Raw genomic sequence first — 124,073 nt, forward strand, 5'->3', positions numbered from 1 at the left:
ATCTTGAAGAGCCCTATCTAACTCTCTCTTGAAAGTATCCAGAGAACCGTCCTCACCCGCCCTCGGAGGCAGAGAATTCCACAGACTCACAATGCTTTGTGTGAAAAAGTGTTTTCACATCTCCGTTCTAAATGGCTTACCCCTTATTCTTAAACTGTGGCCCCTGGTTCTGGACTCCCCCAACATCGGGAACATATTTCCGGCCTCTAGCGTGTCCAAACTCTTAATAATCTTATATGTTTCAATAAGATCCCCTCTCATTCTTCTAAATTCCAGAGTATGCAAGCTCAGCCGCTCCATTCTCTCAGCAGCTGACAGTCCCGCCATCCCGGGAATTAACCTTGTGAACCTATGCTGCACTCCCTCAATAGCATGAATGTCCTTCCTCAAATTTGGAGACCAAAACTGCACACAATACTCCAGGTGTGGTCTCACTAGGGTCCTGTACAACTGCAGAAGGACCTCTTTGCTCCCATACTCAACTCATCTTGTTATGAAGCCCAACATGCCATTCGCTTTCTTCACTGCCTGCTGTACCTGCATGCTTACTTTTATTGATTGATGAACAAGGACCCCCAGATCCCGTTGTACTTCTCCTTTTCCCAACTTGACACCATTTAGATAATAATCTTCCTTCCTGTTTTTGATACCAAAGTGGATAACCTCACATTTATCCACATTAAACTGCATCTGCCATGCATCTGCCCACTCCCCACTGTCCAAAACACCCTGCATTATCATAGCATCCTCCTCACAGTTCACACTGCCAGTTCTGGCATCTGTTCCATTATCTAACCTCTGAAACATTCTTTCTTTCTGTTACATTTTTACCAGATCAATTCTCATCCCTTTGAAGTTAGCCTTTTTTTTCAATTTAGAAATTCTACTTTATATTTTCATTGCCACTCTCTTTTATTGATCCAAGTCATGTAAATCTTATGATTTGGTAATCATTTCCCAGCCACGTGTTTTCACAGTAACAATGCAAGGACTGTTGTTCCACCTGGTCCGCCTTATTCTCCAAACAAATTTGAAAAATTCCTCCTTGGATAAAGAGCATTCTGAAATTCTTCCTTACCTCATTTCAGAAAATCCTCCCTTCTTTACTCTTTGCTAACGTTGTTCCAATTAACACTGGGGTAACAGATGGATGTCTGGTAACAGACCCATGTCCCCACTCACTGGGCTTAAATTACTAGGTGTGTAAGAAGGAACTGCAGATGCTGGTTTAAACCGAAGATAGACACAAAGTGCTGGAGTAACTCAGCAGGACAGGCAGCATCTCTAGAGAAAAGGAAAGGGTGACATTTTGGATCAAGACCCTTCTTCAGTCTGAAGAAGGGTCTTGACCCGAAACATCACCCATTCCTTCTCTCCAGAGATGCTGCCTGTCCAGCTGAGTTACTCCAGCACCTTGCGTCCATCTTGAGCTTAATATTGCTGGTTGCTCATAAGCAACACTCCCATGGTGTCATCCAAGTTGCAACTTGATCTCAGAAGGTAAATGAGAGAGATGCTGCCACTAACAGCCAGCTTTGACAGTCATCTCTTATTTTAATTGTTTTTAACAATTTATGACAATCAAAAGCATAAAACCTATTCGCACACTAAGGAAATCAAATGAAACAAGTACAATGTTTAACTGAATACACACAAAGGAATCAAAATGAGTAAATTAAAATAAAATAATAAAACAAAATAATTCCACTTTGCTTCCTACTTCACAAGCCTACAAACCACACTTAAATCTGAAGGGACATGTGATTGTGCACCAGGTCAGACCATGCACAGGAAATGAGTAGCTGTTCCACAGTGCAACAATTTGGTGATCCAGCAACATTGGGGCCAAGTGATGGGCTCCATTTGAATTTGACTGAAAAGAAAATTGGAAGAGAAGACCTTCCAAATTTAAAATATATTGGATATTTGCTTTTCCCAGCATACACATCAATATCTGAACTCTAGCAAATATTTACCTGCAATTCCTTTCAAAAACTTCATCAATAGTCAGTCTAATCCAGTTGAATGTGCCATAAAAAAACACACCTCCAAAGTGATTGTGGCTTACTGGGTACATTCAGTAATTGAGAGGCAAACTGGCCTCAAAATTGAATTAGTCTCAGAAAGTGTACTCTTGTTTCCCTCGTGTTTTAAATGTCAGATTTTGCATTCTGGAATGTGCAAATGTTCCTGAATGCAAAATCTGTCATTAACAGCACTGCCAAGCATTGCATTTAAAATTTGATATTAATAATATTTCTCAATATATTAAAGAATAAAAACTTGGTTATTATTGATACGGTCACAATGGGCTTAATCTCAACAATCGATTTTAATCTTAATATCAAACTAACACCTACATGATTTTAAATGACTAAACTTAAACTAAAAAAGTATTCAGAATTGCTTACTGATTATTTTGGGATGCTGGAGTCTACCCCTTGTTTTTTTTATTAAAAAAATTCAAAGGCTTTCAAAATCATGTCCATTGGTGTTCTACATCCAAAAGAGAGGCTGGCTTTTTGCAAGACTAATATATAACTGATATAATATAGTAAGGCTATGGACACTTGATATGTGTTGAGCATAAATGTCATTTAAAATGTCACAACCTTTGCCTGATTACATCAAGTCTGGGCTACTTGGGCCAAAAAAAGTTAACCTGTGGAGAAATAATAACCTGTCTACTCAATGCAACTACTGCACTTGGCACAGTGCCATTACTCATTGTGTGTCTGCACTATATAAAGCAGCCCATCATAACATTGGAGAAGTTACGCATTGGCACAAACTATGTGGAGGCAACCAGCTAAGAAGGCATATATGTTATCCAATGCTTCTGGTATTCTTGCTAAACAGTGAAATATCATATAAAATATCCTTTTGGATGAATGATAATTCAAAACACTTCTTGGGAGAAAATCCATAAATTACAGTGAAGTAATTAACAAATTATCAATTTTATTTATTCAGACTCAGAAGGGTCTGAAGAAGGGTCACGTCCCGAAACGTTACCCATTCCTTCTCTCCAGAGATGCTGCCTGTCCCGCTAAGTTACTCCAGCATTTTGTGTCTTACTCTTGTTTCTCCTCCCAAAATGATCGCCTCATACTTGTCAAGATTAAATTACATGCGCCATCATTCCACCCAGATTTCCAGCTAATCTATATCATGCTGTAGCCTTTGTCAACCTCCTTTGCTATTCACAACCCATCTGCTTTCATATCATCTGCGTATTTACTGATCACAGCTCAACTGTGATTAACTTGGATGTGAATGCAGATCACAAACATCAAAGATGTTTGATCATGGTGATACCACCACCCTCTAAAAGTCTGATCTTGACCACTTCATGTTGTTCTGTATATTGATTTTAGAAAAAACGCTGCCACTTACGGCTGATTTTTGGCATTTTACTCAGTCTCCCTCCGCTGTGCAGGACAAGAGGATTTTTCCCATCGATGAAAAATAAAAGAGTTATTAGTGTTTAAAAAATGTTGAGTGCCCGGAGGGACTATAAAACCCGGAAGTGTTGAGTGCCTCAGTCAGTCTCTGCAAGATGGGGGGAAGCGAGAGGGTCACATCTCTCAGTCTGAGCTGTGAATAACACTGAACATGTGTCTACTAAGCTTTGAGTGTGGTTTTACTGACGTTGAGTGCCCTTAATGTGGTTTGAAAATGAAAATGGTGGTGGTTGGTTTGAAGTGAAGCACTGCAAATGGCAGTTGGTGGTGGTTGGTTTGAAGTAAAGCACTGCAAATAGACAATAGACAGTAGGTGCAGGAGGAGGCCATTCGGCCCTTCAATGTGATCATGGCTGATCATCCCCAATCAGTACCCCGTTCCTGCCTTTTCCCCATATCCCCTGACTCCGCTATTTTTAAGAGCCCTATCTAGCTCTCTCTTGAAAGCATCCAGAGAACCTGCCTCCACTGCCCTCTGAGGCAGAGAATTCCACAGACTCACCACTCTCTGTGAGAAAAAGTGTTTCCTTGTCTCCGTTCTAAATGGCATACTCATTCTTAAACTGTGGCCCCTGGTTCTGGACTCCCCCAACATCGGGAACATGTTTCCTGCCTCTAGCGTGTCCAAACTCTTAACAATCTTATATGTTTCAATGAGTATCCTCTCATCCTTCTAAACTCCAGAGTGTACAAGCCCAGCTGCTCCATTCTCTCAGCATATGACAGTCCCACCATCCCGGGAATTAACCTTGTAAACCTACGGTGCACTCCCTCAATAGCAAGAATGTCTTTCCTCAAATTAGGGGACCAAAACTGCACACAATACTCCAGGTGTGGTCTCATTAGGGCTCTGTACAACTGCAGAAGGACCTCTTTGCTCCTATATTCGATTCCTCTTGTTATAAAGGCCAACATGCCATTCGCTTTCTTCACTGCCTGCTGTTGGTGGTGGTTGGTTGGAAGTGAAGCACTGCAAATGGCTGTTGGTTTGAAGTGAAGCACTGCAAATGGCTGTTGGTGGTGGTGGTTACTTGACTAGTTCCCATTTGCTCTGTATATTGATTTTAGATAAAACGCTACGAATTACGGCTGTGATTTTTGGCCATTTTACTCAGTCCACCTCCGCTCATCAGGTGCAAAGGATTCTTCCCATCAATGAAAAATAAAAGTGTTATTAGTGATTAAAAAATGTTGAGAATCTTTCTCCTGTCAATCGCGCCATGAAGGCCACGCTGCCTCCGGTGGGAGGGATTATAAAACCCAGATGTGTGGGTGTGGCTCAGTCCCTGCAAGATGGGGAGGGAGAGGTCACGCTCTGTCTGAGCTGTGAATCAACTGAACGTCTACTGAACTGTGAGTGTGGTGTTTTGTGTGGTTTTATTGTGGTTTCACCCTGCTTGAAATGGTATGAAGCTGCATTTGAATGTTGTGGCCTTGCGCCCTGCATGAAATGGTATGAAACTGCATTTGAATTTGGTGGCCTTGCACCCTGCTTGAAGTGGTATGAAACTGCACTTGAATTTGGTGGCCTTGCACCCTGCTTGAAGTGGTACAAAACTGCACTTGAATTTTGTGGCCTTGCACCCTGCTTGAAGTGGTACAAAACTGCACGAATTTGGTGGCCTTGCACCCTGCTTGAAGTGGTAGGAAACTGCACTTGAATTTGGTGACCTTGCACCCTGCTTGAAGTGGTCGGAAATGGAATTTCAAGAAATAGCCGTGAGTCAACTGCCGGCGTGGTACAATACTGCACTTGAATTTTGTGGCCTTGCACCCTGCTTGAAGTGGTACAAAACTGCATGAATTTGGTGGCCTTGCACCCTGCTTGAAGTGGTAGGAAACTGCACTTGAATTTGGTGACCTTGCACCCTGCTTGAAGTGGTAGGAAACTGCACTTGAATTCAGTGGCCTTGCACCCTGCTTGAAATGGAATTTCAAGGAATAGCCGTGAGTCAACTGCCGGCCCACCAGCCGTGAGTGAGCTGCCAGCACATTAGGCTTGAGTGACTGAGCTGCCACCCCAAGAATCGATTTGGCCGACAATGTCCATACTAGCTCTCTGGAAACCAGTCCCTTCAGCCCACAACACCCATACTAGTGCTCCAAATATTGGAATTGGTGGAGAGGTGGAATATTGCGTTGTTTATATATATAAAATCAGCACTTTTTTAATCTTTATGTAAATTAAATAAAGCAAGGTGAATTAAAAAGCATACAGCATAATCATCCTATGTGAAATGAAACATTTCCAGATCTAGTACTAAATATTCGGTAGCTACAATATTGTGATTACACCATTTTCATAAAGTTACCCACATATACTTAAAGGGAAAGAGCTAATCAATTTTGAAGATACCATGGAAAAATATATTGAAATACTCGGTCAAGTGCATTGTTACCAATAACTACGTATTGGTTTGCAATAGAAAGGTAAGGGTCACATTGCTTTAAATATTCACATTCTTGGCAGCAAAAACAGATCTATTTTTCAAGACATGGACACCCTTCACCGAATTCTTACAAGGATAGTATGGTGCAACACAAATCTAAATTTAAATCCTATTCTGGGTTGGGTGAGGTGGGCGGGGCGGGGGGGGGGGGGGGGGGGGGGGGGGGGGGACGAGGGGCAGGTATATCTCCACTTTCTTTTTTTCTTTTCTTTTTTCTTTTATCTCTATTTACTTTTCGGCCACTACTTTGGTAGTCTAGGGGTCTTTTCTATGTGCTTTTTCGAGCTATCTTTTCACTTCTCGCTTTTTCCCTCTCGTTCTCTCGCTCTTCTTTTCTTTCATTTTCAGTTTATAAGGTTAAAAATGAAGCTATACAATAATTGTATAATTTTAGATGCTGAATGTTTTATCTTTGTACAATTGCTTCTAATAAAAATAAAAAAAATAAAAAAAATATTCACATTGAATAAAGGGGCACAACCAAGTGAGATATTTAAATCTTCAATATAGTAAACATAATGAAGGACATAATTAACGTAAAGAACAACCAACATTTGGAAAAACTTACCAGGCATTTCCATTGAACATCTATTGCTTTGGTCAGAGAAAAACAGCATCCTCCATAATAATTCTCAACAATGGTGCCCCACAGAATGTGTTCTCAGCCATATACTACACTTCTGCGGAAGCAGAGTTAGGCCATTCAGCCCCTGAAGTCTACTCTGCCACTCAATCATGGCTGATCTATCTTTCCCCCTCAACCCGATCCTCCTGCATACTCCCTGTAACCTTTGACACCCTTACTAATCAAGAACCTGTCAATCTCCACTTTGACTAGGGTGGGGGAAGTACAGATCGAGAGAAAATGTAAGCATTACTTGAAATTAGAGAAATCAATATTCATACTGTTGGGTTGTAAACTGCCCAAGTGAAAGCTGAGGTGCTGTTCCTCCAATTTGCGTGTAGCCTCACACTGACAGAGGAGGAGGTCCAGGACAGAAAGGTCTGTACGGGGATGGAAAAGGGAGTTAAAATGTTTGGCAACTGGAGGACAAAGGCAGACTGAGCATAGGTGTTCAGTGAAACGATCTTAGTAGATCCATAATTGGTGCAATCCGAGTTTCCAATCTGAGATTCCGTGGCTATTCCTAGCTCCTCAATGGAAGCCAAGACATAGACCATCAGTCTCTGCATCATGGTTAGTTTCACAAGTTGTGATGGAGGTGACTACCCTTTCCATTGCTGAAAAAGGGTTCCAAGCTCTGAGCAAAGTCCTCTGAAATTGCATCAAGTGTTTCCAGGTTCCTTGCCAATGAACACTGTCGAGTTTTCAAGTGCATCAAAAATTGGGTAGATAAATCAACCAGCCTTTATCCACAGCCAGGTTGTATAATTATCCTCATCTGTGTACACTACAGTACATCGACCCTTCTATTACCTCATACCATTTAACCCCTGTTCCTTACCTCTACACAGTCTAATCTTTGAAAATCGCGATCTGTGAAAATGGAAAGGAGTTTGGACAAATAGCAACTAAAGACAGTTTCAGAGGAAGATTACAGAGTAGTAACATGGAATCTGAATAGTCAATAGGTGCAGGAGTAGGCCATTCGGCCCTTCGGACCAGCACCTCCATTCAATGTGATCATGACTGATGATCCACAATCAGTACCCCGTTCCTGCCTTCTCCCCATATCCCTTGACTCCGCTATCTTTAAGAGATCTATCTAACTGTCTCTTGAAAGCGTCCAGAGAATTGGCCCCCACTGCTTTCTGAAGCAGAGAATTCCACAGATTCACAACTCTCAGGGTGAAAAAGATTTTCCTAATCTCCGTTCTAAATGGCCTATCCCTTATTCTTAAATTGTGGCCCCTGGTTCTGGACTCGCCCAACATCGGGAACATGTCTCTAGCGTGTCCAATCCCTTAATAATCTTATATGTTTCAATAAGATCCCCTCTCATCCGTCTAAATTCCAGAGTCTACAAGCCGTCACTAAATTCCAGAGTCTACAAGCCCAGTCACTCATATGACAGTCCCGCCATCCTGGGAATTAAACTCATGACCCTACGCTGCACTCCCTCAATAGCAAGAATGTCCTTCCTCAAATTTGGAGACCAAAACTGCACACAACAACAGGTGTGGTCTCACTAAGGCCCTGTACAACTGCAGAAGGACCTCTTTGCTCCAATACTCAAATCCTCTTGTTATGAAGGCCAACATGCCATTAGCTTTCTTCACTGCCTGCTGTACCTGCATGCTTACTTTCAGTGACTGATGAACAAGGACACCCAGATCTCGGTGCACTTCCCCTTTTCCTAACTTGACACCATTCAGATAATCATCTGCCTTCCTGTTCTTGCCACCAAAGTGCATAACCTCACATTTATCCACATTAATGTGGATAAGAAGGGTCCTAAGCCGAAACGTCGCCTGTCCATTCCCCCCCCCCCCCCCCCCCAGATGTTGTCTAGCCTGCTAGGTTCCTCCTACACTTTGTGTTCTGCTCAGAAATACAGACTAGTTCATTATTTAGATTGAAATTACAAATCAAAAGTTTCTCCTGTTCATGCTATATAGTTATGCTTATGAATACTTCTTTTAATGTTCTTTTTGGCAGGCTGCAAATATTCTCATAGTTATGCCCGTAGGTGCCTTTCTTTGCAATAATACATTCCAAACTCCAATTACCCTCTATGTGAAATAATTCCCCTGAGACTCCATCAATAAGAGCATGAGAATTTCATAATTCAAGCAGTGGCCTGGTGAATAATATAATTTTGGTGGCACAAAAAGCTATAATGCTAGTTTGGCAGAACCTGCCATCAACTAGGATTGAGTCAAAAGTGCCTCGTGTTTTTTTCACTCATGTGCCAAGGAGAGCTCGAGTGCAACGCCTGGACCTGATAGTAAAACTTTGATATTTTCTTACCGAATGCACCTGGGAGTTGCATAAGGATGTCTGTAACAAAATACCACCAAGAGATAAAGCTGCAATGAAGGTTAAAGTGTGCATGAACCCACGAAGTGGACTCCCGCTTCAGCTCGAGCTCATCCAGGTGCTCGCAGCGATCACTGTGGTGTCACGAGGTATGCACGCGTATGGCCGTCGACTGCTGCATCTATTCTATTCTATTCTGTTCTATTCTATTCTATTCTATTCTATTCTATTCCCTCCCCTCCCCTCCCCTCCCCCCGGGGGGTTCGGTCCAAATTACAATTTGGAACAAAAAGAGCCTATTTAATTGAAAACGTTAACAAAGTTATTAACTGGACGCAAAAAAACTAAAAAGGTGATTTTTTTAAGAACAATTGAATGGATGAATAAAAGTGAAGTTGGGATGGGTATAGTTGATTTGGTAGCTGCAGCACATGGAAGCATGGTGAGATCCCAAGCAGCAAACTGCAGCGCATGGGACTTTAGCTCAGAATTGATTAATTGGAATTCAAACCAGAGATTGTGATTTAACTTGGTGTGCCAACTGCACTGGTCATCTCCGCAAGAGTTATGAATGCAAACTACCTTTTTTTCCATCTCACAAATCAAAACGTTTGCATTTAATCAAAGAAAATTTATTGTTATAAGCATAATATTTCTAAAAGAAAATCTGTGTAAAAACAATACATTAGTGCAAAAGAAAAAGTCCATGGTAGTGCAACAGGTGGATTGTTGTGAGCCTGTTTACATGCTGTATGTTTCAACTAAACAATATTCTGCATTTTGCCTATTTTCTGTTTTGCACGACATGATGTATTCGTGTATGGCATGATTTCCCTCAACACCATGTGAAACAAATATCTTAACTCTATGTCGGTACATATGACAATAAACCAATAGAATACCAAAGGACTGGTGCAGAGGGCAGGGATTCAAATTTCTGGATCATTGGGACCTCTTTTGTGGAAGGTGCGACCTGTACAAAAAGGATGGGTTGCACTTGAACCTGAGGGGGACCGATATCCTGGCGGGGAGATCTGCAAAGGCTACTGGGGAGACTTTAAACTAGAATGGTTGGGGGGAGGGACTCAAATAGAGAAAGCTATTAGACAGTGTGTGAGGCAGGAGGCAGAGAAGGAAAGCATTCAGACCCAACATGTAGGGGGGAAAGAAGAAAACAATAATAAACAGAGAATAAGAGGTGGTGGGGTTCTTAAATGGGTGAGCAGAGAAACAGAGGGGTGTAAAATGCGGGCGGAAGCAATAGGTAGCAAGGTGAAAAGTAAAAGTGGCAGGCAGACAAATCCAGGGCAAAAATCAAAAAGGGCCACTTTTCAACATAATTGTATAAGGGGTAAGAGCGTTGTAAAAACAAGCCTGAAGGCTTTGTGTCTCAATGCAAGGAGCATTCGTAATAAGGTGGATGAGTTGAACGTGCAGATAGCTATTAATGATTATGATATAGTCGGGATCACGGAGACATGGCTCCAGGGTGACCAAGGCTGGGAGCTGAACATCCAGGGATATTCAATATTCAGGAGGGATAGAGAGAAAGGAAAAGGTGGTGGAGTAGCGTTGCTGGTTCGAGAGGAGATTAACGCAGTGGAAAGGAAGGACATTAGCTTGGAGGATGTGGAATCGGTATGGGTAGAACTGCGAAACACTAAGGGGCAGAAAACGCTGGTGGGTGTTGTGTACAGGCCACCTAGCAGTAGTAGTGAAGTTGGGGATGGCATCAAACAGGAAATTAGAAATGCGTGCAACAAAGGCAAAACAGTTATAATGGGTGACTTCAATCTACATATAGATTGGATGAATCAAATTGGCAGGGGTGCTGAGGAAGAGGATTTCTTGGAATGTATGCGGGATAGTTATCTAAACCAACATGTAGAGGAACCAACGAGAGAGCAGGCTATTCTAGACTGGGTATTGAGTAATGAGGAAGGGTTAGTTAGCAGTCTTGTTGTGCGTGCCCCCTTGGGCAAGAGTGACCATAATATGGTTGAGTTCTTCATTAGGATGGAGAGTGACATTGTTAATTCAGAAACAACGGTTCTGAACTTAAAGAAAGGTAACTTTGAGGGTATGAGACGTGAATTGGCCAAGATTGACTGGCAATTAGTTCTAAAAGGGTTGACGGTGGATATGCAATGGAAGGTATTTAAAGACTGCATGGATGAACTACAAAAATTGTTCATCCCAGTTTGGCAAAAGAATAAATCAGGGAAGGTAGTGCATCCGTGGATAACAAGGGAAATCAGGGATGGTATCAAAGCAAAAGATGATGCGTACAAATTAGCCAGAAAAAGCAGCATACCAGAGGACTGGGAGAAATTCAGAGACCAGCAGAGGAGGACAAAGGGCTTAATTAGGAAAGGGAAAATAGATTATGAAAGAAAACTGGCAGGGAACATAAAAACTGACTGCAAAAGTTTTAATAGATATGTGAAGAGAAAGAGATTAGTTAAAACAAATGTAGGTCCCTTGCAGTCAGAAACAGGTGAGTTGATCATGGGGAACAAGGATATGGCGGACCAATTGAATAACTACTTTGGTTCCGTCTTCACTAAGGAAGACATAAATAATCTGCCGGAAATAGCAGGGGACCGCGGGTCAAAGGATATAGAGGAACTGAGTGAAATCCAGGTTAGTCGGGAAGTGGTGTTGGGTAAATTGAATGGATTAAAGGCCGATAAATCACCAGGGCCAGATAGGCTGCATCCCAGAGTACTTAAGGAAGTAGCTCCAGAAATAGTGGATGCATTAGTGATAATTTTTCAAAACTCTTTAGATTCTCGAGTAGTTCCTGAGGATTGGAAGGTAGCAAACGTAACCCCACTTTTTAAGAAGGGAGGGAGAGAGAAAACGGGGAATTACAGACCAGTTAGTCTAACATCGGTAGTGGGGAAACTGCTAGAGTCAGTTATTAAACATGGGATAGCAGCACATTTGGAAAGTGGTGAAATCATTGGACAAAGTCAGCATGGATTTACGAAAGGTAAATCATGTCTGACGAATCTTATAGAATTTTTCGAGGATGTAACTAGTAGAGTGGATAGGGGAGAATCAGTGGATGTGTTGTATCTGGACTTTCAGAAGGCTTTCGACAAGGTCCCACATAAGAGATTAGTATACAAACTTAAAGCACACGGTATTGGGGGTTCAGTATTGATGTGGATAGAGAACTGGCTGGCAAACAGGAAGCAAAGAGTAGGAGTAAACGGGTCCTTTTCACAATGGCAGGCAGTGACTAGTGGGGTACCGCAAGGCTCAGTGCTGGGACCCCAGCTATTTACAATTTATATTAATGATCTGGATGAGGGAATTGAAGGCAACATCTCCAAGTTTGCGGCTGACACTAAGCTGGGGGGCAGTGTTAGCTGTGAGGAGGATGCTAGGAGACTGCAAGGTGACTTGGATAGGCTGGGTGAGTGGGCAAATGTTTGGCAGATGCAGTATAATGTGGATAAATGTGAGGTTATCCACTTTGGTGGCAAAAACAGGAAAGCAGACTATTATCTAAATGGTGGCCGATTAGGAAAAGGGGAGATGCAGCGAGACCTGGGTGTCATGGTGCACCAGTCATTGAAAGTAGGTATGCAGGTGCAGCAGGCAGTGAAGAAAGCGAATGGTATGTTAGCTTTCATAGCAAAAGACTTTGAGTATAGGAGCAGGGAGGTTCTACTGCAGTTGTACAGGGTCTTGGTGAGACCACACCTGGAGTATTGCGTACAGTTTTGGTCTCCAAATCTGAGGAAGGACATTATAGCCATAGAGGGAGTGCAGTGAAGGTTCACCAGACTGATTACTGGGATGTCAGGACTTTCATATGAAGAAAGACTGGATAGACATGGCTTATACTCGCTAGAATTTAGGAGATTGAGAGGGGATCTTATAGAAACGTACAAAATTCTTATGGGGTTGGACAGGCTAGATGCAGGAAGATTGTTCCCGATGTTGGGGAAGTCCAGGACAAGGGGTCACAGCTTAAGGATAAGGGGGAAATCCTTTAGGACCGAGATGAGAAGAAACTTTTTCACACAGAGAGTGGTGAATCTCTGGAACTCTCTGCCACAGAGGGTAGTCGAGGCCAGTTCATTGGCTATATTTAAGAGGGAGTTAGATGTGGCCCTTGTGGCTAAAGGGATCAGGGGGTATGGAGAGAAGGCAGGTACGGGATACTGAGTTGGATGATCAGCCATGATCATATTGAATAGCGGTGCAGGCTCGAAGGGCCGAATGGCCTACTCCTGCACCTATTTTCTATGTATCTATGTATCTAAAAGAGGATGTTTCTCCTGTTGGGGGTACCCAGTACCATGAGACATAGTCTCATGACGAAAGCACACCTGTTTAATTCTGAGTCAATAACTAACTTCTCCAAGGATGTTGATCTATGGAATCTTCTGCCCCTGAGAGCTGGGAGTTCTGAGTCATTTTTTATATGAGGTGGATCTTTGAAAGTTATGGGGATCAGACCGGAGAGTGAAATTGCAGGTCATAATCACCAGGAGGACCAAGTTTGATGATTCAACTCCACCTTGAGCTCTTTATCTTCGAAAGCCATTGGCATTTTACTCCCACCTCATAACAGGTGCAGCTGTCCCACAGCTCTTGATCTAGGTTGAATCCTAACTTCTAGTGTGGAGTTTGCAGGTTTTCTCTGTGACTTTCGTCCCACATCCTAAAGCAGTGTGAGTGGTAGGTTAAGTGACCACTGTAAATTGCCCCTGATGGACGTAGATTGTTTGATTAGGGAAATGAATGGCTAAATGGCATTGCTCTCCGAGCTGACACAGACTTGGTGGGTTGAATGGACGTTCTATGTTTGTGTTTCAGGGGAAAGATGGAGAAAAAAAGACTTTAAAACATTTCCAGCCACTGTGTATAAATTGTCTGCTTCGGGCGAGAGTCAGTGAAGAATGATTAAAACCTGTTGGATACTCCATGGCTTCACAATCTGACAGCCTGCGAAAGTCCTTTGACTATTGCACCCCCACCAATACATGATTCGGTAATAATTTCAGGCAAGACATTTCCGGTCCATCCAGCTCAATAATCCATTCTTTCCATTTTTTAAAATAATTCTGCCGCCCTATTGGGAAGAAATTTCAATTTTCTTAATGGATCTATCTGTTACTTGCTTGTTCCTCCAGTTCGACAACAATTCTGTCATTCAAAACTATACCAAGAGGTGGCAGTGAGAACTTTGATTCATCAGTTCAACAAGCAAAGATATATTAGAAACAATTGGTTTTGTAACTGAAGTCACAGACAGTTTAGATCTGGCACCTTTGTAGATTATTCAAGTCTTCTGTAATTTATATCAATTACCAAGGTTCCATTATCTTGGCGGTGAATTCCGAGTCGTAATACGAAGACTGTTCGACCAAATATTGAGGCAAGAAAGAAACAGCAGCTTCAGATGCATGTTTCCCGCTTGCAGGGGGCCGCATCTCCTTGCTCTGTGACAATGGCAGGGTCGGCGGCGTGAATGCCTGTACTGGTCAGCGGTGACTGGTCAGTGAGGGGGTGGGGGTGCCGGTAGAGAACGTTTCAAGCCACTGGACTGTCTGGAGCGGTCCTGGCCAATGTTCTGCCCCCTAGACCACAAGCTCCCAATCATGGTAGGAACAGTAGGCATTCACCCGTGCACCGTGGAGGAGAGGGGGGAAGCTGGCATGTAAGTGCTAAAGGCTAGCTTTACAATTGCTGCTGGCAAGTGACAATGTTGGGCGGGCTATCCATGCGGGACGATGAAGTTAGGTTCAAGCAAATCGCAGGGACACTGCGGATAAAGGTAATTGCGACAGCCATGTTTTTCATGACAATTTAAAAACCTAAAACGTTGTGCTGCTAGCGATAGAATATGTTCAAATGTTGGTATCCTCCCTATTCATTCAAAAGCCTCACTATATATTCGCCTAGATATTTTAACCTGTCTGTGCCAAGTCTCTGTTCAGTTCCTTTCCTCAAACCGCTCCCACAGAATTGCAAGGTTTGCCTTTAAACGTGCGGAATAAATATTCCACACTGAGAATATTCAGAAGAAAGGTCGTTTATCCATTCTCCTCCACAGATGCTGCCTGACCAGGTGACTTCCTCCAGCACTTAGTGTTTTTGCTGCTGACGAACCCTTCTGGTCTTTTTAGAGAGGTCGTACATTGTGGTCTGATGAAACCAAACATGGCCAGAGGACACAAAGGAGGAGAAGAGAGTGGAGAAACTAGGGACTTGCATACTTCTCTTCAACTACTCAAAAACACCAACCGTGACACATACAGAATCCCCCAGACCAAGAGTGTTTAATTGTCACCGAAATGGAACAATGACATTCGTATTTACGTACCAGATGTGTGAGTTGCACCGTCTAAACAAAACAATCGTCCGTAGCAACCTGCTAAGGTCGTTTGTGCACGGATTGGTGATATCAATCTTTTTTTCCGCTAAGTAATTTCCTAAAAAATTCTCTATCATTATTATTGTCCCCAATGTTGGGGAAAAAACTGGTCAGCGTTGTTATTCATTAATGATCATGAGTGGGATTTAGGAGAAAGAATAAGCTGTTTGGTGATAAGCATTTGAGCGTTAAGTCAAGTCCATGTGCCCCAGATAAGACAATGAAATTCTTGGTTGCTGCAGCACAACAGAGTATTGTAAGCATAAATACAAAACAGTTCAGTGTGTCTAGAGAGCATAGACCATATATATACACATAAATAAACAGATACAGTGCAATAGGCTGTTATAGTTCAGAGTTTGTTTGATGGCAAGTTTAATAGCCTGATGGCTGTGGGGAAGCAGCTGTTCCTGAACCTGGATGTACCAGATTTCAGCCTCCTGTACCTTCTACCTGATGGCAGCGGAGAGATGAGTGTGTGGCCAGGATGGTGTGGGTCCTTGATAATGTTGGCAGCCTTTTTGAGGCAGCAACTGCGATAGATCCCTTCGATTGTGGGGAGGTCAGAGCCGATGATGGACTGGGCAGTGGTCACAACTTTCTGCATTCTTTTCCACTCCTGGACACTCAAGTTTCCGATTCCAAGCCACGATGCAACCAGTCAGCATGCTCTCTACTGTGCACCTGTAGCAGTCCGAGAGAGTCCTCTTTGACATACCGACTCTCCGTAATCTTCTCAGGAAGTAGAGGCGCTGATGTGCTTTCTTTGATGTGCAATCATGAGTGAATGTCTTGACTGAATGATTGACTATATATGATCAATAGCTGAGCACAGATCCTAGGGGGGCGCTGTCCTGTGCATGGCTGCCCAGCCAGCAGCTGTCTGTCTTTTCATCTTTTTATTTTTATTTTTAGTTAGATAAAGTGTTTTGTTTGGAGGTCTAGACTTTTTTTATGTGGGGGGAGGGCGGGGGGGAAGGGGGAACTGCCTATCAGGGTCCCTACCTGGTCGGAGAGGCAGCTTTTCTCCGGGCTGCAGTTTCGACCCGTCCTCGCGGCCTACCAGCGGGCCTGGAGCGGCGTTTCCTGTCGGGGACCGCCCAGAACCTCGGCTTCGGCGGCGGCACAGCGCTGGAGCGCTATCGCGGAGCGGGCAGTGCCTTGCCCGGGTCGCCGCGCTGGAGCTCCAGTGAGCTGAAGATCGCTGAGGAAAACATCGCGGAGCTGCGGGACTGTGGAGTGACCAGCTGCGGGCGGCGGCGCTGAACTTTACACCGGGAGCCTGGGATCTCTAGATGAGATCGCCAGTTGTGGAGTTCCAACCGGCGCGGCCTTGTTGGCTTCGGAAGCCGTGGCCTCCAGTACGGAAGCGGCCGTTCCAGGGTTCCCAAGCCGCTGAGAGGACTCTCCCGACGCCGGAGCAACATCACCCGGCGAGAACGGCCTCCTGGAACATCGGGCCTCCATAGAGGCAACTATGGAGACCTCAATAGGCCCGACTATGGGTGAACTGTATGCCAGTAAGACATATAAAAAGAGACGGCAGAAGAATGCATGATGTTTAAAAGTAAATTTATCCCATGATTTACATTTTTTGTTAGGAATGATTTTGTGGTCATATGATCCTATTATAAATGGGGAACCAAGCAGTGCATTAGAAAATAGCGAAGTGAACGATTACTTCCCATCAGCATTTACAATAATGTACAAGGAAATAACATCCTGATAACTGAGAGTGAAGAACATCCATGTGTAATCAGAGACCATATCACGCCAAGATGAAGCAGCACTTGATAACATTGTGGAGCCAAAATGCCCAACTGAATAAATAAATGAAGTGGAGACGGTGACGGCTCTTGAACAAATGAGATCCTGAGCATTGGCAGGAGGAGAGGATGGGGAACAAGAATACTTTATTTTTCTCCATAACAAAGGTTTAAACCAGTGTGTTATGAGGATGCGAACCCAACAGGAGTCAGGAGCGAAGTAAACTAATGGGAAATGGATCATAGTAAATCCATTGCTGTAATGTAGAAATATACAATGTCATAATGGGTTTCATCCAAACATCTGGTTTCATCTGTCCTCGCCCTCGCCCAACACACAACGGGAAACGGATATAGATCTTAGACTACAGGGAAAATGAACAAATATAATAGTCCGGAGAGGTGGCGGGGGGTGGGGGAACGAGGGGTGAAATCTGATATTTTTTTCAATGACAACATTATGCATGATGAATTTGAATATTGTAGAATTCAGCAAAGGAAAATATTAGCAAGGGGAAATATCAACTATTTGCCGACATATACGGGGGAAATGTAATCCGTACAAAATGGAAATTTGATGGGATGGGTTAACGTTTCCAGAATAAGCGGTGACAAGGATGAATTAGAATTCGGCAAAGGACAGATATGAAAAGGGACAACAATGAGAGAAGAAAAGACTGCAACTTACCCACACGTGCGGAGAATTTAAACAGTGGAATACGGAAATTATTTCGCCGAATAATTTTATAAAATGTTGATTCCATCTTAGCTAATAAATGTAAACTTATTTAAATGCTATAAAACCAAACGCCCACGCAAAACGAGCAAGTAATATAAAATATATTAGTGACAACATTATACCAGAGAGGACAGTGAGCCTGAATACCTGAAAGTTCCATGGATCCAAAGACCCACATCATAATATAATTGAAGCAAAGGGCACGCTCGCTACAATATCCAACAACGTATAGTTTCTGCAATGGGTCTTGCAGATTGCAGCGTAGACATTCGGTATTCATTCTTTGAAAAGAGGGAGGATAGAGAAAACATGAACAGCCGATTGGGGATACTGAGTTGGATGATCAGCCATGATCATATTGAATGGCGGTGCAGGCTCGAAGGGCCGAATGGCCTACTCCTGCACCTAATTTCTATGTTTCTATGTTTCTATGTTTCTAACTGAGGTTGGGGACTGGACTTTGTGCCTTCCCTCATAATGGGAACCATTGTGGGGGGATGTTCTTAATGTTTAAAACTCTTATTAATGTTATGTCTGTATTCCTTCTTTATGTGCTGCAAAATGGCAAGAAGCATTTCACTTCACTACACCTAGGTGTATGTGAATGTGACCAATAAAATACATTTGATTGAATTGATACATGCATTGATCCTGCCCTATCCCAATAATCACTGACTGCAACCTGAATAAGATGCATTTATTAATCAATTTTCAGTTCAAGACAGCATCTTGTGTCAATCGTGTAAGAGCTTAATTTTGCATACTATTCTCTTTCAAGAGGCATTATCAAAGCTTTTCTGAACATTTAAATATGTCACATCTACAGGTTCTTCCTGATCTATTCTACCAGTTGCTTTCTCCAAAACGTTAGTATTGTGACAAACACAATTTCCCTTTCATAAATTCACATTGGCTTTGGTTAAAACCATTGATATTATCCTATTGTTCTGTAATCACATCCTTTATAACACAATCATGCCTTTTCAGTACAAAAGATGTTCGGTTATTGGCCTATAGTACCCTGTTTATTCTCCCTTTCCTTTGTTTTATAATTGCCTGAGGATTAATCATCTTTCACTCTCAATAATATAGGTAGAATTTTGTAATATTTATTTCTAGGTACTAATATCTTTCAAGTCCTTCTTTTCATTATGGCCCCAGCACTTTTGGAAATTTTTGTGACTTCTTCCATGAAGGCACAAACAAATAATTTAATTTTTGTGTCATTTCTTGTTTCCAATGGTAAATTCTCCCATTTCATTCTATAAGGGACTTGTATTTGTCTTCATAATTAACTTTTGTTAGCATATATTCCCCCACCCCCAGGAAGAATAGTTTATTCTACAAGTTGTCAGCAGAGTAATATTAGATGTGGAGTACTGATTATCATTGTGACAGTTGATATTTACAGTAAAAATAAAGGACTAAATGAACTTGCTACTAAATTAAAAACTGTTGTTTAGTATCAGTGTTAGCATTGGGTTTTTTTTTACCTTAATTTAAATAAAACCAAAAACCATAAACACTAAGCAGAGATATGACCACTTAAGGTCAAAGTCTGAAATGCTATCTCCATTTCCCACAGATACTGGTTAACCTACTCAGTACTCAATTTCAGTTGAGCTTTCTTATTTGCCTTACGAATGTGAGAAACCGATCACAATTGTAATCTCCTCCATATCTTTGAGGGTAAAAGAGAATGCCTCGCTCAAGTTGACTGGAACAGGTTATTTGAGGAGAAAGGAACATCGGCCAAGTGGAATGTTTGTGGGTTTTGGGTTTCCCGAGCACCAACAGTACTTCAGGGGGGCGTTTATTATTACAGCACTATCTTGTTATGGTTTAAAACTATCCCTGCCTTCAAATGCGTGGGGTCTTTTACTGACGTTAATGCAAGTTGGATGGCGTCGATCAATTAGTGTTTTCCACTGAAAATTTTAAATGTTATCAATTTTACAAACGTTATATAAATAACTGCAATTGATCGGTAATGCAGTGAGTGGATGCTGCGATTTTGGTCCGGGTGCTAACCTGATCACTGTATAATTTGTAATGCAATGATTTCTTTTTGAAGTTACTCGTGAAAGCTTATTGAAATTCGTCAACAATTTTGCCTGGTGTTTTCATTAATTGAATGGAACACTTAATGAATGAGGAAAAGATTGATTTAACTTCCCGCTTGTCTAAAACTGTATTCGTGCATGATATACATGTTGAGGAATAGCTCTCTCTTTAATTGCTTAGCTATTAATTCTAGAATAAAACGGCTAGGTTTAATAAATCTGATTTACTTGATGGAGCGGATCAATAAGCTTATATACCAGTGTGGACTCGTCTGTGGAAGACGCACCAACCTACCTCCAAAGCGTGGTAAGAACTCTTCTCCTTTACTGACTACTTCATTGGGGGATTATCAAAGCAACCGAATGACAGATGTATGAGATTCATTCTTTCACTATTTAAATCCTGCGTTTAACTATCTTCGACAGGGTTGGGCTGAAACACAGTTCGAGTCGAGTCAACCTGTTGCAGGTCGGGCTGCAGGTATTGGGTGCACAGACTCGGTATTTGAAGGGCGGCACAAATCGTTGAGTTAAACACAAAGTACTGGAGTAACTCAGTGGATCAGGCAACAACTCTGGAGGGAATGGATAGACAACGTTTCTGGTCGGGATCCTTTTTCATACTGATTGCGCTAGGAGGGAGAAAGACGGAAAAGAGGTGGGGGCGGAACACAAGATTCCACCATCCGCAGTTCCTTGTGTCTCTTATATAGTTACGTTGTCGTGAATAAACAGAGATTGAATGGGAACAATGCAGATATGCAATATAACATTTATATAAAGAGACGAATTATATAGTTAATCATTCAGTCTCAGTATCCCCCCCCCCCCCCCCCCCCCCCCACCCCACCAAATATTCACGAAGCACGGTAGTCTCCTCACACGGAGCACAAGCACTACTTCGGGGTAATGCCGGGCGTTACTTATTACAGCTGCATCTTTGGGTTTTTAACTATCCCTGTGGACTCAAGCGTGGGACGTCTCCCCTGGTTAATGGAGTGAAATTAATGCAAGATTTATTGTTAGTCTGTGAGTGCAATAGTGGGATAGCTGATTCTAATGGCAGTGAACGAGATGTAATGCGATCTGCCAAGACGCTGATGCATTCATTTTCCTGATGGTACCAAGACTGTGTGTCACTTTCCGAGGAACGCCAGTCGACGAGGCATTTCCGCATCGTATTTCTTTCCTTGGGTGTAGAATAAAAAGGATTTAAAACAAAACAACATTAACGTTCAAAGCAAAGAGCAAATATATGAGAATCTCGCTCGATATTGTCATAGCCGCCTGGAGATAATCCCAGACTGACTGAAATCCGTCTCGACCACACACGTCAGTAGATGGTGAATTGCATTGGTCTTGAGTTTACAGTCGAGGAAATAGGATCATAATATAAGATTGCCCTCAGAATTAAATAATCTAAATAGGTATGTCTGAAATTAAAGTTCAAACAAAACACTTGGCAGATATTTTTAGTCTTGAATGAAATTTTAAGTAAGCCTTTCGTTTAAATCAAGAATCGCCAACTAACTACTAGAACGAGTGCGCCGTCAATGCACGCATTATAAATACAATACTACAATCTCACGAATTGTAGGATGGGTTTGAAATGCTTCATTCTGTGCGATCTTAAAGGAAAGGAATTAAACTTGAACATGAACACAAAAAAATCGACCACAACTCATGAACCAAAAAGGTCACTATTTTTGAAGAACCGACAAGAATCCGGTTTAGAAATCAATGGTTTTGTATTACAGCCCGAGTTAACAGCAACCGCGGATTTCGGGAACATTATTAAGCGTGTCTTTGTTTTTGCTATGGGATAAAGATTAAGAGGGTAGTTTGCACTACGGGTAGGCTTATCAGGTTCGAGTTAAAGTGCATATGTTAAGGTTAATAGACCTTTAATCTTCAACGAGGTCTGGGTTAATATGGATGCTATCTATTTGTATGATGAGAGTGATTAGGGCAATAAGGGTGGTGCCTCCACTCCACTAAATTTGTTACCAGATGCTATTTGTATTTTGATTAGGACTAATCATGTATTTGGGGTTAGTGTTGAGACCGGAATTTGGTCTAGTGTTTTCATTGTTGGTAATTATGGGTTTAAAATTTTTTTTTAATCCGTTTGAAAACTCGCGATTTTTCGCCCAAAAGTTTATGGCGAATAAAATGGCAATTATCGCGTTTTCACTATGAGCGCAGACAACCAGAGCATGACTATATAATATATGTGATCAAGACTTTAAGATAGAGCACCGAAGTGTTTGGTTAAGGGAGGTGTTGATATTATTGAAAGTCATAAACTGAAATTAAAACTACTGTCGTATGTTGTGTCAAAGACACCCTCTGAACTTAAAGTGATCAAGATCCTAAGTGACAAACTGTATTGAAGCCGGGGCCACGAATGCACAGAGTTCTCTATGGATGAGGGTTTGGGTATTCAAATATCCACGCCGCCGGCCAGATTTACGTACATTGATCACGTTCTAGCAATAACGTGTGATGCCAGTGTCTAATGTCCGCGATGGGGCTTGTGTTGTAAAAGCAGCTGATTACTTTCTGGTTAAATATAGCTGGTCTGCGGTAAGGAAAAGATTTAATGGGAAATGCTCGGCATTCTTCTTCAAATGGCAACAGCGACGCCAGCGTCAGGTTTGAACAGCAGCCGAGCCGGGATGTTCCTGATCGCTTTTGGACTTTTGCTCCAGCTCTTTTTCTGCTATGCGTTGGCTGACTCTACCTTCTTGGACAAAGCTTTCTCATTGCAAGCAGGTATAATGCATTATTATTACGCCACCCCCATCTCTTTTGTTTGCAGTTTTGTATAAAATGCATGACATCGACAGTGCACGTAAAACCAACACTCCGCATTCGGCTAACATTGTCCTAATCAATGTCCTAAACTGATCCCACCGGATTACCGACCTGGCGTGGACCAGGAGGTTAAACGATTTGCATGGCTCAGTGTTAGATTTCTAATATTGTAAATTGTCTTTGCGTTCATTCTATTTCGGTCGCTTCACCGGGAGAGAGGACAGGGTCTAAGCGCAAATCTTTCTAAAAATACAACGGGTCTCTTCCTTATTACTACAGGACGCCAATCGGATGTGAGAGGGTAAACATCAGCTGGCTCCGTACATATCACATATTCAGTCAGGTCTCCTGAAATAACTTGCTCAGCCAGCAAGACGTTATGGGAAACTATTTCTAATTGTTTGCGGACGTTGCCTTGGGAACCGCTAAATTAGAGTTGGATAAGGACATTTAGATCGAATTTTAAAACACAACAATTAAGAAGATGTTAAACAACCCATTTAGTGTGAAAACCATCTCGGGTGGAACTGTTGAGGAGAAAGTGTTCTACATGGAAATTAGAGTAACGCTTCATGAAAGATTATGGATTATTTTATGCGGCCATTTATTGAGATTCATAAGATTTGGTACATGTAGCGTTTTTAATGTAAGGCACACAATGCTGGAGTAACTCATCGATTTCAGATTGAAGAAGGGACCCGACCCGAAATGTCACCAATCCATGTTCTCCAGAGATGCGGCCTGACCGGTGAGTTACTCCAGCACTTTGTCTTTAAAAAAAAAAACAACTGGTAACAGTTCCTTGTTTCGAAAGTTTTGCACACCACCAGTTGCACTTCATAAATATTACATAGAAACATAGAAAATAGGTGCAGGAGTTGGCCATTCGGCCCTTCGAGCCAACACCGCCATTCAATATGATCATGGCTGATCATCCAAAATCAGTACCCCGTTCCTACTTTCTCCCCCATTCAGTACAAAAAAACAAACAACATTAAAACACGAGGCTGTTGTTGACTTGTCCAGCTCCGTAGGAGTGCACCGAACTACGAATATATGTGGAGCAAAAGATGCGGACACAATAATATTGCAGGATAGGTTGTTTGTTTCGTTTTCATTGAGTGATTAGAGAACCACCAAGTCGCTATCATATATTGTCAATGGAGCGCACTGGAAGTATTACCTGATCGGGAGAAACGGGAAACTGTAAAAATGCTGGTTTACAAAAAAAGACACAAAGTGCTGGAGTAACTCAACAAATCAGACAGCATCTCTGGTGAACATGGATAGGTGACGTTTCGGGTTGGGACCCTGCTTCAGGCTGCCTGCATTTCATTGTTTCTACATGTTGACTGGTCCACGACGACATCTCCTCAAGGTATGTTTACTTTGAAGGCGTTCTCCAAGTCTGAAGAAGGGTCCCGACCCGAAGGTCATCTATGCATGTTCTTCAGAGATGCCGCCTGAACCGTAGATCCAGCACTTTGTGTCGTTTTTAATATGATATGAAGGCTTACAAAGTACAACAAATTAAATGCTACAATTTTAAAGATAGTGTAAAAAAAAAGACAACCCTGTTGTCTTTATGTAAATAACTGAAGATGACAGAACAAGTTAGCAAAACAGTTGCATAAGTGACTGAATAGATCGTAGCATTGAGAACAAGTGTCAGAAAGTGAAGCTGAACGTATGTAAACATAGATTTTTGTGTTTGCAGGGGAATTCTGTTCAGTGCTGAATATCATACTTGAGGATCTTAATACCATAAAGATTTTGTAGAGGGAACAGTTTGCTTTAGAGTTGGGATTTACCATCCAGTGGGCCTTTTTTTTGGATGAGTCTGTTATATAGGGTTGTCAATTGAGAAACAAGAGACCATAGATGAATAGTATAGACAGAGGAACTCAGCGGGCTGAAGAACATCTGTGGAAGCGAAGCGATGGTCGCATCAGGACAGCGAGCGTAGATGAGATGTAGAAAGAAGTGAGAAGCAGGTGTGAGGCCAGTAGGTGATCGGTGTAACACTATAGGGAAGGTGATAAGAAGATGGAAGGGTCGGGGCAAGGAGGATATGGGTGGATAGAACCGGATGTGGAAAGGTAATGAGTCTTGGTGATGTGGCCTGTGCGCAAGATGGTGGGGTGGGGGAGAATGGCTGTAGTGAACCAAATGTGAGTGTACCTGGGTAGACTGGTGGGAGAGGGACGAGAACTGGTTACCTGATATTGGAAAATCTCCTTGCATTACCCGGGCCGTTTTCCCTGGCAGGCATCATCTGTAACTAATCCCATCTTGCAGAACCTGGTCCATAGCGTTCTATGCGGAGGTGATTAAAGGGCTCATAGTAACACTTCTTACACACTGTCGTTGACTCTGCTTCCACCAGTCTTTCAGGTAGTGCAGTCGCCACTCTCCATGTTAAAAATGTCCCCCCCCCCCCCCCCCCCTCAGATCCTTCTAAATTTCTTAACGCTTAAACTAAATCTATAATTTTATCCAACTCTGGTATGGGGAAAGATTTCCTGCAGTCTACCTTGTCTATAATCCTTTTGATTTTATATATTTCGATCACCTCATCTTTTTCAGGGAAAACAAACCCAGCTTCTCCTCATAATTGATTGTGCCTCGCAGGCGGTGGGTTTCCTCTGCATAGTCTCCAGTGCTATCATTTCTTTACAATAGTGTAGTGTCTAGAACTGCTTGCAGTGCTACAGTTGAAGTCTAGCCAATGTTTTATAAATTTGGAGCATAACTTCCTTGCACTTGTATTCAATGGTCCAACACAGGAAAGCCAATATCTCATATGCCTCATAACCATATTATCTACCTGCACTGTCACCTTCAAGGATCTTTAAACTTGTACCCCAAATCCCTCTGTTCATCAATCTTCCTGAGAACACAACTATTCATGGTATTTGACCTTGCCTCTTGATACTCTCCAAATACACCACCTCCCATTAATCTGGATTAAACTCCATCTGCCATTTCTCAGCCCTTTTCACCAACATCACTATTACCCTGTAACTTAAGACTACCTTCCACGCTATCAACCAAAATGCATCACGTCACACTTATCGGGGTGAAATTTCAATTGATAGTTCAATTGAAAATAAGATGGCCCTGATTCTGATGAAAATCCATTACTATGAAATGTTAATCACAGATGCTGCCTGATCTGCTGATAATATCCTTTGCGTTCTATTCTCTGCTAATCTTTTATTATGAGTCTTCTCCAGGTTAATAAGGTTCCATTCTGGAAAATTGTTCCATCCCGCTGGTCTCTGAAATGCTTGTACATAAGTCAGGTGTTTATAACCTGGGGAGGACCTGTAATTTTAATGCCTGTGAAAGTATATCCTTTTGTGCCAAAAATAAATATCCCGGTCACAGTTGCCAGATAAGGAATTTCAAAATGTATATAAATCCTAACTAGGGTTTTTTTTTAGAACTGCAACTAATGCAGTTGCATATCACTTTTTTAAAATCTGTGAAAAGGTAGTAAGCAGGTCAACATTTACAGCCCATCCAAGATTTGCCTCAGGGGCCACTCAAGAAACGGTAAGCACAATCCCAGTCGGAAGTATATGGAGGTGTACTTGTACATGATGATTTTCTGAGGCCCTACCATCTGGTAGGCGACTGATTTCAGAGTTTTTTCTAAGAAGCCTCACAGAGTAATTGCAGAACATCCAATGTCATTGTTGAGGCACTCTTCACACAAGTTTCTTTGTTGAAGTTGGACGGTGTTGAAGTTCTTGAGGATTATTGCAGCTTATCCAAGCAAATGGAAATATTCAGTCACACTCCCAACATGTAGTTTGCAACTGGTGGGATGGCTTTGGGATGTCAGGAGGCGAGTTGCTCAATGATCCTCTAATTTTCACAGGCATTAATGTACCCGGGTCTAGTTCATTTCTTTTATAATTAGTTTCCTAGTTGCAGTACAGTGAAACTATTGTGTGCAGTTTTGGTCTCCAAATTTGAGGAAGGACATTCTTGCTATTGAGGGAGTGCAGCATAGGTTCACAAGGTTAATTCCCGGGATGGCGGGACTGTCATATGCTAAGAGAATGGAGCAGCAGGGCTTGTACACTCTGGAATTTAGAAGGGTGAGAGGGGATCTTATTGAGACATATAAGATTAAAGAGAGTTTGGACACACTAGAGGCAGGAAACGTGTTCCCGATGTTGGGGGAGTCCAGAACCAGGGGCTACAGTTTAAGAATAAGGGATGAGCCATTTAAACAGCGATGAGGAAACACTTTTTCACACGGAGAGTTGTAAATCTGTGGAATTCTCTGCCTCAGAGGGCGGCGGAGGCCGGTTCTCCGGATACTTTCAAGAGAGAGTTAGATAGGGCTCTTAAAGATAGCAGAGTCAGGGGATGTGGGGAGAAGGCAGGAACGGGGTACTGTTTGTGGATGATCAGGCATGATCACATTGAATGGCGGTGCCGGCTCGAAGGGCCGAAGGGCTGACCTATTGTCTATTGTCTATAAACTAGAAGCCTATAACATTGACATTGAAATGTGCAAAGCATGAATCAAAAGATCGGATATCTGTAAACAATAATCCTTGCTGTTATGCTGGGTGGACACTCATGACAGCCAGTCACCGCTGCTTATCTCTGCTTCAAGTTTTCAACATGATTCAACAAGCATACTTTAATAAAATGACAGTTCCTTAATTTTCTTTTTAAATACGCAATTACCAGACAATTAGTTTGTCAATTTTGCTTATAAATGTCATTGAATATTCCGAATAGTCAATTCATCCATGATTTTGCACTAATTTTTATTTTATTATAATTTTGTACTAGATCTGAAGATTTCTACTGCTGTGTGTCTTATAATTAGTTGATTGGCATGGTTATTTATCAATAGGCCAAGCTTGGCATTAATATTATGTTGCTCTTTTACATTGCTTTGTTCAAATTCTTGAGATTATTATTCCTTAAGAGAAGATTATTGAGTTGTAATGTAAACTACAATAAGGTACTGTTTAATTAACTTTTATTTGCAATGCAGCATTGGCACCAGTGGAACACAAGAAAAGAAGCATTAACAAATGCTGCCTTCTGACCCCTCCACCACCTCCAATGTTTCCACCACCTGCCTTCATGGAAAATAAAAGTCTAGTGAGTACATTCAAGTTCCTATGCAATATATCCACAATGCTATCATTCTTACCAATTGCACGATGGTACCCACAGGAGGTGGATGATGTCTTAAATACATATTTGCAGTCTCTATTTATTATGAAGAATGTCACAGAAGCTTGGGAATTCAAGAAGAGAATAGCGATGTCTTGAAATATACCCATATTCCAAAAGAATTGGTGCTGGCAGTGTTAAAGCAAATGAAGTAAGACAAATTCCTGGGGCATGACCTGGATGATCCTAAGACATTGTGGAAGATAGAGAAGAAATTGCTGGGGCCCTGACAGAGATATTTGTATCATCGTTAACCATGTGTAAGGCATCAGATGACCGAATAGTGGCTAATGTCGTGCCTTTATTTAAGAAAGGCTGGAAGAACAAATTATAACTATAGTTCAAATAGTTTATTGTCACATGCTGTGGTGGGAAAGTGCTTAAAAGGGATTGTGAGAGACAAAATCTACCTGCAAGAACTGATCAAGGATAGTCAGCATGCCTTTGTACATGGGAAATAGAATCTCACAAATCTCACAAGAGGACTGACAAGGTTAGAGCAGTAGATGTTGCTACATGAATCTTAGCAAGATCTTTGATGAAGTCCTGCAGTGGGCTGGTCTGGAAGGTTAGTTCACATGGGATCCAGGGTAAGTAAGGTAAGTAGGAGGCGTAGCGGAGGGTTATCAAATTGGAGGTTTGTGACCAAGGGGATAATATAGGGATTGATGCTAGGTCCTTCTTTGTTCGTCATCTTGCAGATCACATCAAAACTTTGAGATAGTGGGCAGGGAAGACTGTTAATCTGAGATTACAACAGGATCTGGATCAACTGGGAAAGTGGGCCAAGGAATGGCTGGTGGAATTTAACCTGGACAAGTGCAGAATTAGGAATTTTGGTAAAATAATTCAGGGCAGAATTTACACAGTAAATGATAGGGCCCAGGGGAATGTTGTAGAACAGAGAGACCAAGGGTTACAAGTACATGGTTCCCTGAAAGTGGCATAACAGGTGGTCAGGGTGGTGAAGAAGGCATAAGGCACATGTGCCTTCATTGGTCAGGGTAATCAGTACAATAATTTGGACATCATGTTACAACTATACAGGACAGTGTTTAAGCTGGAACCGGTGCAGAAAAGATTCACAAGAATGCTACAGAGACAGGAGAGCTTGAATTATAAGGTGGGACTTGAACTATTTAGGCTGTAGCTTTTTTGCCTGGTGTAGGAGGATGAAGGTTGACTTTATAGAGGTACTAGACCAAGTGGGACCTGTTAGGTCTGTCACATGGGAGGGCAAGTCCCTAAACGCAAAATTCCACCACTCACCCATAGCCCCCAACTGCGCAGGCGTGGCTGACGGGTTCCTGTTGTGACACCAGAGATCCCCGTTGTGACACGAGTTACGACAACCCTCCCCAACTGTGCCTCGCCATCCCTCTTCCTACCCCTATACTGCTCCATTGCCCCTCATCCCCAACACTCCCTCACCTTTCCCTCCCTCTCCTTTCCCCTACCCTCAGTCACTCCCTCCCTCCATAACCACTCTCCCCTCCCTACCTCTCTCCTCTCCCTCACAGAACACAGCTTTCCCACACCTCACCTCTCCCCTATCCCACTCCCCCACTAAACACAATGTTTAAATAACATTTCTCCTCCTCCACTCCCTCCCTCTCCTAACAACATAACAAATCTCTAATTGCACTGGGTGGAACACTGTTGATGGGGAGTTTATGTAAATTAGATCCTATTGTGACGTCACACGCTGCTAACTGCCAGTGGAACACTGCTGAGGGGCAGTTTATGTAAATGAGTTCCCATTGTGACATCATAGCTGCTAACTGCAACTTCAAGTTATTTTTTTTCAAACTGGATTTTGTAAAGTAAAAAAAGTGAATACCTTGTAAAATATAACATCAATCTGAACAAAACTTGATAAAAAACACAATAAGACAACTGTGAGTAAGGTGGTCCAAAATTTGTAGCACTATCGTGTACCATTTTGGTGTAGCTCCAGGAGCACATACACAAAATACATATATAATCACAAACAAGATAAGAGTTTTAGAGACACACACACATGCGCGCACACACACACACACACACACACACACACACACACACACACACACATGCGCTCTCTCACACACACACACACACACACACACACACAAACACACACACACACACACACACCACACACACACACACACACACACGACCAAGTGGGACCCGTTGTGTCCCTGTCACATGGGAGGCCTGGTCCCCCGATGCAACCCGTTCCCCCAAAGCAATATTCCACCACTCACCCGTTCCCACAACGCAACCCGTTCCCCAACGCAATATTCCACCACTCACCCATAGCCCCCAACTGCGCAGTGGTGGCTCATTTCCCCTTATCCCCCAGCACCCTCACCCACTCCTCTTCATCCTCCCTCTTTTTAAACTTTTTTAAAAAAATGCAAGCACCTGCTGCCTGGACTTTAAAAAAAATGCCAATTCCACTTCCCCTGCCTCCCCAGCATTCCCCCCCCTCCTGTTCAGCATCTCTCTGCCAGGACTCGGTGTTCTGTGATTGCAACATTGTTGCAAATGAGATCCCATTGTGACATCATTGCTGTAACTGCCAGCAACTGCCACAAGTCATTCTTTCTCAAACTGGATTTTGTAAACTTATAAATGTGATAACTTGGAAAATATAACATCAACCTAAACGAAACTTGTTGAAAACATACCACAGGACAGTTGTGAGTAAGGTGGCACACAAATTGTAGTGCTATCGTGTACCATTTTGGTATAATTTCAGGGTCTCACTCACTCACAGATAGACATCCAAACAAACAAGATGAGAGATTTAGAGACAGACAGACAGACAACAACATCGAGGGGCATAGATGACATAAATGATCACTGTCTTTTCCCCAGGACAGGTGTGTCTAAAACTAGTGGGTGTAGATTTAAGATGAAAGGGGACCCGAATGGCAATGTTTTCACACAGAGTATGATAGGTATATGGAATAAGTTGCAGAGGAAATGAATGAGGGGGTACAATTACAATATTTAAAGGATATTTGAACAGGTACTTGAATATAAAAGGTCTAGAGGGATATGGGCTAAATGCAGGAAATGTGTCTAATTTAGGTATGCAACTTGGTGAACAAGGGAAATTGGGCCGAATAGCCTATGTGCATGCTGTATAATTCTACGCAATTATTTTCCTTTGCTTTTGTTTGACATAAAAGTGGAAACACTCAGCAATTTGGCCAGCATCCTTTTCGTCTGACCTGCTGAATATTTACACTATTTGCAACTTTTTGCTTTTGAAACACTTTGTTGATATCTATTCTGGCAGATCATCCAAGGCAGAGGAAAGAGGAAAAATCAATTCAAATCCGTTTAATATACATAATATTACTTTGCAGGAGAATAAAATGTTTCCTGAGATAAACTCAGTAATATTTCACACATCTAGTTCAACACAGTTACTATAATAACGGCAAATGATTGCTGATGCTGTAAATATGAAAGACAAGCTACGGATGCTGTAAGGAGTCGATAGCTAAGATTGCAAAGAAAGAAGTAGGCAACATATTTGTTCAGCTCATAAGAAATTGAAGAAATTAAAGATCTAATAGTTTAGGAACAATTAAAGATCTGGGGGAAATGTGGAAAGGTGGTTGAATAACGTACAGTGGGATGGTGTGTGGTGAGATCGAAGGGGAAGTAATTAAAAGAGTTAATGTCCGGTAATGTGTTATTGGGATTTAACATATTTTCAAAACTGTCAACTGAAACACATAACAGCTTCATGTTTTATATATGCATTAACTGGTTTATTTTTAGATATTACTAGACCAAGTGCAGACCCGTTGGGTCTGTTCCCCCAATGTGCGGTTGTGGGGGGGGGGAGGCGGCATGCAGCATCACACACACTAACTATCCCCCCCCCCCCCCCGCACTCACGCTAATTACCCCCCTTGATATTATATTATTATTAATTTGCTCCTTATACCCCATAAACACCCTATCTACTGACGCATAGCCCCCAACTTGCAGTCACACCTAGAGAGGGGGGAGGGGGGGGGGGGATAGAGAGTGAGGGCAGATAGAGAAGGGGCAGAGAGAGAGACAGAGACACAGAGAGAGGGGCAAGAGGGAGAGGGGGGTGGAGAGGAGGAGAAGAGGGAGGGTGAGTGAGGGGGGAAAGGTGGGGGAGGAGGGGAGGAGAGAGAGAGGGTGAGAGTGAGGGGGAGAGAGAGGGGGTGCTGAGAGGGGGGAGAGGTGGGGAGCAGGGGGGAGGGTGGAGGGAAGAGGGTAGGGGGTGTGGAGGGGAGGGGGTTTAGGGGAGGGGGTTTAGGGGAGGGGGTTTAGGGGAGGGGAGGGAGAGAGAGAGAGAGGGGGAGGGGGGAAGAGAGGGGGGGGAGAGAGGTGAGAGGGGGGAAGAGAGGGGAAAGAGGGGGAGAGAGAGGGTGTGCTGAGAGGGGAGGGGGAGAGGTGGGGAGCAGGGAGGGGGAGGGAGGGTGGTAGGGGTGTGTGGAGGGGATAGGGGGAGAAAAAGAGGAGATGGAGAGGGGGGAGAGGATAGGGGGGGGAGAGGATAGGGGGGGAGGATAGGTGGGGGGAGAGGAGAGGGTGGGGGAGAGGAGAGGGGGGAGTGGAGAGGAGAGGAGGAGGGGGGGAGAGGAGGGGGGGGGGAGAGGAGGAGGGGGGGAAGAGGAGGAGGGGGGGAAGAGGAGGAGGGGGGGAAGAGGAGGAGGGGGGGAAGAGGAGGAGGGGGGGAAGAGGAGGAGGGGGGGAAGAGGAGGAGGGGGGGAAGAGGAGGAGGGGGGGAAGAGGAGAGGGGGGAGAGGAAAGGGGGGGGGAGAACCTAAAAAACATTTTAGAACCAAAAAAGACATTCTGCAAACATTGTAGAACCAAAAGAGACACTTTTTGCAAACATTTTAGAACCAATAAACACTTTTTGCAAACATTTTAGAACCAATAAACACTTTTTGCAAACATTTTAGAACCAATAGACACATTCTGCAAGCGTTTTAGAACCACTAAGGACTTACATTTGAGTAGACATGTGTTCAGTGTTATTCACAGTTCAGAGAAATGTGACCCTCTGCCTTCCTCCAGCTTGCAGACACTGATTGAGGCACACCACTTCCTGGTTTTATAGTCCCTCCCCCCTGCCGCCAGCAGGGGCAGCAGAGAGAATGGGGAATTTTGTAAAATCATTAATATCACTGTCATTTTTCATCTACGGGAAAAATCCTCGGCACACATACGGCGGAGGGGGGCTCTGAGCAAGGTGGCCAAAAATGATGGCCATAGGTGCCGGCGTTCTATTGGAAATCGCAGCACAGATGGCCAAAACCAGTCAAGAACAGACGTTTAGTAATATAGATTGTCAAGTTGAAGTCTATAATGATTATCGAATGTTTTAAGATTTGTCTTTTTTATGAAGGAAATTGTGCTATTGTTCTCCCCTTCATCAAATTTCTAATGTCATTCGTCAGAGATGGTTCCATGTCCTGTCTGCATGTATGTGCTAGATATCCCATGTTAGAAGGACATTTGACCCAGGCAAGAAATAGCTCAGCCCAGATTAGCATTTGATTTTTGACCCCAGATAGTGCGTTAATCAACTGAGCTATTTCAAAGGTGTGGATTGCGCATTGCAATATACGTCTTGTATATTGCATTTGTGTCTCTTCTTTAGCATTCTTTTATAATGGTTCACTCCTATTTTTCTCTGTTAATTTAAACAATTAGATAGTGGATTGCCGTTGCTCCTTGTTTCTAACCTTCACACTTTAATTTATTTTGTGCACTGTGCCCAGATGATCCATTTTCTTTTTCCTGTACATCTTTTGACTGATTTGATTAATTTGGAATAACAACACATGTTTTGTTTTTGCTTTCCTCAGCAAGAAGATAATTTGCAAAACTTACCCCTGGAAATAAAGCCAACCGAACCTTCATGTAAAGTAACAGGTATAATTGGTCCTCCTGGGCCTTCAGGTCCCCAGGTAAGAATAATAAACAGTTTGGGATGAATAAGGTCATTTGAAAATCAATCTTTTGGTCTAAATTTATATTAAATTAAAGTAACTCAAAGCACAACCGTTTGATTCAGCCTTACTCAGCAATGCTCACCCCATCCCGACCACCTCCAAATGTTTCCCAAAGGAGCATTGCTTTCCTTTCTATCTTTTTATTTATATGTCTCATTAAATGAACCCAAACATGTCAGCCAACTACAAAAGTGCTTTATGGCACACAGATTGTGGAGAGGTCAGTTATAGTTGGGTTAAGGATGTAAATAAACGAAGGCTCCATCCAATTATACAGTACTTGTTAAGAACAAATCTGCAGAGGAAACATGACATGATATGGTGGAAGAACAACCAATTGCCAAACCTCACATCTTTAGAATTAGTGAATCAGGGCAAATTTCTCCACTAACCTGAAAGATACACATCCTATTTCTTGACTGACTAATGTCAGGTGCATGAACTATCCCAAAGTAATGTTCTAAAAAGGGATTTTGTGTTGATGTCATGCACATGTTAGAAGACAAGAAATCTTTGTTTTTTGCAAAATATACTAGCTTGTTTTTGCTTCTCTATTTTGGGAAAAATAATTGTCTGTAATCACTTGAAAACGTAAAACACTAATTGTTGCTGACATTTGGAGAGGAACTGTTCCACTATGTAAAACTGAATTATTGATGGAAGGATAAATTACTTAGACAATAAATCAACCTTTGTTTTACAGCATTTTAAATAAAAAACTACCAGATTGCTTTAGACTGTAATTATGTTCAACTGCCAGTGGTGATCCTGTAGCATCCAATTTTATATTGCAGTTCTTTATATTTATTGTACCTCCTACTTCCCTGTTAGCTGAATCACTGTATGTTTTATTATTTGACTACAATGAAAAAAGTAATTATATTAGAATTGCTAAGTGGTTCACGAGATTCCCATTTGAAAATGTATTGAGAGGAAGTCGTAAAGTCTGTATCCATTACAAACTACCTTCAGAACTTGCTGCAAATGTTAGACCAGTCCTGTTGTAAATAGGCTAGAAGAAGAGAAGAAATAGGTGTGGGAATGAGGCATGCTGCCCCTTGAGTCTGCTCTTCCATTCAGTAAGATCATGGATGATTCTTTACCTCAAGTATTCTTTTCTACATGATTCCCATATCTGATTCCTTTATCTGGCAGCCTCTTGAAAGTAGTCTAGAATATAATGACAACACATTCACAATCCTCGGGGCTGAAGAATTCCAAAGATTTACAATCCTCTTGCTGCCAAAGATTCTCCTTGTTGTAGTTTTAAAGGAGCTATCCCTTATTGTGAGATCGCGTCCCCAAGCTATAGACTTACCTTAAAGGGAACACAACTATCCCATAAATTCCTTTCAAAATTTTGTCTATTTCAAAGAAATTCTCGCTCATTCTTCAAATCTTCAATAAGCAATTATTACGCAATCTATCTTGATGAAGAAGAGACCCAATCCGAAACGTTGTCTAATCCATTTCCCTCCACGGATGCTGCCTGACCTGCTGAGTTTTTCTTGCAGTTTGTAATTTGCTGATTGTAAAGCACCTTCATTTATGGAATTATTCTCATAAATCTATGTAGCACTACCTCCAAGTTATGTATGTCCTTCCTTCAGTCAGAAATGCACACAACATTTTAACCAAAACTGCTTATAATTTCAGCAAGATTTATATTCCAGCCTTCTCGCAATAAATGTCAACAGGCGGCACAGTAGTGCAGCTGGTAGAGTCACTGCTTCACAGGACCAGAGACACAGATTTGATTTTGACCTTGGGTGCTGTCTGTGTGGAATTTCCACATTCTCCCTGTGACTACGTGGGTTTCCACCGAGTTTTCTCTTACATCTCAAAGACGTGTAGGTTTGTAGGTGAATTGGCCTCTGTATGTTGTCCCTAGTGTGGAGGGAATGGATGTGAAAGTGGAGATAACATAGAACTAATGTGAACAGGTGATCAATGCACAGTGTGGACCAAATTGCCTCTTTCCGTGCAGTAGCTCTAAACTAAACTAAAACTGAAAATGATTTGCCTTCTTAATTATTTATTTAAGAAGGAACTGCAGATGCTGGAAAATTGAAGGTAGACAAAAAATGTTGGAGAAACTCAGCGGGTGAGGCAGCATCTATGGAGCGAAGGAAATAGGCAACGTTTCGGGTTGAAACCCTTCAGACTGATGTGAGGGTGGGGTGGGTGGGGGGGGGGGGAAGAAGAAAGGAAGAGGAGAAGCCAGTGGGCTGAGGGAGAGCTGAGAAGGGGAGGAGAAAGTAGAGACTAGCTGAAATTAGAGAAGTCAATGTTCATACCGCTGGGGTGCAGACTGCCCAAGCAAAATATGAGGTGCTGCTCCTCCAATTTACGGTGGTCCTCACTCTGGCCATGGAGGAGGCCCAGGACAGAAAGGTCGGATTTGGAATGGGAGGGGAAGTTGAAGTGCTGAGCCACCGGGAGATCAGGTTGGTTATTGCGAACCGAGCAGAGGGGTTTGACGAAGCGATCGCCAAGCCTACGCTTGGTCTCACCGATGTAGAGCAGCTGACATCTAGAGCAGCGGATGCAATAGATGAGGTTGGAGGAGGTGCAGCTGAACCTCTGCCGCACCTGGAAAGACTGCTTGGGTCCTTGAATGGAGTCAAGGGGGGGAGGTAAAGCGACAAGTGTAGCATTTCTTGGGGTTGCCAGGGAAAGTACCCGAAGAGGGGGTGGTTCGGGTGGGAAGGGACAAATTGATCAGGGAGTTACAGAGGGAGCTCTGTAGTGAGAGCCTCATCTATAGTAGAAGAAGGGAACCCCCGTTCCCTGAAGAATGAGGACATCTCCGATGCCCTGGTGTGGAACACCTCATCCTGGGTACAGATGCGGCGTAGACGGAGGAATTGGGAGTAGGGGATGGAATCCTTACAGGAAGCAGGGTGGGAAGAAGTGTAGTCCAGGTAGCCATGGGATTCAGTGGGTTTATAGTGGATGTCGGTCTGTAGTCTATCACCTGCGATGGAAATAGTGAGGTCAAGAAATTGTAGGGAATTTTACCTTCTCCCCAAAATCCACAAACCTGACAGTCCTGGCAGACCCAATGTTTCCGCCGGTTCATGTCCTACCGAACTTATTTCCACATACCTCGACTCCATCCTATCCCCCCCCCCCCCCCCCCCCCGGGTCAAATCCCTCCCTACCTTTGTTCAAGACACCTCACACGCTCTTCATCTATTCCAAAACTTCCGTTTTCTAGGCCCCCATTCCCTCATCTTCACCATGGATGTCCAGTCACTCTACACCTCCATCCCCCACCAGGAGGGTCTCAACGCCCTCTGTTTCTTCCTCGACCGCAGAACCAACCAATCCCCATCTACTAATACTTTCCCCCGCCTAGCGAAGCTGGTCCTTACCCTTAATAACTTTTCATTTGACTCCCCCCCATTTCCTCCAAATACAAGGCGTAGCTATGGGCATGCGCATGGGCCCTAGCTATGCCTGCCTCTTTGTAGGGTATGTCGAACAATCCTTGTTCGAGGCGTACCGTGGCGCTATCCCCGAACTCTACCTTTGCTACATCGACGACTGCATTGGTGTAACCTCCTGCACCTACACACAACTCACTGACTTCATCCATTTCACCACTAACCTCCATCTGGCACACAAATACACCTGGACCATTTCCGATATTTCCCTACCATTTCTTGACCTCACTATCTCCACCGCAGGTGATAGACTTCTGACCAACATCCACTATAAACCCACTGACTCCCATGGCTATCTTGACTACACTTCTTCCCACTTTGCTTCCTGTAAGGACTCCATCCCCTACTCCCAATTTCTCCTTCTACGCCGCATCTGCTCCCAGGATGAGGTGTTCCACACCAGAGCATCGGGAAGGGACAATGGTGGGGGAACATTCAGTGTCTAAATGAGGAAGGAGTAAGAGGATAAGATGGCAATCTGAAAGGAAGGGTCAATCTAATAGACAACCCAAAACTTCACCTATCCATGTACTCCAGAGATGATGCTGCCTGACCTGCTATGTTACTCCAACACTTTGTGTCCTTTTGTGTATTAACAAACATCTGCAGTTATATATACATATTGGACTAAGTGGGACCCGTTGGGTCCCATGTTCACACGGGAGGGCTGGTCTCCCAACGCAATATTCCACCTCTCCACAATTTCCAATATTGGTGGCCAGTGGGGGGGGGGGGGACTTTCTGGAGCGCTAGTATGGGTGTTGTAGGCTGAAGGGACTGGTTTCCAGAGGGCTAGTTGGACATTGTGGGCCGAATGGATTCTTGGGCTGGCAGCTCAGTCACTCAAGCCTGGTTTGCTGGCAGCTCACTCACTCACGGCTGGTGGGCTGGCAGTTGACTCATGGCTATTCCTTGAAATTCCATTTCAAGCAGAGTTCAGGCCACCGAATTCAAATGAAGTTTCCTACCATTTCAAGCAGGGTGCAAGGCCACCAAGGTGACCTCTCCCTCCCCCATCTTGGAGACTGAGCCAAGAGAATCTCAACATTTTTTAAACACTAATAACTCTTTTATTTTTCATCGATGGGAAAAATCCTCTTGTCCTGTGCAGTGGAGGGGGACACTGAGTAAGATGGTCAAAAATCACAGCCGTAAGTGGTAGCGTTTTTTTCTAAAATCAATATGCAGTGCAAACAGAAAGTGGTCAAGATGAGACTTTTAATTATATAGATATATATCACACTGGGCAAGCATTTCATGGTCAAATTTCTAAAATTAAAAAACGATGAAAAGAACCCAAAAATGGTGTTTATAGTGTAGGGAGGAACTGCAGCTGCTGGTTTAACCGAAGATAGGCACAAAAAGCTGGAGTAACTCAGCAGGACAGGCAGCATCTCTGGAGAGAAGGAATGGGTGACGTTTCAGGTCGAAACCCTTTTTCAGGCTAGTCAGGGGAAAAGGAAATGAGAGATATAGATGATAATGTAGAGAAATAAAGACCAATGAATGAACGAAATACAAAAAAGTAAAGATGATCAAGATACAGGCCTTTGTGCGCTGTTTGATGTATCCATCTAATTACACTATTAGACAACCATTAGATTTGTCAAAGACATTATGTTCACCTAAAATGCAACTATTTTAATCTGGTGGTTAAGTATTCCTTAGCAAATTCACACATTACCTTCCAAGTGGCTCCGTCTCAACTGTTAGGAATTGATATTAGCACATCCCATATGATATAAATGAGATATTATCAAATTAAAATAGCTGAATTTAATGGTTCTGAAGTGATATAGGCTTAAATGAGAAGGCAAATATCCATGAAATGCAGTACTCAGAAAATGTGAAGTTTCCACTTTGGCAGGAAAAGTAATAAGGAGGCATATTACCTAAATGTGAGAGATTGCAGGTTTCTGAGGCAGTGGGATTTGGGTGTCCCAGCACATGACTCGCATAAGACTATTATGTAGGTAAATGTTTTTGCCTCCACCACAGTGAGGAGGTGCTTGGAGGATACACTGTAGTGGATGTTAATTTGTGTTTATTGTTATTTATTATTGTATGATTGTATGTATGACTGCAGGCACGAAATTTATTTCAGACCGCAAGGTCTGAATGACAATAAAGGTATTCAATTCAATTCAATTCAATTCAATTCAATTCAAATGTTACCTAGGGAAATTGAATATAAAAACAGGGAGCAGAAAACAAACTCCTGGAGGAACTCAATGATACAGGTAGCATCTGCAGAGACAAAAGAATGGTTGATGTTTCGGGTCAAGACATTGCAGCAAAACATTAACTCTTTCTTTCCAGAAATGCTGGCTGATTTACTGAGTGTTTCCAGCATTTTCTGTTTTATTTTACTTGACCAAATCTAGGATAGGCAACTTGCATCATGTTGAACAGGCTAGGCTTGTATTCACTTGATGTGGGTGAGAGGGGACATCATTCAGACATAAGCAATTGTTTCTTAACTTGTAAGTGGATTATCTAGTCTCCATAATAAATTTCAGGTTTTAAAATATCCTGCTTCAATAAAAATAAATGAAAATAATTACAGAAAGGATATGGAGACTTTGGAGAGGGTACAGAAGAGGTTTATCAGGATGCCGCCTGGATTAGAGGCTATTAATCGTTCGGAGAGGTTGGGCAAATTTGGATTGTTTTGTCTGGACAATAGGAGGTTGAGTGGAGACCCAATAGAAGTATATAAAATTATGAGAGGCATATATAGGAAAGACAGTCAGAATCATTTACCCAGGGTACAAATCTCAAAGACTAGAGGGCATAGCCTTAAGGTGAGAGGGGCAAAGATTAAAGATGCACAAGTCAAGTTTTTTTACACTCGTGGTGGGTTCCTGGAACGTTGCCAGGGGTGATGGTAGAGGCAGATATAGTGTATTTAAGTGGCTTTTTGATAGTTACATAGCTATTCAGGGACTTGAGAGATATGGATCATGTTATTAAAAAATACCACAAGTGGGCTGAAGAATGGTTAATGGAGTTTAATGCAGTTAAATATGGGATGTCACACCAGGGCAGGATCTTCACAGTGAATGGCAGGATCCTGGAGAATGTTGTAGAGCAGAGGGACCTCGGAGTGCAGGTATATGGTTCCCTGAAAGTGCCGATAGAGTGGTTAAGAATGCATTTGGTAATGTGACCTTCATCAGTCAGGGTATTGTGTAGAAGTTGGGATGTGATGTTACAGTTGCACAAACCATTGGTGAGGCTGCATTTGGAGTACTGCATTCAGTTTTTGGTCACCCTGCTATAAGAAGGATGGTGTTAAGCTGGAAAGAGTGCAGAGAAGATGTACGAGGTTGTTGCCAGGACAAGGGCCTGAGCTATAAGGAGAGTTTGGGTAGGCAGGAGGCTGATGGGCAATCTTCTAGAGCTGTAAAAAAATAATGAGGGGGGTAGATAGAGTCAATGCAGGGTAAGGGAATCAAGAACTAGAGGACATAAGTATAATGTGAGAGGGGAAAGATGTAATAGGAAACTGAGGGGCAGCTTTTTCTCATTTTTCTGAGGGTGGTGGGTGTATGGAACATACTGCCGGATAAGGCAGTTGAGGCAGGTACTATATCAACATTTAAAAGACATCTGGATGGATACATGGCTAGGAAAGGTTTAGAGGGATATGAGCAGTTTCCTAGAGAACATTCACCATGGTTCTCTTCTTGCGTCACCTTGTGCCATGGCCCTGTACTATAGTGCAGACATCAAGGAAGTTGGTGACAAGCTGACTATCTAGTACCTCAGCTTAATATGAAAGATGGCTGCTGTATAGAAACATAGAAATCTAGAAAATAGGTGCAGGAGTAGGCCATTCGGCCCTTCGAGCCTGCACCGCCATTCAATATGATCATGGCTGATCATCCAACTCAGAATCCTGTACCTGCCTTCTCTCCATACGCCCTGATCCCTTTAGCCACAAGGGCCACATCTAACTCCCTCTTAAATATAGCCAATGAACTGGCCTCAACTACTTTCTGTGGCAGAGAATTCCACAGATTCACCACTCTTTGTGTGAAATTCTTTTTTCTCATCTCGGTCTTAAAAGACTTCCCCCTTATCCTTAAACTGTGACCCCTTGTCCTGGACTTCCCCAACATTGGGAACAATCTTCCTGCATCTAGCCTGTCCAACCCCTTAAGAATTTTGTAAATTTCTATAAGATCCCCCCTCAATCTTCTAAATTCTAGCGGGTACAAGCCGAGTCTATCCAGTCTTTCTTCATATGAAAGTCCTGACATCCCAGGATTCAGTCTGGTGAACCTTCTCTGTACTCCCTCTATGGCAAGGATGTCTTTCCTCAGATTAGGAGATCAAAACTGTACGCAATACTTCAGGTGCGGTCTCACCAAGGCCCTGTACAACTGCAGTAGAACCTCCCTGCTCCTATACTCAAATCCTTTTGCTATGAATGCTAACATACTTTCTTCACTGCCTGCTGCACCTGCATGCCTACTTTCAATGACTGGTATACCATGACACCCAGGTCTTGTTGTATTTCCCCTTTTCCTAATCGACCACCATTCATATAATAGTCTACTTTCCTGTTCTTACCACCAAAGTGGATAACCTCGCATTTATCCACATTATACTGCATCTGCCATGCATTTGCCCACTCATCTAACCTATCCAAGTCACCTTGCAGCCTCCTAGCATCCTCCTCACAGCTAACACTGCCCCCCAGCTTCATGTCATCCGCAAACCTGGAGATGTTGCATTCAATTCCCTCGTCCAAATCATTAATATATATTGTAAATATCTGAAGTCCCAGCACTGGGCCTTGCAGTACCCCACTAGTCACTGCCTGCCATTCTAAAAAGGACCCGTTTACTCCTACTCTTTGCTTCCTGTTTGCCAGCCAGTTCTCTATCCACATCAATACTGACCCCCCAATACCGTGTGCTTTAAGTTTGTATACTAATCTCTTATGTGAGACCTTGTCGAAAGACTTCTGAAAGTCCAGATATAACATCCACTGGTTCTCCCTTATCCACTTTACTAGTTACATCCTCGAAAAATTCTGTAAGATTCGTCACTTTACCTGTAAGATTCGTCACTATAGATTTTTTTTTTAACCTTTGCTCAATCTTAAATCTTGTAATTAGTATGTCAATTAAGTGTGTTTGTACATAAATGTATTATGTTCGTTTATGTTCTTAATTGTGTAGCTTTTTAAGTTAGTGGATTATTTCTAATTGATTAAATATTTCTGATCAGTGAAAATTAGTTTGTCATGTAAAAGCCATCAGAGCAGTTCAGGGGCAGTACCAAGAGTTCTGCCACTGAGCCCAGTCATTACTCACAGGCTATTCCAGTTTGTAAACGAGTTAAAGTTTTGTTTATTTATTCATTCATTGGGATCTGGGCAATCTAAGCCAAATCAGCATTTTTGCCAATCGCTAATTGTCCTGGGGAATGTGATGGTGCGTTCCCTTCTTGCACCATTCCACTTCTGTCAAAGGTACTTTCTCTCTGCTGTTGAGAAATATGTTTCAGGATATAGTGACGGTGAAGGAATGGCAATGTACCTCCACGTCAGGTTGAGTATGATTTGGAGGGGAACATGCAGGTGTTTCCTTGCACTTACCACCATTGTCCGTGATGTTAAATGCCACAGGTTTGAGATACATCAAGGCAAGGCAAGGCAAGTTTATTTGTATAGCACCTTTCAACAACAAGGTAATTCAAAGTGCTTTACATAAAACATTTAAAGCATTTGAAAGAAACACATATAAAATGACATTTAGATGTAAAACGATTATTAGATTATTCAGATAAAATAATTACAAAATTAAAAGCAATCAAATAAAATATTTAAAATAGAATAAAACCAGGAATAGAAGTTACAGTGCAGTATAGGTAATTCATAAATTGTATTGTTTACTGAAAGGCAGCGGCAAACAGAAAAGTCTTCAGTCTAGATTTAAAAGAGCTGAGAGTTGCAGCAGACCTGCAGTTTTCTGGGAGTTTGTTCCAGGTATGTGGTGCATAAAAACTAAATGCTGCATCTCCATGTTTAGTTCTGACTCTGGGGACACAGAGCAGACCTGTCCCAGACGATCTGAGAGGTCTGGGTGGTTCGTAGCTAAGCAGAAGTTCAGAAATGTATTTTGGCCCTAAACCATTCAGTGCTTTGTAAACCAACAGTAGTATTTTGAAATCAATTATTTGACAGACAGGAAGCCAGTGTAAAGACCTCAGAACTGGAGTAATGTGATCTACTTTTTTGGTCTTAGTGAGGACTCGAGCAGCAGCGTTCTGAATTAACTGCAGCTGTCTGATCGACTTTTTAGGGAGACCTGTAAAGACACTGTTACAGTAGTCGAGCCTGCTGAAGATAAATGCATGGACAAGTTTTTCCAAATCCTGCTGAGACACAAGTCCTTTAATCCTTGATTTATTCTTTAGGTGATAGTAGGCTGACTTTGTGACTGTTTTTATGTGGCTGTTGAAGTTCAGGTCTGAGTCCATGACTACTCCTAAGTTTCTGGCTTGGTTTGTTGTTTTTAGCATTACCATTTGAAGCTGGGTGCTAACTTTTAATCATTCTTCCTTGGCTCCAAAAACAATTATTTCAGTTTTTTCTTTGTTTAATTGGAGAAAATTCTGGTTCATCCAATCGTTGATTTGCTCAATGCATCTACTCAGTGCTTGTATTGGACTATAGTCTCCTGGTGAGATTGTTATGTAGATTTGTGTGTCGTCTGCGTAACTATGGTAACATATTTTGATATTTTTCATGATCTGAGCCAGTGGAAGCATGTAGATGTTAAACAGAAGAGGCCCCAGAATGGAGCCCTGGGGAACTCCACGTGTAATTTTTGCACGCTCAGATGTGTAATTACCTATAGACACAAAGTAGTCCCTGTCCTTCAAGTAGGATTCAAACCATTTGAGTAGTCCGGGTGAACAGGTGCCAAGTAAATGCCCAATTAGAAATCCAGAGTTTATGGTAACTAATAGGATAAGCACTATTTAATCCAGTTATTGTGTTCAGATTTGAAGAAATGCTACTGGCCACTGCAAAAATGCTATCCACAGACATTTAGCGGGTTGTGTGATATTGTTTTCCTGGGAGCAATGAGATTATTGTGCAGTTGAAGTAGTCAACCAGACTGAAAAATTCAACCTCTCCTTACCTAGATTCATCTATAACTTGACATATTTTGCCTCCTTGCTCTTCTCCTCTTTCTACCAGCGATCTATCCTCTACTCCATCAGTTTGAGGAAAGGTCCCATCCTGAAGCATCTCCTGTCAATTTCCATTCACAGATGATGCCCGACCCATTAGTTTCTTCAGCGGCTTGATTTTGGCACCAAAAATAAAAGGCCTTGGTTATAATTAAACTTTACTCATTTTACAAAAATCAGAATTGAAATTGAGCCTTGTGCATGGGATCAAATATTACAAATATTATTGTTTATTCATTATTGCTTGAACATTTGTTGAACATGGAAAGGAGAATATGATAGCATAAACCAACATAACATTAAACTTTTGGCAGGTGAGAGAGGTTGCTCAGCAGTAATAATGAATTGGTAGGCAATTAAAACTTTAGTTACATCCCCTAGGTGAGATCTGCTGTGTGATTTTACCGGATTGTAAGTAAAACAAAGAGTTTCACTGTGCCGAGGTACACATGACAATAAATTATCAGTGAATCATTGAACATTATTAAGGTTGCAAGAACAAACATTGTTGAAATTCACCTTTGATCACTCTTGATCACATCTGAAATGACTGCAACACTACACTGCAGTGCATGTATTTGTGCAAACAAAACCATAAAATACGGCAAATACTCAGTAAACCAGCCTGTAGAAAGAAAAATCGTCTGCACTTTAGATTAATGACCTTTCTTAGATTTCCAGCATCTGCAGTAATTTGCTTGTGGACTCCAGAATTTGTTGTCAGTTTGCAGGGTAAAGTGGTAAAAATTCACCTTAGAACATAGAACATAGAAAATAGGTGCAGGAGGAGGCCATTCGGCCCTTCGAGCCAGCACCGCCATTCATTGTGATCATGGCTGATTGTCCCCAATCAATAACCCGTGCCTGCCTTCTCCCCATATCCATTGATTCCACTAGCCCCTAGAGCTCTATTTAACTCTCTCTTAAATCCATCCAGTGACTTGGCCTCCACTGCCCTCTGCGGCAGGGAATTCCACAAATTCACAACTCTCTGGGTGAAAATGTTTTTTCTCACCTCAGTCTTAAATGGCTTCCCTTTATTCAAAGACTGTGGCCCCTGGTTCTGGACTCGCCCAACATTGGGAAATTTTTTCCTGCATCTAGCTTGTCCAGTGCTTCTAAACTCCAGTAATTACAAGCCTAGTCTTTTATTGGATATGCTAAACACATGGCATAGTAGCATGCAATGGGATCACACTTTTATCAGTGAAGTTCAATACGTGCATGTTATTGCATTGATCATTAAACACACAGAACTACAGATTAATTTCCATCCAATGGAACACTGATTACATTTACAAACTGAGAATCATGTTTCATTAAATTCTATGAGATTTGATATGAATGAGATTTGATATGAATGAATGAATAAATGCAAATATTTATTAACAGTGCAAATGTTTCTCATTATTAGTCTATAATGACAATGTTTAGTCAGGAGATACTTCTTTATTTGCAGATAAAGATGCAGTTGGATTAGTGAAAGGGAATTCAAAACCATAACATCAGTGTTTATAAGTAGGCCGTGTCAATTAATGACTATTAACAAATGCAATTGACGTTGCAAAATTAACATTAGTTTGTTTCATTTGTTAATAATGCACGCTTATAGGAGTGGAGTTTCTTCATGCAAGGTTTCATATTGTATTATGGTTTGGCACATTGTCTTGGAGCCTGGCCCCATTCCTACCAATCTGTAGGTTCAGAACTAAACAAAACCCAGCATCTCAGACCAGGACCAGTCCTTAGGAACCCATGATTGTGAAAAAATAACAGTCTCCTACTCACTACAACAATGGCAAAACCAGTTTTCATCTATCAACCCCACATGTACAGTATTAGGGGTAAAGGATCTGAACTTTCAGTCTTTCAATCTGAAGGTGAGCAATTACACATGTGCTTGCATGTGTGTGTGTGCACGTGTGCATGTTAAGGTTGAGAAAGAAAGCAATTCATTTTTGAGAGAGTTTAGGTGGATAAAGAAATTTGGGAGGGACAGAATTGAGGAAGGAGAGAAAGTTGTGGAAGGAGGAAGAAACAAAGACTGAGATGAGAAAAGAAGTGAAAGAGAGAGAATAAGGGAAAAAGCCATAGATGACGTTTTGGAAGATTGGTGGATGGCTATTGTTAAGTATTAGTTAAGGACTGTAAGGGAAAGCCAGGGAACTACAGGCCAATGAGCTTGGGAAAGTTGTTGGAAGGTGTTGTTAGAGACAACATTTAGATTAATCCACAAATGGATTAGGGATAATCAACATGTCTTTGTGCATGGGAAATTGACCTTTTTGAAGGGGTCACTAAGACGATTGATGAGGCCAGGGTCCTATCAAGATGAACTTTAGCAAGTCCTTTCACAAAGTCCACATGGTTGGTTAGTTTGGAAGGTTCAAGTACATACTGTAGAATCCAAGGTGAGTAGCCAATTGGATTCAAAATTGGTTCGGAGGAAGGAGTCAAAGGATCTCGACCCGAAACCTCACCTATTTCTTCGCTCCATAGATGCTGCCTCACCCGCTGAGTTTCTCCAGCATGTTTGTCTACCTTTCCAGCATCTGCAGTTCTTTCTTAAACAAAGGGTTGTGGATGTTTGTTTGGATGTTTGGGAGTGGGGGGGAGGGAGGGGGGAGGAGGAGTGGGAGAGGGGGAGTGGGAGAGGAGGAGAGGGGGAGGGGGTGAGGGGGGAGGGAGGAGGGGGGGTGGTGTCCCAGGGGTCTGTGTTGTTCATTGTTACAGATAGTAATTCTTTGGATGACAATGTAGTTCACATTGTTAGTAAATTTGCACTTGACACCAAAATTGGTGGTATAGTGGACAGTGAGGAAGGATGTCTAAGTTTACAACAAGATCTAGATCTTTTGGGAAGGTAGACTAAGGAATGGCAAATGGAATTTAATTCTAAAATGTGGAGGTGTTGCATTATGGTGTGTAATACCAGAGCAGGATTTGCCCAGTAAATGGTAGAACCCTGAAAAAATGTTGCAGAACAGAGAGATCTGAGAGTACAGGTGCGTGGTTCCCTGAAATTAATGAGTCGGGTGGACTGTGTGGTGAAGAAGGCATTTTGGCATGCTTGCCTTCATTAGGGAGGGTACTGAATACAACAGTTGGGACATCATGATGTTGCTGTAAAACTGGTTGGTGAAACCACAGCAGTAAAGTACTATGTGCAGTTCTGGCTACCCAATTGTAGGAAGGATGTAATTAATTTGCAAAGAGGGCAGAAGAAATTCACCAGGATCTTTCCTGGGATTGTAAGCTTGAGTTATAGGGAGAGATTGGATTGGCTGGGACCTTTTTCTTTAGCATGTGGGAGGCTGAACGGTAACCTTATTGAAGTGTACAAGATCATGAGGGGCATAGATACCCTTTTCCCAGGATAGAGGATTCTAAAACAGGAGAGCACTTGGTTAAAGTGAGAGGGAAGATATTTAAGAGTGATCTCAGGAGCAACCTTTTCACTCGAAGGGTAGCCCATATCCAGAATGAGCTGCCAAAAGAAACTACAGAAGTGGATACAATTACAAATTTTAAAAGACATTTGGACAAGCATAGGGAGGAGAGGGATTTAGTTAGTTTAGTTTTAATTTAGTTTAGTTTATTATTGTTACGTATACATAGGTACACTAAAAGGCTTTTTTTATGGACAATAGACAATAGGTGCAGGAGTAGGCCATTCGGCCCTTTGTGCCAGCACCGTCATTCACTGTGATAATGGCTGATCATCCACAATCAGTATCCCGTTCCTGCCTTCTCCCATTATCCCTTCACTCAACTATCTTTCAAATATCTACCTAACTCTCTCTTGAAAGCTTCCAGAGAATTGGCCTCCACTGCCTTCTGAGCCAGAGAATTCCACAGATTCACAACTCTCTGGGCGAAAAAGTTTTTCCTCGTCTCCGTTCTAAATGGCCTACCCCTTATTCTCAAACTGTGGCCCCTGATTCTGGACTCCCCCAACATTGGGAACATCTTTCCTGCGTCTAACGTGTCCAATTCCTTAATAATCTTATATGTTTCAATAAGTACCCCTCTCATCCTTCTAAATTCCAGTGTATACAAGCCCAGTCGCTCCATTCTATCAACATATGACAGTCCCGCCATCCCTGGAATTAACTTTGTGAACCTACGCTGCACTCCCTCAATAGCAAGAATGTCCTTCCTCAAATTTGGAGACCAAAACTGCACACAATACTCCAGGTGTGGTCTCACCAGGGCCCTGTACAACTGCAGAAGAACCTCTTTGCTCCTATACTCAGCTCATCTGGTTATGAAGGCCAACATGCCATTAGCTTTCTTCACTACCTGCTGTACCTGCATGCTTACTTTCAGTGACTGATGAACAAGGACCCCCCAGATCTCCTTGTACTTCCTCTTTTCCCAACTTGACATCATTCAGATAATAGTCTGCATTCCTGTTTTTGCCACCAAAGTGGATAACCTCACATTTATCCACATTAAACTGCATCTGCCATGCACCTGCTCACTCACCCAACCTGTCCAAGTCACCCTGCATTCTCATAGCATTCTCCTCGCAGTTCACACTGCCACCCAGCTTTGTGTGCTATCCAGTCAGAGAAAGAACTATACGATGTCAACAGTGTATACAGATACAGGTTTTAGTGGACAATCGTACATATGCAGGGAAATGCCAATTTGGTCATCATGGACAAGGTGGACCAATTAGCCAAATGCAGTGGCTCCAAGACTCAATGACTCGCTGAGTGGGGAGAAGACTGAGAGAGACCAGGAAGAAAACAGTGTAAGAGTATGAAGAAGGGTGTTGACAAGGAAAGAGAAAGGGAAGTGAAAAGCAAGTGTTAAGCAGCAAGTGTAGTTCAGCTGCTTGTTAAAGAGCCCTAAAATCATTCGGCTGGAAAGGAAACTGGGGACGTGCATGAGAGCAGAATTGGAGAAATGCAGAAGTCTGAGGGTTGCTAGTGTGCTGAAGGTTATCGAGATAGGGGAAATTCATTTTTAATAGTTATTAGGCAAAGTATTTTCCTTTGTATTGTTAAGGATTAAAGGAAAATGCATTTCCTTTCAACCACTTAAATATTGTTTATATTGTGGATCACTGCATCTAAAACAGTGATTACTTCGGAACGATGTTTCCAATCGTTTGACAGTTGTGCCTTGCCAAGATATAAAGAGTATTTTCTAATCCATTTTAAGATTTTCTTTTTCTTAAAGATAAAAATACGTTAAAAATGTTTGGCCCTTCAGGAGTTTCCCACCTTATCTCCCAAGTGCACAGAAATAGTGCAGGGAATAAGCTAAGGCTGGGATACGATGGCTCCTGCTTTGTGCTAGAAGTCTCTTTGTAAAAGGCAATTCCTCTCAATGAGGCAAATATGGGCATCTTTCCAACACAAAGTAACTGGAAATGTGCAAAGTATGCACATTTATTAGTAATTAATGCAGGATAAGCACCAAAAATATTCACATTGGCACTTTCCTGAGGCTGGACAGGAACTAGTATTTGGAACTGATTGCATATTTTGCTCTGATCACAAAGCCTGTGAAATTCCTATTAGTGAGAAAAGAATATCAGTAGATGACGTATACCTAATTTTTCAGAAAGCCTTCGATAAGGTGCCATATGGGAGGCTGCTAAGGAAGATGAGAGCCCATGTTATCAAAGGGCAGATACTAGGTGGATATCAGGTTGGCTGGATGCCAGAAGGCAAAGAGTGCCAATAAAGGATTTTTTTCTGGTTGGCTGCCAGTGACTAGCGGAGTTCCGCAGGGTGCTGGGGCCACTGCTCTTCATGTTGTATATTAATGATTTGCATGAGGGGATTGAAGGCTTTGTAGCCAAGTGTGCGGATGATACGAAAATAGGTGGAGGGGCAGGTAGTGTATAGAAAGTAGGGACTCTGCAGAATGACTTAGATAGGTTGGTCGAGTGGGCAGAGGAGTGGCAGATGGAATATAGTGTAGAAAAGTGTGGAGTCATGCATTTTGGTAGTAGGAATAAAAGTGTAGATTATTTTCTAAATGGGGAGAGAATCCAGAAATCGGAGGTGCAGGATTCCCAAAAAGTGAATCTGCAAGTCGAATCGGTAGTAAAGATAGCAAACACAATGCAAGCATTTATTTCGAGAGAGCTTGTATACAAAATCAGGGATGTAATGCTGAGGTTCTATGCACTGGGCAGGCCACATTTGGACTATTGTGAGCAATTTTGGGCACCATATCTGAGGAAGGATGTGCTGGCTCTGGAGAGGGTCCAGCAGAGGTTTACAAGAATGATCCCAGGAATGAGTGGGTTAACATTTAATGAACATTTGACGGCATCTGCTGGAGTTTAGAAGAATGAAGGGGGACTTCATTAAAATGAACAGAGTAGTGAAAGGCTTGGATAGAGTGGATGTGGAGAGGATGGTTCCACTAGTGGGAGATTCTAGGACTAGATGTCATGGCCTCAGAATTAAAGGACGTTCTTTTAGGAAGGAGATGAGGAGGGTTTTCTTTAGTCAGAGAGTGGAGAATCTGTGGAATTATTTGCCACAGAAAGCTGTGAAGGGAAAGTCAGTGGATATATTTAAGGAAGAAATAGATAGATTCTTGATTAGTACAGGTAAGAGAGGTTATGGGGAGAAGGCAGGCGAATGGGGTTTGGAGGGAGAGCTAGATCAGCCACGATTGAATGGCGGAGTAGACTTGATGGGCTGAATGGCTTATTCTACTCCTATCACATAACCTTATGAAATGGATTAGTCAAATGTGGAGGAAATCTTGATCATTCTGTTCAGGGCAAAGTAGAGATTTTAATACCCCATCAATGGAAATAATTATTCTCAGGATCAATACCTTCTTAAAGGTACCCACATGAAACATAAGGCATATTTTTCATTTTCAGCAGATGTGAGCATTTGCTTCTAGAGGCCAAGAATGTGTTTGATTTAGCATTGTACCTGACTTATTTTCACTCCCTCCAACTATATAAATGCAGAAATGTAGGTGGCATGAAAATGATGGCTATTCCTAGATAGATGGAATTGATTTCTGGAGATGAATGTGTATTTTGTGTTAAAGCACATCAGATTCCTAAGAACGTGGTTCTTTTAGGTGCAATAAGCACAGTAAGTGTAATTGGTCTGAGAAAGTTTAATACACAATGTGACATTTGAGGTTTGCCATTTAGATTTGTTTTGCCAACAGGGTCCACAAGGAATTCAAGGGATTATGGGACCAATAGGTGAGAATGTAAGTATGTGGGGTTTCCCAACCTGAATTTGCTGTGCTCATGATAGGTGGTTTATAATACGTGTCAAAGCCTGTCTAGTCATAATTTTGCAAGCTCTGCAAGAAACCAGTGTCAATCAAGAGTTTTTCTGTATCTTTCAGGGAGAAATCGGAAGGCCAGGAAGAAAAGTAAGACCTCGGCGGAGAACAATACTTTTCGCTGTTTTTTGTGAACCCTCTACCATTGGAGATTAAATGTGATTTGTGAAATATGCTTGACATAATATTGCCGATATCAATGGAACAGGATAGTTATTCCCCTCATGCCTTATCATTCATAAACTGGTGACTTTGAACTTTAAATCATTGGTATTGCATCACATGTCATTTCCACCTACTTTTGGTTTGAAAAATGGTGAACATTTAATTTTTGTTAACTTTTGCATAAAAAGTGCAATTGGACCGAGTTTTGTGGAGACTGTCTTCTTGGTTTTTTTTTTAAACACCAACCAGACATTAAAGTTTTGTGCCCAGTGACTAGGGCATTGGTGGGTTTACCGTGAAATCATTTGATTTTTGGCCCATTACATAACCAGCAGAATGTTTCATTCTGTTTGCCTCGTGGCAAGTGGAAGTGAATTGCTGAGTATGCTCTTTGCTCAGTAAATGCATGCCCTGCAGAGCCACAGATTACTGCTTGAAAACGGTTGATTCACAAAGGTGTGTGTGCTCTAAAACCTTTGAATGTATTGGTTGTATTGACTTTTGATTTATGAAAAGGGTCTGGACTGATTTGTAAATATTTATTTTCAAGGGCAGTGCGGGTTTACCGAGCCCTCATGGAATGCCAGGGCCAGCTGGCTCTCCAGGACCAATGGGGCCCAAGGTAAAAACGCTAGTTCAAAGGTTCAAGTGGACTCATGTTAACAGATGCATATAAATATGGACTACATCCTACATTTATGAAGGCCAGATAAAATGAAATTTAAATTATTAAATATTAAATATTAAAGTCTGGTTAATTTGTACAGAACAATAGCACTCATTCTGCCAAAAATATCTAATTCCAAGTACTGTATTCTTATCTTCAATAAATAGCTGACTGGCCCTTTGGATAGGTTTGAAAATAAGATTTGGACTCTCTGGGAAACCTTTTGGGGTTCACTACTGAGCTGCTGACCTTTTCAGTGGCTGTGACCTCAACATTTCTGAGGTGCCATAACACAGCTGCAGTGCCATTTTTCAAATTCATGCTGTCAATTCAATGTTGACCTTTCGATGAAAGGTGGATTATAAACCTATAATTTAAGCCAAAGGATTTGACGACATCATAAACTATGACAGCCAAAGCTGGCATTGAATCTGAGCCATCTTTTTGTTATTCCAGATCATTTGCAGCCTGGAGCCAATCCCTTCAGCTCAATGAGTCCATGCTGACCATCACACATACAGTTCACATAATCCCAATGTAATCCTTTCACATGCCCATCAACTGCTCCAACATACAGTAGTCAATTAACTGCCAACTGCTCGACTTTGGAATGTGGGATGAAACCCATGCAACCACAGGAAGAACATGCAAACTCCACACAAGCAGAACCAGAGCTTAACATTGACTCTCGGTCACTGGTGTTTTGAGGCAGCAGTTCTACCATCTGTGTTACAGTTCCACCCACTGTATCAATGATGTTAAATACACTGTATATGCTGACTACAGACAATGATTGATTACATTTCCTGATGGCATGACAATGTTATTTATGAAAGCACTAGCATGGTCATTTACAGTTCATGTGGAAGGAGTTAAACTGCATGACCATAAGATAACTCATTATTAATTACTGTGAATAAATGATCAGTAAAATATTGCACTGTTTCCAAATGTTAAAAGGAAGATTGTTTTAAGATTGTTGTGTAGCTGTGGGATAGAGGTGGTTATATTTATTGAAAACATATATGTTGGCACACAGTTTCTTATCTCGGTAGCAACAGATGAGCCAGTGTCACAAACATTAAATCATCAGGAACAAATGATAGAATGGGTCTGATCTTCCTCATAATTTTGAGAATGAACCGGATGGCAGTTCTTGAAGTTGGCAATAAAATACTTACTGCCAAGCTTCTGTGGCTCTTTCATATAGATCAAGTAACATGGAGGCAAGGAGCCCGTATTATTTAGGCAAAAGGATGATTTAGGACCCTGTGATCAATATTGGTCTCCCGCTTAATTTAGGATCTTGGAGTAGAACAGGCTAAATGAGCATCCAGCAGAGGGACAATTGTGGGAACTCCTTAAAAACATTGGTCTTGTGGAGCTAAGAGAAACAACAGCGATTGTCCTGGCACTCAAAAATCTTCTGGCATTTGGTTTCATTCTAAGATTTTGGTTTCATCTCAATTGGACCAGAGGACCTGAATCATCCCCCTTCCATTATCTCCCGTGCTGTCCAAAAGGATGAACAATCTATCAGTTAGTGCCAATTTAGTATGGGAGTTCCGCAGGATAATTTGAATATCACCGAATCACATTAATTAGTAGGCCCACCAACTGATTCCAATGAACGTGCCAGACTTATAATAATTAACAGTGCAAGCCCTGGAACCTAATCTCGTGCATTTTAATGCTTCTTACAAATAAATGTTTAACCATTACTTTTCAAAGAGAGTATCACTTTATTGTTACAAAACTGCACTAAACTTGCAGAGAATTTGTTTTGCAATTCTTTTGATATTTTTGTTCTGATTCATTTCAATTCAAAAGTTAATGCAATCTGCAATGACTGATCCTGTTTCTTATTTTAAGGGTGAAATGGGTGATATTGGATTAAGAGGATTGCCAGGTACAAGAGGACCAATGGGCCCCAAGGTTTGTGATATTCATTTCCTGCATATTTTTTATGTCAAATTCATAACTTGCTATTCACTAATTGCAAGAAATCAAACCTTTAGTGACCACACTATTTTGGAATTAAGCCTGGTTGTGTCGGAGATGACATGAGATTTATCTTGTTATCAGCTTGCATGCTTCTGATGTGATTATTATGCAGATTTCTCTCTCATTTTCATTGCAAAAGACCACTCTTATTAAGCAGTTACCCCGTGTGAACCAGAGTATAACTTTCTATAACATACATTTATTTTTATATATATATACAGACACAGACACAGACACACACACACCATATACATCAACAAAGCATTGTCCGGGGGTCTAAAATGAATCATCTGTACAGTGGGGCACTTTTCTCTAAGTCTTGGATATTTTCTCCTAGTTTTTGGATACTGGAAGGAAAAAATGTTAAGGGTCTGTCCCACTTGGGCGACCTAATCCGCGAGTTCTGGCGAGTTTGCCCTCGACTCATACTCGCAGCATGGTCGACACGAGATTGTAGCTCTCCTTCATGCTCGAGAGTGGTCTCCGCGTACTCGAGGCCTCAGCTAGGTCGCGGCGATTTTTTCAATATGTTAAAAAATGCCCGCGAGTAAAAAAAGGTCGCCATGGAAAAAATCGATACTTTTTTTACTCGTAGGTTTAGTCGTAGTAGGTCAGTATGTTAGTCGTAGGTAATCGAGGGTAGTCGAAGGTAGTCAAAGGTAGTCGTAGGTAGTCTCCATCATAGTCGAAGGGAGGTCGAAGGAATCATCTTCACTCTCCACTATTCGGTGTCCAATTTTCCCGAAGTTAGTCATAGCTAGTCGACGCTGGTCTTCAACATAGTCGAAGGAGGTGGAAGGAGGTCTGCTACATAGTCGAAGGAGGTCTTCAACATGTCATTTTTTCAAATTCATCTAAACTCTCCAATTAGGTCGCCCAAGTGGGACAGCCCCTTTATCAGATTGTGTCATTTATATTTTATTGAAAGTTAAAGAAGAGCAGTTAATTATTATGCAATTTTCATTTGGTTACAACATGTCTACATTTTTTTCCTCAATGATATAACAAAATTTGCAATGTTTTGCTAATTTTGGTTGTGATAAATAACAACTGCCAACTGTAGCCTGAAAATTATTCCTGCATTTCATCCAACTACAATTAGAATCTCAGCCTTTAGTGAAGCACCTGCAGAGAGGCATGAGGTAAATTTCTAATTATTTGTTATGCATAAGCGGAGTGCAATGCTGGCAAGGTCAGCATTTAATTTCCATCCTTCATTGACTTTAATTAAATTATAGTGCTGTATCCAATTTTTGAATTACTGTAGTCCTTGTGGGTAAAAATAATCCCACAATACTGTCAGATAAAGACCCCATGATTTTGATGTAGTAACAGTAAAGAAAAGTCAATGTATTTCCAAGTTCAGATAATATGTAATTTGGGGAGGAAATTTAAATTAGTGATTCTAGTTGTTGAGATTGGAAATTAATGAAGAATGTATAAGAAACTGAAGAAAGGACCCAACCCAAAATGTCATTGTCTATTTACGTTTAGGTTTATTATTGTCAAGTGTACCAAGGTGCAGTGAAAAGCATTGTTTTGTGTGCTATCTAATCAAATAAGATAATGCTTTACATAAATACAATCAAGACAAAATCAAGAGCAATAGACAAAGCAAAGGGGAAGATGCAGAGTGTAGAACAAGCTTCGCAGCATTGTAGCTCATCACTAAAGGGCCTGTCCCACGAGCATGTGACTCCATGCGGCAAGCGCGACCTAACATGGTCGCTTGAGCCGTACGGCCTCGTGGGGCCGGTCCCACTTCGATCGCCGGAGCCGTATGGAGTTGTGCGGAGCTGGTCCCGACATCGTGCGGGGCTCCGAAAAACTGACCATGTTCAAAAATTCCGCGCGGCAACGGCCTCCCGGCTCGCAGCCGCCGCGACACCGTACGCACCGCCTGAAGGGCGTGCGCAGCGTCTCGATGCCGTACGTCACTCGCGAACTTCCCGTGGATTTCGCTCGAACCACGTCACTCACTCGACCTCCGCGAGGCCCCCTCTTCCGGTTTGGTCGCGCTCGCCACATGCAGGCGCATGCTGGTGGGACCAGCCCTGTACGGGGATCACTCGACCTCCGCGTGGCCCCCGCTTCCGGTTTGGTCGTGCTTGCCCCATGCAGGTCGCATGCTCGTGGGACAGGCCCTTTACACAGGCAATTTCCAATGTTCACCGTGGGGTAGAGGTGAGTTAGCTTGTACCCTAGCTTATGGAAGGAGCATTGAAAGGCCATATATCAGAAGGGAAGAAGCTGCTCCTGAGTTTGGTGGTGTGTGATTTCTAGCTTCTGTACCATATGCTGGTTGGGAGCAGGGAGAAGAAGGAATGACCAGGGTGCAAGTCTTCCAAGGCAGCGGGATATGTAGATGGCGTCAATGATGGGGAGTCTGGTCTGTCTGATGGACTGGGCTACATCCATAATTCTCTACAATTTCTTGCAATCTTTGGCAGAGCTGTTCCCAAACTAACCTATGATGTAACCTGAGAGTGTGCTTTCTGTGGTGCCTCTATACAGGTTTGTAAAAGTTATTGAAGAAGCACTGAATTTCCTCGGTCTCCTGAGGTGTTGTGTGCTTTCTTGGCTGTTGCTTTAATATGGTTGATCCACAACAGATCTTTGGTATTATTGACGCCATGGCATTTGAAGCTCTGAAACATCTCCATTTTGGCACCATTGATGCTGATTGGGACATGTACTCCACCATGCTTCCTGATGTCATAACTAGCTCCTTCATCCATTTCCACCACAGATGCTGCCTGACCCATTGAATTCCACCAACACTTTGTGTTTTGATCAAGATTCCTGAATCTGCAGTCTCTTGTATGCCTGCATAAAGTTACTTGCACTGTTTAAAATGAATATGAAGAGGCTTCTCCCTTTTGGAGCCCCATGCTCAGTGTTGTTCCTTGATGCTCTTTTATACTCAATGAGCACTGCTTAACGCTGATGGCAGAATGAGAGAAAACGAGTTTATAGATTTGATGGAATATAGTTTTACTAATGATGATGAAACATAGTGTCAATGGATACCTGATTTGAGCTGGCAGATTTGTTATGAATCTACCCCACTCAGATATACATTTTAGATGTTCTCAGAGTAAAATGGAACTTTGTCTGACGCTTCAAAAGGAAGAAGCCTTTTCATATTAATTGTCTTCAGGAGGACTGTGCATTGGTCACTGCTTGCAAGACTTACATGGACAGTTGTACCTGGAATATAAGGTGTGGATGAGACCAAGTAGATTTTCCTTTCAGAACAAAACAAAACTGCTGGAAGAACTCAACAGATCAAGCAGCACCTGTGGAAGCAAAGGAATTGTCCACTTTTCAAGTTGAGACCTTTATCAGGACTGGAGGTCTTCCACACTGGATTTCTTCCCACCAGCTGCAGGCTCTGTGCTAATTGTGAAACCTTCAGGACCCAGTCAGTGTAGGTGCTAACTAAAGTCTCAAATTATTTCTACCCTTAATGTGGCATTTAACAAGGTAGGATATTGATTCATATCTGGGGGAATGTTGATACGCGGATCTTTTCTGGATGAGTGCAGCTCCAGATTGCACCATTCAGGACAGAGTAGCCTGTTTCTATGGTACTCCATCCATTTAACATTATCAATACTCCATCACACTTAACATTCAATCCTCCACCATCATTGCACTATGGTGGCAGTATGTACGTATATCTACCAATTGCACTGCAGTTATTCTCCCAGGTGACTTCAACAGCATCTCCCAAGCACATCAAGAAGGACAGTGGAACACCACCACTGACAAGTTCCTCTCCAATGACTTGGAAGCAAATCACTGCCCCTAGATGATTTAGCTAGATCCCTAGATCACTTAGCTAGATGAAATTCTAGACCTCCCTTCCCAACACCACTGTTGTAGATGTGCATTAATTGCTGGCCTAGTTGGTAGCACCTCTCTGGTGAATGAATATTTTAAAATAACAATCAAATGGGATTTTAAGACCTGTTTGATTCATGACTATTTTTAATGAACACTAGAGTGTTTTTCTAGATTGTTTAATTAACTGAATTTCAATTCCTTAGTTTGATTTGAATTTATGTCTCCAGATCACTATTCCAGAGATCCAGATTACTATTTCAGCAATCTATACTGTATGATGCTGCTTTCATTACTGAGGAGTAGGGAAGGTAATCTCATTTATCTTTTCTCATCAGTCAGTGTTTGTCAAATAACCTTGTTAAGATTAGCATCTTTCTTCCCCAATCCACTCCACAACCCTTAATAAATTAAAATCAATTAACTACATAACTATACAGCAACATATCTTTATTAGGAATTGCTGCTGATGATATCAATGTTAAGTATAAATGCAGCCTGCTAACCTGGTATCACTGAAATAGGTATGGCCATTCCAACATCTGATTTTCATTACAACAAAATTTGAAGCCTTTCATTCCAGCCATAGATCAGGCTCCAGCCCCTCCTCAGACATAATAGCTACAATTATACAATTTAATGTAGCCAATTACAATCCATAGATAAGTAGAAAGCAATACAAAATAAATTGCTTTAAAAATGACACGCTCAAAAATACATATTTTCAACAAAATGATTCTGAAACAAGGAACTGCAGCTGCAGATTGGAGAATGATGTGTTGGATGCTGAGGTTAGTGGGCTGAAAACCGATTACCTTGTTCCGTCTAAGAAAAGGGGGAGCGTGGGCAGAACTGTAGGACACAGAGGAGATATGGGTGATGGTTCCATCTATGACAGAGGGGGGAAGTCCACGTTAACTAAGGAAAGAGGACATCTCTAATGTCCTAGTATGGAAAGCCGTAACTTTGGAGCAGGTGCAGCGTAGATAGAAACATTGAGAGAAGGGGATAGAGTCTGTGCAAGAGGCAGGATGAGAGGAGGTGTAGTCTAGATAACTGTGGGAGTCAGTGGGATTGTAGTCGATATTCTGTCACTTGTGATGGAGACAGAGAGATCAGGGGAGAGGGAGGGGGAGAGGGAGGGGGAGGGGGAGAGATGCCAGCCGTAGTCCATTGATGGTGGGGTGAAAGGTGAGGACTAGGGGAACTCTATCCTTGTTCCATCTGGGGAAAGGGGGTGCAAGAGCAGAAACATGGGATACAGCGGAGACACAGGTGAGGGATTCATCTATGACAGCAGGAAGGATTCCACATTTACTAAAGAAAGAGGACATCACAGACGGTCGTAGAATGGAACCCCTCTTGCTAGCTTACCTTTTATCCCTCCAGCCTTCACATCCAACACCTCCGACATTTCCGTCACCTCTAGCATGATCCCACCACCGGTTACATCTTCCCTTTACAATCTTCCACAGAGACCGCTCCTTCCGCAACTCCTTGGTTTACTCCTCCCTGCCACCCCTCCCCAGGTACTTTCCCATGCAACCACAGGAGATATAACACCTGTCCCTATACCTCCTTCCTCACCTCCATCTAGGGACCACAGCAGTCCTTCCAGAAGAGATGTGGAAGATGAGGTTCACGGCACCTCCTCTAATCTCATCTACTGCATCCAGTGTTCCCGATGTGGCTTCCCTGTATATCATGAGACTAAGTGTAATCTTTGGGAAGGGTCCGATCTGATACTTTGCCTAACCATGTTCTCCAAAGATGCTGCCTGACTTGCTGAAATACTCCAGCATTTTATGCCTTTCCTTAGTAAACCAGCACCTGCAGTCCCTTGTTTCTCCATCTTTTACTTGCCAGGCTTTGTTCTGTCCCTCCTCTCTGCCAGCTTCCCCCCCCCCCCCCCCCCACCCAACCCCCCCCCCCCCCCCAGCCCCCCACCCCCCACCTCATCCCCAAACAATCACTGAAGAAGGTTAGTGACCCAAAACGTCACCTATCCATGTTCTCCAGAGATGTTGCCTGACCTGCTGAATTACTCCAGCACTTGTGTCATTTTTAGCCCAATGTTTTGTATCACGAATAAAAGAATGACACATTTACATTGCAACTGTATATTGCACAGAAGGAATTAATTTGAACTGCACTTACTATACTTGCATCAATGAACAGGATAAACCCTTCTGGACAAGTTCTTACTAGTGAGACCATCAGTTACTGTGTTGTGGGTTGTTTGTGGGAGGAATATTGGGATCCCTCTGACCATCAAAGAAGGTCATAACATATTTATTTTTACCTGTCAACCACAGAGTCTGAGTTAACATCTCATTTAAGGGCTGTACAGTTATTCATGCAACACTGTGATGCATTCTAAGCTGCACATGCTGGAGCTTGAAGCTCATAAACCCCAATTTGGAACAGGCACAGGAACAATCATATAACTGCACCTCATTTCAATTAAAAAATAATAATAATTTCTAGCTCTCTGCTCAGTTCTTTAGCTTGTGGAGCAAGGTACTACAGTGTTTAAGAAACAAGACCAACGAATACAGTAAATATGCTTTTGATGAAAATAACTGAAAGTGGGGATATGGCAGAAGTGTTGCTTGTTAGAATTACCAAAGCTCTCAAGTAAATTTTCCTAGTCATTTATCCTGTTACACTTTTGCTAGACCTTCCGTATTTTAACAGATCCCTGTCAAATACATTGAGGAACATAAGTTATTCTGCATATTGCAAACTAATGCTCCATTTATGCAAAGACACGGACACTTATGCACAATGGTAATCAGCGGCTCTCATGGGACGGGTATAGCAGTAATTTTACATATAACACATCGAAATGGCATCTTCATGCTGTGGGAATCTATCTATAGTGCACACAGTGGAAAAAGACGGCTTGTTCCTATGGTCAAAAGTGGGATCAAATTGCTTCTGTATGTATGGACAAGGCCGATGCATGCTGATTACAATAATGTGTTTGCAGCAATTGAAGGGATGATTATCGGAGTACGGTCATTGCATCTAATGAGGATAATAACAAAGGCAAATTCTAATCAGACAAATGTCTTAGTAATCCATTAAATTCACTTTTGTTATTGCCAAAATCAGAATGTGATATCATTATTTCTATGTGCAATCTTAATCTAGTGGGAAAATATTGCAAGATAGTAAACTTTATTTTATTTCTTTGGAAGCGTTACAGAGCTCTAATAAAAGCAAGTGCCTTACAATTTGAAAATGACTCTGCGCTGTCTTACTATTTATATAATGGTTTCAATTTAGCATGGGGGATGGAGTTGAATATATTTGTTTTAGTCCGTTTTTGTGCCACCACTGTTGACTCCAGTTGCCAGGGTACTAAATGTCCTTGAACAATGATAAAGCTCATGCAAAAAGATTTATGAGCATGCGTGAAATTTTGACACTGGGGATTAAATTTGGTACGGTAACCCTAACCCTACTCCTGGTATGGTATTACAGTTCAATTATAAACTCTTTATCTGCAATACTTTATTTGCAGTTTATATTATTTAGAAAACTTGAAAATAGACTAATTACATGCATATCTGAAGGTAGGTTACCTGCTGATTGTTTTAGGTATTTTTGTTCTATCAATTTTCCAGCATCTTTAATTTCACTAAACAGAAAATGGATGGGTTGTTCTTTGCTGGATTATTCAGAGGAATAAGGGGAATAAGAAAAGACAGAAAGTGCTGGAGTAACAGATGGTCAGGCAGCATCTCTGGAGGACATGAATAGGTGAGGGTCAGGATGCTTTTACGGACTGATTGTAGTAGAAGGAGAAAACTGGAAGAGGTGTGGACAGGACAAAGCCAGACTAGGGATAGGTGGACAAAATGTGTAGGCAGGAAAGGTAGATGCTAGTTTACACCAGTTTGTGTCTGATGGACACAAAATGCTGGAGTAACTCAGCGGGACAGGCAGCATCTCTGGAGCGGAATGGGTGATGTTCCTAGGTTGAGACCCTTCTTCAGACTGAGAGTCAGGGGAGAGGGAGGCATAGAGATATGGCAGTTTACAACCCAGTGGTATGATTATTGATTTCTCTAACTTCAAGTAACCCTTGCTTTCCCCCTCTCTCCGTCCCTACCCCATTCTAGTTCTCAGACTAGTTGTCCTCCTGATTAAATATTACTGATTGTATTCCTTGTTGTTACCTTCACCTCAGCTATCAATGAACCATTCTACATTTCCCTGATCATCGTCCCCTTTGATCTGGGTTTTCACACCTTGCCCTTCCATATCTCTATGTCTCCCTCTCAGTTAAAGAAGGGTCCCGACACGAAACATCACCCATTCGTTCTCTACCTGACCCACTGAGTTACTCCAGCATTTTGTGTCTATCTTAAGTGATAGGTGGATACAGGTGAGGGAGGGGGGTTGATTGGCAGATGGTTGGACAAGGCCAGTGATGAAAAGACAAAAGGCTGTGAGATAAGGTAAGAAGAGGCGTAAAATTTAAACCCAGCTATAGGGATATAGGTGGAAGGGGAGGTGAAAGGTGGCAGGATGGTGGGAGAAATGGGTATGCATTCAGATGGGGTGTAGGGAGGAGAGGGGGCAAAAACATGATGCTTTTCAGGGGGGGGGGGGTTTCAGGTAACCTAAAATTGGAAAATTTAATGTTCATAGTGTTGGACTGAAAGCTACCCAAGTGAAATATGAGGTGCTATTTCTCTGGTTTATGGAGAAATGAAGATAATTTTGATGGTCAAGATATTTCAAGCAACATTCCCCTCGGATCTGTGCAAAGGCTTTAGCTTTTCATTATACATCTTAATGACTTGGATATGAAACAAATACCTTTATATCCATGTGTGCAAATGAACTGATATAATAATTGTATCTATAAAAACAGTGTTACAAAGTGAAAAAAACAATGTCAGGAAAATGTCATCTTGGCTTCTGTTGTCTTGCACTTTTAATCTGAGAAATTTAGAGTTATGGAGCAGCAATGAGATTCATGTGCATGTATACGGAGATCACTAAATGTGAGAGTACCATAAAAACCAAGTCATTACCATAAAAACAGCTGAGCTACAGACATAGTCTTGCAGCTTGGAAACGGGCCCTTCGGCCCAACTTGCCCACTCCGGCCAACATGTTCCATCTACACTAGTCCTACCTGCCTGCATTTGGCCTATATTCCTCCAAATCTGTTCTATCCATGTCCCTGTTCAAATGTTTCTTAAATGTTGCGATAGTGATGTTGCAACATTACAACATGATACTTTGCACAGGAATATGTGTCATATGATTTTCCGAGGGCTGCTCCTATTTTGGGTACTTTACCTCAGGCTGAATCTATGGATTTAGGTTTGAATCATCAGAATTATGTCTGGGATTAAAATTTAAATTATGCAAATAGATTGCATAATCTACTCCCTTATGTTAAAATAGTTACAAGATAATAGATGATGGGGGAGAAAGGAATTCCTTCTTTCATAGCTGCATGGAAATTAGAAATCAGAACACAGTGCATAGTAACAAATTTAGAGGAAAGACAATCTAAAACTCTCTCATGATGCGATGGGTGCTGGGCCAAGTGAAATTTTCAAGACACAGATGGCTTGTTAGATAGATTTCTCAGGATAAACTTCCTGTGAATCCCAATGCAGATAGATAGTCATTATAAAGAAAAACATATGGATTTCCCTCCATATTACAGGAGAATGTTCATAACTTAACTGAAGATGAGATATTTAATTAGATTTTTATTCTGTTTTTCTAGGGCATGACTGGAAAAAAAGGTGAAAAGGTTAGTACTTTACTAAAGACCCAGAAACTAACCTTATAATGCTTTGATGATTAAAAATAGTGTATCTGAATCAGGCATATTGCTAATGTGGCTGTAGTGTGTGCTGTTGCTGGCTTCCCTTTCTTAGGAACAGGTTAAATATTTCAGCATCTTAATGCTATTCTAATCTGCCTCTGAAGATAAGGGGTTTTAGGTGAGGATAGAATGTATTCATATTCTCCATTTAGGGTCATACTTAAATGGTGTTTGCTTTGAAAGGTACCTTTTGCACCCTAGCATTTACAGGACTACTGAGGAGAAACCCATCAAGAAAAGGGAAAATGTGCATTACATTTGGATCATTATATGTTAGTTGTTGTGTTCTAACCAGTTCTGATTTTGCAGGGTATAATGGGTGAAATTGGACATCAAGGAATCAAAGGAGAAATGGTAAGAAGAGCTGTCAAATAATCTATATTTGTAAAGTATGGTGTTGCTTACATGCATGTCAATTGTTCTTATTTATACCACTGTTATACAGTAGGAATGTGCTGTGAATAAATAGAAGTTAGGTTGTAAATATATGTTGGAAGCCTTTCTGACAATGACTGATCCTCTCAATCTCCTTTATAATGCAGGGTGTTGTCGGTCTTCCAGGGATGTTGGGACAGAAAGTAAGTACTAAACACACAAAAAGATAATAGTTTAGCACAGTTTGGCTCAAATTACTTGCACTGAAATCATGATTTAAATTTATATGAAAAGAATGAAATCTACTTTATATCTAAGGTTGTAGCATGTAAATGAACAGCATCCCACTTCCCATCAGAACTGCCCCCTCCATTGACTCCTTTAAGTCAAGACTAAAATCTTATCTATACTCCCAAGCCTTTCCTGACGTCCACTGAGCGAGGGCGATATGTATATATGTATGTAGTTTGTTTGTTTATACTATTCTTATAACAAATGTAAAGCACTTTGGCCAACGAGAGTTGTTTTTTTAAATGTGCTATATAAATAAATGTGACTTGACTTGACTTGACTTGACTGCATCACACCCTGCAAATAATTTGATTTTAATCTGATTTGAATCTGAATCTGAAATACATTGTTAAAGAATCAAAAATTAAAGACAGCGTATGGTGTGCACAGCCTAAAGTTGTAGATCAACTTGTTCTATTTGATCTATTTGTTTGTGCGCGTCGGGTTGATTGCATTAGTCGAAACAGGGTGGACAACGTGAAGGTTGCAATCTCCCACCCCAGCGAAGGTAATAAAGATCCAAAATAGAAAATAATAATAAAATGTAAGGAAATAAATAATGCTGAAAGAAAAAACAGCATTTAAACATTCTGAGTATTCACCGCCAATAGTGAAGAGTCATAGATTGATAGAGTGTGGAAACTGGCCCTTCGGCCCAACTCGCCCACGCCGGCCAACAATGTCCCAGCTACACTAGTCCCACTTGCCTGTGCTTGATTCATATCCCTCCAAGCCTGTCCTCTCCATGTACCTGTCTAACTGTTTCTTGAAAGATGGGATAGTCCCAGCCTCAACTACCTCCTCTGGCAGCTTGTTCCATAAACCCACCACCTTTTGTGTGAAAAAGTTACCCCTCGGATTCCAATTAAATCTTTTCACCTTCATCTTGAACCTATATCCTCTGGTCCTCAATTCTCCTACTCTGGGCAAGAGTCTCTGTGCATCTACCCAATCTATTCCTATCATGATCTTATACACCTCTAGAAGATCACCCCTTATCCTCCTGCGCTCCATGGAATAGAGACCCAGCCTCTCAACCTCTCCCTGTACCACACACCCTCTAGTCCTGGCAACATCCTCATAATTTTTTTCTTAATCCTTTCAAACTTGACAATATAATTCCTATAACATGGTGCCCAGACCTGAATGCAATATTCTAAATGTGGTCTCACCAACGGCTTATACAACTGCAACATGTAAGTAATTTCAAATATAAATAGAGATTTGGTTGGCAAAGTGTGAAAGGTGCACAACATTGGTGGTCATGTCTATGTCACAGTGCCAAATGACACCTGGTCCCTACTCATTTACTCTTACCCTATTTTTTCTATATTTGATTTTGTTTGTTTGTTATTGCCAGCATAATAATAATTGGTCACATTGCAAATCTAATGAATTATCTCTTTGGTGTGTCTCTAGTTTCACATGGGTTCACTGTACTGTATTAATGGTACAGGTCCACCACAGATTTTTTGACAACTGGAGGTCTGGCACCTCTTTTAATCTGGACAAAATTATCAAAGTGCACTTGAAATCCCCATAGGAAGTCCACCCAAAAATGCAGCGCCCAGGCCAGGTGAGGTGGCTGATCTCAGCTTCATCTGGACTGCTGCGATTGATTGGCAGGTCAAATTTGCCCCCTGCGGCCAGAGCTCCAGAACTGCGGACCGAGCCAGCAGATCCGTTTTCATAGCCGGCTTACGCAGTCGACTTTGCAGGTTGGTATCTCGGTGGCTTAGGCGGACCATTCTGGTATCATTGGATCTCTCTCGGAGGTCGTGACCCGTGTTCGTCTGGCAAAACAGATAATCTAGAAATACTCTGGAACCAAGGATGTCCGTAAATCAGTTGCGGGCCTGTATCATATCAATTGTTGTGAAAGGCATTCTGAAATTTGACAGATCAAGGTTAGTAAGCAACAATAAATTACACAGATATTGCAGAGAGAGCAATGACAATCTTGAATGTTGATGGCTCTTTAGCACCACTGACTTTCTGCAAGATTCGTTGTTTTGAACCAGGTATAGAAACATAGAAAATAGGTGCAGGAGTAGGCCATTCGGCCCTTCGAGCCAGCACCGCCATTCAATATGATCATGGCTGATCATCCATCTCAGTATCCTGTACCTGCCTTCTCTCCATACCCCCTGATCCCTTTCGCCACAAGGGCCACATCTAACTCCCTCTTAAATATAGCCAATGAACTGGCCTCAACTACCTTCTGTGGCAGAGAATTCCAGAGATTCACCACTCTCTGTGTGAAAAATGTTTTTCTCATCTCGGTCCTAAAAGATTTCCCCCTTATCCTTAAACTGAACCCCTTGTTCTGGACTTCCCCAACATCGGGAACAATCTTCCTGCATCTAGCCTGTCCAACCCCTTAAGAATTTTGTAAGTTTCTATAAGATCCCCTCTCAATCTTCTAAATTCTAGCGCGTACAAGCCGAGTCTATCCAGTCTTTCTTCATATGAAAGTCCTGACATCCCAGGAATCAGTCTGGTGAACCTTCTCTGTACTTCCTCTATGGCAAGAATGTCTTTCCTCAGATTAGGAGACCAAAACTGTACGCAATACTCCAGGTGTGGTCTCACCAAGACCCTGTACAACTACAGTAGAACCTCCCTGCTCCTATACTCAAATCCTTTTTGCTATGAATGCTAACATACCATTTGCTTTCTTCACTGCCTGCTGCACCTGCATGCCTACTTTCAATGACTGGTGTACCATGACACCCAGGTCTCGTTGCATCTCCCCTTTTCCTAATCCGCCACCATTCAGATATGAGTCTACTTTCCTGTTTTTGCCACCAAAGTGGACAACCTCACATTTATCCACATTATACTGCATCTGCCATGCATTTGCCCACTCACCCAGCCTATCCAAGTCAACTTGCAGCCTCCTAGCATCCTCCTCACAGCTAACACTGCCCCCCAGCTTCGTGTCATCCGCAAACTTGGAGATGTTGCATTCAATTCCCTCGCCCAAATCATCAATATATATTGTAAATAGCTGGGGTCCCAGCACTGAGCCTTGCAGTACCCCACTAGTCACTGCCTGTCATTGTGAAAATGACCCGATTACTCCTACTCTTTGCTTCCTGTATGCCAGCCAGTTCTCTATCCACATCAATACTGAACCCCCAATACCGTGTGCTTTAAGTTTGTATACTAATCTCTTATGTGGGACCTTGTCGAAAGCCTTCTGAAAGTCCAGATATAATACATCCTCTGGTTCTCCCTTATCCACTCTACTAGTTACATCCTCGAAAAATTCTATAAGATTCGTCAGACATGATTTACCTTTCATCAATTCATGCTGACTTTGTCCAATGATTTCACCACTTTCCAAATGTGCTGCTATCCCATCTTTAATAACTGACTCTTGCAGTTTCCCCACTACCGATGTTAGACTAACTGGTCTGTAATTCCCCGTTTTCTTTCTCCCTCCCTTTTTAAAAAGTGGGGTTACATTAGCTACCCTCCAATCCTCAGGAACTACTCCAGAATCTAAAGAGTTTAATCCATTCAATTTACCCAACACCAATTCCTGGCTAACCTGGATTTCACTCAGTTCCTCCATCTCATTTGACCCCCGGTCCCCTGCTATTTGCGGCAGATTATTTATGTCTTCCTTAGTGAAGACAGAACCAAAGTAGTTATTCAATTGGTCTGCCATGTCTTTGTTCCCCATGATCAATTCACCTGTTTCTAACTGCAAGGGACCTACATTTGTTTTAACTAATCTTTTTCTCTTCACATATCTATAAAAACTTTTGCAGTCAGTTTTTATGTTCCCTGCCAGTTTTCTTTCATAATCTATTTTCCCTTTCCTAATTAAGCCCTTTGTCCTCCTTGGCTGGACTCTGAATTTCTCCCAGTCCTCTGGTAGGCTGCTTTTTCTGGCTAATTTGTATGCTTCATCTTTTGTTTTGATACTATCCCTGATTTCACTTGTTACCCATGGATGCACTACCTTCCCTGATTCATTTTTTGCCAAACTGGGATGAACAATTGTAGTTTAGATTAAACTTTATTAATCCCCTTATTCAGGGGAAATTCTGATGTCCTTGCAGCACACTAATAAAAATACAACATAGCATTCAAAAAGAAGTTCAACACAAAAACATCCCCCCACAGTGATTCCCACTGTGGGGGAAGGCACAAAGTCCAGTCCCCATCCTCATGTCCACCCAAAGTCGGGCCTATTGAGGCCTCCACAGTCGCCGCCACGGCGCCCGATGTTCTCGCCGGGTGATGGTGCTCCGGCGTCGGGAGAACCCCCAGCGGCTTGGGGTGCCAGGAACGGCCGCCTTCCCACCGGAGACCGCGGCTTCCAAGCCAACAGACCGCGCCGGACGGAGCTCCGCACACTGGCGATCTCAGCAAGAGATTCCAGGCTCCGGGATGTAAGTTCAGCGTCGCAGCTGGCCGCTCCACAGAACCGCGGCTCCACAATGTTCTTATCGGCGGTCCCAACGTACTGGAGTTCCAGCGCGGCGACCCAGGAAAGGCATCGCCCGCTCCGCAATAGCGCTCCAGCGCTGCGCCACCGCCAAAGCCGATGTTCTGCGCCGCCGCCAAAGCCGATGTTCTGGCCAGGTCCCCTCAGGGAAACGTCGCTCCAGGACCTGCTGGTAGGCCGCGAGGACAGGTCGAAGTCGCTGCTCTTCATAGTTCATCCATGCAGTCTTTAAATGCCTTCCATTGCATATCCACCGTCAACCCTTTAAGAATCAATTGCCAGTCTATCTTGGCCAATTCACGTCTCATACCCTCAAAATTACCTTTCTTTAAGTTCAGGACCCTTGTTTCTGAATTAACAATGTCACTCTCCATCCTAATGAAGAACTCAACCATATTATGGTCACTCTTGCCCAAGGGGGCATGCACAACAAGACTGCTAACTAACCCTTCCTCATTACTCAATACCCAGTCTAGAATAGCCTGCTCTCTCGTTGGTTCCTCTACGTTGGTTTAGAAAACTATCCCGCATACATTCCAAGAAATCCTCTTCCTCAGCACCCTTGCCAATTTGATTCACCCAATCTACATGTAGATTGAAGTCACCCATTATAACTGTCTTACCTTGTTGCACGCATTTCTAATTTCCTGTTTGATGCCATCCCCAACTCCACTACTACTGTCAGGTGGCCTGTACACAACTCCCACTAGCGTTTTCTGCCCCTTAGTGTTTTGCAGCTCTACCCATATCGATTCCACATCCTCCAAGCTAACGTCCTTCCTTTCTATTGCGTTAATCTCCTCTCCAACCAGCAACGCTACCCCACCTCCTTTCCCTTTCTATCTATCCCTCCTGAATATTGAATATCCCTGGATTTTCAGCTCCCAGCCTTGGTCACCCTGGAGCCATGTCTCCGTGATCCCAACTATATCATAGTCATTAATAGCTATCTGCACATTCAACTCATCCACCCTATTACGAATGCTCCTTGCATTGAGACACAAAGCCTTCAGGCTTGTTTTTACAACACTCTTACCCCTTATACAATTATGTTGAAAAGTGGCCCTTTTTTATTTTTGCCCTGGATTTGTCTGCCTGCCACTTTTACTTTTCACCTTGCTACCTATTGCTTCTACCCTTATTTTACACCCCTCTGTCTCTCCGCTCACAAATTTAAGAAATCCTTTCCCTTTAACTTCATCCTCGACTATCCCATTTGACACCCCACCTATTCAGCTTAAAACCACCCGTGTAGCATTGGCAAACCTGCCTGCCAGAATGCTGGTCCCCCACCTGTTAAGATGCAATCCGTCCCTTTTGTACAGTTCCCCTTTATTCCAAAACAGATCCCAGTGATCTAAGAATCTAAATCCCTGCCCCGTGCACCAGTTCCTCAGCCATACATTCAAGTCCCGTATTTCCCTGTTCCTGCTCTCGCCAGCACGAGGAACTGGAAGCAAACCGGAGATAACAACCCTGGAGGTCCTGCTTTTCAGCATTTTTCCGAGCTCTCTAAAGTCACGACGCAGAATATTCATCCCCTTCTTTCCGACATCGTTTGTGCCGACATGCACTACCACTTCCGGCTGTTCACCTTCGCCCTTGAGGATTTTCTGCACTCTGTCCGTGACATCCTGGATCCTGCCACCAGGATTTGGCTCTGTAACAATGGCCCTGTTATTGATATCCATTCAGCTACCTCAGTTCAGTGAGATCAAGCGTAGGCTTGGCGATCGCTTCGCCCAACACCTTCGCTCAGTTTGCAATACCTGATCTCCCGGTGGCTCAGCACTTCAACTCCCCCTCCCATTCCGAATCCGACCTTTCTGTCCTGGGTCTCGTCCATGGCCAGAGTGAGTCCCACCGTAAATTGGAGGAGCAGCACCTCACATTTTGCTTGGGTAGTTTACACCCCAGCGGTATGAACATTGACTTCCATTTTCAGGTAGTCCTTGCTTTATCCCTCTTTCCCCTCCCCTTCCCAGCTCTCCCACAGCCCACTGTCTCCACCTCTTCCTTTCCTCTTCCCACCCCCACATCAGTCTGAAGAAGGGTCTCAACCCAAAACGTCACCTTGTCCTTCGCTACATTGATGCTGCCTCACCCGCTGAGTTTCTCTAGCATTTATCTACCTTCAGTTCTTGATTATGCTGTTTGGTTGACTGGTCTGCTGGATAGCATTTTACTGTGGCTCCAGGAAAATAATAAAATAGCAATTAATCTACAAGCTTGGTTGCTTTTAGTAAATTATGTTATGTTCAGTTAATACCTCCAAAAGTGCTGCAATAGTTTTTGTGCATATATCATGTTGCCATTTATGTGCGGCTAATGAATCTCTTCTGACTTTGATATGTTTTAGTTGGCAGAAAATAATGATTGCACTGTAAAAGCTTCTTCATCCATCCCTCTCATATCCTCAGCCTATGCCCTCCCTGCTCCAACCACCTTCCGTACACACAACTCAGTTTGCACCCTCACCCCTTCCCACCACCCTCTGTGCACTGGCACAGCCCGTACCCCACATCCCCTCTAAATAAATATTATTTGATGATACTATAATTGTAAGCATCAAATTTTTGCAGCCAGGGACAAAGGCTTGTTGCCAAATTGGAAGACAATCACATTGCTTAAAAGCATCTCATAAAGTGCATTGCAAGGAATGCACAGAACATATAAAAAGTACTTTATTAAAGGTAAAATCAAGCTATTGGTGACGGCATAACATGAAGTGCCATTAGAAAGCAGGTCGACAAATAATGTCGACTTTAAGTATGATTACACTGATTTAATTTTGAGAAGCACTCTTCAGATAACTGTCCAGAGAGTGTTTTGTTCTATTCTGAGGATTCAGAGGATAGATGGTGAAGCATAAAAGAGACAGATTTTCACTTCAAAAAACAAACTGGTGGAGGAACACAGTAAGCTCGGCAGAATATGTGGAGGGAAATGGACAAATAACATTACTGGTTGGGACCCTTCAGTCGCAACCCAAAACATCATCGGTCCATTTCCCACCACAGATGCTGCCTATCCTGCTGATTCCACCAGAAATGTCCTTTTTGTTCAAGATCCCAGCATCTCCAGTCTCTTGTTTCTAGATTTTGCTTGAAATAAAGTTGTGGTTGTCTTTATCTGGATAATGTTTAAGATGTAAGCCAACTGTGTGGCTGAGTGAATGGAGACACCAAGCGTGATTGTCATTTATTAGATTGACCACCATTGCCCTGCATAACGGGTGAATGTAGTTGATAAAACCACTTCAGCAGCTGGACGTTTGAGCAAATAACTTGGCAAATAAGTTGAAGCATTGGAAGTAGGGCTTTATTTCTTCAAAAAGGAGAAAATCAAAGCAAAGGTGTTCTTATTCGCCGAGCCAGAAGGACTGAAGAATCGGGACTACCAATAAACATAGAAACATAGAAAATAGGTGCAGGAGTAGGCCATTCGGCCCTTTGAGCCTGCACCGCCATTCAATATGATCATGGCTGATCATCCAACTCAGTATCCTGTACCTGCCTTCGCTCCATACCCCCTGAACCCTTTAGCCACAAGGGCCACATCTAACTCCCTCTTAAATATAGCCAATGAACTGGCCTCAACTACCTTCTGTGGCAGAGAATTCCAGAGATTCACCACTCTGTGTGAAAAATGTTTTCCTCGTCTCGGTCCTAAAAGATTTCCCCCTTATCCTTAAACTGTGACCCCTTGTTCTGGACTTCCCCAACATTGGGAACAATGCACTCTCAATAAAGCACCGAAAGAGATGATCAGCGAGTTGTCTGACATTTCCTGAAAAGCACAGAAGTTGCTAGTTACAAATTGTAATGTAAAAAATCTGAGGGACTCGCTGACTTGGGACAAGTTTATACAGAGGATTTGAGAAGAAGGATTGAGAGAACACCCATTAAGAGAAACAGACATGGACCTCATATGTATGAGTCCCTAGAGATCCAAAGCCAGAATTCATGTTGCATAGCAAATTATATAACTTTGCCAACCTACAAAGGAATGACAACAACAGTGTAAATGGAAGTCAACAAAACTGCATATTCTGGAGGTTTTGTGTAAATCAGAAAGGACTGGAGATATACAGCAGGTGAGGCAGCATCTGTAGAAAGGGAAATACTGTTAACATTTTATGTCAAGGACTTCATCAGAACTGGGAAAGAGAAAATATTTTCGGTGAGAGAATGTGGGGCAGGGATGGGTACATTAAAGGGAGTATCTCTGATAGACAGAAAGCAAATGGATTAATGTGGTATTAGGAGTAGGTTATGCTTCATTATCTGTGATAAATGTTGCTAATAGCAGGGCTATGGTTCATGCAAGTAGATCAGGCTAGACTAAGGAAGAGAGGAAAAACTGAGCCAAAATCACAGACTTTGTTTTATTACAGCAGTGATGCAGGTATGATTACATTACATCTTATGGCATAATTCAAGCAGTATAACAATCTAGAAGTGCGAGTTGACATCGCACCACGACAGCTGTGGTATGTAAGTTTAGTTAAACTATTCTGCAATTTAAAAACAACTAAGCTTAATAATTATGACCACAAAACCACTGATTGTTAGTAAAATTCATTGGTTTGCTAATGAACATCAAAGATGTATTTGCCATCTTTACCTTGTCTGGTCTCAATGTGACTTCATAACTAAGGTAATTGGTTATATGCTAAATTGCCCTCTGAAGTGGCCAAGTAAGCTGCTCAATTGTATTATTAAAACTAAAAAAGGTGTAAAACTTGAATGACACCAAGTTCAGACATGTTGAACTTATTCCCAGCCCCATTACTCATTTTGGGGACATGTCTAAATTAAAACAACTGCCACACAAACAAATCTTACTCACATACTTTTTCCAATCACAATTTCTGGGTACTTCTGCCCCACCACCATTAGAGGGGGTGAGGTACACTGGTGTACAGGCAGGTTAGAATAGCCTTGAGTATCCTCAATGTTGACTCTAGATCCCATGAGATCTCGTGAGATCAGGCCAAAATGTAATGCTAAAATGAAGGCTGAGGACCTGTAATCATGTTCAGCTAGATGATGGTTTCTTCTTGAGATCTATAGAAGCCAATCTTTGGAAATCTCAATACACACTACATGTTATCAAGGAGTAGCTTGAGTACTGTATACAGAAAGATGGGTCCAACCAAATATTTACTGCTCAATCCATCTACTCTCTATCAACGACAAAGAGAGAATAGATGCCATCAAAAATGCTATTTGCTCACCACTAATTTGCTCACCAACATTCAGTTTGAGTTTTGCCTGGGTCGCTCGGATCTAATTCCCATCACAGCCTTCTTTCAGACATGGACTAAGAGCTGAATTACGCAGGGGAGGGGAGAGTTATTGTCCTTGGCATGAAGCCAGCTTTAGACAACATATGACATCAAGGAGTTTTGGAAAAACTGGTCAAAGTGGCAAAGACTTAGGAAGGTTTTACATGACACAGAAATAGAGATCTCAGGAAGACTACAGAAAATGGTTAAGAGCCTGAACATCACAACCTCGGCAGCAGAATAAGGAACCCAGCAACTCAACCAGGCCACAATGAATAACAACTAGTAACAACTAAATCTGGGAGAACCGTTCATCAGCAAACGTCTCCCTAATTTGTGCATGTGTACAGTATATCATTGGATTGAAAACTTACGTTGAAATTTTATGTTGAAAGCAATGCAATTTATGTCAATGTGAACTTAAATCCCATGGATGCAAAAGCACATGAATTTGCATGGGGTTTACTGGAATACAAATAGCATGGACTTGCCATTGAATTATGAGACAAAACACTTGTAAACAGACAAAGGGAAGGATCTTAGTGAGACAGCACCATCTTGTGCCACCTGACGGTAACACAGTAATTGCAAGCATCAAACAAATTGAGGTCAGACGTCAAGATTTATTGTCAAGATGGAGACTGTGCAGGTTTATAAACAACATAAGCCATCATGACTCCATGTGAACTGATAGAATATGACAAATTCTATTTGAAACATTGGAAACATAAAACAATCTTCATTCTCTAAATACATACGCAACTTGTGCCTTTCACCCTCCACCCAATTACTCAATTCACACAAACTGCCCATGCTCACATTCTCCTCACAACCTGGAAACACAAGAGACTGTAGATGCTAGAAACTTGATAAAAAAACAAATTGGAGGAACTCAGTGGGTTAGGTGCCATCGGTGGAGGAAATTGGTCTGATGGCGTTTCAAGTCGGGACCATTCCCTGACGCAATGAGTTCTGGTTCAGCATTACCACAATTCGGCACTAATGGCTAGGTGTATCATGGCCCGGTTCAGCTCTAATGGCTAGGTGTATCATGGCCTGGTTCAGCTCTAATGGCTAGGTGTATCATGGCCTGGTTCAGCAACATGAACTCTCAGAAATGAAGGAGATTACAATAAGTAGTGATCTCCCCACCACTGAAGGAATCTATATGCCTCAAAAAGGTAGACACCATCATCAAGGACTGACACCACCCTGGTCATGCCCTCATTTCACTCCTGCCATTGGGAAGAGAGTATAGGAGTCTGAAAACTCTGATCTCCAGGTTCAGTAACAGCTGTTTCCTATCAGGCTGTTGAACACTACAAACACCAACTAAACTGCAAATTACAAACTGTCTTGGTTGGACTTGGGACTTCCGGCTTTTGTTTGTTTTGCACCAATTTTTTTTATTTTTTTTTATTTATTGAACTTTCTTTTTGTTTGTTTTGTTATGTTATCTATTGGGTAACGTGTTTGCAGACCTGTTAAGCAGCAAGTAAGAATTTCAGTTCTGTGTCAGTACATGTGACAATTAAAAACTCTTGTCTTGACTAGTTTCAACATTTCAGACGAAGGGCCTTTGCCCACATTGCTGTCTGAAAAGTCAAGAGATAGTGTGAAGTGAACGGGTGATAAAAAGTTATAAATTTAAATGTTTACTAATTATAGGAGGAAGGAACATAAGAATACACACACTTTGGGATGAAAACATTTCCAGCAGGTTTAAATGGATTGAATGAGATACATAATTTAGCACAATGAAGAAGGATTGGGAAAGTTGAGAGAGATAACAGTTGTGAATTGATTAAAAGGGCAGATTTTCAATCTTAAAGGCTGAGAAATTATCAATGATTGGAAAGGTATACAAATTCAATAGTGTGCAATGGATCATGGAAATTGTTCCTGAGGACATGGCACTACAAGCTTTCTCCAGCTAGCAAGGCCTAATGTATCTCACATTAGGATTTGCATACTTCCCACATTGAAAAACCTTTCCAAATAAAACAAATAATGTGTCCAGACCTCAAAGCCTTTGCGTGAGAAGAGTATCAGCGAGTCAGGCAGGATCTCAAACATCAGGTTGAGTCATTGAGATAAGGAAGAGGTGATGAGGTGGATGTTCGGCAGATGTGGCGGGGCTTGTATGCCATCATTTCATGCAAGGTGATACCAGGGTGCAGTTCAAGAGACAATAAAGCATTACTCCCAGACAAGCTCAATGCATTCTACACATGATTAGATAGGGAGAATGCAGATGAGCCTTCCCATGTCCCCATAGCCCTCAATGAAATTAAAATCTCAGTCAGAGGCCAACACCAGAAGATCCTTCATGAAGGGGAACACTCGAAAACGTCTGCACCTGATGGTAAACTTGGTTGTGGTCTTAAACCCGGTACAAACTAACTGACTGGAATTTTTGCGGACATCTGCAACCTCTTATTATCGTGGTCTGAGGTTCCCACCTGCTTTGAAAGGGCATCAATTACTACTAACTAGTGGCACTAACATTCCTGGTGATGAAGTACTTGGAGAGGTTGGTTGTGGCGGATATCAATTCCTACCTCCACAAGTACTGGACTCACAACAATTTGCCTACTGCCACAACTGGTCAATGGAGAATGCACTTCACTGGCTCTTCACTTTGCACTGGACCACTTGAACAGTAAAAACATATACATCAGGCTGTTGTATATACACACTACAGCTTGGTGTTCCACACCATTTTCCCCTCCAAACTAGTTACCAAGCTCACGGAACTGGGTCTCTGCCCATCCCTCTGCAACTGGATCCTTGACTTGCTCATCTACAGACCAGAATCCATATAAATGGCAGCAACACTTCTTTGTCGATAAACATCAGCACAGGAGCATTGTTCTGTTGTGGAATATGACAATAAAACACTTTTGACTCTTGAATGATGCCAAGGGGTAGGCTCAAACTTGCAACTGAAGGGCTAAGTTCAGCTTCAAGAATGGGTGCAGCTAGCAGTTGGAAATGAGAGGGTGAGGGTCTGGTGTCACTGGGCTGAGCAGAAATGCATTGCAAGGCACAAGTCACAGTTCCTCTTTAAGTAATTGAAGCTGAAGGCCTTCATTTTATCTGTTACCCACACTATACACTTATGCAATGAGAAACCACATGTGGTTTATACAGAATCAAGAGATATGGGGAGAAAGCAGGAATAGGGTACTGATTTTGGATGGTCATATTGAATGGCGGTGCTGGCTCGAAGGGCCGAATGGCCTACTGCACATATTTTCTATGTTTCTATGGTGATCAGGAAAGCATGGAACAGTGTTGAATGATTCTACGTATGATGCTATGTCATCGTGCATTAAAGGGCCAGATTAATGGAGGATCCAGAAGGCAAATTCATGGGCTTTGTAGTAAGTCCCTGATTTGCTGTATGGAGTTTTTCTTTGGATTTAATCTATGTAACTGATAGAGAAGTTATGCTGCACAATAACATTTCTACAGCACTGTCTTCCAGAGATTTTCAAGGCAAGCATAAGCCAATTTGTATCTTTAAGCTGCAATATCTATTTTTACATCAGCAAATGTAGTGCCATTTTATCCAAGATATACAAGGAGAAACATATACAGTATGTTAATTTCTTTCAGAAGCTATCTGGTTAAGGAGAAATGTTGGCCAGACATCAGGAGAATATAGGAAAAAGATTTGGAGCAGATTCAAGAAAGCTAAAAGATAGATTTTGGATAGCATGATTAAAAAGGAGCAAATTAGATGAAACAAGATGCATGTTTTTCAATGCAGAAAGAGCTGTTAAAGTGGTGTGGGACCCATGAGGAGAGAGCATTGTCAATTTATTAATGAAGGTCAAGATATGGCAGATTATTTTAATATGCACTTGTCATTGTTCATAGGAAGCTAAATATTAGAGCTAATTTTAAGGGAGAAATTAGCAAAATAAAAATTTCATATGTAATTGAGGCTAAAGGAAGACAAAAAATGCCTGTTTGGATAAATCCTGAGGATCGTAGGAAGAAATTGTTCATAGCTTGGAAATGATATCCCATTGCTCTGTAAGCTGTGGATGTGAGCCTTAGGTTTCACGATTGGCCACTGCAGTATCCAATTCTAAAAGGCCAGACACAGCTAATCTGATTAGTTACAGAATAGTTACTTTAACATCTGTGTTAGGAAATGTTATGTCGTCACATAGGATGAAATTACAACCATGGCCCAGAGTTTGAGGCAAAAATAGCAGTGAAACTCTCAGTGCTCGCTGTTGATTGAATCGTAAATCAGGCAGCAACTTCCCACCATCTCACATGATCACAGAAACATTCAAATCAGGAAGCTGCTGTCGAAATTGTCCTGATCCTCTGAAAGCTTTGCAGTAACTTCATCGCATCCTGAGACCCTCTTTGTAACAGGCGGAAGCCCATGAGGTTACTGTACTCATGTGACAGGTGACCACTAAAATCTTATGAACATTGCAGAACGTGTCCAGAGATTGCACAGAAGAGAATTTAACTGCTCAGTAAATGCTAATTATTGCCAACTTACATCTCTGGCACCAGAAATGAACTTTCTCAAATGTGAAGAATCTCATTCACATCAAGATGCAATTGAAATGAGATCAGAATAATTAATGAAAAGATTTTAGAAAACAAAGCTAATTCTTTACGAATGCTGCATATTTGTGTAAGGATAACAATTGTATAACAATGATAAACACAAAATACTGGAGTAACTCAGCAGGTAAGGCAGCATCTCTGGAGAAAATAGATAGGTGACGTTTTGATTTGGGACCCTTTTTCCCTACCTGAAACTTTACCTATCCATTTTCTCCAGAGATGCTGCCTGACATGCTGAGTTACTCCAGATTTTATGTCCATCTTTGGTATAAATTAGCATCTGACGTTCCTTTTAATTAAATTATATAACAATCATGTTTCACGGTTGGCATGGATAAAAGGCTTGTTTCTGTGCAGTATAGCTCTGTGATTAAGTACCTGACAGTTACAAATATTGTTTATTTTTAAAGGGCGAAATGGGTCCAAAGGGAGTACTTGGAGCCCCTGGACACAGAGGACCTGTTGGTAGACCTGGAAAGAGAGGAAAAACTGTAAGAGCAATTTTCCCTTTCATCTGGATGATCACCTATTTTCTATCTGTTCTATTTTTTTTTTTCCTGTTCGGATTTTGAATGGTGGTTCACTGCGCAATGTTATGTGACCTGTTATGTAATACCAGGAGACAGACAGATGTTCATCGGAAAAGGATGGCAAGCTGCGTCTCCTAAACAAATGACAGGGTTATTTAAAAAGCATTAAGATGGAATGGTCTCGCTCCACCTTCTTCAGATATAATAATAAAAGCACCATTTGGAGTAGCATGAAGCCATGTAAAGCATATTGGATCATATCGCATTTCTTGGTTGGTTTCTTCATTGTGAAATATGGAAAGCCTTATGTAGTGCCGGAGACCGGGGTTCGATCCCAACTACGGGTGCTGTCTGTACGGAGTTTGTACGTTCTCCCCGTGATCTGCGTGGGTTTTCTCTGAGATCTTCGGTTTCCTCCCACACTCCAAAGACATACAGATTTATAGATTAATTGGCTTGGTAAATTAAAAATTTGACTTAGTGCGTGTAGGATAGCGTTAATGTGCAAGAATCGCTGGTTGGCGCGAACCCAGTAGGCCGAAGGACCTGTTTCCGTGCTGTATCTCTAAACTAAAAAAAACTTTAAACCAAAGATAAAGACGTTAAGTACCATTAAATTTGAAGAGTGGGATGGCTGCCAGGTGGAGGGGTTAACTAGGAAACAACTTGCTGAAAATTCAAATACAATTCATTTCATGTGGAGTGGTCTGGTGATACGGAATAAAAGGAAAAATGTGTGTCTGCAGAACATAAGTATTTGACTAATGCAAGTACTAATACTGCAGATACAATGTGTAGGTATGTTACAATACTTACCTTCAGCGGCGCTGCAATTCTGCCACTGGCCGTGTGCGAGATTTTGGCGCCTTTGAGGGGGGGGGGGGGTGGGGTTAAAACGCGTTTTTTTTTCCTACCTAGTCATGGATTATATTTGGTTGGAGTGCAAGCTTTTGCTGAAGAATCGTTCCGACGGGCGTTCTGTGTTTTAAAAAAAAAATAAAATTAATATTTAAATCGCCCGACTCGTTCAGCGCTGGAGTCATTTTAAAATCAGCTTCTAAAGCCATCAATGCCGACAACGGGGACGGATATCATGTAGGTGACAGGTAAAAGAAAGCTGTTTATTTTTATGTATAAAAGTGGTCCTTAAGATGCCTTTAGTTCACATTTTAAGTTGCGAAACGGTGATTTAGTCCCCATACCAACCGGCAGTGTTTTTCATGCCGATGTTGGGATCTAAATCACTGCAAACCGTAACGTTCCAAATGGTCGCGTTCCAGAAAAACCCACTGGCAAGTTGATTTAAATGGCCATTAATTTACAGGTATTAAACATTAAATTCCTTCAATTTGGACTATAAATCCATGACAATGAGATTTAAAAATTATGTTATATTGTGAATTCTTGTGTGAATGTTATTTGGACACTTAGGCTATTTAAAAATGTTAATCTATTCTTAAGAAATTGATAGATGTTTAGATCTAGTAATTGAATTTTGTAATTAGCTACAATTAGGTAACTAACTAATTATATGCTTTAACTTCAAGTCATCTAAGTAAGATTGTTTCACATTTGTTTCAGAATGCTTCAATCTATAATAACTGAAAATTTATTTTAGTTCTCTTAATTTTTAAGAAAGTTATGGCCATTTGACTGTTCTCGATCACAGCTTTTGTGTTAAGTCAATGGAAAAGCAATAGGGAACAAGATGCTAATTTCCGAGTATGGAAAATGTCCATAACTTTTTTAATACTGAAGATATGAAAGTGAATTAGGTGACAAATTAAACTTCTTTTTATGCTTTATCTGATGGGATAAATTACAGACTTGATTTTTTAAATCTCAAAATTTTGTAACATTGCTACCATGTGACCAAATGCTTTAAATGTGACCATGTGAACAACTTGCTTTAAATGAGGAACATGGACTGGGGAGAAGTTATTCTTGGATATTTATAATAATTATTGTTGAAATTGAAAGTTAGTTTTTATATATTAGTTTAGTTTAGAAACACAGCACGGAAACAAGCCCTTCGACCCACCGTGTCTGTGCTGACCAGTGATCCCCCACACACTAACAATATCCTACGCACACTAGGGACAATTTACAATCTTACCAAGCCAATTAGCCTACAAACCTGTACATCTTTGGAGTGTGGGAGGAAACTGAAGCACCCGGAGAAAGGTCACGCACGTCACGTGGAGAACATACAAATTCATACAGACAGCACCTGTAGTCAGGATTGATCCCTGATCTCTGGCGCGATAAGGCAGCAACTCTACTGCTACACCACCATGCCACCCATTATTTGAAAATTGAGACAATGAGAGGACTTTTGTTCCAATGTGAAAACATTTTTGAATCCATTTAAAGTTCTTACTGGACACAATTTCACATCAGAGAATGTTAAGTATATATCAAGATCCTGTGTAGAGGTAAGATCAAAGTTGAACGTTTTCTAAAGTTAAATCCCCAGGCCAATGATCAATAGCTTTGTTGTGAAGGAGTTCGAATGGAAGCCAGTCTTTATGTAGCATTATATGATTTTTGACTGCATCAGAATGGGAGGACGTCTGAATAATATGTGTGGCATTTTTTATTTTTTATTTATTTATAGTTAAGCATTTATTCTCCATTCCTAATTACTTTGAGCTGTCTTCTTGAACCACTGTGGTCCTTCTGATGGCAGTTCAAAAGTGCTGTTGGAGAGGGAGTTACAGGGTTTAAACACAGTGACCCTTAATATATTTCCAAGTCAGGGTGGTGTGTAGTTTGAAGGGGAATCGGCAGGCGGTGGTGGTGCCATGCACCTGCTGCCCTTGTCAGTTTCCGTGCGAGCAGTTGTTGGTTTGGGAGGTGCCATCAAGCTCGGCCGGAAACTGCAGCTCATTTCTGTGGACGGCCAACAGTGCAGAAGGTGTGCACTGGTACTGGAGGGAATTATTATTTAGGGTCATGGATGAGCTACCAGTACAGTGAGTTGCTGTACCTCTAGCCTCGTGAAAGCTGTTGGTGCTCACAGGGGTTAAATTCACAGGACAGCTGAGCTACAAGTTGAAAATTGAGACACTGAATGGACTTTTGATCCAATCTGCTTCCAACAATGAAAAGTCAGCTTGGACACATCAGTGATAATTTTAAATGTTTTGCTTGCTCGAGTAGTTATCAGTGAATTTGCTCCCTAAGCTCAGAATTAATAGGATAGAGAGTCAATTTAATGTTTAGTGTCACTGAGGTCGAACAGAGGCATTCAGAATTAATTAAATGAAGAAATTGTTTTATCTGACCTGACATGGACCTGGTGGCCCAAATAGCCATCTTCTGCTCTATGTTGATTCTACAACAAAATGAGAGCTACTGAAACAAGTGTTGCCAAGGAAATTAAGTAGAACCCGAGGACCTTTATATTGCGAACAAAATACTAAAAATGTATCTGTTTTTCAAATTCAAAAGGCTTATGCATGTAACAGATTTGACATGAACTATCAGAGCAGGTGGAGCACAATTACGAAGTCCAGAGAGAAACATTGAGGAAGGAGATAAAAATAAATCCTTCGTGAGATTGGAAAGTTTTTAGAATTGTATACCTCGGACTATATTAATCCTGAGCGCAACTTTATCCAGGTTCTTGCAAGCATACATGGGGAATATGATGGACCCTGAGATTTTCAAAAGCACAATTCAGGGAGAGACTCCTCACTACAATGCTTATAGTTTTTTGAAGTTTTAGACAATAGACAATAGGTGCAGGAGTAGGCCATTTGGCCCTTCGAGCCATCACCGCCATTCAATGTGATCATGGCTGATCGTCCCCAATCAGTACCCCGTTCCTGCCTTCTCCCCATATCCCCAGACTCCGTTGTTTTTAAGAGTCTTATCTAGCTCTCTCTTGAAAGCATCCAGAGAACCTGCCTCCACCACCCTCTGAGGGAGAGAATTCCACTGACTCACCACTCTCTGTGAGAAAAAGTGTTTCCTCGTCTCCGTTCTAAATGGCTTACTCCATATTCTTAAACTGTGGCCCCTGGTTCTGGACTCCCCCAACATCGGGAACATGTTTCTTGCCTCTAGCGTGTCCAAGCCCCTAACAATCTTTGTTTGGGAGAGTGCTATACATCGCTAACTCCAAATGCCACATCTGTAGAAACCAAGTAAACATCAGTTTGGCTTTGTTCATAATATCCACACTGATTTAGGAGATTGTGGTTTCAAGTTGCATCATCTTTGCATGATCTTTTCTATTTCCAATAAAGGTTGCAAACTTATGCAGATTGAATTGATTGATAGATACAGCATTGAAACGGGCCTTTTAGCCCAACGAGTCCATGCCGACCATCAATTGCCCATTCACACTAGTTCTATGTTAACCCACTTTCTCATCCACACCCTACACACTAGGGGCAATTTACAGAGGCCAATTAACCTCCAAACCCGCATATCTTTGGAAAGTGGAAAGAAACTGGAGTAACCTGCGGAAAACTACGCAGCAACAGGGATAAAATACAAACTGCATACAAACAGCACCCGTAGTCAGGATCGAACCTGGGTCCCTGGTGCTGTGAGGAAGCAGCCGTACCAGCTATGCCACTGTGCTCTCTTGATGACCTATTCCTTGCCTGCCGGCTGCAGCTGAACTTCACAATCAAAATCTCAGCAAGAATTATGAAATTCTCTTCATCTTTATCAAACAAATTGCTGGAAAAGAGGAATAGCAGCACAAACAGAGCTTGGACAGTCTTGGATTGTTTTCTCTGAAACACTGGAGTTTGAGGGGAGCCCTGATAGAATTATATACAATTATGATAGACATAGATGGGGTAGATATTCATAGCCATTCCCCCCCCCAAGGTAGAAATATCAAATACTCAAAGGCATAGCTGTAAGGTGAGAGAGTCAAAGTTTAAAGGAAATGTTCTGGGCAAGTTTTTTTTACAAAGAAGGTGTCTGAAATATGCTACCAGTGGTGGTGGTGGAGGCAGATACGATAGTGGTGTCTAAAACAAGCTTTTCTATAGGCCCATGGATGTGCAGGCAATGGGGAGATACAAACCATATGCAGGCAGGTGAGAGTTTATCTTGGCATCATGCTAGGCACATTGTGGGCCAAAGATCCTGTTGTTGTGCTGTGCTATTCTATGTTCTATATTAATATGTTAAGGGAAATTTTTAAATTGCATTTAAACAAATATGAAACTAGGCATTGTTCATGTCCCGTCAATGTACAACAGGCACTGAGGAAAGGAGGAACAATATAAAGGTTGAAAAGGGCCTGAGGAAACTAGGTACAGGTGTCTATTTTGTGGAGTTTGGAAGAATGCGCAAAGGGAAATGAAAGTGCAATTCTATTTCTATATGTACATCAGAATTAGTTACAAGTACATTGTGCACATTGCCCTAAATTAACAGGTAAACACATGGGCATTCATTACCAAAGTGAACTTAAAGCTGCCTTATGCCCACCTTTTCGTCCACCATGCCTATGCTGACCATTTCATTTACAAACTTTTGTGCACAACCCTCCTAACCTTTATAATTTTAGTGTTCATCTAGATCTTTTTCAATGTTGAGAAGTACCTATATCCACCATTTGCTGGGTCCCATATTAAAACTATACTCTGGGTGAAAAAAAAAAGTTTCTTCAGATTGCCTCTTAACCTATGCCTTCTGGTTTTTGATATCTCCTTTACGGGGAGGTGTTTTTCACTATCCACCCTATCTTTACCTCCATGAAGTCTCTCTTCAGCCCTTCCACTCCGGTTAAAATAGACCTAGTCTCTCTTAATAACTGATATGTTCCATCTTAGATGCATCTCCTCCGCATCTTCTCCGATGCAATCACATCCTTCCTGCAGTGTGGCACCCAAAACTGCATACAATATTCCAGCTATGGTCTAACTAAAGTTTTATACAGTTGTACTATGACTTCCTTCCTGTTGTTATTCTACACCCCGACCAATGGTCAATGCTCCCTATGATTTCTTCACCAGATTATTTATCTGTGCTGCCTACCTTTAGGGATCTATGGACATATGCAGAACAATCTCTTTGTTCGTAAATACTCTCAGAGCCCTCCCATTTGTATTGTATGCCCTACCCTTATTTGATCATACATACTTGGCTAATAAATTAATTACAATTACAATTATGCATCCCCTTGTCCTTACTGAGATTAAACTCCATGTGCCCATTTTACTAATTGATCAATATCATCATGTAACCTAAAACAAACTTCTTCACCATTGAGACCAATATCACTATTTCTCATGTAATCTGGAAATTTACTAATTATTACTCCAACAGTGCATTCAGAAAGTATTCAGACCCCATCATTTTTTTTGACGTTACAGCTTTTACTCTAAAATGGATTAAATTCTTTTTTTTTTTTTTAATCATCAATCTACACACAATACCCCATAATAAAAAAGCGAAAACAGGTGTTTAGAAATTTCTGTAAAGTAATTAAAAAGAAATAACTTAAATTTCACATTTACATAAGTATCAGACCCTTTACTCAGTACCTTGTTGAGGCACGTTTAGCAGCAATTGCAGCCTCAAGTCTTCTTGGGTATGACGCTACAAGCTTGGCACGCCTGTATTTGGGTAATTTCTCCCATTCTTCTCTGCAGATCCTCTCAAGCTCTGTCAGATTGGATAGGGAGCGTCAATGCACAGCTATTTTCAGGTCCCTCCAGAGATGTTCGATCGGGTTCAAGTCCGGGCTCTGGCTGGGCCATTCACGGACATTCACAGACTTGTCACAAAGCTACTCCTGTGTTGTCTTGGCTGTGTGCTTAGGGTCGTTGTCCTGTTGGAAGGTGAACCTCCGCCCCAGTCTGAGGTCCAGAATGCTTTGGAGCAGGTTTTCATTAAGGATCTCTCTGTACTTTGCTCCGTTCATCTTTCCCTCAATCCTGACTAGTCTCCCAGTTCCTGCCGTTGAAAAACATCCTCACAGCATGATGCAGTCACCACCATGCTTTACCATAGGTATGGTATTGGCCAGGTGATGAGCGGTGCCTAGTTTCCTCCAGATGTGACACTTGGCATTCAGGCCAAATAATTTAATCTTGGTTTCATTAGAACAGAGAATCTTGTTTCTCATGCCTTTTGGCAAACTCCAAGCAGGCTGTCATGTGCCTTTTACTGAGGAGTGGCTTCCGTCTGGCCACTCTACCATAAAGGCTTGATTGGTGGAGTGCTGCAGATAAAGTTGTCCTTCTGAAAGGTTCTCCCATCTCCACAGAGGAACTCTGGAGCTCTTTCAGAGTGACCATCAGGTTCTTGGTCACCTCCCTGACCAAGGCCCTTCTTCCCCAATTGCTCAGTTTGGCCGGGCGGCCAGATCTATGAAGAGCCCTGGTGGTTCCAAAGTTCTTCCATTTAAGAATGACGGAGGCCACTGTGCTCTTCGGGACCTGCAATGCTGCAGAAATTATTTTATACCGTTCCCCAGATCTGTGTCTCGACATAATCCTATCTCGGCGGTCAACAGACAATTCCTTCATCTTCATGGCATGGTTTTTGCTCTGACATGCATTGTCAACTGTGGGACCTTATATAGACAGGTGTGTGCCTTTCCAAATCATGTCCAATCAAATTAATTTACCACTGGTGGACTCCAATCAAGTTGTAGAAACAGCTCAAGGATAATCAATGGAAACAGGATGAATCTAAGGTCAATTGTGTGTGTCATAGCAAAGGGTCTGAATACTTATTGAAATGTGATATTTCAGTTATTTATTTTTAATTACTTTGAAAAAAATTCTAAACCTGTTTTCATTTCTTCATTCTGGGGTACCTGTATTGTGTGTAGATTGATGATCAAAAAATGAATCAATTTTAAAATAAGGCTGCTATGTAACAAAATGTGGAAAAAGTGAAGGGGTCTGAATATTTTCTGAATGCACTGCACATTCAGATCAATTTTTTTAACATACAAGACTAAGAGTAAGGGTCTCAGCACCAATTCCTCTCGTACACCGGTGCTCATGGGTTTCCAATTATAAAAGCAATCCTCCACCATCACTCTCTGTCTCCGATTCAAAAACTAATTTGGGATTTAATTTAAAATTTGCCTTGGATCGAATGAGCACCAACCTCTTGGACTAGCCTTCAATTTGGGATCTTGCCAAAAGCCTTTCCAGTCCATATAAACTACATGTAAGCTACATTAACTGCACTGCAGTCCTCAATATATCTTGTTACTTCTTCCAAAAATGATGTAAATCTGTTACTACTTTTGCTGATCCAAAATGCCTTTCTAAGTGGAGATTAATCCTGACCCTCAAATTATTTTCCAATAATTTCCCTGCCCTGACGTTCAACTCATTGGGTGGTAATTACCTTGATCATCTCTGCTGCTTTTCTTGAATCAAATAACTACATTTACTGTCCGCCAGTCAGATGGTACCTTACCTGTGGTCAACAAATTCCAAGGAATAAATATCGCCTGCCATTTGTCCTGGTTAAGCCACAGAAAAGCCAAGAAAGCACACCAAAGCCTCTACTTCCTTAGAAGTCTGAGGAAGTTCGACATTTACCCAACAACCCTCACCAGCTTCTGCCACAGAAAGCATTTTATAGGGATGCATCACAGCCTGGTTTCGAAACAGCTCCATCCAAGACCGCAAGAAATTGCAGAGTTGTGGACTTGGAGAAACAGAAACATAGAAACATAGGTGCAGAAGTAGGCCGTTCGGCCTTTCGAGCCAGCACTGCCATTCAATATGATCATGGCTGATCTACTAAAATGAGTACCCCATTCCTGCTCTTTCCCCATATCCCTTGATTCCTTTAACCCTAAGAGCTAAATCTAACTCTCTCTTGGCCTCCACTGCCTTCTGTGGCAGAGAATTCCACAAATTCACAACTCTGGATGAAGAAATATTTCTTCATCTCAGTACTAAATGGCCTACCCCTTATTCTTAAACTGTGACCCCTGGTTCTGGACTCCCCCAACATCAGGAACAATTTTCCTGCATCTAGCCTGTGCAATCCTTTAAGAATTTCATATGTTTCTATAAGATTCCCTCTCATCATTTCTAAATTCCAGTAAATACAAGCCCAGTCGACCCATTCTTTCATCGTATGTCAGTCCCGCCATCTCGGGAATTAACCTGGCGAACCTACACTGCACTCCCTCAATAGCAATAATGTCCTTCGTCAAATTAGGAGACCAAAATTGCACACAATACTCCAGATGCGGTCTCATCAGGGCCCTGTGCAGCTGCCATAGGACCTCCTTGCTCCTCAACTCAAATCTTCTCACAATGAAGGCCAGCATGCCATCAGCTTTCTTCACTGCCTGCTGTACCTGCATGCTTACTTTTTGCGACTAATGTATAAGCACACCCAGGTCTCGTTGCATCTCCCCTTTTCCTAATCTGGCACCAGATAATAATTTGCCTTCCTGTTCTTGCCACCAAAGTGGATAACCTCACATTTATCCACATTATACTGCATTTGCCATGCATCTGCCCACTCACCAACCTATCCAAGTCACCCTGCAGCCTCATAGCATCATTATCGCAGATCACATTGCCGCCCAGCTTTGTGTCATCCGCAAACTTGGAGATGTCACATTTAATTCCCTTGTCTAAAACATTCATATATATTGTAAATGAATGTGGTCCCAGCACCGAGCCTTGTGGCACCCCACTAGTCATTGCCTGCCATTCTGAAAATGACGGCGTGAATTCCTACTCTTTGCTTCCTGTCTGCGAACCAGTTCTCTATCCATGTCAATACCCTACCCCCAATACCATGTGCTCTCATTTTGCACACTAGTCTCTTGCGTGCGACCTTGTCAAAGGCTTTTGGAAAGTCCAGATACACCACATCCACTGGCTCACCATCTATTTGTTACATCCTCAAAATATTCCAGAATATTAGTCAAGCATGATTTAACACTTCATGAATCCATGCTGACTTTGACCGATCCTGTCACTGCTTTCGAAATGTGCTGCTATAACATCTTTAACAATGGACTTAAACATCCTCCCCACTACTGATGTAAGGCCAACTGGTCTATTAATCCCCGCGTTTTCGCTCCCCTCCCCTTAAAAGTGTGGTTACATTGGCTATCCTCCAGTCCACCGGAACTGATTCAGAGTCGAGAGAACATTGGAAAATGATCACCAATGCATCCATGATTTCTAGGGCCACTTCTTTGAGTACTCTGGGATGCAGACCATCAGGCCCTGGGGATTTATCTGCCTTCAGTCCCAATAGTTTACCTAACACCATTTCCTGACAAATGTGGATTCCCTTCAGTTCCTACTTCGCACTAGATCCTCGGACCCGAAGTATTTCTGGGAGATTGTATGTGTCTTCCTTAGTGAAGATAGAACCAAAGTTTAAAGGGCCTGTCCCACTTGGCGATTTTGCCGGTGTCATATCAGTGTCACCAAAAGATTTTAAACATTTCAAAATCCAGCGGCGACAAAAAAAATGTTGCGACACTTGTAAAAACACCACGCGTCATACGTCATCACGGCGTGTCACGCTGCATCACGCCGCGTATTTTTTGGTGACCTGATGCATCAGTCAATGATGCCGGCAGTCGCCGAAAAAGTCACCAGGTGGGACCGGCTCTTAAGTATTCTGCCATTTCCTTGTTTCACATTATAAATTCACCTGTCCCCATTTGTCTTCACTAATCTTTTTACATATCCAAATAAGCTTTTAGTCAGTTTTTATATTCCCCGCAAGCTTTCTTTCATGCTCTTTTCCCCCTCTTAATTAACCCCTTTGTCCTCCTCTGTTGAGTAAATTTCTCCGTCACTGTTGCCCAAGGGGCTTTGCACAACAAGATCGCTAACTAATCCTTCCTCATTAAGCAATACCAATTCTCGAATGGCCTATCCTCTAGTCGGTTCTTCTACATATTGGTTTAAAAAACCATCCCGTGTACATTCCAGGAAATTCTCCTCCTCAGCACTGCTACCAATTTGGTTGGCCCAATCTAAATGTAGATTAAAGTCACCCATGATATCTGCTGTACCTTTGCTACACGCATCTCTAATTTTCTGCTTGATGCTACCCCCAACTTCCCTACTGTTGCTTGGTGGGCTGTATACAAATCCAACAAGCGTTTTCTACCCTTGGCTATTTCGCAGTTCTATTCATACCGATTCTACAGCATCCAAGCTAATGTCTCCCCTTGCTATTGCATTAATCTCCTATTTAACCAGCAATGCCACCCCACCTCCTCTTCCTTTCTGTCTTTACTTCCTGAATATCGAATACCCCTGTATGTTTAGCTGCCAGCCTTGGTCACCCTGGAGCCATGTCTCCGCAATTCCAACTATATCATATTCCTTAACTCCTAACTGCACATTCAATTCTTCCACCTTATTACAAATGTTCCTCGCATTAAGGTCCAAAGTTTTCAGGTTTATTTGTCTTATCTCCCTTCTTCCTTTTGCTTCTGTCCTCCTTTTATTTCCCTCTGTCTCCTTGCATTGGGTCCCACCCCCTGCCCTGTTAGATTAAACGTGACCTTTCCTACACTCTCTTTCCCGTTAACTGCACGGATACGCTTCCACATTGTTGACTCCACCCCCCCCCCCCCCCCACTTAGTTTAAACCCACCCGTGTAGCACTAGCAAACCTGCCTGCCAGAATGTCGGTCCCCCTCCAATTAAGATGCAACCCGACCCTTTTGTACAGGTCACCCCTGCCCCAGAAGAGATCCCAGTGATCTAGAAATCTAAATCCCTGCCCCCAGCACCAACTCCTCATCCACACATTCAGATCCCCTATCTCCCTGTTCCTACCCTCACTAGCACAAGGTACTGGAAGCAACCCAGTGATAACCACCCTAGAAGTCCTGCTTTTTAGCCTCCTACCTAGTCCTCTATACTTGCCTGGCTCAAAGGGCCAAATGGCCTACTCCTGCACCTATTGTCTATTGTCCTTCCTCTTCTTACCCACGTCATTTGTACCTACATGCACAACTACTGCCGGCTGTTCACCTTCCCTCACGAGGACGTGCTTAAGTCGGTCTGAGACATCTTGGACCCTGGCACCAGAGAGGCAACACACCTTTCTCGAGTCTTGCCTGTCACCACAGAATCTCCTGTCCGCACCTCTGATAATGGAGTCAACCCACTATGACGTTGGTCTGGCCGGTCGAGCCTCAACGGCAGGTTTCAAGTCGCAGGCCATCACACAAACCAACCTCCCTTCCATTGACTCCTTCTACACTTCATGCTGCCTTGGAAAGACTGCCAGCATAATCAATGACCAGACTCACCCCGGTCGCACCCTCTTCTCCCCTCTCCCATCAGACAAGAAGTACAGAAGTTTAAAAACGCATGCCTCCAGATTCAGGGAGTGTGGGCCTGATCTCCCACCTACCTCATTGGAGACCTTTGAACTATCTTTAATTAGACTTCATATGAACTACAGTGTTATACTTTGCACAACATTTTGAACCTTTATCCTTTATCTGTGCACTGTGGATGACTTGATTGTATTCACGTTTAGTCTTTTCTTCGACCCGATAGCACATGAACAAAAGCTTTTCACTGTACCTTGGTACACGTGACAATAATAAATTAAACTAAACTAAACAAAGTTCTAAAAATCCCCATGTCCCCAGCAATCTCTTTCCTTGTCTCTGAAAACAGCCTGAAATATATCTCATCGGGCCCCATCAGTTTATCCACCTTTATGGGTGCTAAACAATATAATAATCCTTTTTAATGTTGAAATACACTCCCTGAAATCTACAACTACGATGTCCTTCTCCACAGTGAATGCCGATTAAAAGTACTGATGTAATTTCTTACCTATAGCCACCAACACCATGTATAGTTTGCTTCTTTGGTCCCTTTTTGTCCTCCTGCTGGTTATATACTAAAAAGCCTCAGGATTTGATCCATAATCATATTTGCCAGTGACATTTCTTATCTACTGCCAAAGGTTTCCAGTACTCTACACCTACCATTCATTTCCACACATAGACACAGTGTGCTGGAGTAACTCAGTGGGACAGGCAGCTTACTGGAGAGAAGGAATGGGTGACTTTTTGGGTTGAGACCCTTCCTTTATCAAACTTAAATTCTCAGGCATTGAAGATTCACTGGACTTGCATCACTTACTTTTCACCCTTAAAGGAATACCCTACTTTATCTCTCATTATTTCATTCATAAAGACTACAACTTGTCAGGTACACACTTGCCTACAAGTTTTTTGCTTCCAATCTGTTCTACCTTATCATTTTGAAATCACCCTTCCCCAATACAGGACCTCAGTTTCCAAACTACATTTATCCCTTTCCATAACAATCTTGAAAGTTACAGAGCTATAGTCACTATTGCCAAAATGCACTGACACTTTAACTGCTAGTCCAGTTTCCTTCCCCAAGATTAGGTCCATTACTGCCCCCTCTTGACCTGCAAATTGTCTCAAAGCATTCTTTGGGAAGCATTTTAAAAATTCCACTCCTTTTAAGACTTTCATAATAAAGCAAAGTTATTATTGGTGGAATTTAAATCCCCAATGACTCTAACCCTATTACACTTGTACATATATAATTGTGAAGATATTTAAGTAAATTAAATAGTGAGTAAAGGACCATAATTGATATCTTAAGTGTGGGATGATTATGCTACACAACGAACTCCCTAGGACGACGTGTATTAAATATCACAGATTATGCCTGTAACATTGTTGATAAATTAATTACAATAGAATGAGACACATTTTGTGTTGCTCTCCAACCAGGATAGGTGTCTTTTCGACTTCATCCATCCCATACTTTTTAAGAACGTTAACATCTGTTTCCTGAATGGGTTTTTACCCTCACGCATGCAGAGTCTTTCCGAATGATTACGAATTTCATTCATGCAAGTAACTGTCACCATTGTAGCTACTAGCATGTTTTAATTGACAAGGTGGACCCATGGTATATAATATCAGGGAACAGGAAGTATTTGGGTCATGGCATTTCCTCTTCATTGCCCCAACCTCATGTTAATTTCCCTTCAACCTGATTTAGGACATACATTGATTTAATATAATTCTGCATCATGCTTCTTATCGAGTCCTCGCACAAGATTAGAAGTTGTTCAGCCAGAGCTGAACACACTTCTCAGCATCTGCATACAATGGTGTCTGTCTTGTCGCTTCTTGTGCACGGTGGTGGAAAGATTGGTGGAAACAGGGTTGTAACGTGAACGCTCTTTCCTTGACACCTATTTCATGCTATTACCAATTATTCTGTCAGGCTATGTCTTGATTTTCATGCATATTAAGCAGTTTATTTGTGCATTATAAATGCCGTTAAATTATGTCATCTTTCAGTAGTCAATTTGATGTAATCTGCCAACCCCCAGACAATACAGTTGTAAAATCTCAAATCATTTCCTCCAAAATAATCAGTGGGGAATAATGTATTCAGTGTTAGTGCAAAGTATTATTTTTGGAAACCCCAGATCAAACCTAACGTCTCAGAACTCAGGAGGATTATTTGAGTTTCAGGAAGGAGCATAGTGCACAACTATGCTTTCATTAAGAAGCAGCTGCTTTGCCTTGGAACATTTTAAATGGAGTTTTATATTTTAATGATTGTGGACAAAGACACTAATAACCCGAGAGGACACAAAATGCTGCATTTACTCAGCAGGTCAGAGAACAACTCTGGAGAGCATGGATAGGTGACATTTCAGGTTGAGACCCTTCTTCAGACTGATTGTTGGTGGAGGAGAAGAAATCTGGAAAAGGGGAGAGGCAGGACAAAGCATGGCACGTAACAGGTTGACACAGGCAAGAGGTGGGCAGGGGTGGGGAGAGGGGTTGACGGGCAGATGGTTGCACCAAGGGCCAGAGAAAAGAATAGGAAGAATGATGCAGGTTTGAAGAGTTGAGAATTGTGAAGCCAGAGGGAGGAAAGTAACACGGGGAGAGGTGTTGGAGGAGAGAAATACGTGTGAGTCCAGGTGGGAAACAGGTGAGGGAAGAGAGAGGAGAGGGATGCGGGGAGAAAGGGGGAGGGTTGGGGGTAGTAGTAACAGTTTACTCAGAATTGGAGAATTCAACATTCATACTAATTTATCCAGCCAGAAGATGAGGTGCTGTTCCTCCAGTTTGCATATGGCTTCACTCTGACAATGGAGGAGGCTGAAGACAGAAAGGTCAGGTGGGTTTGGGAAGGGGAGTTAAAATGGTTAGCAACTTGAAAATCTGGTAGGCCTTAACGTACCGAGCACAAGTGTTTAGCGAAACGGTCACCAAGTCTGCGCTTGGTCTAGCCGATGTACAGCTGGCCACATCCGGAACTCTGGATGCAGTAGATATGTTAGAGGAGGTACATGTGACCATCTGTCTCACCTGGAAGGACTGCAGGGGGCCTTGGATGGCGGTGAGGGAGGAAGTATAGGGACAGGTGTTATATCTCCTGTGGTTGCAAGGGATAGTAGCTGGGGATGGGGTGGTTTAGGTGGGAAAATATGTGCAAAAAGGAATTGCATAGGGATCGGTCTCTGCGAAAGGTGGAAAGGGGGGGAGGTGGGAAGATGTGAACATCTACTGGTGGGATTACATTGGAGGTGACGGAAATATCAGTATTGATATGAGTATGGTGTGTTGGATGCGGAGGCTGGTGGGGTGAGAGGTGAAATCCAGGGGAACTTTATCCTTGTTCCGTTGGGATGGGGGGCAGAAACAAGAGCATACCTATGTGACGGAGGAGACGCAGGTGAGGGATCAATGAAAGAAGGGGGAAAACCATGTTTACTAAAGAAGGAGAACATCTAGGAAGTCGTGGAATGGTAAGCCTCATCCTGTGAGCGCATGCAGCAGAGACGGAGGAATTAAGGGTAGGGATTAGCATCATTACAAGAGGCAAGATGGGAGGAAGTGTAGGCCAGATAACTGTTGGAGTCGGTAGGTTTATAGTCAATGTCAGTCAATAGTCTGGCTTGTACATGCTGGAATTTAGAAGATTGAGGGGGGATCTTATAGAAACTTACAAAATTCTTAAGCGGTTGGACAGGCTAGATGCAGGAAGATTGTTCCCGATGTTGGGGAAGTCCAGAACTAGGGGTCACAGTTTAAGGATAAGAGGGAAGTATTTTAGGACCGAGAAGAGACATTCATTTTTTATACAGAGAGTGGTGAATCTGTGGAATTCTCTGCCACAGAAGGTAGTTGAGGCCAGTTTATTGGCTATATTGAAGAGGGAGTTAGATGTGGCCCTTGTGGCTAAAGGGATCAGGGGGTATGGAGAGAAGGCAGGGATGGGATACTGGGTTGGATGATCAGCCATGATCATATCGTATGGCGGTGCAGGCTCGAAGGGCCGAATGGCCCACTCCTGCACCTATTTTCTATGTTTCTATGTCTATCTTTCTATGTCTGTCCCCTGTGACGGAGAAAGGGAGATAGTCCAGGTGAATTTGAGAGCAGGGTGGAAGTCTACGAGTTCTCCCAGTTGCTAACCTCTTTTATCGCCTCTTCCCATGAAAGGCTGACCTATCTATCCTGGGTTTCCTCTATTGACAGTGTGAGGCCACATACAAACTGGAGGAACAGCCCCTCATATTCTGCTTGGGTAGCTTACAACCCAACAGTATGAATGTTGATTAAAATATTTTATAATGTGTTTCAATCTTCCACTGTTTTATATTCTGCCTTCCTCCAGATATACTTTGTTGTTATACTTTTTGTCCTATTTTGATTTTATTGAGTGCATTCAAGAGGAGGGAATGATTTTCATTTCCCTTTTTGTATTTTAGCCTATTCATAATCCCTCTTTTCGGATAGTACAAATCCTTTCTTTAGTTCCAAAAAACTGTCGGTCACTATTATTAAGATATAATAATGGATGGGATTTATATAGCGCCCTTCTAATACTCAAGGTGCTTTACATCGCATATAATATGCTAATGTTTCAGAATTCACAGGAAACGCAGATTCTTGAAATATACAGCTCAGTGACTCTAATGGCATATTGCCTGATATTATTTTGTTGATATTTGTCAACTCTTTTTCTATTTGATCTCTGCTGGTCAAATACGTTTTCTTAGCAATGTTATCCATTTGAACAACCTTTGAGTGACCATATCCATTAAAAAAAAATAGAGCTTGGCTATTCGTCAGCTTTTTTGGGGCCTAGCTCTGTTGAGTTATAAATGGTCAAATATGTTCCCTCACATGGTAGGAGGACCAGTCTTTTTGTCAAAGCCCAGTATATTTCCTGTTGAAGTCTTCAAATGTGTATTGACTCCTTAATATAGGAGCAGTGTTTGCCTGGGTGGTGGATGCTTTCAATAATTCAAGAGAAAGGAAGATCCCATGTCTATTTTCAACCACCAGCAAATAACTGTACAACTGAGTCAGCATCTGGACTTAGTATTCTATTGCAACACGTGCTGTTGGATTCTTGTCATAGTCTAATTTTATAAGACTATGAAATATATATTTTATTTATGTCAAGTATTATTTTGACAGATTTGTAGACAAAAATAAAGTTTTTTGGCATGATTTAATCATCAGCTGTCTGGAGCTAGAGCTTAGACCTGCTAATGTTAATGATGCCATATCCTCACAAGTTTCCTTGGTGTTGTATTACATGTTTAATTTCTTCCTTCTAGGCATAACCAAGAAAATAATATGGCAGGGGGGAAATAAGGAGGAGGAAAGGATGTTTTAAACAATACACTAATTCCTATTTTAAAATAATGAATTTTTGATACCATAATTTAAATCAAAATTTGTTACACACAGTAGTAGTAGTAGGCCAAGAAGGCTGCTTTGAACTTGGACATTTTTTAAAGGTGGTAGAATTTGTATCTTGCTGGGGAATGTGTGTTGGTTGCCCGATTAACCAGTGCCCATTTGACCCTCATGCAAAATACACCAACAATTTGTAATCCATTCTCATTATCACAATTAGATTTTCCAACCAGAACCAAGCAAGGTTTTATTGAGTGACAAGTATCTTTTGACATAAGCCGTTATTGAAACAATTATTTTGCCTCAGAGCAGAGAGGAGTCAAGTCAAATCAAGTCAAGTTTATTCGTCACACATACGAGATGTGCAGTGAAATGAAAAGTGGCAATGCTCGCGGACTTTGTGCAAAAAGAAAAACAACCAAACAACCAGACAAACTATAAACACAATCATAAACACACACATATTCTTTTACATATTAAATATTGTGGGCGGAAGGAAAAAGGTTCAGTAAAGTTAGTCCCTGGTGAGATAGGAGTTTACAGTCCGAATGGCCTCTGGGAAGAAACTCCTTCTCAATCTCTCCGTTCTCACAGCATGGCAACGGAGGCGTTTGCCTGACCGTAGCAGCTGGAACAGTCCGTTGCAGGGGTGGAAGGGGTCTCCCATGATTTTATTGGCTCTGGAGTTGCACCTCCTGATCTATAGTTCCTGCAGGGGGGCGAGTGAAGTTCCCACAGTGCGTTCGGCCGAGCGCACTACTCTCTGCAGAGCCTTCTTGTCCTGGGCAGAGCAATTCCCAAACCAGATGGTAATATTTCCAGACAAGATGCTTTCCACAGCCGCTGAGTAGAAGCACTGGAGGATCCTCGGAGACACTCTGAATTTCCTCAATTGCCTGAGGTGGTAATTGCCTTGCCTTACTCACGAGTGCTGCGGCATGTGATGTCCATGTCATATCCTCAGAGATGTGGTCTCCCAGATATTTAAAACAGCTCACCTTATCCATAGTATCCCCATTTATCCTCAATGGTGTGTACGTCCTCGGATGATGTGCCCTCCTAAAGTCCACGATCAGCTCCTTAGTTTTTTTGATGTTCAAGAGGAGGCTGTTGTCCTGGCACCAGAGTGCTAGATCAGCCACCTCCTCCCGGTAGTCCTTCTCATCGTTGTCTGAGATCAGGCCCACCACCACAGTGTCATCAGCAAACTTAATTATTGAGTTGGAGCTGAACCTAGCCACACAGTCATGTGTGTACAGGGAGTACAATAGGGGGCTGAGGATGCAACCCTGGGGCGATCCTCTGCTCAGGGTGAGGGACTTCGATGTATTCCCTCCCATCTTGACTACCTGGGGCCTGGCGGTGAGAAAGTCCAGGGCCCAGGCACACAGGGGGGTGTTGAGCCCTAATTCCAGTAGCTTCTCGGCCAGTCTGGTGGGGACTATCGTGTTGAAGGCTGAACTGAAGTCTATGAACAGCATCCTCACGTAGCCCCCCTTCTGGCTGTTAAGATGAGAGAGAGCGGTGTGCAAAACCTGGGAGACCGCATCGTCCGTGGATCTGTTTGGACGGTATGCGAACTGCAACGGGTCCATGTTGCGAGGGAGGAAGGCGCAGATGTGTTTCTTCACCAGCCTCTCAAAGCATTTCATGACTACCGAGGTAAGGGCCACCGGACGGTAATCATTCAGACAGGCTGGGGAGGCATTTTTTGGTACCGGTACAATGATGGATTTTTTGAAGCAGGCAGGGACCACGGACTTGTCCAGGGAGAGGTTGAATATTGTAGTGAGCACCGGAGCTAGCTGCGTAGCACAGGACTTGAGTACTCGCCCCGAGATGCGATCGGGGCCTGCAGCTTTTCTCGTGTTCACCCGTGTCAGAGCCCTCCTCACGTCGTGCTCGGACAGCGAGAATGTGTGCACATTCCTCCCTTCAGCTTCGGTAGCCAGCCCGCTGGCGGTATTGTCGATAGTCGGCAGACCTGGGGTGGTGTTGCCCATCTCGAAACGAGCGTAAAAGGAGTTCAGGTCATCAGCTAGGGAGGTGCTGGCACTTGCGGATGAGGGTGGAGTGCTCCGGTAGTTGGTTACAGTCCGCAGTCCCATGAAAAAGTGCTCCGACCGCGGGGCCTAGGTACTCGCGGTAAAGTGAAGCCGCGGTCTCAATTAATAAGCGGCCGATTCGCGAACGCGGAGCCACGGATCATCTCCGTGGGCGGGGGAGGCTGTCCATAGTGTCGTCTGTAGCGGTCGTTTTCAGACCCCGACAACAGGAGAAAAACGGAGGGATATCGATCGCTCTTTACCGCGAGTACTTAGGCCCCGCGGTCGGAGCACTTTTTCCCGGTAAGTTTTCGCAGGCAGCTCCGAGATTAGCTGTTAAAGACTTATTACTCTACTACAAGCTGGCATTAGTGACAATGTTTAATTGACTGTGTTATGGAAACATATAGTTTAGGCCCTCAATTTTATGAATGAATGAATGAATGAATGAATGAATGAATGAATGAATGAATGAATGAATGAATGAATAAGGAATGAATGAATGAATAAGGAATGAATGAATGAATGAATGAATGAATGAATGAATGAATGAATGAATGCATTTATTCACATTATAAAAGGATGCAATTAAATTAATTAAAGTCCATACAGATAGATTTTCATAAATTCAGACGTTAGATCTTACCTTTCAGTTAGTTGATTCCCTCCTGGCTGTCTTAATCTTTGTGTTCCAGCACCTCTGCAGCGACTTTGATTTCAAGGCTTTCTTGCACTTCCATCCACTTATCAGCACTTTCTTCAGCCTTTTTAATGCTTTTCTTACTAAATACAATTAACCTGCTGCAAGTTTCCACGACATTTATTCCACAGAACAACAAATCGGAATCTCCAGTAAAACAGGCATCTGTGAAGCCCCCTCAGCCATTTTGTGTGCTAGCCTGAAGCAAAGCGCATGATTGGCCAACTGGCAGACAACTCAATGTTAAACGTGCTTTGATTGGACTAAAAAATCCCGAAATCTTTCCGTTTTTTCTCTAATTTAATAAAAATGTGCAAGTCTTCTTCATATCGAGTTTCAGGGGTGATTTATATAATTTTTTTTATACAATATGTGAAAATTTCATGTAGTTTGGTGACTTGGGTCACAAAATCCTATTTCTAGACACATTTTTGATGCTCGGCCCACAGCCTAATGTTTCCTGATGCCAGGCCTGAGTTGTAGGCAGCGGTGCGAGCATTCAAGGCAACACGAACGGACCTGTCTACCCAGGGTTTTTGGTTCGGAAAGATGCTTACCCTTACCGTGGGGACGATGTTGTTGGTTATTGTTGCGATGAAGTCCGTGACTGCTTCCGTGAACTTACTGATGTCACTGGAACTTGCTTGGAACATATTCCAGTCGACATCGCTCAGTGCATCTTGCAGCATGGCCTCTGACTGGTCGGACCACCACTTTACGTCCCTCGTCTCTACCGCTTCCCGAACTATCCTCTGTTTATACTCCGGCAGCAGGAAAATGGCAGCGTGGTCAGAGATGCTCTTGTCTGCTTCTACTGGACAAAGTCACTTCAAAGACTGGGAAGCTTGCTGGAAGAATAGAGCATCCGAATAGAGCAAAGAGCAGGCACCTTAACTTTCAAACACTATTCTGGATGGCCTGTTGCACAAGCTAGAAAGGAGCATGCATAATAGTTCCAAAAATTTGACAATACAATGATAAACTGGTAGTGGGAGGTAGTCCCTCTGGAGGTCAGTGGAAGGAGCAAAGCTACTAGGATGTGAAAGCCATTTTACAATAAAACATTTCTTCAAGCTCCATTTTCAGAATCAGTGAACAAATCAAAAAATCCCATCTGCAGGCAACAGCCCCACTGACATTGCTTGCCACATGCAATTAATCCTTGCCCTTACTGTTACACCGAGCTCACTGGTCCATCTCACAGACACAGCTAGGGACACATTATACATTGATTTAGCAGCATAGAAGTAACCAAACTGGTGAAGATTGGCAGAGAGGTATCCTCCCTTAATCTCACAACCTTTTCACAAGATGCAGATGGTGTAAGATAGCTTTGGGCATTTCATCTTTCAAATAGTAAAGGACGTACTAAGCACTCGCTAAACACTGAGAGCAGAGAAGACAATGACGAATTGTAATTTGATTTTAATACTTCCAACCACCAGCTCAGACCCTGGCATTTGGATGCAGGTTAGACCCAGCATGGGCATGTGGATCACCTGCCGTGATGCCTGCTGCTGCCACCTGGAGAAAGTCAGGTGTGATTAAGTTAAAGAAAGCTCTGGGCTGACCTATGCCATGCAGAGCTGTCCAGGTTTGACTCTGCACCTCTGTCTGCAACTGCAGTCATGACAGTAACCATGTTCTTCAAGAATTTCACTTTCTACACCCTGTGAAAATATTATCATAAACACCCCGTTCCCGGAAAATGTTGATGCAATGAGCCCTCAGACTCACAGGTCTTAAGTTTGATCAAGCAGGTTGATCATTCTGCGTGAGGTTTAAAGGGGGACCTTTAATTTCTGGTCAGATCTGATGTTAAACAATTAATTATCTGTAGAGCAAAGAACAAGGTGAATAATACAGAGAGGCTTACCGTCCTAAAGCCGTGGTGTGTCAGCTGAAAGTGGAAGCATAACAGTGGAACAACAGGTGGGAAAGATAAAACAGATGACACCGTGAGCACAGGATTAGCATCAAGTAATTTACCAGGAAACAGCTCTCTCACAGCAGTTGGCTTGGCAAGGTTCCACAATTATCCATGAGGGTTATAGGGTCATTTGGAGGTTGTAACAAATTAGGTGCACACCACTCTGATTCATGAAAACCCAGTATGATAGTCCACAAGGCACCACCAGTTGCAAGAAAGGCCAACATTGTAGTTAATCTTCATACTGTAGGAAGCACTTACAGTAATTAGCTCATGAATCATCTACTTTGTTTGCCTTTCAGAGAGAAATGTTTTATTTTTCTGGTTAATGAAAGTATATCAAGAAAATATACAAAATAAAAGCAGAATAAATGGAGTCACGGGTAGATAAGGTGGTCAAGAAGGCTTTTGACATTGGACTTCAACAGACAGAGTATTTAGTATAGACGTTGGGTGGCCATGTTAAAGTATTTTATTCCTTGTGTTGCAGTTGCATTGAACTGTTTGTCCAATGATTTTATATTTCCTTTCTGAGTGGCATACCAATGTTTTTTTTTAGCTTACTGATGAGATGTAGGGAATATATAAATGTCCATGGGTGCTGAGTTAGCCTTGATATATCTGTACTTGACAAGATCTCTTGATGAGAGAAATTGAGGCTCTGGTCAAGAATAAGAAGGAGGCATGGGACAGGTACTAGCAGCTGAGATCAAGTGTATCCCTGGAGGAGTTTCTGGAACCGAGGACCACTCTTAAAAAAGAGATCAGGAAAACAAAAAGGGCAGGAGATACCTCTGGCAGATAATATTAACGATAATCCCAGAGATTTCATAAGTACATTCAGGGGAAAGGGAAAACCAGAGAGAGAATGGGGCCCCTCAGGAATCAGTGGTCAACTCTGTGTGAAGCCATAGGAGATGGGCAAGGTCCTCAATGAGTATTTGTGCTCTGTTTTTTTTTTTGTTTTTTTTTTTTTTATGCGAGAAAAAGAGAGGGTAGAAAGTTACAAATAAAAAAGAAAGCAAAAAAAAAAAAAACACAACAGAAAAACAAGGGAGGTGGAATGGGTTACCTGTAATACATCAATGGAGATAGGTTCGTAGGTTATAAAGTATAGCTTTTCATCTGTTCCTGAGTTCAAGTTTCAGCTGGGTCCTCGTGCTGTGCCAATCTATCCCTTCAGATAGTTAATGAATGGAGCCCAAATTTTATGGAAAAGATCTTGTTTGTCAATTAAGGCAAGTCTAATTCTTTCTAAGTATAGGGTCTCCGACATTTCCGTAATCCACATTTTAATTGTGGGGGTTGTAGGGCCTTTCCAAAATTTTAATATTAATTTTTTTCCAGTTATTATACTGTAATTGAGGAAGTTTCTTTGGTTTGTTGTGAGTGTTAAGCTTTGTTCTGATATTCCAAGTATTATTAATTTTGTGTCTGGGTCCAGTTTTGTATCAATAACTTCTGAAGTTATTTCAAAAATATCTGTCCAGAAATGTTTAAGTTTTATACAGTTGTATACAGTTGTAACATTTATCACAAATAGGAGAGATTTGTGGGAAGATTCTATTTAGTTTTATTTTAGAGAAGTGTAGTCTATGTAAGACCTTGAATTGTATTAAAGTATGTCTGGCATTTAATGAACATTGATGTATTTGTTGTAAACTTTCGTCCCACATATCTTTCGTGATAGGATGACCTATTTCATTTTCCCATTTGTATCTATATGGTTCGGTCGGTGGTACCTCGTTATTTAGTAGGGTGTTATAAATATAAGCTATTAGTTTTTCAGTATTAGGATGCTTGTTCAGACATTCATCAAGAATTTCTGATTCCCTATTCCTGTAAACTTGTGTATTAGATTTAACATAATCTCTAATTTGTAGATATCTGAAGAAATTATTTGAGTGCAGTCCATAATTCTGTTGTAACTCTTGAAATGAAAGAAAAGTACCTTTCCCATAAAGATGTCCTATATTTTTGATTCCATGATTTTTCCATTGTGTGAAACCTTTGTCCATAAAGGATGATTTGAATAAAGGATTATTTACAATGGGAAGGCAGAGTGGTATATTATTCAATTTTAAATCTTTTTTTATTTGTTTCCAAATTCGTATTCCACTCTGTATTATGGGGTTTTCTTTATAGGTTTTTTTGTGCAGTTTTGTGGGGGCAAATATGATCGGTCCAATTTCAAAAGGTAGACAGTCTTCCTTTTCCATCATTAGCCAATCTGGTTGTTGATCCATTTCTTCCAGCCAAAAATTCATGTTTTTAATATGGACTGCCCAAAAATAAAATAAGAAATTTGGCAAAGCCAGACCTCCATTTATCTTTGATTTACATAAATGTTTTTTACTTATTCTATGATTCTTATAATCCCAGACAAAACTTGTAACAATGGAATCGACTTTTTTGAAAAAAGTTTTTGGGATATATATCGGAATTAATTGAAGTAGGTACAGTAGTTGCGGTAAAAAAATCATTTTTATAGCATTAATTCTCCCAAGCATTGAAATGGGGAGTGTTTTCCAGTATTGAATATTCTTATGTAGTTTATTCAGTAAGGGTGGGAAATTTAGTTTAAATAAAGAGGTATATGTCTTAGTTACATAGATTCCTAAGTATTTAAATTTATCTTTAACTATTTTAAAAGGGGATTGTTGTATTGTATGTAAATTGAATTTTGTTATTGGCATGATTTCGCTTTTATTCCAATTGATTCTATATCCCGAAAACTGACCAAATTGAGTTATTAGATTTAATAGGTTTGGAATACTAGTTTCTAATTTTGTAATATATATTAGTATATCATCTGCATATAAGGAGATTTTATTCCTTGTGTCTCTAGTATTGTATCCAAATATTCCTGGATGGTTTCTAACGCTTTCTGCTAGGGGTTCGATTGCAAGAGCAAATAATAGTGGGGATAGTGAGCATCCTTGTCTACAGCCTCTAGAGAGATTAAATTTAGTTGATAACATTTTGTTTGTTAATATTCTAGCTGTTGGGTTAGAATATAACAATTTAACCCATGTACAGTACTTCTCTCCTAGTTGAAATTTTTCCATCACCGAAAATAAATATGGCCATTCTACCTGGTCAAATGCTTTTTCAGCATCTAACGAGATAATTGCTAGCTCTGCGTTAGGGATTCTATTGGAGTATATAATATTAAATAATCTTCTCAGATTAAAAAATGAATACCGTTTGGGGATAAACCCTGTTTGGTCGGGATGTATTAATTTGCTGATCACTAAGCTCAATCTATTAGATAGAATCTTAGTTAATATTTTCTGATCAGTATTTAAGAGGGCTATAGCTCTGTATGAACCTGGGTCTTCAAGATCCTTGTCCGTTTTTGGTATAAGTATGATTGTAGATTCATTTAGAGTTTCTGGGAGTTTCTGTTGAGTATAAGCGTATTTGTACATTGTCTGTAGGCGTGGGGAAAGCAAATCATAAATTTTTTTATAAAATTTCGAATTTAGACCATCGGGTCCTGCCGACTTTCCGTTTTTTAAGGACTTTATTGATTCTTCAATGTCTTTTATCGTAATTTCAGCCCCTAGCAATTCTCTCTCTTTCTGATCTAGACCCGCAAACTTACAATTCTGTAAAAATGTTTCCATTCCCGTTGATTGTTCTGTTATTTTAGATGAATACAATTTTTGGTAGTATTGTAGAAATCTATCATTAATATCTTTAGGCAGTGTTAATGTTTCTCCCTTATCTGTTCTAATTTTGTATATTGTTTTTTCCCCGTCCAATTTGCGAAGTTGTCGCGCTAATAGTTTTTGTGGTTTGTCACCAAATTCAAAATTTAATTGTTTTGTATGTTGATAAAGTTTTATAACTTGGTCTGAATAAATCTTGTTTAATTTATATTTCAATACTGCAATTTTATTGTGTTTTATCGTGGATGGTGCTGCTGCATTTTCTGTGTCTAATTGCTTTATTTCCATTTCCAGTTTCTGTTGTTTGGCCCTATTAAAAAATGATTGGGAAGAAATTAATGCTCCTCGTACAAATGCTTTAAATGTTTCCCAAAGAAGGGAGGCAGAGATTTCAGGGCTATCGTTAGCCTCAAAAAACATTTTAATCTGTTTTACTAGATATTCATTACATGACTTATCTTTTAAGATTTGGGGATTAAATCTCCATTGTGACTGTGTCTCTGCCATTCCGTTTACTTTGATCATAAATGTTAATGGGGCGTGGTCTGAGATTATGATGTTATGATATTGTGAGTTATAGGTGAATGGGATAAGTTTTGAATCTACTAAAAAATAGTCTATCCTTGAGTAAGTTTTATGTACTGGTGAGTAAAATGAATATTCTCGGCCCGATGGATTTTCAATTCTCCAAACGTCCTTAATATTAGTAGTATTAATGTATGAATTTAAAAATTCACTTGATCGAGATTTTAGTTTTCTTTGAGTTGATGATCTATCCAAACAAGCATCCAATGTACAATTTAAATCTCCACCGATTATTAAGTTTTGTTGTGTACCTTCCGGGATATTGTTAAGAATTCTCTTAAAAAACAGAGGGCTATCAAAATTTGGTCCATACACATTGAGGAGAGTCACCTTTTTTAAGTATAACTCCCCTATTATTACAATATATCTGCCTTCAATGTCTTCTATCGTTGATATATGTTTAAAGGGTATACCTTTACGAATTAATATTGCAACACCTCTTGATTTATGTGAGAATGAAGAATGGTACGCTTTAGCAATCCATTTTGTGCTCTGTTTTTACTGGAGAAAGATATGAGGACCGGGGAATCTGGGACAGTCAATGGAAGTGTCATGAGGGTAGTCAGTATTACGGTCGAGGAAGTGCTGAAGGTCCTAACACGTATGAAGGTAGACAAATCTCATGGGCCTGATTAGTTATATCCTAGGACACTGGGAAGCTAGAGGGGAAATTGCAGGTGCCCCAGCAGAGATTTATGAGTCATCATTAAATATGGGTGAGGTGCCGGAAGACTGGAGGGTGGCAAATATTGTGCATCTCTTTAAGAAGGGCTCCAGGGAAAAGCCTTGGAACTTATAGACAGTGAGTCTTAACACCTGTGGTTGAAAAGTTATTCAAGAGTATTCTGAGGGATAAGATATATGTGCATTTGGATCAACAAGGACTGAGTAGGGATACTCAACATGGTTTTGTATGTGAGAGATTATGACTCACAGATCATTACGTTTTTTGAAGATGTGACCAAAAAGATTGCTGAGGACAGAGGTGTGGACGCTGTATGGATTAGAGCAAGGCATTTGTTGGTTCCAAATGATAGGATGTTCTGGATGGTTAGATTGCTTGGTATCCAAGGAGAGATAGCTGATTAGATTTAAAAAATGGGATTGTGGAAAGGGTGATGGTGGAAGGTTGCTTTTCAGACTGGAAGCCTGTGACTAGTGGTGTGCCTCAAGAGTTGTTGCTAGGACCATTGCTGTTTGTCATCTATAGCAATGATTTGGATGAGAACACATAAAGTGTGGTTAGCAAGATTGCCGGTGACACTAAAGTGGGTGGTATTGTGAATGGTTGTCAAAAATTTCAGCAGGATCTTGATCAATTGGACAGGAGGGCAGAGGAATGGTTGATGGAATTTAATGCAGAGAAGTGCGAGATGTTGCATTTTGGGACATCTAACATGGGCAGGGCCTACACAGTGAATTGCTCTGGGGACTGTTGTAGAGCAGAGAGATATAGGAATGCAGGTGCATAGTTCTTTGAAAGTGTAGTCACAGGTAGATAAGGTGGTCAAGAAGGCTTTTGACATTGGCCTTCAACAGACTGAGTATTGAGTATAAACGTTGGGAGGTCATGTTACAGTTGCACAAGGCATTGGTGAGCCACATTTAGAGTTTTGTGTTCAGTTTTGGTCACCCTGGTATAGGAAAAATGTTGTTAAGTTGGAAAGGGTGCAGTGAAGATTTACCAGGACTTGAGGGCCTGAGCTGTAGCAGAGAGTGAGCGGGCAAGGACGTTATTCCATGGAGTGCAGGAGGATGAGGGGTAATCTTATAGAGGCATATAAAATCATGAGAGGAATAGATAGGGTTAATTTCGTCTTTTATGCAATAGGGGAATCAAGAATCAACAGGTTTAAAGTGAAGGGAAAGATTTCATAGAAACCTGAGGGGCAACGTTTTTACACAAAGGATGGTACGTATATGGAACGAGCTGCCAGAGGAGGTAGTTGGGCATGTACTATCACAATGTTTAAAAACATTTGGACAGATACATGGATAGAATAGAGAGATATTTGCCAAATGCAGGCAGGTGCGACTAATATAGATGGGGCATGTTGGTTGGCGTGAGCAGATTGAGCCGATGGGCCTGTTTCCGCACTGTATGATTCTATGACACTTTTTCTTTGTAGAAATTACTTGAAGACTCAAGACCTTTCATCCCTTATACGTTGCAATGCATTGGCTTTGTTGACATGGCCATCTTGCTGTTTCTGAGCCGTCCCATATACACAAACACCAAATGTTCTAGCAAACCCATATTGATCTAAATGTTCATTGCACACCAATGATTAAATTTCTTATGACCATGTTTCTGATGATTCCCTAAATTGAATTAAGTAATCTATTCCTCGATTTTGTATACTGATCTCCAAAACAGTCAGGAGTAGTTTATAGCAGTACATAACCTGATTGGTGCATTTCAGCTATACTGTTATTCACAATCATTCATATTTCTATTGAACCAAGAGCTAGTCTTCTCAAATCACTTCTGTATTATATAAACCATGTGGAAGCAAACATAAAATAAAAATGCTGTGGTACTATAACAGAATTTAAAAGACATTTGGGCAGGTGGATGGATAGGAAAGGTTTAAATGGATATGGGCCAAACACAGGCAGATGGGCTATTGTAGACACAGCATCTTGGTGGGCTTGGGCAATATGGGCCAACAGATCTATTTCTATGCTGTATGATTATATGATTGTATGTAATGTCTGATATTATCTCAAGAAGATTTAACATATTTATTTAAACCTATTTAAACTGTTGTCTAAAAGGTGTGTTTTGTCTAAATTAAGGTGTGTTTTTTTTTAAAGGGACTTAAAGGGGACATTGGTCCTGCTGGAGTTATGGGACCTACAGGTCCACCAGGATCATCTGGTCTTCCTGGCCCTCCTGGGACATCTGGATCAGGTGAGAAACTCATTCCTGTACATTAATGAATAGGAAAGGAGTACCATTGTTTAAAGGAATGAGACGATATCACTTGGGGTTTTCCAGACAAAATAACGGTGAAGCACATGGTAATAGACAAAATGGTTAATTAAACTCAAATATCTACAAATTGTCAACTGAAAAAAAATCCTGCTAACGCTGAATGTCTGCTTCCCTAGAACTGGCTGCCCATTTGGCTCCGCCCACTCAGACTGGTCTATTTCACCATCAAAAGACATTGAGTCTTTGACATTTGCACAATGGATCCAAGTTAAACTCACTACAGAAACGTTTCTTGTTTATTTGAGCACAAATTAATACCAAATAACCTCACTGGTACTGAAAAATGACTACGTCCAACATGGAGTGTCATTCCTTTATGTTTTAATTGCAGATTTAAAAAAAATAGTAAGTTTTGCATTACTGTTTGCTTTAAATTTCTATTTGTTTTTTTCTCTCTGTCCGTTCGTTCTTGTCTACCTTCCCTGCCTTTAGTTTCCTTTCCATTATTAAGTATTAACTGTCATTTTTCTCATTTAAAGGCCGCTTAATGGTTGGACCAAAGGGTGAAAGAGGACTCTCAGGGCCAGTTGGTAGATGTTACTGCAATCTTCCTCAAACAGTAGGCAACCCATCCTATAATGAACTCCCATCTTTGATCAACCCTCTGCAAGTTCCAGCAGTAAGTCTACCTTCAAAGCAGAAATCCTAATTTTACATTACAAAAATATTTGACAGTTCACCTTGATCCAAGCCCTCAATTTGAATTCTGTGTGAAACATATTTCATTTTACACATGTATGCATACATCTAAATTAGTTGCACATTATTGGATGTGGGGGGGGGGGCTGAGGAACAACTCCAGGAATGTTTGGAGTCTGTAGACTGGACAATGTTCAGGGACTCGGCAACGGACCTGACGGAATCCGCCACAGTCGTTACAGACCTTCATAAAGAAATGTGTGGAGGACTGCATCCCAACAAAAACTATCCAAGTGTTTCCCAATCAGAAGCATTGGATGAACTATGAGATCCACACTCTTCTGAAGACCAGACACCGGGCATTCATGTCCGAAGATACAGAGGTCTACAAGAAGTCCGGATACGACCTTGGTAAGGCCATCAAAAAGGCCAAAAGGGACTTTTGCTCCAAGCTGGAGGATGAGACGGATGTTCGGTAGCTGTGGCGGGGCCTGAATGCAATCACCTCCTACAAGGCAAAACCAGGAGGCAGCTCAAACGTCAGCGAAGCATCACTCCCTGACGAGCTCAATGCGTTCTACGCACGCTTTGATAGGGAGAATACTGATGTGCCTTCCCGAGCCCCCATTCGCCGTGATGTATTTTGGTCACATTCACAGAGGTCGACGTCAGAAAATCCTTCAGAGTGGTGAACCCTCGTAAAGCACCTGGACCTGATGGTATACCTGGTCGTGTTCTAAAAACCTGTGCGGACCAACTGGCTGGAGTTTTTACGGACATTTTCAACCTCTCACTTCTAAAGTCTGAGGTTCCCACCTGCTTTAAAAGGGCATCAATAATACCAGTGCCCAAGAAGAGTAAGGTGACATGCCTCAACGACTATCGACCAGTGGCACTAACATCTGTGGTGATGAAGTGCTTTGAGAGACTGATCATGGCGCAAATCAACTCATACCTCGACAAAAACCTGGACCCACTGCAGTTCGCTTACCGCCACAACAGATCAACGGTGGATGCGATCTCGCTGGCTCTCCACTCCGCTCTGGACCACTTGGACAACAAAACCTCATATGTCAGGCTGTTATTCATTGACTACAGCTCGGCATTTAATACAATCATCCCCTCCAAGCTGGTTACCAAGCTCTCAGATCTGGGTCTCTGCACATCCCTCTGCAATTGGATCCTCGACTTCCTCATTCACAGACCACAGTATGTTCGTATTGTGGAAATGTGTCAGCCTCGATAACAATCAGCACGGGAGCACCTCAAGGATGCGTGCTCAGCCCCCTGCTGTACTCTATACTCATGACTGCATAGCCGGTCATTGGGCAAACTCCATCATCAAGTTCGCTGACGACACCACTGTTGTGGGATGGAGACAAGTCAGAGTACAGAAGTGAGATCGACCGACTGACCGAATGGTGCCAGCACAATAACCTGGCTCTCAACACCAGCAAAACCAAGGAACTGATTGGGGACTTTGGAAGGGGTAGGATGGGGACCCACAGTCCCGTTTATATCAACGGGTCGATGGTGGAAAGGGTCAAGAGCTTCAAATTCCTGGGCGTGCATATTTCCGAAGACCTCTCCTGGTCCCAGAACACTGATCCAATTATAAAGAAAGCACATCAGCGCCTCTACTTCCTGAGAAGATTACGGAGAGTCAGTATGTCAAGGAGGACTCTCTCGAACTTTTACAGATGCACAGTAGAGAGCCTGCTGACCAGTTGCATCATGGCTTGGTTCGGCAACTTGTGCGCCCAGGAGCGGAAAAGACTGCAAAAAGCTGTAACACTGCCCAGCCCATCATCGGCTTTGACCTCCCTACCATCGAGGGGATCTACCACAGTCGCTGCCTCAAAAAGGCTGGCAGCATCATCAAGGACCCACATCATCCTGGCCACACACTCATCTCCCCGCTACCTTCAGGTAGAAGGTACAGGAGCCTGAAGACTGCAACAATCAGGTTCAGGAATAGCTGCTTCCCCACAGACAGCAGACTATTAAACACAACTCAAACACAATCTGAACTTTAATTAGCCTACTGCACTTTATATGCTTATTTATAATAATTATAATAATAATAATAATAATAAATTTTATTTTTGGGCGCCTTTCAGACATCTCAAGGACACCTTACAAAGATTAACAGGAATAAAAAACATATAATCAGAATAAAATAAATAATAAAGACATCACAGAAACACAAATTAAAAACAGAATTCAGTCCAAAAACAAAAAATCAAAAACACAATGTGAAGAGATATATTTATGTGTGTATATATATATATATATTCAATGATATATGGACACACTGGTCTGTTCTGTATTTATTTATGCCTGCAATATTCTGTTGTGCTGAAGCAAAGCAAGAATTTCATTGTCCTATCTGGGACACATGACAATAAACTCTCTTGAATCTTGAATCTTAAATCATGGGTTTAGGCATCGTTTTTTTTTAAAGAATGAAATGAACTAATGGTTTACTGCTACAAATCATGCTGGTCCATAAAGAACATAATGCATATCCATTATATTAGATCTGAGCCTACATAAACTGCATGCATTTTTTAAAAAGTTTTGTTGCAACTTATTTCAACCAGACTGCTTCCATCCTGAACAACTTAAACATATTGTAACAAAGAAATGAAAAACAATGACCTGAGGAGGAGGTTCTTTTTCCTCTTAGATATTTGTTGTGGACAGTGAAGAAGAGCTGGAGAAACTAAACACTGAAAATGCGCTGGCCTTCCGAAGAGATCAAAAGTCATTGTACTTCAGGGACACAGTGGCATGGCTGCCAATTCAGGTAGGGAGAATTTAATTCCTATGATCTTTTGCTTAAGAATATAAAGCAACAATATAATTGGAAAAGATTTCTCTCCCCGCTCTTGCTGACCAAGATGCCCCTTTTAAGTTAGTCCAATTTTCCTGTGTTAGGCCCATGTCCCTCTAAACCTGTCCAAGTGTCTTTTAAATGCTGTTATATTACCTGCCTCAACAACCTCATTTGGCAGCTTGTTCCAAATAGCTGCCACCTTCTAAATTAAAAAGTTACCCCTCAGGTTCCTATTAAACCTTGTCCCTCTCACCTTAAATCTATGTCCTGTGTTTTTTGGTTCCCCAACTCTGGGTAAAAGACTCTGTGCATTCACCTGTGTAAGATCATTCCTCAAAGCAGTCTTCACCTACTATCTCTCTGCAGTCAGCATTGTTAGTCATAGCAGAATGCCATCTACTGGTCTGCATAAATGTTAAGATAAAAACATGTTACAGTTTATGAGAGCATTTAAATAATTATAGATATTCCAGAAAATTCCAGAAGTGGCGGCGCTGCCCTGCAGTCCGTTTGTCTTTTCTTTTTTTTGTTTTCTTTTGTCCTGTTGTTTTAGTTTATTCAGTTTATTTTAGTTGTGTATGTGTGGGGGGGGGGGGGGGGGGTGGGGAAGGGTGGGAGAAACTTGTTTTTAGTTTCTTCCTTCGGGGGGGGGGATGCAACCTTTTCTTGTCATATCCCCCGTCTCCGTCTCTGTCTCCGTCTGCGCTGAGGCCTAATCGCGGAGCTTGCGGCCTCCAACTGGGACCGACCTCGAGGCTTAGGATGCAGAGCCAGGACTTACCAACGCGGAACACAGAGGGGAAACAAGGAGGGAAGAGACAAGGACTTTAAGACTTTTGCCTTCCATCACAGTGAGGAGATGCCTGGTAGACTCACTGTGGTGGATGTTAAATCTGTGTTCATTGTGTGTTTTGTTATTTTATTCTATGTTATGACTGCAAGGCATGAAATTTCGTTCAGATTGAAAGGTCTGAATGACAATAAGGGATACTTTGACTTTGATAACATATTGACTTTTCCATCAAATAAGTGCCAGGTGCATTTTGGGGCATCAAACCAGTAAGACCTTCACAGTGAACAGGGGGGAATATTGTAAAACAGAGGAACCAGGGAGTACAAGTATATAGTTCCCTGAATGTGACATCGCAGGTGAACAGGGTGGTGAAGAAGGCTTTTGGCTTGCTGGTCTTTATCTGTAAGGGCATTGAATAGAGTTGGAACATTATGATGCAGTTGTATAAAACATTGGTGACGCTACACTTGAAGTATTGTGTTCACGTTTGGTCACGGTGATCTAGGAAAGATACCATTAAGCTGGAAATGGTGCAGAGAAGATTTACAAGGATTAGGCAGGTTGGGACTTTATTCTTTGGAGCACAGGTGACTAAAGGAGTGATCTTCTAGAGATGTATAACATCATGAAGAGTATAGATAGGGTGAATGCTCATATCTTATTTTCCAAGGTTGGGGAATCAAGAATAAGAGACCATGGATTTAAGATGAGAGGGAAAAGGTTTAATAGGAACGTGAGTGTCAGTTTTCTCACAAATATGGTGGTGGATATATGGAACAAGCTGTCAGAGGAAATAGTTGAGGCAGGTACTGTAACAATAGTTAAAGGACATTTGGACAGGTATATGAATAGAATAGAATGCTATTTATTGTCATTCAAACTTAGGTTTGAACGAAATTTCATTTCTACAGTTTTTTACATTACAAAACAATCTAAGACCCACATTTAACACAGTTTACATAAACATCCATCCCAGTGAGTCGCCAACATCTCCTCACTGTGATGGAAGGCAGTCTTTATCTCTTCCCTTTGTTCCTTCTCCCGCGGTCCAGCAGTCCAACTGCAGTGTCGAGGGAGGCGAACTGGGGCTCCGATGTTAAAGCCCCCGGCGGGCGATGGTAAGTCCTGAGGCCGTTTATGCCACGCGGGGCGATGTTAGGCCCCGGCTCCATGTCCTTAAACCCGCGGTAAATAGGACTGGTTTTGAGAGATTTTGGATCAAATACAGGCAAATAGGGTAAGCGTAAATAGGCATGCTTGTCGGCATGGAAGAATCGGGCCAAATGACCCGTTTCTGTGCTGTATGACAATGAATCTGTCCATCTCTTTCACCATTTGAAGCATTGTTCTTTTCATTTCCCACCATTCTTTCCTTATTGGTGAAGGGAACAAGGTAGAGCCAGGTGTGCCAGGTTCATTTGTTAGCTTACCTGTTGCAAAGTGCAGTTACAAACCATGTAGCTTATTGGCTCGGAGTCAGATCAATCCCAGGTTGGCTCTGACTTCAAATCAGAAAGGTTAATGCAGGGAGGGATAGGGTTCAATCCAGTGCTCTAAAATTATCACCCTAACTTTAAGATGCTGAAAATGCATCTCTTTAATAAGCGAGTTCGGTATTCCAATAAATGCAAGGAATCATGGGATTTGTCAAAGGTCATTCGGGGGGAAAAAAGCAAACACAGCACTTTATAAACTGTGTATAAATTGTTAATTATTCTACCAATGAATTAATCTAGAATTCTGTCAACTCAATAGCTTCCTTTCTTGTTCTGCTGTTCACACACTACTTCCACAGTCCCAGTTTCAGTTCAGTTCATTAATCTGAAATTCTGAGATATTCAAAAAGTTAAAGAATTTATTATTTTCATTTAATCGTTAATACTGGTGTTCTACTGGAATAAGAAAATATTACTTGTGTCTGAAACATTTTCTCATCTTTATTCATAATTTATGTGTAAAAATATATTTAATCTGAGGCAGGCAGCGACTGTATCAGCGTGATGTGGGCTGATGCTTTACCTACAGGCGGTGTGAATGTATCGTTAAGGCAAGGGTCGGCAACCTATGACCCATGGGCCGGATCCGGCCTGTAACCCGAAATCATCCAGCCTGCAGGCTTATTTTTTTAGTGACTAGAATGTTGTTCTTGCCTTCAGTGGGACCTTGCCCAGAGTTGTCCCAGTGCTCGGGCAAGTCAGCTCTCCAGGACGGTTTTGACTGGGATGGTTTTACATTATGAAGTTCACTGTGCCCGAGTTATTGATCAGAGTGAACATCCGCTCCTGTGGACACATCTCACCGTGGAGTCTGTCACAGATGGATTCCACCGCCTGTTGGTCAATAATTGGATCGATCTCCTGAACCAGTGGCCGTGGATATACTGGCGTGTGTTCTTTCTGAACTGAACTCGCTGTGGAATGAATCCATTAACAGAGCCACTCTGCTGCCAGATTCTAAGTTCTCCCTGCCTTCCCTCTGCAACCCTCCTCATCCCCATCAGATGCCGAGTTCCCAGAATCCTGGTTTAACGCAGCCGGTTACAGTTAAGTCTGTGAAACCGGCACCATCAGAGACTGAGGGCAGGATTAATAAAAGAAAGGACTATTCCACATAGCTTATCGTGAGGTGTGTGTGAGAGAGAGAGTGGAGAATTGCGGGGCAAGATTTAATTTGCAGCGGCATGTAACAAGGGTTGACACTGCAACAGCAGTGGCGAGAGTGAGAGTATGCTTCAACAGTTTGTTTATTTTCAGCTGAGTTAAAAAAAAGTAAAACACAAAGCCTCCTGAATGATCACCGCACTTACTGCCGATATCCTACATACTGCCATTGATAAAGTTACATTACTATACCGCAATCAATGAACAAATCCAAATATATCACAGAAAACTGTAAACATTTGTTTGCCGAAGTTCTTACCAGGCACACCAATAACTACAATGAGCGTATAACTGTTATACCAGTGTCTCAAAGTAACTGCTATGTTCAGCAGACATGATATTGCTATACAGTTAGTTTGAGGCATTGGTATAACAGTTATACACTCCGAAGCGTAAAGCAATAAAACACCGAAGCATAAAGCAATAAACCCAACAAAATCATCGTAGTTTTGTACAAATGAATCATAAATACACCTAGTTAATAGTTTTGAAAGCAGTATTTTCTGACCTCGAAGAAGCAAAACTGGAAAATACGGATGAAACGCAGGTCTGTATACATGCAGCAGCTCAGATGGCGAGTGACCTACGACCTGGGCGTGCGAGGTTGAAATACCGAATTCGCTCATTAAGAATTTGGATTGCTTGTCCTAGTGTTCATCATTGCTGCAATACCCATCTTTGTTTATGTATAGTTTTTTTTTAAAGATTTGCTGTGAGTGTCTCAAATGAGTTTCTATCAGCTGTAATGCAGGACATGTTGCCCTCACTCCATAATTCAGGAGCCAACCAAACCAAGAAAAAACAAGAAAGGCAAACCACTACAGAAAATAAGAATAGTGACAATAATACAGCACATACCGATCCTAACTTGTGTATTTTACTTCCATATAGATGACCCCGATCCAACGAATGCCTCAGCATCCAGTCGGACTCTGTGGAGATGGAATAGTTCAAGTGGAAAATGGAGAAGAATGTGATGATGGCAACAAGATAGTCACTGATAGCTGTATATGTATGTAAAAATGCCCGTTCCCTAAAACATTAATTTGAAATAAAAACTTGTGCATTATTTGATTTTAATACTGTATTCAGCAATGGAAAACTCAAGCTGGATAAGGATGATTTTCCTGAACTACTGGTGCAGCCACAAGGCATGATCAACAACCCTAAGATGGCCAATCCTGTCTAGTCCTGCGATTGCCTGGATCTCCTACCTGGGTCCACTTAAGTGGCTCAGGGGCCATCTTGATGCAGACCTGTCTGCCAAGGCTTGGCAATGGAGATCTGTCAGGCAGGAAAGTCAGCAGACTGGATCCTTCATGTGAATGTAATCCACGAGTCTGTATCCAATAGTTCCTAATATGACGAAAGACACAAAAAGTTGACGTAACTCAGCGGGTCAGACAGCATCTCAGGTGAAAAGGAGTAGGTGACGAGACCCTTCTAATTTGATATGGTAATTGAGGTGAGAGTGATCTAAACATTGAAGAGGAGGCCGAGGTATAATTTTCAGCTTGTCCTAATGACTTCTGTCAAAGTGGGGCAAATATGGTTGAAGAACTATTACAACACTGCACCAGACCTCATGGCATTGCACCAGCTAGCAAGCTGTACACGGATAAATTATAGAGGCAGCTGAGCAAAGCCTTATCATTATTGAACTAATTGGTCTGAAACTTCCCCAGATGTAAGTCTGATTCTGTCCCTTGTCAGTAAAACTCAGAAATCCTAGGGCAAAGCCATGATGCTTTTTCTTCCTAGCTCACAGTAATTTATTTCCCAGAAGGATGTGTGGGAAAGTAGGCCCCAAGATATTCAAACGTAAAAATCAATTCACCATCTGTTTCTGGGCTCCACACCAGCCAATTACATGGGCATAGAGAGAACCTAACAGGGGAGATGTGGGATGATCATGTTATATGTTATATCATGGAAATAATGCTAGGAAGCTATTGGCAGCTGGAAAGATATATTAATTTACCAGTGAATGGCGAGACAATGGTAATCTTGCTCAAGGGTCAAGAACAAGGTCCTGGACCACAAAAGTACAAGCTGTTGAGTGTCTCAAAATAGCCCTTTCCCACTTTTTGTGCTCAAAGTACTAGTTTCATGGTAGAATGAATGATGGCAAACTGGTGCAGGTCCTGGTCTACATCTGGGGAAATGTATGGACGGGTGTCATGGCTCGGGTTCGGGGAGGGTCATGATTCAGTTATGGAACATAGGAATCTCAAGAGTTAGTTAGGGTGATGGAGCTTATATTGGCTACTGTAGGTAGCGAGAGCAAGTTAGAAATCAGAGTGGAGGGGTAGATCATGTTATCAATCAGCAGGTTTTTGATACTTGCAATCTCAAGCAGGCAGCAGGGTCAGGCAAGATGGCTTATTTGAGGTGGTCACTGGAGTGGGTTAGCATCGAGGGAGTTTGGGGCTTGGGGGGGAATCTGTGAGGATTGGTGGGAGGTAGAGATGGTCAGCCTAAAACAGAGGGATTGTCTGGGTGTGGAGGCCAATGGTTGGAGAGGGTCAGGCAAGAAATTGGTAGAAAATTGACTCTTTGGCCCAGGGATTGCTGTGTGAGGTTGGAGCAGACCTGTTTTGAGATTGATAGGTGGTGGAAAGGGTTGGCCTTGAGATCAATGGAGAAAGAGTACAAAGTGTATCAAGCTAAAGATTGGTGGAGAATAGCGGCAGTGAGATTTCAGTTTGCAATCTGTGAGGAACCAAGTGGTTTGACAGAGGTAGGGGCAGTCAAAGAAAGAATGGTTATAAATATTTTGCTTTGGCGGTCCTGTCCAGCAAATTGGTGAGTTCGCTGTGCAAGACTTCATAGGCCATTCTCAACAGTTGTGGACATCACTTTGTGTTGGCATGTCGACAACACTGAGGGAATTTTGCAGAACTTATGGAGCATACAATTCCTGGTCTTCCCTTGTGATAATTGTTTTATTATGTTGGATCATATTGTGCATGACGCCTTGCATGACACAATACCTTTAGATGTAATTCATTATATATATATTTATTTCAATGTGTAAAATTCTGAAAATTCAATTACTCCATTGCTATATTGTTGCAGATTGTAAGCAAGCCGTTTGTGGAGATGGATATTTGCAGAGGGGACTTGAAGAATGCGATGGGAATGATTTTGGTTACCAAACATGCAAAAGCTACCTTCCTGGGTAAGTTCACCTAATAGTCTCATGGTGATCCCCACAAAGACTAACATCCTGAAGCAAGTGTGAATCATTTTCTTTCATGAGTTCTGAGATGGAACATGTGTGTTTCGTCTATTTACCCAAGGATTTTTTTTTCAATGTATTCATGCACTATACTTGTCCTCTTTTGTTAGAACCTGCAATGAGGAATATCTTCAAATAAGACACCTGTAACTAGTTCTCTCCTGGAAGTACTCAATAAACCAAATAGAAAATCTTCAAATCTGACGTAGGGAAATGAAAAGCAACATTTCACTCTTCATCTGGGAAAAGGTCACAGGCAAAATAATATTTATTTCTTTCCCTTTCTCTTCAGATGGCAGAAACATAGAAACATAGAAAATAGGTGCAGGAGTAGGCCATTCGGCCCTTCGAGCCATTCAATATGATCATGGCTGATCATCCAACTCGGTATCCTGTACCTGCCTTCTCTCCATACCCCCTGATCCCTTTAGCCACAAGGGCAGTTGGACCATTTGTGTCTTTTTCTTGACTTATTTTTAGCTATGGAAACTAGTTGAGTACTTCATTGTCCAACAGAGAGTTTTATTGCATGGACTCCATTGTTGTACAATCACTCTTTGTGTCCTGTTTTCTTTAGGTCTTATGGAGAATTGAAGTGCACTTTCTATTGTTACATTGACTCTACGAGCTGTCGCTATTTCACATGAATCAAAGAGCTGGCTGCTAGAATACATCTCACTGCAATACAGTATGTTCACCTGGTGCTTCACAGAACCAACAGGATTGGGATGCGCAAACTCAACTTCTGTTCCGTTCACCCATATCCAGCAGCTGAAAGGCTGTTAGATAGTCAAATTTATTTCAAGTGATTATCTGGATGAGAATTAGGACCATCGCATTTAGTCTTAAAATATAACCAACACCAACAACAAAGCTGCAAAAAGGATGACGTTTGCTTTCCCCCAAGACTATCAAAGTATACACATGCCTATATTTACTTTTTTGGATGTCACATCCGAAGACTGTTCATCCATGTTAATTCACAACTCTCAGGCAGAAACATAAACAAGAAGATATTGTTCCGCAAGAGACCGAAGTCAGTACTACCATACCTCAACTGTGCACTGTTAAAGACTATTGTAGTTTTATATCTATGTTTACTCAAGGACAAAACCCACTGAATCCTTGCATTGTGGTCACAGAAAAATACTGAAAATGTCAAGAATTCAGTTGCCAAACTGTGAAATGCTATTTACTGCATTTGCATGAAGATTATGTACAGCGGCTTCAATTACAACAGCTTCCTTCCATGCCTTAAATGCTGTAGATCGTCTACTGTCAAATGAGGTCTGCGTCCTTAAGAGACATGCCTCATGCCCAATCTTGTCTAATGCTTCGATGTCTCTCCTCACTAGCAACCAAAAATGGTAGAAATGTTCAAAATGAAACAAATGGTTGACAACTCACAACCGATTCAGGACTGTGACACGTGATACATATAAAAGGTTCAAAGTTTGGTTGAATATAGACTGGCAGACGTAAAGAAGAACATACAACATTTAAGTTGAACTTAAGCAAAGTAGATGTTCATTAGATGTTTATTTATTCATCAAAATATCTCATGCCGGAGTATAGTATTGGCTTTCATCTGCCTTCATCTTGTATTTATATTTTCTTACACTTTGATGGGTTTGGGATATTTGAAGTTTTCATTGCAGGTACAGGAAGAATGATGCACAATCGTTTCCTTCCACCCTCCACAAGCATTTTCAATTAGTGACATATATCAGAAAACAAATGCCTTGCAGTCTGAGCTGGATCCTACCCACAAAGTAAGAACACTGATTAGATAAAATGCATGAGATGTGGATGAAAATAAACTGGCAATGGACGGATAGAAGCCACAGGAAATGTATATAGTAAGAAGGACAAATTAAATCAAAGAATGGTTGTTTCTTTCTTGGAAAATATTGTTGCATTTCATGTATCGCGCATGTCCAAGGTACTGGTGCGTATGATCAATATTAATTAAACAAAACTTAATTAATTTGCTGCCTGGTGTGGTGCTCATTTAGCTGGAGAATAGAATTTGGCTGCTTACCCTTCGCCATGAGAATGTTCTGTATCTGCTCAGAGACATTCTGGGCCCTGGCACAAGGAATGCACAACACACACATGGAGCCCAGCTTTTGCAGCCACAGAATCTCCTGTTTATCCCCTTAAAATATAAAGTCTCCTGTCACTATTGCCCTGTCTGAATCACTCCACCATGATTTGCCTCAGAGCCAGATCTGGTGCCACACATCTGACTGTCGCTGCTTTCTCCTGCACAGTAATTTCCCCTTGTGCAATGATACTCTATTAAACAATGTTGCACACAACCTTTACTATGTTTAACTTGAAATAACAACAAAAAGGTTATATCTATTAAAAATACCTTTATTTTTGAAATTCCAACAGGAAAAATAACTGAAGGCTGGAGAATGGAGTTGAGAGGTAAAAATAGATACAACTTAATAAAAATTGAGTAGACTCACTGGGCTGAATGCTTAATTCTTTTCCTGTGTTTTACAATGTTATGGAAAAATAATTGTTATTGTGAGTTGAAACTCTCTAGTCCCCATCCCTCTTCTGCCATTGACACAATTGTTTTTAAGCATAAAGTGTTCTACAATGCAAGGTTTTTTCAGAACAAAACAACTTTGTTATAGCAGTACTATCTTTACGGCCTCATCAAGAATATATAATTGTAGGAAAGAGTGATGTTTAAATGATTCAAAGCATGTTCAGGAATTGCTGAGGATGGATCCATTTGTTTAGCATAGATGAAGCCTGGGTTAGATAAAGCATACTGTAATTGTTGAAATAAAAAAACTGTAGATGCTGGTTTATATCAAAGACAGATGCAAAGTGCTGGAGTAACTCAATGGGTCAGGCCTACCCGGGCACCACCCTACCTGAGGTCATTTGTTGCCGGCCCCGATTGTTCCTGGTCTTTTCTCACCTCCAGCTCTTCACCCTACCTCCTACTTTCAGTCTGAAGAAGGGTCCTAACTCGAAATGTCACCTATCTCTGGTCGCCAGAGGTGCTGCCTGACCCACTGAGTTACTCGTATGCTTTGTGTCTATCTTTAGATAAAGCATAAGTGGACTGGCCTTTCACCAAGTCTCACCGGAGAATCACCCAGTTGTTCAGTAGACAGAGGGTATGTCAGCAGCAATAGCTGTGTTAATAATAATAGTCTCCCACACTCTCAAATGTGGGTACAGCATCTCAGTGGTTTAATTATTAAGCTAGTATCTCATTGCCCCAAATTAACAATCCAGAAACATGAGCTTAAATCCCACCACAGCAGTCGAAAATTTTAAATTCATTTAAAGAGATACACACGACATGTAATCCAAGATCATCTTTAATCAATATGCAGACTAGCAGTACAGTAGATTGTTTGTTGTCATAGCATCCTGACTGCTACCCAAACTGAACAGTGCAGGAAGTGGGTGTTAATATAAATGATACAGTAAGGTGGGGTTAGTGATGCTAACCTATATATGATTGGTTGTCATGCATAAACCAATCTACAAAAATAATATGGAATTTAAAGTAAAATAATTTCTCAGTTAATCTTTTTAATGGAAACAGTGAAACAAGAGGAAATAAAAACTGCCTGGAGATCGGTTACTAGTTACTATTTTGATGCTAGACTCTTGGCTGATATCTGAACCATCCCAGCACACTTTTAGCTTTATATTACATGTACTGTAAAAACAGAATAAGAATGAAACTGAATTGACCACCTGGAATCAACCTGGGCACATATGAATACTCCTCCACTCATATATTTGAGACTTGGTGTCCAAGTTGAGGGAGCTATCTCAAGGACTGGTCAAACAACACCCTGATATGGTCATCCTCATGGAATCAAAGCTTACGGGAAATTGATGAGGGTAAAGCAGTGGATGTTGTATATATGGACTTCAGTAAGGCCTTTGACAAGGTTCCTCATGGAAGGTTGGTTAAGAAGGTTCAATTGTTGGGTATTAATGGTGGAGTAGCAAGATGGATTCAACAGTGGCTGAATGGGAGATACCAGAGAGTAATGGTGGATGGCTGTTTGTCAGGTTGGAGGCCGGTGACTAGTGGGGTGCCACAGGGATCTGTGTTGGGTCCACTGTTGTTTGTCATGTACATCAATGATCTGGATGATGGTGTGGTAAATTGGATTAGTAAGTATGCAGATGATACTAAGATAGGTTGGGTTGTGGATAATGAAGTAGATTTTCAAAGTCTACAGAGAGATTTAGGCCATTTGGAAGAGTGGGCTGAAAGATGGCAGATGTAGTTTAATGCTGATAAGTGTGAGGTGCTACATCTTGGCAGGACAAATCAAAATAGGATGTACATGGTAAATGGTAGTGAGTTGAGGAATGCAGTTGAACAGAGGGA

The 124,073-nt window shown here is 41.8% G+C and overlaps 1 protein-coding gene across 4 annotated transcripts; it reads left to right on the forward strand.

The window, feature by feature from the left end:
* The first annotated feature begins 14,322 nt into the window (after positions 1-14,322).
* On the forward strand, positions 14,323-121,673 carry colq (collagen like tail subunit of asymmetric acetylcholinesterase). 4 transcript variants are annotated; one of them, XM_033047303.1, is made up of 18 exons: positions 14,325-14,652; positions 22,397-22,595; positions 27,664-27,773; positions 33,707-33,808; positions 51,682-51,726; positions 51,868-51,894; positions 52,520-52,591; positions 54,509-54,571; positions 64,248-64,274; positions 64,659-64,703; positions 64,892-64,927; positions 79,780-79,860; positions 109,334-109,430; positions 109,994-110,133; positions 112,843-112,962; positions 117,337-117,457; positions 119,524-119,626; positions 120,264-121,673. In XM_033047303.1, exons 2-18 carry the CDS (start codon positions 22,430-22,432, stop codon positions 120,331-120,333), a joined length of 1,425 nt encoding a protein of 474 aa, XP_032903194.1. In that variant the 5' UTR covers positions 14,325-14,652; positions 22,397-22,429; the 3' UTR covers positions 120,334-121,673. The 4 variants fall into 4 exon arrangements, with proteins under 4 accessions (XP_032903208.1, XP_032903194.1, XP_032903188.1 ...); XM_033047317.1 differs by lacking the exon at positions 22,397-22,595 and having other exon boundaries at positions 14,323-14,652; XM_033047297.1 differs by lacking the exon at positions 14,325-14,652 and having other exon boundaries at positions 22,108-22,595.
* Positions 121,674-124,073: the final 2,400 nt, after the last annotated feature.

This window comes from Amblyraja radiata, chromosome 2 (assembly GCF_010909765.2).
Source record: "Amblyraja radiata isolate CabotCenter1 chromosome 2, sAmbRad1.1.pri, whole genome shotgun sequence".
Lineage (NCBI taxonomy): Eukaryota > Metazoa > Chordata > Chondrichthyes > Rajiformes > Rajidae > Amblyraja > Amblyraja radiata.

Coding starts and splice junctions, on each gene's coding strand:
- colq (XM_033047303.1), top strand. CDS start 22,430: ATGCTCGGCATTCTTCTTCAAATGGCAACAGCGACGCCAGCGTCAGGT. Junction 110,134..112,842: donor ACCCTCTGCAAGTTCCAGCA/GTAAGTCTACCT, acceptor TTTTCCTCTTAG/ATATTTGTTGTGGACAGTGA. Junction 117,458..119,523: donor AGTCACTGATAGCTGTATAT/GTATGTAAAAAT, acceptor ATATTGTTGCAG/ATTGTAAGCAAGCCGTTTGT.